General features: G+C 37.0%; 23 protein-coding genes across 23 annotated transcripts; 12 read left to right on the top strand and 11 right to left on the bottom strand.

Moving 5' to 3' along the window:
* Positions 1-7,847: 7,847 nt before the first annotated feature.
* Positions 7,848-8,567, top strand: DSM5745_04305 (uncharacterized protein; the record flags this gene model as incomplete). The annotated part of the gene is made up of 1 exon (XM_026746321.1): positions 7,848-8,567. One exon carries the CDS (start codon positions 7,848-7,850, stop codon positions 8,565-8,567), a length of 720 nt encoding a protein of 239 aa, XP_026605317.1.
* Positions 8,568-9,206: 639 nt separating this feature from the next.
* DSM5745_04304 (porphobilinogen synthase HEM2) lies at positions 9,207-10,385 on the top strand (the record flags this gene model as incomplete). The annotated part of the gene is made up of 2 exons (XM_026746320.1): positions 9,207-9,425; positions 9,483-10,385. 2 exons carry the CDS (start codon positions 9,207-9,209, stop codon positions 10,383-10,385), a joined length of 1,122 nt encoding a protein of 373 aa, XP_026605316.1.
* Positions 10,386-10,909: 524 nt separating this feature from the next.
* On the bottom strand, positions 10,910-13,066 carry DSM5745_04303 (putative Zn(II)2Cys6 transcription factor; the record flags this gene model as incomplete). Its single annotated transcript, XM_026746319.1, has 2 exons — positions 10,910-12,141; positions 12,193-13,066. The coding sequence occupies 2 exons, from the start codon at positions 13,064-13,066 to the stop codon at positions 10,910-10,912; spliced, it is 2,106 nt and encodes a 701-aa protein (XP_026605315.1).
* A 2,135-nt stretch (positions 13,067-15,201) lies between these two features.
* DSM5745_04302 (exportin CRM1) lies at positions 15,202-19,082 on the top strand (the record flags this gene model as incomplete). The annotated part of the gene is made up of 11 exons (XM_026746318.1): positions 15,202-15,267; positions 15,336-15,365; positions 15,425-15,497; positions 15,546-15,617; positions 15,676-16,388; positions 16,453-17,224; positions 17,275-17,745; positions 17,849-18,078; positions 18,161-18,539; positions 18,602-18,773; positions 18,842-19,082. 11 exons carry the CDS (start codon positions 15,202-15,204, stop codon positions 19,080-19,082), a joined length of 3,219 nt encoding a protein of 1,072 aa, XP_026605314.1.
* Positions 19,083-20,723: 1,641 nt separating this feature from the next.
* On the bottom strand, positions 20,724-22,878 carry DSM5745_04301 (shugoshin family protein; the record flags this gene model as incomplete). The annotated part of the gene is made up of 4 exons (XM_026746317.1): positions 20,724-21,634; positions 21,693-22,261; positions 22,319-22,763; positions 22,830-22,878. 4 exons carry the CDS (start codon positions 22,876-22,878, stop codon positions 20,724-20,726), a joined length of 1,974 nt encoding a protein of 657 aa, XP_026605313.1.
* Positions 22,879-23,311: 433 nt separating this feature from the next.
* On the top strand, positions 23,312-23,864 carry DSM5745_04300 (DASH complex subunit DAD2; the record flags this gene model as incomplete). Its single annotated transcript, XM_026746316.1, has 3 exons — positions 23,312-23,546; positions 23,607-23,666; positions 23,725-23,864. 3 exons carry the CDS (start codon positions 23,312-23,314, stop codon positions 23,862-23,864), a joined length of 435 nt encoding a protein of 144 aa, XP_026605312.1.
* An 8,878-nt stretch (positions 23,865-32,742) lies between these two features.
* Positions 32,743-33,955, bottom strand: tom40 (TOM complex pore protein TOM40; the record flags this gene model as incomplete). Its single annotated transcript, XM_026746315.1, has 3 exons — positions 32,743-32,850; positions 32,934-33,581; positions 33,644-33,955. The coding sequence occupies 3 exons, from the start codon at positions 33,953-33,955 to the stop codon at positions 32,743-32,745; spliced, it is 1,068 nt and encodes a 355-aa protein (XP_026605311.1).
* An 816-nt stretch (positions 33,956-34,771) lies between these two features.
* Positions 34,772-37,129, top strand: DSM5745_04298 (bifunctional fructose-2,6-bisphosphate 2-phosphatase/6-phosphofructo-2-kinase; the record flags this gene model as incomplete). Its single annotated transcript, XM_026746314.1, has 11 exons — positions 34,772-34,785; positions 34,892-35,080; positions 35,139-35,174; positions 35,231-35,328; positions 35,538-35,707; positions 35,758-35,838; positions 35,889-35,996; positions 36,049-36,168; positions 36,229-36,603; positions 36,658-36,834; positions 36,890-37,129. The coding sequence occupies 11 exons, from the start codon at positions 34,772-34,774 to the stop codon at positions 37,127-37,129; spliced, it is 1,608 nt and encodes a 535-aa protein (XP_026605310.1).
* An 811-nt stretch (positions 37,130-37,940) lies between these two features.
* Positions 37,941-40,456, top strand: DSM5745_04297 (Elongator subunit ELP2; the record flags this gene model as incomplete). The annotated part of the gene is made up of 2 exons (XM_026746313.1): positions 37,941-38,069; positions 38,138-40,456. The coding sequence occupies 2 exons, from the start codon at positions 37,941-37,943 to the stop codon at positions 40,454-40,456; spliced, it is 2,448 nt and encodes an 815-aa protein (XP_026605309.1).
* Positions 40,457-40,779: 323 nt separating this feature from the next.
* DSM5745_04296 (putative ABC transporter) lies at positions 40,780-41,660 on the bottom strand (the record flags this gene model as incomplete). The annotated part of the gene is made up of 2 exons (XM_026746312.1): positions 40,780-41,483; positions 41,540-41,660. 2 exons carry the CDS (start codon positions 41,658-41,660, stop codon positions 40,780-40,782), a joined length of 825 nt encoding a protein of 274 aa, XP_026605308.1.
* Positions 41,661-42,228: 568 nt separating this feature from the next.
* DSM5745_04295 (tRNA dimethylallyltransferase) lies at positions 42,229-43,548 on the top strand (the record flags this gene model as incomplete). The annotated part of the gene is made up of 1 exon (XM_026746311.1): positions 42,229-43,548. The coding sequence occupies one exon, from the start codon at positions 42,229-42,231 to the stop codon at positions 43,546-43,548; it is 1,320 nt and encodes a 439-aa protein (XP_026605307.1).
* Positions 43,549-44,078: 530 nt separating this feature from the next.
* Positions 44,079-45,494, bottom strand: DSM5745_04294 (DXO/RAI1 family decapping nuclease; the record flags this gene model as incomplete). The annotated part of the gene is made up of 7 exons (XM_026746310.1): positions 44,079-44,659; positions 44,719-44,822; positions 44,884-44,891; positions 44,944-44,971; positions 45,021-45,052; positions 45,113-45,355; positions 45,420-45,494. 7 exons carry the CDS (start codon positions 45,492-45,494, stop codon positions 44,079-44,081), a joined length of 1,071 nt encoding a protein of 356 aa, XP_026605306.1.
* A 335-nt stretch (positions 45,495-45,829) lies between these two features.
* On the top strand, positions 45,830-47,081 carry DSM5745_04293 (protein GET4; the record flags this gene model as incomplete). The annotated part of the gene is made up of 3 exons (XM_026746309.1): positions 45,830-45,873; positions 45,955-46,442; positions 46,498-47,081. 3 exons carry the CDS (start codon positions 45,830-45,832, stop codon positions 47,079-47,081), a joined length of 1,116 nt encoding a protein of 371 aa, XP_026605305.1.
* An 86-nt stretch (positions 47,082-47,167) lies between these two features.
* On the bottom strand, positions 47,168-47,809 carry DSM5745_04292 (uncharacterized protein; the record flags this gene model as incomplete). The annotated part of the gene is made up of 2 exons (XM_026746308.1): positions 47,168-47,394; positions 47,461-47,809. 2 exons carry the CDS (start codon positions 47,807-47,809, stop codon positions 47,168-47,170), a joined length of 576 nt encoding a protein of 191 aa, XP_026605304.1.
* A 457-nt stretch (positions 47,810-48,266) lies between these two features.
* On the top strand, positions 48,267-49,529 carry DSM5745_04291 (replication factor C subunit 4; the record flags this gene model as incomplete). Its single annotated transcript, XM_026746307.1, has 5 exons — positions 48,267-48,355; positions 48,408-48,628; positions 48,683-48,782; positions 48,831-49,253; positions 49,304-49,529. The coding sequence occupies 5 exons, from the start codon at positions 48,267-48,269 to the stop codon at positions 49,527-49,529; spliced, it is 1,059 nt and encodes a 352-aa protein (XP_026605303.1).
* A 258-nt stretch (positions 49,530-49,787) lies between these two features.
* On the bottom strand, positions 49,788-50,870 carry DSM5745_04290 (polysaccharide deacetylase family protein; the record flags this gene model as incomplete). Its single annotated transcript, XM_026746306.1, has 4 exons — positions 49,788-49,923; positions 49,978-50,081; positions 50,138-50,715; positions 50,765-50,870. The coding sequence occupies 4 exons, from the start codon at positions 50,868-50,870 to the stop codon at positions 49,788-49,790; spliced, it is 924 nt and encodes a 307-aa protein (XP_026605302.1).
* Positions 50,871-51,439: 569 nt separating this feature from the next.
* Positions 51,440-53,287, bottom strand: DSM5745_04289 (uncharacterized protein; the record flags this gene model as incomplete). Its single annotated transcript, XM_026746305.1, has 5 exons — positions 51,440-52,330; positions 52,382-52,576; positions 52,633-52,905; positions 52,959-52,980; positions 53,034-53,287. The coding sequence occupies 5 exons, from the start codon at positions 53,285-53,287 to the stop codon at positions 51,440-51,442; spliced, it is 1,635 nt and encodes a 544-aa protein (XP_026605301.1).
* Positions 53,288-54,071: 784 nt separating this feature from the next.
* DSM5745_04288 (putative amino acid transporter) lies at positions 54,072-55,951 on the bottom strand (the record flags this gene model as incomplete). The annotated part of the gene is made up of 2 exons (XM_026746304.1): positions 54,072-54,869; positions 54,920-55,951. 2 exons carry the CDS (start codon positions 55,949-55,951, stop codon positions 54,072-54,074), a joined length of 1,830 nt encoding a protein of 609 aa, XP_026605300.1.
* A 379-nt stretch (positions 55,952-56,330) lies between these two features.
* DSM5745_04287 (cytochrome b5 reductase family protein) lies at positions 56,331-57,485 on the top strand (the record flags this gene model as incomplete). Its single annotated transcript, XM_026746303.1, has 1 exon — positions 56,331-57,485. One exon carries the CDS (start codon positions 56,331-56,333, stop codon positions 57,483-57,485), a length of 1,155 nt encoding a protein of 384 aa, XP_026605299.1.
* A 69-nt stretch (positions 57,486-57,554) lies between these two features.
* Positions 57,555-60,275, top strand: lysF (homoaconitase LysF; the record flags this gene model as incomplete). The annotated part of the gene is made up of 3 exons (XM_026746302.1): positions 57,555-57,818; positions 57,887-58,175; positions 58,246-60,275. 3 exons carry the CDS (start codon positions 57,555-57,557, stop codon positions 60,273-60,275), a joined length of 2,583 nt encoding a protein of 860 aa, XP_026605298.1.
* Positions 60,276-60,837: 562 nt separating this feature from the next.
* On the top strand, positions 60,838-62,850 carry DSM5745_04285 (ankyrin repeat protein; the record flags this gene model as incomplete). Its single annotated transcript, XM_026746301.1, has 4 exons — positions 60,838-61,277; positions 61,341-62,061; positions 62,121-62,279; positions 62,326-62,850. The coding sequence occupies 4 exons, from the start codon at positions 60,838-60,840 to the stop codon at positions 62,848-62,850; spliced, it is 1,845 nt and encodes a 614-aa protein (XP_026605297.1).
* A 1,145-nt stretch (positions 62,851-63,995) lies between these two features.
* On the bottom strand, positions 63,996-64,898 carry DSM5745_04284 (uncharacterized protein; the record flags this gene model as incomplete). Its single annotated transcript, XM_026746300.1, has 1 exon — positions 63,996-64,898. One exon carries the CDS (start codon positions 64,896-64,898, stop codon positions 63,996-63,998), a length of 903 nt encoding a protein of 300 aa, XP_026605296.1.
* A 790-nt stretch (positions 64,899-65,688) lies between these two features.
* Positions 65,689-67,603, bottom strand: DSM5745_04283 (tRNA modification GTPase; the record flags this gene model as incomplete). Its single annotated transcript, XM_026746299.1, has 2 exons — positions 65,689-67,269; positions 67,343-67,603. 2 exons carry the CDS (start codon positions 67,601-67,603, stop codon positions 65,689-65,691), a joined length of 1,842 nt encoding a protein of 613 aa, XP_026605295.1.
* Positions 67,604-102,253: the final 34,650 nt, after the last annotated feature.

Raw genomic sequence — 102,253 nt, 5'->3', positions numbered from 1 at the left:
ATTATTTACCTTAATAATATTCTTATTTTTTTTAAAATAAAAAAGGAACATGTACACCATGTTTAAAAAGTTTTTAATTAATTAAAAAGGTATAATTTATATATAAAATTATTAAAATATAATTTTTATAAAAAAAAGGTAAAGTTTTTAGGCTTTATTATTAAATAAAAAAAATATTTATTAATCTAAACCATAGCTAAACTATTATTAATTAACTAAAATTAATATTATTTTATAAGTTATAGGTTTTTTTAGGCTTTATAAACTACTTTTAATATTTTATTTTTAATTATATTAAAGTAACATATTTAATAACCTAGCTTTTAATAAAAATAGTAAAAAAATATAAAAGTAAGTTTTTTTTATTTTTTTATTAATATAAAAAATATATTTAAAAAAATTAAGTTAAACTTTACTAGGCTGCTGGTACTATAATATTTTAATTTAAATTTTTTTTATTATTATTAATATATTAAGGTTTATTATTACTAAAATTATTATATAGCTAAAGTAAAAAAAATTACCTAGTAAAAAAAATTAGAACTAGTAGTATTTTATAGCCTTTTATTTTTATTAATTATATAAATTAAAGTTTTATTATAAGGTTTATAATTAAAAATTACTTATAATAATTAAATACTTTAAAAAATAGTATTATTACTTTAAGGGCTTTTTATATTTTATATATATATAATATAATTATAATAACCTATATTATTTTTTTATAATAAAAATTTTAAATTAAAGGTAGGTATAATAGGCAAACTTACTTATAGCTTATAACTTTAAAATTAAATATAAGTTAAATAAATATAATTTAGTAAATATATTATTATAGTAATTAAATTATATAATAAAAAATAAAAAGTATTAAGTTAAAATACTTTTTACTTTATAAAAAAAGTTAAGTTTATTTTTTTAATAAACTACTACTAAAATAATATTAAAAAACCTAGTTATTTTTTTACATGGTTAAGCTTATAAGTACCTAAAACTTTTAAGCCTTAAAATATTTATTATAAAAATAATAAATAAAAAAAAATTATTAAACTAGTTATAAATACCCTTTAATAATAATTAATTATAGCTTAATAAAAAAATACTTTTATTAGCTAATTATAATAATAACTTAAAGGTATAATTTTAGTTAATTTAAGGCAGGCCTTTTTTATTATTAAATAATATAAAAAAAAAACTTTTTTTTTATAAAAGTATTATTTATATATTTTTTATGCCCGTGTTATAACATAAAATTATAAAATAATATTATAATAATTTTTATATAGGCTACTTTAGTTATAAAAAAATTATTAAATTACTTACTTATAAGTTTTAATAAAAAAAGCTTAATTAAAATACGCGTGTGTATATTAAAAAATATTTTTTATATTAAAGGTTTAAGGTTCTAAAATAGTTATTTAAAAAGTTTAATATTTTTTAATATTAAATATATTATAAAAAATATTTTTATAAACTTTATTATTAACCTACCTTTATTAAAGTATAAAGGGCGTGTTTATAATATAATTTTAATAATTATAAATTAATTTAGTAAAAAAATAAAATATTTTTTTATTACTAATAAAATTACTATAAAAATATTAGCTAATTTATTTATTAAAAAAATTATATATAATACAGGGTTGCCCCGGAGCATAATAATAAATTAAGGTTTATTTTTTATTTTAAAGTATTAAATAGCCTTTTATTAAGCACTATGTATTAAGTAATAACTTAGTATAATATATTATTTTTAATTAAATAATTAAACTAAGTACTAAAACTAAACACTTAAAGTATATTTATATATATATTATAATTATTAATAAAGTAATTAAGTATTATACTTATTACTAGCATACTTTACTTATAATAACTTAAAAAATAACTTAACTAATTATACTTTATTTATAATAAGCTATAAATAGGAACTAGTAATTCCTAGGCTTAAAAATTTAAAAAAAATTAATATTTTATTTTTTTATTAAAAAGCGCTTATATTATTTAAAATAACTTTATAAAAATTTATAGGATTATATAAATAAAGTATAAAAAAAATAAGTATTTTACTATAATTAAAAATATTATTTAGCAAAATTTAAGGTTAAAAATAATATTTTAATATTTTTAAAAAATATTAAGTTAATATATTTAAGTAAAAAACTTAACCTAAAATATAATAAACCCTTTAAAATTAAATTTATTATTAAAAAGTAGGTATATTAGCTCCAGCTTACTAATATATATAATTAATTAAAAATTTATTTAGTATTTTATATCTTTTTTTAAAGCTATTTATATAATAAAATAAGCCTAAGGGGGGAAAAAAGTAATTACTAATTATAAAATTAGTTAATAAAAAAAAATAAAAAGTTAAGGCTATTCTTAAAAAATAATATATTTATAAATATAATAAATTTTTTATTAAGTAAAAGGGCTAGCCTAGCTATAAAAATTTATAAAAATTACTTTTTAATTTTAAGCATGTATAAAAAGCCTTAATAAATTATAAAAAACTAGCTATAATAATACTAGTTTACTACTAGTTTAAAAAAAAGGTAATAACTTTATTAAATTAAATACCTTTTTTTATTAGGTTTTAAGGTTTAATAAACCACTAATATTATTAAAAAATTATTAAATTATTACTTAATTATTACTAGTTACTTATGGCTTTAAAAAAAGGTGTAAATTTTTTTATTTTATAAGGTTTTAAAATTATACCTAAGGCCATAAGTAAAGTAATTATCTTTTTTATTTTTTTATAAAGTTTTAAAATTTAATAGATTATAGCTAAACCGCCGCCGGCTTGGTGTTAAAACTTATTTTAAATTATAATTTAAAATAAAAAACTATATTTATATTAAAGTTAAAGTATTAAAATTTTTTTTTTATTTTTTTTTTAAAAAAAAATAATAACTAGCTACGTGGTAAAGGCTATAATAAAAAATTATTATTTAATATTAAAAGTAAAAGCAGGGGCCTTTGCAGGTGTTTTTTTTTATACTTAGTATTTTTTTTTTAAAAAAAAGGTGTAATAGGCTTATTTTTTAAAAAAAAAATAATAAAAAACTAATAAGTATTCTAGCTATTATTAAAATAGGCCAGGGGCTATTTAAAAGTAAGTTAAAAGTTATATATGAGTTTTTAAATAACTAAAGCTAATATTTTTATGGCCTAAACCTTAATATTTTTTTATAAGCCTTAATTACTAGCTTAACTTAATATATAAATAATATATATAATATTTAAATTAGGCATAACATATATTACAGGCATAGTATAAAATACAGGGGTAATATAAAAGGCTAAAACTATTTATATTAGTACTTAGGCAGGGTTATTATAAAAAGCTAAGTAATTAACTATTTACTTTATATTATTAGGGGCTTTTTAAGTAATTAGCTTAGTATTTATAATATATATATAAGTTTCTTAATAATTATTTAGGTTATTTTATAAATAATATTAATTGGACATATATAATAATTAATTAAAATAATTATTAATAAAATGCTAACAAGGCGTTTAAAGGGTTTTTAAATAATTTTAGGGATTATTAAAATATTTAGGGCCTTAGTTACTAAAGTATAAATAATAATAATAATTATTATTATTATTATTATTATTATTATACTTTGCGGTTAAGTCTTGCTATAAGTACTTTTTTTTAGTAATTAAAAAAATTAGTTTAAAGTTATTATACCTAATATAGGTTTTTTTATATCCTGCCTAAGCTAGGGATCTAAGTAGCTTTAAATTATACTTATTTAATTAAACTTATTTATAATCTTTGCCGCTTTATAATATTTAATTATTTTTTAATATAAAATTATAAGGAATTACTAGCATGTATATTTTTATATTTATATTTTAAACCTTATAGTTTTAATAATATTATATAAAAATTTAGCTTAAATCTTAAAACTAGCTAGCTAAACCAGCCTTTTTTTTAATAATATTTTATAAAGTCCTTTTTTTAAGTTAAATAATTATAAAGTAAATTATTATAAGGCCGCACCCTGTAAATAAGCTATTAAGTTTAATTAAATTATTAATTTACCCTTATATATAACCACGTCACGCAGGCAGTTTATAAATATATAAATATTTTTATAATATATTAAGTATTTTTTTTACTTAACTATAATATTATTTTTTTAGGTTAGGCTAAAAATATTTAATTTTTTTTTATTTTTTAGGTACCTAAATAGGCTGCATTCTTGGCTTTTTTTTATTATTAAAAAATAAAAATAATAAAAGGCATACTAAATCCCTGCATAAAAATAAGAATTTTTTACTAGGCTGCTTATACTTATTATATAGGGATAATACTAGGTTATATATTTTATTATAAAATTAGATTTTGCAGGTTATAAAAAAATAGCATAATTAAATAGGTTTATATTAACTAAAAAAGCTGGCTATTTTAAATTAATAAAAAAAATAAGAATAAAATTAACTAAAAAACTATAAGTTATTACTAAGGCTTATAATAATTAAACCTAGCTTCTAGCTAGCTAATCCTATTATTTATTTTATATATTATATAATTTATATTATAAAAAGCTTAAAAAATATTATTTAAGTTAAAAGCTTAAGATTATTATGCTTATTATATACTCTGTATAGGTAAATATTATTTAGGTAAATTATATTATTTAAGTAAACTATATTATTTAAGTAAACCATAACTAGTAGCTTTAAATATTATATTTATATTATTATTATTAAATATATTACATGGTTTTTTTAATAAAAATAAGCTTTTAATAAATTTAGCTACTTAAATAGCTAGCAAGAATAAGCTTTTACTAGCTTAAAAGTTATTAAAAAAATATAAAAAAGTATTATTTTTACTATTACTATTATTAAATTTACTAAAATTAGCTATAAAACGCGGCTAACTTAAACTTTAAATAAGTTTAGTATAATTTTTTAATATAAAAAATAAATAATATTTTTTTTATAAAACATGTTATTCTTTACTTTTACCACGCATTTTTTTAACTAGCTTTATTATAAAAGGTTTAACTAGTAATATTTTATTACTAGGGGCTAGTATAATAAGTTATTTTTTAATTAATATAAAGCATGCATAAAAAATAAAATAAAAAATAAAAATAAAATAAAAGCAAGCTTTACTAAAAAAGTTTATAAGGGCTATATTATTTATTTTAATATTTATATTTTTTACCTTTTAATTAATATACTTTTTAAATTTAGTAATATTAAAAATGCCTACTAAGTATAAATTTTTTTTTATTATGTTATTAACTATACTCCTGCTAAAAAATTAATTAATTAAAAATTTAAGGTTTTTAAAAAATAAAGGGGTAAAAAAGCAAATAAAATATAAATAAATAAATTAATTATTAAACTTAATAATTAATTTATATACTACTAGCTTAAAATTACTAGGTAATAAATATTAAATTAATAACTTAACTTAGCTAAGCAAGGTTAAAGGCGTTTATTAAGGCTATTTAATATTTATATATAAAAAAAATACAAAGTTTAGGTTAATAAAGTAAGTAAAATATAAAGTAATAATAATTTAAAATAGTTTAGGTAATAAAATTAATAATTTATTAAAAAAAGTGCCTGGTATAAAGCTCCGGCTACTTTTAAATTTAATTATAAATTAAATAATATTACCACTCCCTGGTTAGAATTATAAAGTAAAAAAAAGTAAATTTAATAAGTAAAAAAAGATTTAGGGGGTAAAAGCAAGAAATATAAAATATTTAATAAAAATTAAAAGTAATATAGCTTTATATTTAATATAAATTATAAAATATTTAATAAGAATTATAGGATATTTAAAAGGTAAATATAAAAGTAAATAAAAATATAAAAAATTTAAAAAGTAATTATAAAAGGTCCTTAATAATTAAAAAATATATTTATTAAAGTTTTTAAATAACGCGTAATAATACTTTAAAAAAAGTTATTATTTAATTTAAAACATACTATTATTATAGCCGTGTATAGCATAATAAGTTAAAATATAGTTAATTACCTTATTTACGCTATTTCTAGCTAACTAAGAGTAGGCTTGGTGTAAGTGGTGGCTGGTGGCAGAATGTGTGTACCCGCGGAGCGGTTACACCATAGCAGTAATAACACATAGGGCATATAGTAGGCAAAAGTGGCAATAAGGCTGCTCCCCCCTTAAAATAACTTTAGTTATAATAAATTTTAAATTAATAAGTTATAATAATAATATAAAAAATAGGATAAAAAGTATATCTTACCATGTGCGTTAATTAAGCTAATAAACTAAATTATTTAAGTTAGGTTTTTTTATTTAACTATTTTTAATAGTAATAAAAGTTTTAAGTATAAATAAAAAATACTTTTTAGCCATTTAAGTTTAGGTTTTAAAAATTTTAACTAAAATATTTATAAATTACTTTTACTTACTTTTTTTAAAAAAAATCTAGTTTAGGATACTATTATTGAAAAAGTTTAAAAAATAATAAATAAAAGTAACTTTAATTATAAAATTAATAAGTTTTAAAATTTTTTATTAATAATAAAAAAATTTAACTAATAAAAATAAAGTATTTTAAACTTTTTTAAATAATATTAAAAAAGTTATTTAAAAATTAAAAAAAGGCTAGTTTTAAAGCTACCTTTATGAATTTTTAAGTTATATTTAAGCTATTTTTAATTAAAAAATAAATATAAATTTAAAATACTTTACACACGGGCCTATTTTTAGGATTTACTTTAATTTTATTTAATTAATAATTAAAACCTTATATAATAATAACCTATTTATAATAATATTTTAAATAAAAACCTTTTATTTATTAATAAAAGTAATAATATAAAGGTTTAAACTTACCTATATTTATACTTTTTTTAAAAAAAAGTTAATTTTATATATAAAGTTAAAATTATTACTTTACTAGCCATGCTTTACTTAATAATTTTACTATAGTATTAACCTAATCAAAAAGTAATGAGTTACATAATTTTATTCTTTTATTAGAAATTATTCCTTACTAAAAAATGTCTAAATTTCAACTTTCCGTAATTTACGTCAACTACTTTGTACATCCCTAATTATTACACACAAGTAAGACATAACAGAATAGTGACTTTACAACCTTGTTTTCCAAGGGACCCTGCTATAATTGATCTTGCAAACTCATATTAAGCCCTTTCCAGATAACATGCTTGAACAGTCACATTCTTCCAATGACATCTATATGAACTGCATGATTGTTGGTGACACAGTACAATGCAGCAGTGAATGTGAGGACCACCTTACAACTGCCACAATTCCCATTGCAGATATACTCTGTATACTCCCCAATGGCAACAATCAACAAATCTATACAATATTATTTATTCAACAAGAGGCAGGCCTCCCTAGAATACTGCCCAAAGTTGAAAGAGTGCATATCAGATCTGCACTACCGACAGCGTTGTCTGCTTATTTGCTCTTTGAAGCGCCAAGGCATCTTTGTTATCCAACTAAGTGTCATGTTATTATATCTACAGGCTCTGGAACAGGGACAGCCAAGGAACTGTTTGGTCTCCTCCGACAAACACTCTCGTGGATAGGCATTGATCAATACAATGTTCACGAGACTCAGTCACCTCAGACTATAACAGAGCTATGCCATTCGTTGTTCATCCCACAAGCCGAAGCGGGCGTCCCGCAATCCATTGTTCTTATATCAGGAGATGGCGGACTCTGCGATATAATTGACTCTTTTCATGGTACCCCGAAGCACATCCGTACCATGCCAAACATAGCCCTCTTCCCAGCAGGCACAGGGAATGCTATGGCAAGTTCCACTGGGTTGTTGGATCGACCAAAGAATGCCATCATGGCATTGCTGCAGGGAAACCCGTTCCCTCTCCCTGTTTTCGCAGCAACCTTCTCGCAAGGAGCACGCTATGCCCAAAGTGGACAGACTCAGTCTACCCCGGCCAACAACTCCTATGGTCTGAAGATATACGGTGGTGTTGTTGCAAGTTGGGGGATACATGCTGCGCTGGTTGCTGATAGCGACACAGCCGAATATCGCAAATTCGGTGCCGACAGATTCAAAATGGCTGCGCAGGAACTTCTTTTCCCATCGGACGGCAGCGAAGCTCACAAATACAACGGTACCCTGACTCTGGTGAGGTATGACGGCAAACACTGTATGGAACACGAGATTGTCATAGAACACGAAGAACATGTGTATGTGCTGGCAACATTGGTGTCGAACCTTGAGAAAGGTTTCAAGATCTCACCACTTTCTGTCCCCCTTGATGGCTCCTTCAGAATAGTCCGTTTCGGACCGATGCCATCTCAACAGGTAATGCAGCTGCTATCTGCCGCCTATCAAGATGGACGGCACGTTCAAGACGGCAATGTCATGTATTCCGAGATCCAAGGGTTCCGTCTCGACTTTCATGAGGTCAATGAAAAGTGGCGGCGCGTGTGCATCGACGGTCGGGTGGTCGTTGTCGAGGAAAATGGCTGGATGAATGTGCACAAAGAGAGGAGGTCCCTAGTGAACATCCTTTTGCCAAAACTCCTCCCCCATAATAAGGACTAGGCCTCGGTCTCAATCTATTTGGCATGACGGAGGCCTGATGCTAGCAAACCTAGAAAACCAGTCGTGTAATTATACCATTCAAATTTAGGACATGGAACATCCAACAGTGGTCAGCCTATAGGCCCTCAGCGCCTAGTCGAGTTTAGTATAAATATACTCATGGAATAGGATGACAGGAGGTACTAAGATACCCCATAACCGAAGGCGGGACTTCGAGAAGGTGAGGTTTGTTGGTGACTTGTTTTATTATCACTGCTAGCCAGATTCTAGCCAGATTTTTATATATAATATGTGACATGTTCAAAGTATTCTTGGTCTCCGCCGGGTTCCATTGTTTTTGTCTCCCACATGGTTTTTTATTTCATGCTAGTACGGAGTAACAAACTTGTGAGGACCAAACCAGCCATTGCGGATTCCTTGACTTTTCATACACCCAATCATAGTTCGCGAATTTCAAGTCGCCCGAGTACGGAGTAAGATTGCGGGTGTCAAATGACTTGACAACATCTTAATAAAATAATCCTAAGTGTCTACCTGACTCGATTGGTATTCCGTCACAACTGGGAAGGGCACAGGGTGTTTATCATCTCATTATTCTAGACTCTCACACCATCAAACTGCTCTGCGACCGCTGCCACCATGTCATTTTCAAATCTTGTGTCCGACCTTGCATTGAGGGACAACTATGAAGATCGCAGCTCCCAGATCTCGAACGCACGATCCCAGATCACTGCTCGATCATATACAAGTACAGCAGCTACAAGTGTTAGCATAGCCGGTGATATCTCGAGCCAGCTTCATTCCGGCTACAGCCACCCGCTCAGCAGGTCATGGCAAGCAGAGAGGCAATTGACAAAGGTCAGTAGCCTGCAACTTTATGAAGTCAAATAGCTACTTCTGACTCTTCGCCTTTAGGAAATGCTAATCTACCCACTTTTCATCACCGATAACCCAGATGAAGAAACACCGATCCCGTCACTCCCTAATCAGCACCGTCGGGGATTGAATCGATTGGTACCATTCTTGAGACCACTTGTTCAAAAGGGACTTAGGTCTGTCATTTTGTTCGGTGTTCCTTTGCATCCTTCTGCGAAAGATGCGTTGGGGACTTCCGCGGATGACCCGGCTGGTCCTGTTGTCCAAGCCATTCGCCTCCTCCGATCGCGCTTCCCTGAACTGTACATCGTGACTGACGTTTGCTTGTGTGAATACACATCCCATGGTCACTGTGGTATTCTGCGGGAAGATGGCACGCTCGACAATACGCAGTCTGTTGATCGAATCTCGGATGTTGCTTTGGCCTATGCTATCGCCGGTGCGCATTGTGTCGCCCCGTCCGACATGAATGATGGGAGAGTTCGTGCTATAAAGTTGAAACTGATCGAGGCCGGTCTTGCCCATCGTGTGCTGTTGATGTCTTACAGTGCAAAGTTCAGCGGCTGCCTCTACGGCCCGTTCCGTGATGCGGCTGGTTCATGCCCGTCATTTGGGGACCGCAGGTGCTATCAACTCCCCCCTGGCGGCCGTGGACTAGCCCGAAGGGCCATTCAAAGAGACATTGGCGAGGGCGCAGATATAATCATGGTAAAGCCGGCTAGCAGCTATCTTGATATCATCAGAGACGCGAGAGAGCTTGCGAAGGATATCCCAATCGCCGCTTACCAGGTTAGTGGCGAATATGCAATGATACATGCCGGAGCAAAGGCTGGGGTCTTTGACTTGAAGTCGATGGCCTTTGAAAGTACAGAAGGGATCTTACGCGCTGGTGCCGGAATCATCGTGAGCTATTTCGTACCTGAGTTTCTAGAGTGGCTTTAGTTCATACTTGTTGTTGCATAGACTCGATGTATTGTTTCGTTAGCTACGGTCACTGCCAGGTATGATCATACCCAGGGCTCCCTCTCATTATCAAATAATGGCGACAATGCCCCACACCTCTCCACCCCTTTTCAAGAGTCAACAACCCGCTTGAATCTCATACTGGTGTCTTTCCTTACAGGGTTCTTAATTACGGTTTCCGGCAGATACATCGAATAAATTGTAGTGACAAGTAACGGTGTCTAGCGCCATGACCATATACCGATATTCATTGGAGGAACAAGCACTAGAACTCGGCTCAAGGGATATGTAATCATAGAGATGCTTGATGAGGACGGCGCTGATTGAATCTGTTCCATTCAGGTACAAACCTCGATTACCTAGGTAGCAGAAAAGATATAAGCTTGGACTAGTGGTGTTACAAAGAACAGAAACGACAACCCCATTCAACGAGGAATATAAGAATAGGATATCCGAACCCAGAAGGCTCTGCCAAAAGGACTGCCACTGATAGTACTCAAGTGTCACATATAGCTTGGTTTCAGTCCCTGGAACCCATACGCGACAATGTCGGTTTTCACTACCTCACCGGGAGCGACATATGCTCCGCGCCGCAGACGGACACCAGGGTAGATAGTACAGCCGGCTCCGACATAACAGTCTTCTTCGATTGTGACGGGCCTGCCTTGGTATCGGCTTTGCGAGCCTTTTCTTTCCTGCATATTTGCGTGCGCCATCGACGTCAAAATGGTTACCCTGGGACCGATCCATGTGTGCGCCCCAATTGTGACAGAGCAGTCGTCAACAAAAAGACAGCTCTCAGATATCATGACGTCCTCGCCAATATGGACATTATAACCGTAATGGCACTGGAACGGCGCTTCTACCACAGCGCCCTGGGCAATAGACCCTGCGGGCCTCGGTGATGCAGTGCCCAGTGGTGAATTGATAGACGTCTGGGGGACCAGTATCTCCTTCAATAAACGGTTTTGCTCTTTGGTGCTAAGTCCCGAAACAGGGTTGCAGGCATTATTAAATCGCCAAAGAGCGGCTCTACATCGCTCTCTTTCTTCCACGAGGATGACATCGAAAGGCCTGTATAAATCACCACGTAACATCTTGTCCTTTTCTGTTTCTTCATTGGAAACAGCCCGACCAGATAACTGGTGCTCAATACTCAACGCCATGCGGGCTTGTGCCTGGGGTGTGCTGGTGTCAATACTACTGGTATGGGCTGGTCGCTGATCAATTCCACCTTGGAATAAAGGGACGTTTGGTTTCGTATGCCCACCGTGGGAAAGTTCCCTTATTGGTGGAACTAGTGGGTAATCACCTTTGGTATGTCCTTCACGAGACAATTCGTGGATTGATGGAACTTCCCGAAAGTCTGATTTCGGTAGAGAATCTGCGATGTAACTGGTGTGATTTGCGCCTGACCAGGTTCGCTTCGGCCAGGAGCCCCGACTGGACCCAACGCCCGTGGGACTGGTGTTAAACTGTGTCGTAGGACGGTTGTCATCGTCAACAACCATCGACCTCATTTTCCCTGCGTCAAGCGGTTCTCCCAGGCTTTTCTGGCGATCATGCTGATTGGAGTCGTGAATATAATGTCCACCGGTATCTGGGTAACCTTCCTTCGACTGCAGCGGAACCGGCGTTTTTGAGCTGGAAGGTTTCTGCCATGTGCTGCGAGATGAATATCCTTCGCAAATAAAACCACCTCTAAGGCAGTTGTTGCCTGCAATGGCAATCAGAACTGTGCGTATTACGCTATGAAATTGTCGATTACAGAGTTTGGAAAACTTACAAGCTGGATGTTGTTCATCACACTTTTTCTTCCGCCTCCGGCAAGTCATGCAACCAGTCTTCGTCCTATTGCTGAAAACGCGCTTCCTCTTGGGTGCGACTTGCACGGCGTTTTGCGACCGATCTTGAGGGAAAGAAGACGTTGGGGGTTGCTCACTGGGTATAGAGCCCTCGACGATTGGATGATTGACCCCATCCCAAGTCTTATGATGAACGGCATCAGGCCCCTGAGCCTCACGCTGCAGCGCCTCGGCCAATTGGGCATCTGACGCATCTATTTGCTGGACCCGCTGGGCTTGATTCAGGAGTTGTGCATCGTATTCATGCCAACTGGTGTTTGTCGACGATCTTCGAGTAATTTCACCCTCCTCTGGTCTGGCGTGTGTTTGGGGAGATGTGCGCTTCGAATCGGTATCGCTTTGAGAACTCATGATTCCATTTGTGGTACCTTCCCGTGGAGAATGTTCTGCGATGCCCTCCGCGGGATAAACTGGGCTTTTTGGGCCATGGTACGGCGTGCGAGATCCTTCTGGCTCGTCAGATTCCGACCTTCTTCTTTTGACCCGGTTGGATGAAATGAGAGAGCCATGGGGAGTTGATCGTTTTGACTGTGTTTCGTCTATGTCGTTACCGGTATTCCCATTCTCCTTCAAAGTATCTTCATGCCGGGCGGTCCGATCGTATGCGGGACGCGGCCAGGCTTCAGTAGGCTCTCGGTTCTCTCCACTTCTTGGACTGCCGTCCTCACCAGCAAGTCCCTCTGTGAGGGAATCCTTTCCATTCACTGCCGTGAACCGCGAGGGACTATGGTCTACCCTAGAATTCTTCTCGGACTCTTGATCATTCATCACTGGCACAGTGGCGATAGCGGTCATGGAGGTATGGAGGATGATTGCGACACTATACTTTAGGTGTTGGTGGCGGACAAGCCGCCAGAGACACGAACGTTAGCAATTAGCAAGTGCTAGAGGCTCCGTGTATGGTTCCGCAGCTTGCAACCCCCAGTATAAGTCGATTATTTAGACGGTGGGAGCACGAGCGATGGTGCAGACCAAGCTGGCTGTCACTATGTATATCGGTATAAGAATCGAGGAGTGATCGTGACAGCGACAGGACATAAGCTATGGGGCTATGAAACAAGATAGCTGATAGCCATCAGAAAATGTATTAAGATTGAAATACTGAATGCAGGTCTAACGAGAGGAATGCGAAGCGTATGCCGGGAAAACGATGCCCCAATGGATCGGTAGGGAAGGGAGTGGTTCGCCTAAGTAAGCTGTACAAAGTGTCTAGTGATGCGGCTTCTGGGGATAAAGGCTATGGTGGTCGTTGCTAATGCTGGCTGCGTAGAGGTTGAAACGAGGGTAAGCGTCCGGGATGGCGCGTCTCACTGGAGAAAGGTAGCACACGTACAAGGAAATCAAAGTCAGAGACAAAAGGTGGTAAAGGGGCTTGGGGAGGGGGGCAATAAAAGAAAGGTTGACCATAAGAGTGGAGGGAAGAAGGATAAGCGATAGCAGTAATTCAGCGAGTAACATGGCAGCTGGAGAAGAATTTAATTATAACCTTTGCCGCCTGCAGACGGCATTCAACCAGAGACTACTACCTAGGTACGGGCTAGACGCTTTGCAGAGCGATCCAATAGTGACCAGTAACTAACAGAACTTAGAAGGCTCCGTCCCAGTGTCGCGTAGTCTACCGTAAGGGACCTGGATCGAGGAGAAAAAGAAAAGCGAAGGAGAACAGAGACACGCTCGAGTTTAGACCAGGGTGCCGACGTCCGACGGACCAAGCAAGATGGAGAGATGCGGCAGCTGGCTGGTGAGAACTTGACTTGGCCTACTCCGTAGTTGGCGCGCGATCGCCCTGGCCGCGCAAAGCAGTGTGGTTGGCGAGTCGCCAGTGGCTTTATCACCTCTTTGAAGGAACACTTTCGATAGTCCGACCGACTTGGGATTGGACCATATCGCGCTCAGGCGACACACCACCTTGAAAGGGAGGGTCAAGATGTCCTTTTCCAGCGCCGTTGCCCGTGCTATCCGCCAGGGAAGCGCGGCACAGCGGTGGGACTGTCACCCTTTCCTTGCCAACTAATTCGCCATTATTGGCGCCAGCCAGTGGTTCCCATGCATCTTAGTCACAGCCCGGGCCAAAGGGAAACAGCGTCAATTATGCCAATCATATTCTAGATACCGCATGCTGTATAGAAGATCTTACGATAACTGCTAACAAATCAAGTGGCTACAAACATCTATGGTAGCATCTAGTCCTGTGTCTTGTACTTTTCGCAACGCAGATGTTTGACCTACAGTGACCTATGATGTAGCCCAACAACCAGTAGAGCTAGATCAACGGTTCGTGACAGAACACCCGCACTAGTCTATGGTGGTAGTGCCAGAGGCATGCGGCCACCATTCTGAGTAATGACTTTAATTTGCGCTGCATCCATATTTAGTGATCACTAGACTTTAGTGCAATAGTGATTTGTTTTCTCACTCCTCTTGTACCTTGAGTTTGCCAGAATGAAATAGTAAACCTTAATACTCCCAATGATTTAGTTAAGCGCGGCGCTGACTAATATTTTGATTATAGAGACAATACACCTCTCTCACCGCCAGAGGTCAAGTTCCCTCCGTATGTAACCAGCCCTTTTTTATGATTCTTTTTGGCAACGACCCGACGGTCTAGTTGTCCCCCCAAAGCTCAGACTCCCGACATAACCGACCCGCTTCATCCTTGGAACCGTGCTTCGACTTCAGAATTATCATACTTCTCTCAGGAGCCTCTCCGCTGCGCTTAGTGACCGCTGCTAGCAAACCCCTCCAAAGAAGCTTTTACCCCGCCAAACACTCCATCTTCTTGGTATCTCGTACTCCGTACAACGCATGCCTTGAACACGCCAAAGAAGAGCGACTTTGTTATCCCTATCGCGCCTTGCTGGAGACAACTTTCTCGTGGAGACGGTCGGGGTCGAAGTGAATCGCGCCGCTACCTGAGCTGCTACGACGGAATGTCTGTCTCTATACAGGAGCTGGACACAACCGTCCAGGCCTTCTATGAAGGCAAAGGCGACTTGGTAGGCTACTCCAAGGAACGATTGAGATGGATAATTCGGATTGCTGACCGAGTTCACACTCTTAAAAGCAAAAACAAGCCCAACAGACCTTGACAGAAGTAAGCTCTTGTTACAAACATGTGCACATGAACACGACTAACTTCCTTCAACCCATTAGTTCAAACAAAATCCGGATGCCTGGTTGATTGTCGGAAACATACTTCAGGAATCACAATACCCTCAGACTAAATGTGAGATTGTTCCCCCTTCTACTATGAACTGAGTGCTAATGGTTCTAGTCCTCGCCCTTCAAGTTCTTGACGATGTAATCATGACACGATGGAAGGTTTTACCAAGGGATCAGTGCCTGGGTAAGCCCACACGAATGCGAGCAATGTCGCTTGGCACGGTATAATCTGACCATTTTAGGAATTCGCAACTTTATCGTTAACTTTATCATCGAGAACTCCAAATCTGAGGAGAAGCTAAGAAGTGAACGGGCGTTCTTGAACAAGCTTAACTTGGTTCTCGTCTCCATACTGAAACAAGAATGGCCGCATAACTGGCCAACTTTTATCAACGAAATTGTCTCATCGTGCCACACAAGTCTTTCAATCTGTGAAAACAACATGGCAATCCTCCGACTACTGTCCGAAGAGGTGTTCGACTTCTCTCAAGATCAGATGACGTCGGTCAAAGCAAGGAACCTGAAGACGACCATGACACAGGAGTTCTCATCGATTTTCCAGCTATGCTCCGAGGTGCTTACTACCGCGAACCAGCCGAGCCTAGTCAAAGCCACATTAGAGACGCTCCTTCGTTTCTTGAACTGGATTCCGCTAGGGTATATCTTCGAGACCCCCGTTATAAATACCCTCTTAACGCGATTCCTGGATGTCCCCGAGTTTCGTAATGTGACCCTTAAATGTCTCACGGAGATTGGTGGCCTGCAAATCGGAAACCCGTACAACTATGACGAGAGGCTCATTCACATGTTCACGGAAACTTTGACTACAGTATCAAAAACTATTCCGTTGTCCATGGACTTGAAGAACACCTATGCCAAGAGTAACTCGAGAGATCAAGAGTTTGTGCTCAACCTGGCACTATTCCTGTGCAGCTTTTTCAGTGCACACCTCAACGTAAGTGCCTACCCATGAACAATACATCCAATACCCTTTCAGCACTGATGCCGATTCAAAACAGCTCGTTGAAAAGTTACCTAACCGGGATTATCTCACGCATGCCCATTTCTACCTGATTCGGATCAGCCAGATTGACGATAGGGAGGTGTTCAAGATCTGCTTGGAATATTGGACAAGATTAGTACAAGAGCTTTACGAAGAGATGCAGCAGCTTCCAATTACTGACATTAACCCCTTGGTGAGCATGGGAGTGAGTGGTCTGTCCAATGGGGGTGCTCCGCACCCGAATACCCTTGCCGGCTACCCCCTCCGCAAGCACAAATATGATGAGGTTCTGTCGAGCTTGCGCACCGTCATGATTGAAAAAATGGTGCGCCCAGAGGAGGTTCTGATCGTCGAAAACGAAGAGGGTGAAATTATCCGCGAATTCGTCAAGGAAAGCGACACAATCCAGCTATACAAAACGATCCGCGAGTGCCTGGTGTACCTCACACATCTGGATGTGATCGACACGGAGAACATCATGATCGAGAAGCTGGCAAAGCAGGTTGATGGTACCGAATGGTCCTGGGCGAACTGCAACACACTTTGCTGGGCAATTGGGTCAATATCTGGTGCTATGAATGAAGAGACAGAGAAACGTTTCCTCGTTACTGTCATCAAGGACCTCTTAGGCCTCACGGAAATGAAGAGAGGAAAAGACAACAAAGCTGTTGTTGCGAGTAACATCATGTATATCGTGGGACAGTACCCACGTTTCTTGAAGGCTCATTGGAAATTCCTGAAAACAGTTGTTAATAAGCTGTTTGAATTCATGCATGAGACGCACGAAGGTAAGCTGCCTAGTCATATCATAAAGCGGCTAGAGCTTACTTTATACAAGGTGTCCAGGACATGGCTTGTGACACGTTCATCAAGATCGCCAATAAGTGCAGGAGGCACTTTGTTGCGCTTCAGCCAGGAGAGAATGAAGCGTTCATTGAAGAAATTGTTCGCAATATGCGAAAAATCACCTGTGATCTTTCACCACAGCAGGTTCACACCTTTTACGAGGCTTGTGGCTACATGATATCGGCTCAGGGCCAAAAGGGTCTCCAGGACCGGCTGATCGAAAACTTAATGTCACTGCCCAACTCTGCCTGGGATGCCATCATCGCTCAAGCCAATCAGGACCCGTCTGTGCTACAGGATGGGGAGACGATCAAGATCGTTGGGAACATTATGAAGACCAACGTCGCAGCCTGCTCGTCAGTCGGTACATACTTCTACTCCCAGTTAGGCCGCATCTACCATGACATGTTAAACATGTTCCGGGCGTCCAGTCAATTGATCAACGATGCTGTTGCGCGCGATGGTAAGTTCTATCTTATATTTTTCTGCACCGTATATCCTCATGCGCTGCTTCCATGTTATCTGGCATGCGCCCTTCGCTCTTCAATAGTTAACAATCTCTTCAGGCGATATTGCGACCAAGACTCCTAAAGTCAGGGGGCTTCGAACAATCAAGCGGGAAATCTTAAAACTCATCGACACGTACGTACAAAAAGCAGACGACTTGGAGATGGTCAACGCGAATATGGTTCCGCCGCTTCTTGAGGCTGTTTTGGTAGATTACAATCGCAATGTACCCAATGCTCGCGAAGCTGAGGTCTTGAGCGTCATGACAACGGTTATTCAGAAGTTGCACGTATGCCACCCTATCTTCGCTCTGCCACTAGGCCTTTGTCGATTCCCTGGACATTACAAATGTATACTCACGAATGCTCTAGAACCTGATGGATGATAAGGTGCCACTCATCATGGAAAGTGTCTTCGAATGCACTCTGGAGATGATCAATAAGGACTTCCATGAGTTCCCCGACCACAGAATTCAATTTTTCAAGCTACTTCAAGCAATAAACCTTTATTGTTTCCCGGCTTTGCTGAAACTCGACGCAACGCAATTCAAATTCGTCATCGATTCTTGCATGTGGGCAAGTAAGCACGATAACCGAGAAGTTGAGAACACCGGTCTCACAATGTGCCTCGAACTCATGAATAACATGGCCGAAATTGATGTACAAACGTCAAACATCTTCTTCCGCCAATTCTATATCCCGATCTTGCAGGATGTATTTTTCGTTCTCACGGACAGCGATCACAAAGCAGGTATGTTCATTGCTGCTACCGCCATAAAAAGAAGACTTCCGACAATACTAACTCTACTAAAGGTTTCAAGTCTCAGGCTTCCTTGCTGTCGCGGATGTTTTATTTCATCGAAGCCGGCAAGATTCAAGATCCCATCTACTCTCCTGAACAAGCACCTATTGGCACTTCCAATAAAGACTTCCTTCAGAAATACGTCGCAGATCTTTTACAAGCTGCTTTCAAGAATCTGCAAGAGTAAGTCTCGGGTCTCTCTTAACCTAAAGGTTATCGGTCGTTTCTCAATGGTTCTAACTGCCCGCCAGAATCCAAATCAAACAATTCGTTGTTGGCTTGTTTACATACAACGATGACTTCAACAAGTTTAAGACCCACCTCCGTGATTTCCTAATCTCGTTGAAAGAGTTTGCAGGAGATAATGCTGAGCTCTATGCCGAGGAAAGGGAACAGGCTCTGAAAGATGCAAAGGCTGCTGAGCGTGATCGGGCAATGAGGGTAGGAGGGCTCCTGAAGCCGTCAGAAATGGACCATGATGACGAGCTATGACTCGACGAAGATCTTAAATCCGAGAGCGACTTGTTGCCCTCGAATGTGATGAGAGGCTCAGGAGGAAAATGCGAAGACTGGCTAGACGGGTGGTCCTTCTATGGACTGTAGGTATGAGAAGTTCACCTTCCTATTTTAGGATGTTTTTGGTTTGTCCGCCGCTACAACCCCGGTTCGCTGTTTCCTTCTGGAATCAGGGTCGTATGAACGGTTAGTATCTGATCTATCGTTGCGATCTTATTCTCGGACATATATGGCACATTGCTCTATAGTTTGTCTTGTTGCCACTTTCGTGAGCCACAACCCCCCTTCTTCGTCCGACGCTAGCCAATTGTATTCAATTTCGAATAGGCTACAAGATATGTAAACATTAAAGTGTGTAACACTACTTGAAGGAAGGGCTAATGATATAGGTAAACAGCGCTGCCAAGACAGCCTCGAACACGTGGGGCACTGGGGCCATCGTACGGAGTAAAAGATTACTAGAAGGCGTATCGCTCCGCCTAAAAACAGCCCCAGGGAAAATTATTCAGTACTGCGATTGCCATACATACTCTGTACCACCATAGTTATTTTCGCGCGCCTCGTCGGAGTCTTTTAACCTTCCCAAACGCAATGATGCCCCATAATCGCAATATCACCTCACAAAGTTCTGCGTCTAGCTCTCGCGTTTCCTCTGTCACTCGAGTGCAGGAGGATACGTTAGATGCCAGAGTCACTGGAACGCTGAGGCTACGAGCGGCAGACGACCCTTCAACCGGGCACGAAGAAACGCCGACGCGGCATATACAGTGGAGCGAGGATGTGGTAGACAACGAAGGAATGGGAAAGAAGAGCTCGAAAGGTACAAAATAACCCACTTGGTAACGCTGAGAGGGTTTCCGTTATAAGGGCAAATAGCTGACTGTTTGGTCTCGATTGCTCGTGCGCGCGCCATAGTTTGTTGCATATACCATAAGACGAGGCCCGTTGGTGAAAGCAGCTCGGAATCAGAATCCTCGGAGTCAGAGTCATCTGATTCGGATAGCGGCCTCGATACCGGGAACTCGAATGCCAGAAGAAGCTGCGGGCACTCCAACCACAATCAGGACGGCGCCCAGCAGTCATCAAGCAGAGGTCGGACTTCGGATAGCCATAATCATGGCAGCGTTAAAAGCCAACGGAGAAAGCCTAGTCCGAATGCATACGAAAAGATGCCGAGATATACTAAGAGTTGAAGCCGATGTCGTTTTTTAGACGTACGACCGAGATGGCTTGTCCGGCAAGAAATCGGTCAATCAATATCCCTAGCACTTATAGATGATAGCGTACTTATGTTGATTGGATGGTAGCTCCATATTCTGCAGCCATGACCATTGCCATGGAGAGTAAGAAACCGGGGCCTATTGGCTTGAAGCAAGATAGCCGCTCCAAAATTGATACAGTTGCCAAATCGAAACCATGCCGCTCTGGGCGCACTGCAACCGTATATTTACCTCTTGAACTTCGATTTAATGGTGATGTGGTTCACACTTGAAACTACAAGCCACAAACCATTTGATGTACTTCGTCAATATGATAATTTGCTGCAAAAAGCTGCCTGAATTAGTGAAACACTGGTCTTATTCAGACTGAACACATTGTGCTTTGAACACTTGGCTATTATAACATCATGCTTTTTCGCCTGGCAGCAACTCGCTGCCCCCTTGTCATTTGCATGGATCCAATTGCCTCCACGAACTCCTGGGAATCCCTGACGTGGAGCTCATCGGCTACAGGAACCTCATTCATCGAGCTACCTGCATAAGCTGCAACCAATTCGCTACATACGTTTTCCACACTCAGGGTACTCGGCATAATATTCGTTGGGGTGTCGTGTCCAGGAGCCTTGGGGTTCGAAGAATGCCGTCTGGACTTTCTGCCTGTAAGCACGACTGCCTGAGTTTCACTTGTTGGGATACCTGGTCCATTGGAAGAAGACGATTGGTCATGGCCGTGAGTAGTTTCCGGTCGATGTGGGTGCCCAGCAACGGCTTCGTTGCCGATCAGGTCGTGCTCCCAGTTTGCGGTACTTGAGTTTCGAGCCTGTTTGGTAGAGTTGTGCCTGTTCTTTCGATCTTGTGGCTCTGGGTCGAGATCTGGGTGTGAAGAAGATTTTCTTGATTTATCGCCACTTACGGCCGGGCCTAACTCGTTTGTCGATCGTCTCATCTTGTCTCTCAGGTTTGGTTCGGCATAACTGACCACCGCACCCCGTCGCCTCGACGGCCGGGAATTAGACATGTCTGTCGTTGCCGCGGTTTCGGAGTGCTCCGTAGCGTGAAGCGATGGAACTTCTGATTTTACCTTCACATCCTTCTCTTCTCTGTTACCACCTTTGACCTTAGCGTTGCCGATGATGGGGGAGGCCATGCTAAGATTCCCTGGTGTTGTGTTCTTGTTGCGATTCACATCAATTTTTCTCTGCTTGGGTAGAGACTTTTGATTCCTCTCCATTGGCCCCTGGTCGTTCTGACTATAAACCTTTGAGATAGTTGACGTCATAGGGGAATGTACGTTGACATTTGTACTCTCTGTTGTTGTTTGCTCAGTTAGCCATAGACGCGTGAAATGAAAGCCAGGAGTACATACTTGGTTCGAGGACTTTCCGCTTCGACTGTACTTGGCTTATGGTGTTATTGCTAGTTTGGACCTTCTTTCTGTTTGGGCAGTGGTCAGTTTGCGATGGCCTGGGTGACTGGACCTCATGACTGAGATCATCACTGTCAACGTCAACTAGAGCATGCTCGTGATGCGAAGACAGTCTCGGAGACAGGGCCGGACGGCTGAATTGAAAGCCGTCATCTTCAGCAGGGGCTGTTCTCAAAAGGCTCTCTTCGTCTTCGGCTGAGAATTTGCGTTTTCCTCCACATTTTCGCGTGAGTTTCGAGTTGAGCAGAGACGTGGATCTCGAATCAGCCTGGTCGTTATCGATTTCTGTCGTGCATATTTTCTTCTTCCTTCTGGTTTCAAGGTTGGGGGGCAGGGAATGCTCGTCTGTGTAGTCCACGATTGTGTTCGTGCTCATAAGCCCGGCGGCTGTGCCTATTGGCGCGTCGTCACACTCGGCAAACTTATCTGGGAACTCGGAAGGATCTTCTAAATCGCGAGAGATTGGGGTACCTGTGTCGCTACCGGGGAACTCTTGTAATTCTTGCGCACTATGATGCCTGTTGTTTAGCAATGCATTGGTTTTTACCTGAAGATCATGTACTCACCTTAGTGTATGCCTGGGATAGAATTTATCTTCTAGTATAACAGGCAGTCGCCCGTCCATGTCACAACCCAAATTGGGCTCAAGGCCCCCCTCGTTGACTTTTCCGGTAGAACCTATTTCCTTTGGTTGTCTCTCTCGAGCAGATTCGGCCCTTTCGCGAGTTGATCTAGAGTAATGACGTGGTAAGCTACCCAATTCGGTTATCAGGCTGCTCAATTCCACCAGCTTGCTGTCGAGCCTTGCTTTGACATCATAGACGCCGTCGTGGAGTGTTCGTGCAGCCTCATATCGCTCCAAGTCCTGCGTCAGGGTTATGATCTGCTCCCTAAGTGACACGTTTTCGGAAAGAAGATGAGAAACTTCAGACTCAAGGCTTCGAATCCGGAGCGACTGGATTGAATTTACTCGAGCAATCTCGCGATTTTGACGCACGAATCGTCTTTTTACTAAGCAGGAATTAGCTATCAATACGTCATCATCACCCTGGAGGCTTTTTGAGTGTTGGAACGAACAGATTTCAATTGGCTCAGACGAAGCGGTCGACTCATTCAGACGAGCCATATTCGTAGGAAAGGCAGTTGAAGAGGTGATACTCTTTCGCTTTGCCTAATCGCTTGTATCAGTTCTCGTGGGATTTCCTCTGTCTAAAGAAGAGGTTAGGGTGGCTAGTTCAGTCGGAATATTGATAAAGATGGCGAGTTTATTTGAAATATAAAAGAAATGCTGGATGGCCCTGAAGTCCGCGGTTGTTGATGGTTAGCCAAACTAGGATTAGCGCAAAGCCTTTTGTTTTGGAAAGTGCGGGCTGAGTTGGTGACTGCAGTCAGTTCTCTTGATCTTTTCAACGCTCCATCGTCAGAAGTACTCCGCTTTGATTTCTGTACGCAGTCATTGCTACTACTGGACTAGATATATTGTATCTACACATTTGCAGCTCTCTGCCTGAACGAGTCATCGTCCGCAGTCATTCCGCCTGATTTAGATTCATAGCGCGATGGCGTATGCGTCCCGCCCTACCTCCATGCTTCCTCCAGGATCATCGACTGCGAACCTTCGACAGACAAATAGCGCCTTAGCACAGCAACAGTCCTCCGCCTTGGCAGCTCGCGTTGCATTCAAGAAAGCTGAACTTGACAACCTGATTCAGCTGCGCGAAATGAGCCATGGCCTCGCAGGGCAGATGGAGGCTCTTCAAGCCAAGCTTGGAACGCTCAGAGACGGCACAGAAGGTGAACCAGTCTTACCTTGGCCTTCATGTGTGTTTACTTTACTGACTCGATCATGGTTAGCTGTAGCATGCGTACTTGCCAATTGGGATAATGTTTTACGGGCAATCACTATGGCGTCTAGTATGTTCCAGTCACTTTGTTGAACTAAGGCTATGCTTACTGACATTAATTGATTTAGCCAAGCTGACGACGCTGAACCAAGCGCCAGGTCAAGAACCGACCATTGACGAACAGGGTGAGGTGTCCACCGAGTTACCCTTGCCGGCGACACTGGTTCGGATACCTGCTAGTCAACATGACACACTAAGAAAACGCTGATTAGTACAATATTCCTTTTTCGCACCTGTTACAATGCTGTGCAGGTGAACACGGGTGACTACTTGCCGGCCAATGATACATTTTTCACCTGGGTGTTGATTAGCAAATCGTCAGGTTCATGGTTGACTACCCAGTCTCGCCCAACATTCAAGATGCCTTGTGTACACTATAACCTACGAGGGAATAGCTGACGCACGAAGCACTTATGCGGGTTAGGCCTTCAAACATCATGAATCCATGTCTATCAGGGGAAAATCCCACCGCGCCAACCGCACATAAAACGCGGCAGGCATGGAAAGTGGAAACAGCTCGAAGGCGGAAGTTGTTCCGCCGTGGGATACTTTGTCGAGATTGACAAGCTGACAGAACCTGACTATTTATTGTGAGGCGGCTCCGTGCGTCAGAGGAGTCGCGTACGTTCAGCAGACCATGCGCGGTGGTCCTCAGACTTGTTAAATCTCGAGACTAGGCCACAACATGTGTCCACATGAAAAGGCACAATCTCTGCCTTGTATATGAAAGATTCCCTCCAACTTAGTATTGTTCATTCTGCAAAGCTATGGTCATTAGCGTGGAAATCAAGACAATTGGGATTTACTATGTACAGCCCAGACGGTGTAGATAGATGTATTATGTAGTATATTTCCAATTCATTCAAAACTCCGCAAAAGCAGACTCGCATTACCTCCACGCTAAGCAGCTGAGCCCAACCTAATCAAGCGTCTAATCGACCTTCTTTCAGGAAAGGCAGGCCTGTTCTCCACGATTGTGCCTTGATGTCTAGCAATTGATGGCCAGAGTAGTCATCCCCTCGAACCTTGCAATATCAAAATGTACATGCACACTGCAAAGGAACTTTTAAGGATCACGATCTGGTGACGGGTCAGTAGCTCCCGCCGCTTATACAGTTAGTACCCTACCAGATCATTCTCTTGCTGGACCTGCTAGTTGGCCCATTATCTAGGCCACATGGCTGATCTGCATTTGGTCTTAGTTCTCACTTCTCAGAGCCTGTGAATAGTCGACAGTATAGGCATATTAATAGTATGCGCCGCGTTTGATTGATCTGGAATAGCGACTGCCAGTATGTAAAGTATAGAGTATGCCCGACCGCCACATGGGCATTACTCCTGCGCAGAGTACCTAGGTTATAGCTGCAATATTGTATTGGCTACATAGAGCGGCCGAAGCTTAGATTACGATGAATCTTGTCCTGGATCGGATTGAGTCTGCCCAAAAAAAAACTCGCGAGTTTATCCCAACCAGCTGTGCAAGCCGCTTATCTGCTTGCTTATTCGGCCCTCGCTCCCCTGCTATGTATGTACGGAATACTCCATACCTATGCAAAGCGCCTGAGCCACGAAACGATCCTCCAGCTTTCCCCACATTCCAACGTGGCCATGGCCATCATGCCATGAGCTCTCCCCAGCAGGATTCGGGAAAAAAAAAAAGACAGACACACTTCCTCTACCCCCTCCATCCATAGATAGAAAAGATAAGGGTCCAATTATTACTGCTCCTTACTGCTCCGAGTAATGCTGCATAGGATAATAAGATAGCCCCTGAACCTCTGATTCTTGGCCACGGTGACCGAAACAAGGGTATTTGCGCTGAAAGGTATTACTCCGTAGGTACAAAGAGTCAGAGACAGGCACCTGTTGCTCACCATGCAACACAATAGAAATAGTAATCACGGATTGAAGTGGCATCACTGCGGGACCCGGTTCTGCTCCGGGCACTGGGTCAGGCCGCCTAACGCGGTTTGGGTTAAGGGCCCTGCCGCCCGCTGAGCGCACATCACCCGTCGGCTATTCCCCACACTCCATGTTGAACTTGAACAGTTGAACAGTTGAACTTGGGTGGCGGATGGGGCGGCTTAAGGCGATAATAAAAGCTGGCCTTTTGTGCTGATAGCCCAACACACCTATTTGCAGAGGCCTGTGCGAGTCTGTGGCTGATAGGCTGGCCAGCGCTGCTCGTCGTCTGTACGTAGACAAGTACGGTACTCCGTCGGCCTGGTATGCCATTATCCCAGCAGCATTAGCCGTCTGGTCAGCATCAATTGCTCCCCCGGTAGAGTGCCAAGAGCACAGACGCAAGGCCAGGGAGCGCTCCGAACGGGAGGGTAGTGGCTAGAGAGGTGTCGGCAGTAGCTTTCTTCCTTTCCGGGAGGGAAACAAGCAGTTATAAGAAGTAGGAGCGGAGGGAAGAAAGAGAATAAAAAAAAGGGAAAAGAAGAGAGGTAACTAGTTCGAGGAACAGGTAGAGGAATTAAGTCACGACGAACCAGAGAGAGCAGGGGCAGATGCAAAGAAGGGTGGATTTACGGGTCAGGTATTATTAAAAAGAGAATGGGTCGGGGGAGGGATGAAGTGAGCAGGTGACGTTGATGGAGCGACGAAGCCCAAACACGCGAGGGCTGCAGGAACGCGGCAATAAAGCACCGGAGCAGAGGGAGCAGGATGAGAAGATGAAGAATAATAGGGAGTACAGAGTACTGCTATCCAAAGGCCTCTTTCTACACACACTCTGGCTCCCAGTAAGCTGGACAGGCGGGCAAAGAAATTTTGACTGGAAAAAGCAAGAATGCGCACACTCTAGAGAGGTCCCAAGAAAATCAAACTGGCAAAAGCAACGTGAATGTCCGAATATCTGGGAGACTTGAGATCGCGGAAGGGGGTCTAGCACGGAGCTGTGGCAGTGTGCGGACTGTGGAGAGGCAAAGGATGATGATGGCTGGGATTCCTGCTCGCAGCGTCCGGATTGAAGGATTTCTGTTTATGGCCGCCGGCATAAGGATAGCGAATTTTACACAGTAGCGTTGGTTCTTAAGATAATGAATAAGATGTCGCTAAGTGTAGCAGCTCATAGTTTAGTCGCCCGTCATTTGAGGAAGGAACATGACCTATACCTCCTACTTACTTGCTACTATATATCTTTCCAGTTTCAATATCTAGTAATAGTACTAGGTACAGTGCTGCTCTTGAGAGCTCCGTAGGAGCCTGCCCTCTTCTTGATCCATGATCATGGTAACTAGTCTGCTCCGTAGAGACACTGGTGATGCTCGCTGAGGTGGTTCCAGCTGGAAGTCAAAAAAGAGGGGTCGTGGTCTTAGTAATATTACCATACAGGTCACGAGCCCTGTGTATTTCTCCATATTTCGAAGCTGTGACATGGAGGTTATTTCATAATGTTCGGCTGCTGTTTTGGATCAGTTCTTTGAAGGGCAGCGTTTTCATGGACGCCTGATTAGGTCGAATATTAGGGGCAGAGATGTTGAGCTTTAATATTCGTTTCGAGTCGGCCATAGTCCGAACGAACGATGGCGGACAGCATAAGAGTATATCTTGTACTCCGTACGCCGTAGTGGCTTGTTGCGCGCGTTGATTGTTATGGATGAGCTTTTCCTGGTCCAAGCTCTCTCTCCTCATCTTTATAGCCGACGGTTGGCATCTCGCAGACCTTCTCAGCGATAAAACTCACTCAGGATTGGCCAAACTGGCGGGTAGTTCTGGGCATCTGCAGCTGCTCTATCAAATATCCGGAGCTCAAGCACAAATCCTCAATCACGTCCGAAACCTGGTATCTACACACGTATGTCCCAGCTCAGGCTCAAAGGCTCTTGGGATCATGCAGTGGTCATCTGGTCTTTTTTGTATGGGGCATTCTCCCACTGCAGGTGCAGCAATTGGTTACCCACATTGTGTCTTACGCCCAATCCCAGTGGCTCCACATCAGCCGCTCCCGTCATTGAGTGATCGACTCCTCTCGCTGCAGACGAGCTCCTGGCCCGGCCTGGGGCTTGACGATTCAACAACTCAACGACTTTGTTTCATGCATCATCTCGAGGTCCCGTCCAGACTCCAGACTCCAGAGATCACACCATAGGATCTGTGGATGCTCAAGTTGCGCAGCTTACAGCGTTCGTTTGGCCGGGCACCGGTAGGCCTCTTCTCCCGCGATAAACTATTATTTGTACCCATGGGTCGCGCAGCAGTTACCTTGCTTGAGTTGCTTTCGGCAAGGTAAGGGCAACTCTCCTCCATAGCGTCATACCTTCCGACCTTAACCTGAGTGCTCCAGTGACAGCAGGCGTGCCATGAGTTTGGGTGTCAAGTGACCATGCCCGCTTTTCACTACTTATACTAGTACTAGTACCTTATCTGATTGGCTAGATTGGTTTGCCCCCAGTACGGTAAAGCTGTAAAGCTCAGTACGCGGGACATTCAAGAATCGCCGCAGTACAAGCCAGAATCTAGGCTTCAACAGCCATGATAATCAGAAGGCAGCTGGCTAGGGCATAGCCCCTAATGTACGGAGCACTAGCCCCGGAAAAGGGAGCTTCATTTGAGCGTAAACAAGATACTGACTGCGGATAAAACGACAATAACTATTGGAAGCTCCGTCGGTGCCAGCAGTGATAGCTCGGCATAGTGGCGGTTAGTTTTGAACTAGCAGGGGTTACTCCATAGATAGTGGTCGGGTGCTCCGTGCTCAGCTGCAGCTCTGATCTAGTGTAGCTCCTCTAGTCAGTACTCAGTACTCCGTAAGGCCAGAGATATGACGAGCATCTCATGATGATCTCAGACCAAGCAGGTTCAAGTGGTCTGCCCGCCAGATGCCGGGAACTCAACAGCGCTGGGAACGGGTGGCGTTGGGTGGCCATTGCATGTCAGCCCTTATCCGCTGCTGAATCTTGTCTGGTTTCTGTTTCCGAGAGTAAAGAGTTCTAGTATCATCGAATTGCAGGTAATCCAAGTAGCACGATAGATGGCCATTGTCGTTCAAATGTACGCTTGCGCTGCTGTGCTCTCAACCTCAAACTGCCTGTCATAGTTAATCTCACATAGGGTAGTTACAGAGTATAAATCAGCAACTATAATCTGGTTGGGGCAGGGTTTCAACTTCCTGTTCAGCAGGCGTACCTGAACGGGTCAGGGACACATCACGATTGGCTCAGTCGAATAAGAAGCTATAAAACCCTGAGATATATCAGGAACCCAGGTGACTTCTCAGTGCTCACTGACTGTTGTTACGTACTGTAGGTAGGGGCAACTGACCGTGATCCATGTCAGGCTGGCAATAGATGATCTGCTGGAGCTGCTGGAGTTACTTACTAATTCAGGAACTATTACCGTAAAGCAAAGGCATGCGGAGGGTCAGATTCTGAGTAACTTAGGGCATCTTTGTCGGATACCTCTTCCTCTTCGCACCTAGAGCTTCCTCGTACATCGATCCAGGCCAGGTGTTCTTGGTGCATGCGGAGCTACCTTACGGTACTCCGTAGTACGCTTGGTCAACTCCATGCGGCTTCCCTTTGCCATGTCTGTCGATCAGATTCAGTCGTTTCCGCCTTGCGTCATACGCTTCTAGAACGAGGATTGTAGAAACGGCTCGTGTTTGAGATCCCAGCCTTGTCTCTCCGGCCGATCTTGGTCGAGTTCCCAAACTATTATTGGCGATTTGGCGATATAACCTTTCAGGAGCCCAGCCACAGCTCGTTTTTATGGATATTATTAGCGATGTTTTCGTATTGATTCTCTTGTCAAATTCGGCGAGAACCACGATCGCCAGCCGTGGCTCACTGTACTCACTGTACGCAGATTCGGCCGCTGGCCAGTCCAACAGACACTTGGGATTGTCCGGGTCTGGGCTCTGGAGCTGCCGATGATATCGTTGCAAAAGCTGGACAGAATGTGCAAAGTACAGTGAGGTGGAACATTTTTGGCACAGCGATTAATGCCTCAGCGGTGGCCTTCATCCCATCGGGGCCATGTAGCGCTGGATAATTCGACATGACTGGAATCAGCTGCATCCAAGCCTGCAATATTAAATATATAAAAACAGAGGCTTCATAACGCTAGACTGAGTCACACAGCGTCTTAGAGAGGTACCAGGTTTTGGGGACAGCAATGAAGTGCTAAAAATGGGTCTTAGATGAGAATTCTAGACTGGCGGTCGAATTGCTTGTCCAGTCGGAGTGTGTTTTCATTGACTTCGTACTTTTTGCCCAGGGGCAAGGCCTTTGGTCTTAACATATGGGCATGGCCGGTGATGCTGTGCCATTGCACATTAGCAATGTTCATTCCATCCGCGTGTACGGAGTACCGGCATGCATGTCCAGCTCATGCTGAGCCGAGTCACCCGAGTGCATTGTTTGTACTCCGGGTCGAGGAATCTACCTGCTCAATAACTCCGTAGCATATCTCGCTACAGGCTCGCTACTCCGTAAAATCCTGTGGATATTCATGCACAGTCCGAGTACGTGCCTTGATTTGACCTTTTGCAGATTGGGAGAAGGGAAGTATGGTGTCGAGGCCGTGACATATATTCCGGCATCTTTTTTTCCCGAACAGTTCGGCGAGTGCCGATATCAGGAACCATCTTGGTGTATTTCGCATCGTTTAAGAAGCCCGGAATCCTCGCTAACCGGCATCAAGAACCAACTACTACGGTGTGCCGGCACTCTGCACGATACGTCCCTGGACCAACCAAAGTATATTATTGCCTTGCAACCAATGACTATATCCCTCGGAGCGGTGCGCATTTGAAACAATCTAGAATACAACTGCGCGCAACAGACTGCTTATGAGCTGGAGTTGATGCATTATTCGGGTATATTCCTCGCTCTACTTCGGGACCATGTTCTCTGTCAAAAGTCATCCGATCAGTGATCGAACCTGGACTGTGGATCTGGAAAATCAGACAGGCTTTCTAATAACGATTGACAGGGATTAATCTGGCTCAACATGGCAACCCCTCGTCCCACATCTTTGTTTAAGCTTTAACCAGCGTGAGTATTGAAGGGTTTTTCTAAATGCTCAATACGCTCAAAACTACCATTTGGCAGACTTCAGGATATGTAATGCTAATGACCTATTACGCAGTAGTAATTGCTCCGCGTATGAAGGCAACTCTGACTGGATGGACGCTTGCAGACCACACGAGCGCAGGCAGTTTACAATGGGACCGTGGGTTCGGAAAGCACACGCTCAATCGAAACCCAACCGTCTGACTTGAGGCCGCAGACGGGTGGGCTGCGGTGCAGCATTAGCCTGAAACCACTGGCAAGCCCATTCATTTGCTCATCACCAGCCCTGTCCGACAACAGGGCTCTGACGAATGTGTGAGTGAGTGCAGGGCAATTGCCTTCCTTCCTAATCAGTACGCCATTTCAGCATTAAGGGTTACTCGAAATCATACCTCGCGAAGCAGTGCTACTTTGTATGATCGTCAAACACTCTTATCTGTTATCAATCGCCCTACTTATCATGTATAGGGCCTGCCGGGAGCCGTTGCCCTGTCCATGAAAAGCCGTCTCACGAGGCACAAGGATTCGAGGCATGCGCCACATCCGGTAACACGCCCATCACAGTGGCACTAGCACCCCTGGTGCTGGGATCGCAAGGGGAAGATTGGTGACACGCTGAGCGGTCAGTACCCGATCTCTGAGGCCCGTCTGCACTCTGCAGTCACAGATGTGTCCTGCCCTGCCGCCTGCTGCTGTCCATTTCTGGCATGTGCTAAACCGACTGAAGTCCAGCCAGTTTGATAACTGCAGAGTACTTTAGCCCTTGTATCAACTCAAGAGGCGGCGGGGGAGCTGACGCTTCTCTCATGCTAATAACACTACCATTCAACACAGAGCCCCTTCCATCCTTTTGCAACGACCCGCCGCATACTGACCACGTTATCGGCATATACAGCCCGCTGGGAGACCGTTTACCCTTAGGCCGTTGGAAACAAGCGAGGCTATGACGTCACATTTGAGCTCACAGCGAATAACGACAGAGGTCATACTCCATAGTCCTGGTCGACCATGGACGGATTCCATAATCCATAATATTCAGCCCAAGAATTGCCACCTGAAGAAGCATACTTGGTTATGGCCGGCGTGGTCCTATTGAATAGCGCCAAACAAGCATGACCTCACCCATTCTTTGGATGTGTCAAGACCACCCTTGCAAGTGTAAGCACATTGATTTATATCATTAAATCAATATCATATACTACCTGCCGCACCTGTTCCATACTTTGTGTATTTGATTAGCGATGCGGATAGTGGATTGGCCCAGGGTCTCATACCAAGAGTATTCTACACTATCTTGACATGAAACAGACTCTATTATTTGCTATTTGCCAATACCCGGCTTCGAGTAATCTGAAGTAACGGTTTTTGAGCAATGGGAGATATGGAAACCAATTTAACTATTGAATAATTACTGGCTGCTCATGAGAACGTAAAACTGGGTCTGTAGCCAAGTCCGGGTTTAGAAGTTCTAGAAGTACCTAGATATACGACAACCCATTGATGCGATCCGTGAGCGTCCGTCGAGTGAACAGCTTGAGTCAGACAAACCTCGACAACCTGATGTTCCTGGAAACTCTCCAAGTTTCATATATTGAACCGCCTTACTCCTGATAAATAACATGGTTTACATTGTCCATCTATGATGCGTAACTGACGAGAAAAGTTTCCTGCATGTGCTCCCATGCGTCACTGGCAAAATCCTCATTGACCAGCCAAGTGTCATCAAAAGGGATAGTAACAATATCATGAGAACGGGTCGCCGGTCATGGATGAAGCCATAAACAATAAAACAAAGACAAAACAATGAGAAGAGAAGAGGGATCTATACAAAATTGGTACCGTGGCGCCAAACGACTACCTTCGTTGACCAACAACCCGTTATTAAACTGGACAAACAGGGAATACACCATTTTCCAAAGATGCACATGGATGGAGGAATAGCTACTAAAACAAAGGGTGAAGAGGGAGGATAATTCACGGCGGACCAAAAGAGCTATTGCCCTTTTTACCTAGAAATCCAGGCGGACCTGATTGCTCCCGGTGAGATCGGTAAGATAGATATGTTGATTAGAACGGCGGGGTAACCATCGTCGAGGGGTCGGCCTTTTCTGTCTGCTCCATGACTTCCTCCCCGGCGATCTCAAGGGAGACAGCAAGCCCAACCTTGGCGGTTTGCTATAATCAACATTAATTAGCGACTGATCACGAAGTCATACCGAGGGCAAGTCTCGAGTAATAGATAAGAGTTTGCAACGTACCTTGGCCTGGTCTATTTCACCAGCAAATGTGAGAGCAATAGGCATAGCTATCCGCTTCTCGAGGAGACAGCTAACCTTACCAGCACTGTCGACCTGGGCGCGGAAGGTTGAGGCTCGGAAGTCGTACTTGGCACCGATGGCGGTTGTGCCATCCTTGCTGGGCCCGCCCATCATCATAGCCGCTGCGCTAGGGGCAAATTGGAGGTTCATGTCAACGCCAGCCTCAACACGTTCGGAGATCTTTTTCCAATAGGAGGCAGTGAAAACGCCCTGGGCCTGCAGCTGAGCACTCGCAATCCAGTCATCGCTCTTGTACCGGGCGGAGTAGGAAACAGCAGATTCTGGGCGAGTGTTCAAGCCCTGTCGTTGCCAGATGGCCTCAAATCCAAGAGCCAACTTGGGCGTCACGGACTGGAGGTAGCTTCCAACAAAGATACCGGTGAGACCGCCATCCAAGCACGAAGGGTTGAAAGCCTTGAGGGAGAATGAGAAGTCATCGCCAGTATAGTCATTGTCGAGTTGGATTAGACCTTGCTCCGCTCCGGGCATTATCTGAACGTTGGTCTTGGTGACCAGTTTCGGAGTCCACCGGTAGTTGTATAGGGCAGCGAGGCCACCGTCGCTTCCGAAGTTACCTTGCATGAAGACCTGTCCACATGATTCAGTTACTCAGGGTTCATTTGCAGCAGCTTGGAATTATTGTTGCTTACACTGGAGGTTCCGTACATCGCGGAGAATGCGTACGGAGCCATGTTTCCTGAGCCGCCCATGGAAAAGGCGTGCGACACGCGGAACAGGGGAGCCATGCTGAACATCTTCGTCAGGTCTGCACGGAGGCCAGAAAACATGAAGTTGAACAGCAAAACATCCTTCTGGACTTCACGACCAACATTTTCCACCGTCCCAGGGTTGGGCAGGCCAAGGGCTGCCCTGCGCTCGGAGAAAGAAGTATATGTATCCTGAAGTGCGGCGACGACGGAATTGTCCGTCAGGAAACTAGGGAGTGCTAGATGGTCGGCCATTGTAGCTGATAGAGGGTGAAGAGAGATGGTGGAATAGGGCCGAGCCAGAAAAGCTGGAGTTGGTTGTTCGGTGGTCGTTGAACGCGGCCGGTGTACACAGGAAATGAAAGGATTTCAAGATCAGCTCCGGAACCAAGCTTCAGATGTAGTGACTAGGCTGAAGAACTTCAAGTTACAAGGTGAGTCTTCGCCTACTGGTTTCGGAAAAGTGAGATGGCAAAGAAGAGACACCACAGCAGTAGGGTGTTTGCTTGTGATGTTGATGTCTCAAAGAAACACCTTTAGAATCGCAGTTTCAGCTTGAAAAAAAGTCACCTGGCACTGCTTGGGGTTGCGTCTCCGGTCCCTCTGCGCTGCCGCCGCCGCCTCGGATTCTCCGGAACGGGACTTTCTTTTTGGCCGAGATGATATAATGTGGTGGGATACCGACGACTGTACTCCATATCCAGCATGAATTTGTTTAATTTTGCCAGCCGTCTTGTCCCTGATGCTCGTTTTTGTTTAGATATTTCACTCGAGGGCCGTGGCTTACGGATTCGGTTCTATCACCGGACTGTCTCTCCTCGAGTCTTACATCGTTGCCGACTAAGCTGGACTACGGGACCTATACCTACAGCTACCGACGAGCTGGGCTAGAGTTGGTCATCCTGCTCTTTCTCTCCCCCCACACCCCGCTGGTTCGACTTAGCACCTTGTCACCATTCAGATTAGATTGCCCGATTGAATTATCTATACCGCGTTTTTTTGCAGACAGTTTTGTCATCACTCGATCTTTACTTTATTGTATAGCCCTGGTGTTGGGCATTCATTACCACCATGGATACCCTCTTGTAAGCTCTTATTCCAAGCGCGCCTAGCTACCTCGCAAGTCACATTGCCCCCTCAGCTTGCCTTCACGAATTAAGACTCACAGCTGCGCGAACTGACTCCGATTAGAACCGCGGACATTGTCGTCAACTCCCCACGGTTTCGACGAAAGTCGTCAACATTTGTCGATGCCATCCATGACTTACCGGAAAAGGCCGATCTTGCCCCGGCTCAGTTGTACAGCACTGAGTCTGGTAGGCTATTCCACTCGGGTCGAATTGTCATCATCACCGTAGGCCTCCCCGCGAGGGGCAAGACGTGCGTTGAATCACGTAATCTTAGCACGTTGAGTTTCCAGAAACTAATCGCTAGTTAGCCACATGTCTGTGGCAATGGCGCGTTACCTTCGATGGTAGGTGGGCTGTACCGCTTGTCAAGATTCGTCAGAGTCGCCTAATTGTGTTGTAGGCTAGGAGTCAAAACCAGGATCTTTCATCTGGGAGACTATCGACGAGCTACGATTCCTCACGGCCAAGACATACCGGATGATTACTTCTTTGTCAACGGTACGTGTCATTCAAGCAGAATCGTTGTGTAATGTGTGTGTTGGACATTTGAAGATGCCATCAAATATTATTCTGCCCCGTCGCACCCAACACATGCCAGTTGCCCAAGCTAGATAATGCCCGAGGGGCCTCCTAAATGCCAGCCACAGGGCGTTCGCCTCCCTTGCATGCCTCGTTGATTTCGTCTTCTCCAGCTGACCACGCAATAGCATCCGCATCTTCTGTTCTACTGAGACAAAAGATTGTGAAAAGATGCCGTGAGGACATCTACCAGTTTTTGAATGAGGAGAACGGCCAGATCGCGATTTACGACGCTGTGAATCCATCGGCCGCTGGGCGACGATCTTTAGCTAATGAATTTGCCAAACATGAAATCGAGGTTCGTCGAGCATCTCTGTTTTTAGATGTGATGTTGACCATGCTCGTTAGACGCTGTTCATCGAGTCATGGTGTGATGACTACCGCATCATTGAAGAGAATGTCCGCAGGGTCAAGATTTCGTCGCCGGATGTCAGTGTGCCCTCGATTCCTTTTGCTCGATTGGCACTGACTGTCATCAGTATGTGGGTTGGACATCCGAGGATGCCGTCAAGCATTATCTAGCTCGGATCTCTGCCCGAATCCCTCAGTTCCATACGATGGAAGAGAAGGATCTGAACTATATAAAGGTATCACATTGTGTTCATAAACCATTTACTAGCTTGCTAAACCTTGGCACAGATGATCAATGCGGGTGAAAGGTTGATTGTTAATAACAAAAGTTTTGGTTACCTGTCGAACCGGATCGTGTTCTATCTTCTCAATCTCCACATCAAGACTAGGCGCACCTACTTTGCTAGGGTAAGTGGCATATCCCAATTTATGTAACGGAATATTTTGCTCACTGTTTGAATTTGTCAGGCGGGGGTCTCAGTAGAACCGAACTCCTACAAGGCTGACGGGCCTCTTTCCGAACAAGGTCAGGACTATGCCAAAAAGATGACTGAAACCCTATTGAAGGACAGGGAGTTGGAAAAACAGGCGATAATCGAGGGAGGAGAGACTGATTACGAACTCAAGCCTTTGACGGTATGGACTTCTACGAGACGTCGGACAGTCGAGACAGCAAAATATCTGCATGAAACAGGGTACAAAGTCCGGCAGAGATCGCAACTCAGTCAGTTGAACCCTGGTGTCTGCGAACTCAAGTCCGAGAGAAGGATTCGGGAAGAATACCCTGAAGAGGTGGCCAAACATGAGCTCGACCCTTATCATCATAGATACCCCCGGGCCGAGGTGGGTTGGGTTGAGCTTCCTCTTTCCCTCCCGGCAGATGCTAACTGCATATAGTCCTACCACGATCTTGCTGTGCGACTTGAGCCTATCATCCTGGAACTGGAACGTGAACAGAACGATCTGCTAATCATCGCCCATGAAAGCGTGCTTAGAGTTTTATATGGTTACCTTATGGCGTGCAATGCTGCAGACATTCCGTTCTTGGAATTTCCGCGTGATGAAATAATAGAGGTAAGCCTGTGTCTATTGTGAGACTATGAGCTATTTTCGATTAATTGCTCTCTAGATAATCCCCGAGAGCTACCAGAATGAGGCGCGGAGGATTCAGATTCCTGACCTCCCGAAGGAGATCATTCCTGGCTCGCCCGAAGATATAAAGATTCCGGTACCTCCAAGCGGACTCAACACTCCGTCAGTGCAAGGGATAGGTTCTCCCAACGACGGCGTGGTGACGCCACAGGGTGGCATTCGAACTCCTCGCGAGCCTGAGCGGATTTCACAGCAGCACGTGGAGGATGTAGTCTAGACTCGGCCATGGATCTCCAGCATGCAGACGTTTGTCATAAATCAGAGCGATTGCGAGTGGTGGGCTAAATTATCCTCCATGTAGCGTAGACACAAATACTATATTATCCCCTTGCTGGATCTCATATTTCTCCTCCCCCTCTAGTTCCCAGTCGGCATCGTTGATAAGGACCAGGATTCCGGGTCGTCTGACGCGAAATTCAGTCATATTGTCCCTTTCTCTCCCCAGGTATACATACACGTTATCTTCAAGCACAAAAAGCTCTTTTCTCTGATCCTTCATCAGATTATCGATCAGGTACTGGAGCAGATATGATATATTCGGTCGAGTGCCGTCGCTTAATTGAGCCGGAAGTATCACCTTATGCTGCCGCTCATTGGCAAAGAGTATTTCTAAGCCGCCTCTGGGTATTAAATGTCAGAAAGCTTATACTCAACATAACCTTAGCGAAGGGAACATAGTACATACGTAAACTCGACAGTAAATGCTATAGTGTCATTCTGCGCCATTGCAAAAAGTGTATCGCTTCCTTGGAAGATGCAATTCAATACAGGGAAAAAAGACGAGGCAAAGATAAACAGATCTGGAGATGCCCACCGGTTCCTGCCCGAGGGGTAAATTATAAAAGCGGAGAGGCTGAGCGGAGGAGGGGCTCTTGGAGTCTTGATCTTGCTGGCTTGGCCTTTAGGTACCGTATCGATAAGCCACAAAAAAGTCGATTTGGACACCATCAGTACCTCATCGTCAGAAGCTCACTCATTGTCCTTCAGTAACGCCATTGGAATTCCCAGTCGAGCTCTCCACCTACCTCATGGTCTCATTCACATCAGAATACATCAGCGTTGGTGGAAATAGGCACCCTGCTGCCGCAGACTGGGATGTGCAGACCGGCATCCTCGCGTACGGTGCAGATAACAATGTAGCCTTGTGGGATCCTCTGGTTCGTGGCTTCAAAGTTCCTGACTCCAAAATCTAGCAAGTCTAATCCAAGTTTCCGTATGCATGCAGGAAGAATCTCACCGGGGAGTTTATTCGGTCCTTGTTAGTCATACCGACAAAGTCAACGTCGTCAGATTCTATACCTGTCCCACTACAGGAACGAAGCTCCTCTTAACTGGTTCTGTCGACTGCACCGTGGGATTATGGCGTACCGATACAATTGACCAAAGGAAATTCACCCATGCGCTTACCCTGACAGAGCATACCGGCTCCGTCAACGCGATAGGCACAGGTGCGGGGATTGATATCATCGCAACAGGAGGGGCGGATGGAACTGTCAAGATCTGGAGGATAGATGTCAAGGAATCTGTGAAAGGAGAGTTATTGGAGAGTCTATCCATGAAACCACGTTATTTCCCACTGGCGTTAGCACTGGCACCGCTTCCGACAGACACGGAAGATAGACCGGTTGCGTTGGCAGTCGCTGGAACCACCAATGCAGTGCAGATATACACTGCTGAAAACACACACGAATTACCACGCTTCAAAGTATCCGCTACACTTTCTGGCCACGAGGCGTGGGTGCGCTCCCTTTCGTTCACAGTGGACATGCAGAGCAAGACCGGGGATCTCTTGCTTGCTTCTGCCAGTCAGGACAAGTATGTTCGATTATGGCGCCTGAACCGTGGTGAGGCCGCAGCTTCTGGTTCTGTGGGGCCTGATGAAGACCCTGTTCTCGGTGGGCTCGAGCCAACATTGTCCAACAAAGCCCACCAATTTAAAGCAGCAGGATCCAAATACTCCATGACGTTTGAAGCTCTCTTGTTTGGCAACGAAGATTGGATTTACACCACCGCCTGGAACCCCAATCCAGAGCGCCAGCAACTTCTCACTGCTTCCGCAGACAATACTCTGACTATATGGGAACAGGACCCAATCTCCGGAGTATGGCTCTCCGCGGAACGAATGGGAGAGCTTAGTATCCAGAAAGGCTCTACCACAGCCACTGGTAGTACTGGCGGATTTTGGATTGGTCTTTGGTCGCCTGACGGTAGCCAAGTTGTTAGCCTTGGACGTACAGGCAGTTGGAGGACATGGAAGTATCAAGCCGAGTCTGATGACTGGGTCCAAACTCTGGGCATTACCGGACATGTGCGATCCGCTAACGGACTTCAATGGGAGTCTTCAGGTGGCTATCTTCTATCCACAAGCGCCGACCAAACAACTCGACTCCATGCGCAGTGGCTTTGTGATAGTCAAAGGTCATGGCACGAATTCTCGCGGCCGCAGATCCATGGCTATGACTTGAACTGCGTTGACACTTTGGGTCCGCAGCGTTTTGTGTCAGGTGCCGAAGAGAAGCTTTTACGAGTATTCAACGAACCTGCACCAATCGCCAGACTATTGGAAAATCTTTCCGGACTCTCACAGAATGCAGAGGGCGATCTTCCTGACACAGCGCAGATACCAGTTTTGGGATTGTCCAACCAAGCTCTTGGCGAAGCCCCTGTGGAAGCAGACACGGCCGAGGCCGAGAGCGCTGGACAAGCGCATGCTTATCAAGCAATATTGTCCAAGTCGACTCAACCTCCTCTTGAGGACCAATTGGCTCGTTATACTCTGTGGCCAGAACACGAAAAGCTCTATGGCCATGGGTACGAAATATCCGCCGTGGCTGTGAGCCATGACCGCGCACTTATTGCCACTGCATGCAAGGCCAGCTCGATAGACCATGCAGTGGTGCGTTTGTACGACACGTCCGATTGGCACGAAATTCGACCATCACTTGCAGCGCATACCTTGACTATCACCAGTCTCGCCTTCTCAGCCGATGACCAGTATCTCCTCAGTGTTGGACGGGATCGGCAGTGGGCAGTCTATCGTCGGAGTGAATCAAATACCTCAATGTTTGCGCTCATGACATCGAACCCCAAGGGCCACTCGCGCATGATTCTTGATGCTGACTGGGCTCCTGCCTCAGAGTCTCAGTCTCCTCTCTTTGCCACAGCTGGCCGAGATAGATCAATCAAGTTGTGGCAGCTATCCGGGGAGTCGATCGAGTGCAAGGCTATCATTCCAACAAGGAACTCAGTCACAGCCCTGTCCTTCCTACCGCGTATCTATGATGGTTTGCTCTACCTTGCAACAGGAGAGGATGATGGAAAGGTCTCCGTCCACCAGATCAAGGCAGACGGCGTCGAACCCAGCCCATTGGCTAGTCTCGATAGAGACCAATCACCGTCAAAGACAATCACAGAGCTATCATGGCGTCCTCTCACACAAATGGGTGAGGCAAGGGTTGATAGAATGACCTTCGAGCTTGCTGTGGCAAGCGAAGACACTTCAATACGCATATATAGCATATCTGACATGGTGTCGGATCCATGAATAATATCTAGATATAGGACTCATTGCATCATAACGAACATATGAACACAGCGAATCATTACATAACTCCTACCACAAAGATGTTGAATACCCCCGAGGAATCGAATTCTAGGAAACGAAGCCACGCCCATTCCCGACTCAAAAATGCTGAAACTCCTGTAAGGTTGAAGGACCCTTATATGTTGAAACCCCAAGCAAGTCTAAATGCTGATACTGTAAGCCCCATGGCATACGTCCTATGGTAGGAAGTCTTTGTTGAAAGACCGTGAAAATGCCATAAATCGAAAAGTTAGAGTACCAGGATAGGAGGGAAGAAGCCGAGACTAGGCCTTCTTCTCGTATCCATACCCCCCTATCCCCCCAGCCTCATAAGTTTTCCCCTGGTTGCCGCGCGTATTCCGCGGCCCTCTAGCGTGTAAGTCCTCTTTCAACCACTTGAGCACGATTTCGCCTAGCTGGCTATTCTCCGACGTCTCAGGCGCCTCCGCCTTGAATTTTTCAATCGCGCCCCACTGCCTCACAATTCCCAGATGCATGTGCACCAAATGCGTCGGCCAGTGCGCCAGATTGTCTAGAATATGGGTCGCATACACAATGGTGCACGGCCTCGTCTCCGTCTCCCTCTTCAAGAAAGAGAGGAAGTTGCTCCGCGACAACAAATCCAGATCGACGGTAATCTCATCGAGAAGAAGCACCTGCCATGGCCGGAGGAGGCCCATGGCTAGCTGAACGCGGCGTCGCTCTCCGTCAGAAACTGCATGCATGCGCCATCGTAGGTCGATGTCAAGAATCTCGACGAGCTCGTCACGGCGCTCGGGGTACGCATTGCCGCCAACGGACGCGAGGAGGGTGGGGACGTCAATGTCTGTTCGGACAATGCTGTTGAGCACCCATTCGACGCCGAGGTAGGTGACGCCCTCGAGGCCCTCTTTGAAGGGGTCTTTGCTGGAGATGGAGATTGTGTTGCTGGGGGCTAGCCGTTTCCCTGAGAGGAGACGCAAGAGCGTGGTTTTACCGGCTCCGTTGGCTGAATTGATGGTATCAGTTAACAAGATATGTATCCAAAGTGGTAGGATTGCGTACCTCCAATTAGTAAAGTCCGACTCCCTACTGGTAAATCTAGCGCGACTTCTGTTAAGCCGGAGGACCCATCCGGGAATTTGTAGGAGAGATTCTGTACGTGAATGTCGGGAGAGTCGGTCATGTTGGAAGTTGAAGAACGCTGAGTAAAGTAAGGTAAATGAATAAAGGACATTTACATGTATATAAGTAGAAAATGACTCACAATGATTTTATCTAAAAGCACGCGATGTAGTTATCTCCGTAACGATCAGCTTTCCAGAGTCCCAGACTAAGGTGACTCGATAAGGTGGGGTGATCCAAGGAGAGAAATTCAAGTACCTAATAATGGAAACACTTTTTTTCTCCAACAACATAATCTACTCTCCCTCCCCACATCTCTCGCACTTCATCCAGGATCCAGACACCCGGAACATGGATCTGTAGAGAATGCTCAGCATGATATATTTCTTCCCTTCGGATTTCCCATGCTCAGATACGTCTCTTCGCTTTCTCCGCCTAGACGCCCATCCGCGATGCGATCTCTTGTAGCAGTGGTGGGTGCTACGGGCACGGGGAAATCAAAGGTGACTTGACCCTTCAGCCGCCCTTTTTTTATCATTGGAAATGCGCGTAACAGCTCTGACAGACACAGATAGCTTGCAATTGATATCGCTTCTCGGTTCAATGGCGAAGTCATCAATGGCGACGCGATGCAGATGTACCGCGGCCTCCCCATCATCACCAATCAGATCCCCATCGAAGAACGCAACGGTATACCACACCATTTGATAAATTGCATAGATTTTGATGAGAACCCATGGCGGATATCGACGTTCCGAAAGGAGTGTTTACGACTGATTGACGATATCCATGCGCGGGGGAAGCTTCCGGTCCTGGTCGGCGGCACGCACTACTACACACATTCCGTGCTTTTCCAGGAACAACTGGTGTCAAAAGAGGTAGAACCATCAGATGAAGAGGCAAGTTCATTTCCAGTGAAGGATGTCGACTCAGCAGTCAAGTGGCCGATCCTCGATGCGGAGCCGGAGTTGGTATTTCAGAAGTTACGCGAGGTGGATCCCATAATGGCAGACCATTGGCATCCAAGGGACTCACGCAAGATCCGGCGCTCGTTAGAGATATACTTTCAGACGGGGAAACCCGCGTCGCAGGTGTACGCTGAGCAGCAACGATTGAAACGAGCCATCGCAGACAATGACGATGGTTTTGGTGGGGAACAACTGCGCTTTAACACGGCAATTTTTTGGGTACACTCGGAAAAGTCTACTCTGGAAGAGAGGCTGTTCAAGCGGGTGGATGTCATGGTTGACCAGGGATTATTGTCCGAAGCAAGCCGCATGTCGGACTTTCTCCAGGAGCAGGAGGCGCAGGGTGTGGCTGTCGATCAGACGCGGGGTGTATGGATTTCGATTGGCTTCAAGGAACTAGCGCCTTATTTCAACGCGCTGAGGGACGGTTCTAAGACTGAGAAGGAACTGGACGTCCTCAAGCAGTCATGTATCGGGGCGGTCAAAATTGCAACTCGTCAGTATGCCATGTCTCAGATTAGGTGGATTCGCAACAAGCTCTGGACTGGCCTTGCAGAAGCGGGTATGACCAATCGCTTGTTTCTCTTAGATAGCACAAACGTTGAAAACTGGGCGGATAACATCACAGGGCCATCTGAGCGCCTTGTGAAAGCTCTCGAAGAAGAAGGGCCTTTGCCGGACCCCAAGTCTCTCTCAGAGCTGGCTAAGGCTACTCTGGCAGCTCTTGAGCTCAAGGAGCAAACTATCGACCACAAATCGACGAAGTGTATTACCTGTGATATCTGCCGGAAGACAATGACAAACGAGGAGCAGTGGCAAAACCATATCTATGGAAGCGTGCATAAAAAGGTTTTGAAGAGTTTGGCGAAGAAGCGAGAGCGGGAGGCGTATTTACGGAAGCGGCAAGAGGGTTTAGAGAACTGTCAAGAAAATCTCCAGGATAGTGCCCAAGAGCTGGACTCGAGAGTAGCATCCAAATAGATCGTTTCAGTCCCAAATACAGAGATTTGTCAACGAGACATACTTTATAGACATCCCGAGTTGAGCTGCCGACACGTTGCTATTCAGCGGTAGAGGTAGCGGTAGGAACGTGTTGTCTCTGCCATCGCAAGCCGACAGCTGAGTGGTAGACAATATTGACAAAGTGACACATGGTCATTGAACCGAGTGAGGAGTATGGATCGATCGCACTTGCGTCAAGGGCTAGTTAGGTCATTTGCGACAGCCAACCAAATCTGCAAAACAGCCCCTGGTACACCATTTAACCCATTCGGTCTGAATTTCATGGCACACGATTACCGCGGACAGATGCCCGCGGTATTCAAAAAGGGGTATCAAGCTAGGTCATGGCGCCGAACGCCAGTTTAGGAAGGCCTGCGAAAGGATGTCACCACTGCCGCTCTCTTCAACACGGTATACCTCAATCACGGAAGATCTCTCTCCTTTCCTGAGCCTCCATATTCCTCCCTCCCGAATCGTTGACTTGAGCCCTGGAAGACAATTTTTTTTTTTCAGTGCGCGCTCAAAAGACAAATCATATGAAGGCGGTGCAACATACAGTCCAAAAACGTGGCGGCGAAGTTGATGCAAATGTTCCCATCCCAGGTCCCACGACCTGATTTCCTCACCATGCTCGGGATATTGGCTGTCTCGAACTCTTCCAAGCGCCGTACAATCCCGTCCTGGTCGCGGAATCCTACGACAATCCTGGGAACCCCAAGAAGAAAGGACTGCGCCCAGAACTTGAGGAGTTTCCGCTCGAATTTGAGCATGCCCTTGTCATTTCTGATCTCGGCAGAGGTTTTGAGCTCCACCCAATTGATGGGGTCTTCCTTGCGGTCTGGTTTACTGTCCCAAACTGCCAGTTTGCGGTTAGAGGCACACTTTCGAAGGTTCGGCAGTATTACGGGAGATAACGTACTGGCATCGACTTCGCCGCCGAGGATAAGTTTTGTATGACCGATTCCGGTGCGCGCAACTGAGCAGTATTGGGCGTTGTTGTTCACAACAAGGTCTTCGCGGCCCTCAATCTCTTCTCTGGTGGCTGCATCCCATGTTTTATCGAGGACGGATATGGTTTCAAACTTGTAGCCTATGAGCCACTATCAGATAAGAGCGGTATCATTATTGAGAGGTAGTATGCTAACGAACCCCAATACGCCATTAGATCCTGGGAAGGCATCCCTGGTGGCATTCTTTGCTGCTGTTGTTTCCGCTTCTGCTCGTTCTTGTAGGAATTGTTCTCTTCGATGAATCTGAGCGAGGAATACCAATCAGAATATGGCCCTGGCTCATAGATGACAAGAACATACGCACATAGTTCCCTAAGAGAATAATAAGACTTGAGCTAGATCTTAGACAGCGAGTCCAGCCTACCTGAAAGCATGTCGCGTTCATTTCGAATCTATATGCACATATCAGCGAGTAGCTAGTGCTCAGCGGTGCGTAAATACCCATTCATATCGTCAAATGGCGCTGTGAGGATCTATGTCATTGTATTAGTTTTATACTGCCACACAACTGAAAAGAGCCATAATTTACTGACCTTGGTCATCATCCCTCGCCAAGTGATAATATCAGCCTCACATTGCTTTCCAGTCTCCTTCTCCAAAGCAGCGATGGTTTCCAGCAAAGCATCTAGATGTTCATCTGCTGTATCTTCCAACTTCTGGAAAGTGTCAAATCCGCGGTTCAGATCCGCCGGCAGCTGCGGTGGGTAGTAGTACCGCAGGGATGAGTCTCCAAGATGAAAGATGTGTTGGTCATCGTAGGAGAAACATATGATTTCCTTTGCCGAAGTTGTTAGATATGTCCAGACAAGTGGGGAGGAAGCTGATGCTTATAGAACCCACCCTGGGCCGCCGAATTGCAGCACTAGATGCATAGAAGCGGCCGATGGGCTGGATGTCGAAAGCCTCTCGATTCATTATGGCCAGAATGATATGTTTTCTGGTAGGTCGGGTGAATAGAAGTGTGTCAACCCACGTATTGCTTTGTTACACATAAGTTCTTGTAATCGAACGGGAGTTGTCCAGTGTTTGTATTAATCTTAGCGGCCCTTCTGGAAGACCCGAGTCGATCGTCGGCATCCCCACCAAAAGCTGTCCAGCGCAACAACTCTTTTTCTTTTCTTTCTCAAGAACAATTTCTGCAGCTCTCCAAGTGAACCTTCCCAGTACAAAGTATACTCCCGGTCTACTGCCTATATTTCTTGCTTCTCTTTGCAAACGGACTGGTCGCCGGCTCGTGGTCGCCAGAGACAATGACCTCACGGATTGACAAGACCATTTCTCGACAGCGAGAAAAGTGAGTTCCGGTGTGCTCCATGGAGCTGTTCATGCCTCCAAAAAAGCCTCCGACTAATATTCACGCGTCTCTTTCTTCTAGGATCGCCTCCGGGGCATACTACGAGGCTCATCAGCAACTGCGAGTGATCGCCGCGCGGTACATCAAACAGAGCAACTATGACGCGGCAGCGGAGATTCTAGCTGGCGGCGCCACTGCCCTCCTCAGGGCTGGATTGCAGCAGGGAGCTTCGGCCAGCGGAGGAGATCTCGCTATCATGTTGGTGGCTGAGGTATATGTTAAGGCAGGCTGGGAAATTGCGGGGGGCGATGATGATGCGGAGGGACGTGCTCGTAAGAGTGAGTTCGAAACTGCTTACTTGACAAATCGGCCTTTATCATCTGAAATGTTTCCTGCTAACAAGGTGCCATCCGCAGAGCGTCTAATCGAACTTCTACGCGAATTCCCTTCGGAGGAGCCTACGCGAAAGAGGTTTATCCAAGAAGCAATCGGGTGGAGTGGACGGTTCGGGCCCGCCGAGCGGGGGGATCCTGAGTTACACCATGCAGTTGGATCTGTATACGCGGAAGGTAGGAAGACACCGCATCTGAACATGGGACATGGTATTTTCTAACATTGAACCAGACCAAGAGCCCTATGAAGCTGAAAAGCATCTTGTACTGGGTACGTCCGAGTCGGCCGAGACCCTGGCGAAACTTGAGTACGAGTGGTACACCAACGACGAGCCGCATACGGCAGGCATTTATGCAGCACGAGCCGTAATCCCTTTCCTTTTGATTGGCAACCTACGCAGTGCTAATAAGTCCTTCTTGATCTTCACCTCTCGCCTCAGCTCCGCCAATCCGACTCTCGGCGTGCAAGAGATCAGCAGCGCAACCTCTGACGTTCGAGTATACCCAGTCCTTCCCTTGGTAAACTTCCTCAATCTGTTGCTGCTGGCTATTCAGCGAGGATCAGCGGATCTGTTTAAGCAGTTGACTGCGCACTATGCTACGCAGATCAGAGAGGCAGGGATTCTTGACGATGCGCTCCCTCAGATTGGCGAGCAGTACTTCGCGATCAACATTCCTCGACAGGGGAACCCGCTGTTGGACATGATGGGCAGCATGTTGTTTGGAGGTGGTCAGGATAGCGGTAGGAGGCCGGCGCCAGGGAGAGCTCTGCCGAGAAAGGTCGAAGCCCCGCCGTCAAATATGGAACTTGACTAGATAGCGTCTGGCAGTATGAATGTAGGTAGGGCATGAGCCACCTCATTGTAGTCTCAATTGGTATGTGCAGATGACACATACTGTCACTATACCCGTGTATCGACTTCTGGCTCATACATCCAATTGTCTTCATCCAGAGCAGCGACTTTATTCCTGAGACTCTGATAAATAAGGTTTAGAATTTCTGCCAGCATCAGCCATCGACACGGGTCATCCGAAACGAAATAGTACAGGACAAGCTCACCATGTGGTTCACTACTCATTTGCCGGTTCCGGTTTCGGTACATGATCTCAACAAGCCCCGCTTCAAGTTCTATATTCCAAGCCAAGTTAGTACACTTTCCAACCCATCTTCACAGTATCAACGGCGTTGACCCACTCTCTTTTTCTCGCCCACTTATTTCAGACTGCCCGGTGGGATCAGCACCCGTAGCAGCCGTAGAGCTCCCACCAGCGCCTCCCTCAACGCCTTCCATCTCATCTTCGTCTTCCCCCTCGATAGGCGGCAGAACTGGTATATCCAGGGTAAAGCTACCGTTCTTGTCCTTCACCACAATCTCACCGTCGTCCATGGTCCCAGCAGAGATGGATGAATTGGACTCAGTCGCATTAGACTGCAGTACCTGGGAGGAAAGGACCGATGCCCCGTTATTCGGACCGGTAGTTGAGACAGGGTGTCTGCTGAGGTGGTTCTGGAAAAGGTTGCGGCGGACGGATGTTGTTCCCATTTCGGCAAACAATATGTTCGGGTTCAAAAAGGTTCATAAAAATTATAAACATTTATTGGTAAGGATAGGCGCAAGTTAGGAGGGGTGATACTGTTTCAATTGACCACAGATATCACTATGAAGTGGATGTCGTATGGTCCAATTTGCGCATAGACTGTGATTGAACGAATGGAGGGACTAAGCCTGTTTAAAGATGCCGTATAACACTGCTTTTATGATGTTGATGGTAGGTATGTAGACTCGTAGAGAGGATGGTCCAGGGAAGCTAGCAGTGCAAATAAAGCAAACATGACAACCTATACCTAGCCAAATGCGGTATTATAGCTACTACTGGGGCTCCGTAGGTACCCTTGGAATTTGAACGCGTCTGCGGGCCGCGTCTTGAACACCGAGCTTGACCCAACTTCAATTCCTACAAACACCAACGCCATTGGATTTGGACTAGCGGACTGCACTCATGGCTCAAGCTGAATCCTCCGCCAGTGCTGCTCGCAATGCCTTAAAGGCTAACACTGCCGGGGCGCCCCCGGATTATGAACTGCCCTGGTACGTTGCTTGATGAAAATACGAGAGCTTCGGGTCTGACATACTATTTTAGGGTCGAGAAGTACCGCCCAGTATTCCTTGACGATGTTGTCGGCAACACAGAAACCGTGGAACGGTTAAAGATTATCGCCAAAGATGGAAATATGCCTCATGTGATTATCTCGGGTATGCCTGGTATCGGAAAGACGACTTCGATTCTCTGCCTGGCGCGGCAGTTACTGGGGGATGCTTACAAGGAGGCTGTTCTGGAATTGAATGCCAGTGATGAGAGAGGTATAACCAGTCCCGACGTTAAGAATGTCAGCTCTAACTTGTCAACCTATTAAGGTATTGACGTGGTGCGGAATCGTATCAAAGGATTTGCCCAGAAGAAAGTCACATTACCTCCTGGCCGCCACAAGCTTGTTATACTTGATGAAGCCGACAGGTATGTTTATTCAGTATATGCTTGGGAAAGCCACTCATGACTTTCTAGTATGACATCCGGCGCTCAGCAGGCGTTGCGGCGAACGATGGAAATCTATTCCTCCACGACACGATTTGCCTTTGCGTGCAACCAGTCGAACAAAATTATCGAGCCTCTCCAGTCACGATGCGCTATTCTTCGGTACGCCCGATTAACCGACGCACAAATTGTGAAGCGATTGAAGCAGGTTTGCGACGCAGAGCAGGTAAAACACACCGAGGACGGACTAGCAGCGCTAGTATTCAGTGCCGAAGGAGATATGCGCCAGGCCCTCAACAACTTACAGAGTACCTGGTCCGGATTTGGGTTGGTCAGCGGGGATAACGTCTTCCGCGTGGTTGATAGCCCTCACCCAATCAAAGTCCAGGCGATGATCAAAGCCTGCTGGGAGGGAAAAGTGGACTCCGCTTTGGAGACACTGAACGAGCTATGGTATTGCCGTTTTTATAGTGATAGCTTTGGCTTAGCTAATTTGCAAACAGGGACTTGGGATACTCGGCCCATGACATTATCAGCACTATGTTCAAGGTGACCAAGACGATTCCTACTCTGTCCGAACATTCTAAACTGGAGTTCATTCGTGAAATCGGGTTTACACATATGAGGATTCTTGATGGCGTACAAAGTCTACTGCAGTTGAGTGGACTACTAGCGAAAATCAGCAAAGTGAATATGAAGCCACAGCTATTTGAACCTCCCAGGTCGTGAAGCAGCGATTATTTGGCAGGGTGTCGAAGGAAGGAGTCAAGGTTAACTAATGAAGCGAATATGTACCTAGAGAGCTGTCCCATGAACCACTATACACTTTCACGATACCCTCTGTGTACTACTAAAAATCACCTTGGAGGGAAAAGGACAAATCATTCTCCATAATCCCCCAAGCTGTCACCTCTACAGCGGGATATCCGGCTATGGCGAAAGTAGAATGCGAAGAAGGCCATCCTGTAACATGCTGCTGATTGCGGATTATTTAGGTACTGATGATGGGGAAGTAGGCATTCTAGAGCCAGCTGGAGGCTTGTTCTTGCTCTTAAAGTCATCGCACATCTGCTCCATTGTCACCCACTCTACGCCCTCATGCTTATTGATGTGTTCAATGATCCTAAAAGTGTCAGTGCCAGAACCGCTTATTCATCATGATCATATGAAGACCTACCTTTCATGCATAAGAAGAACATGCGGACGACCAGAAACATCTGGATGAATGGTCATGGGGAAGACAAACTCATCATACTCGCGGTAGAAGTAATCAAAATGGTCCTGAGAAGCAGAAGTCAGCACCAGGCCTCAACTCAGGGGCAAGGTTCCAAACCGACCTTCCAGATATCCTCAACATCCCTCGGATTCACCCACCCATGACTATTCGGCGCCTTCTTGATAAACATCATCGGCGGCAAGTCATCGAGGTACCAATTCCCGGGAATCTCGACCAGCCCAGTCTCTTTCCCCCTCTCCAGGGGCTTCATCCAAGTCTCCGGCTTCTGGCTATAATTGATCTTCGTCCAGCTATCGCCCGTCCGAAGCCAATACATCTGACAATCATGATGGAGCATTGAATGGTCGTACTCAATCCCATAGTCGAGCAGCAACTCCGTCATCTCCTGGGAAGTCTCCCACCACGGCGCAACCGTACCGCGCGGTGGCTTCCCGCAGAAGTCGGTAATCATGCGATAGGTCTTATCGAGAATAATCTTTTGCTGCTCGATTGTCATGTCTGTGGGATTTTCGTGGCTGTATCCGTGCAATCCGATCTCGTGTCCGGCGTCGCGGACCATGGCGCATTCTTCGGGGAAGGTTTCGAGCGAGTGGCCGGGAATGAACCAGGTGGCTTTGATGTTGTATTTCTTAAACAGTTTAAGGAGGCGCGGTGTGCCGACGTGGCCGGCGAAGAGACCTTTGGTAGTCAGAACATGATAATTCCATTGTGCCATATCCATTCATACCTCGACTGATATCACTGGCGCTGTCTTCGCCGCCATATGAACCCAGCCATCCCGAGACGGCGTCGATGTCGACACCGTACGATACGAGGACTCGCTTCTTCCCCATGTTGCTAGTCTTTGTTATGTAGGTAGCAATTGAGGTGGTAGGACTATTGTGTCTTGATGCAGAGTCCTCCTGAGCCTCTTATACTGACCAAGGGTGGGGTTATCTTTGGGGACCGATAAAGGTTGCTCACAGTGAGAATCAGTTACGCAATAATATTCCCGGACAACCTCGGAGTATGCTGAGATAGACCAGACTCGGTGCACATAACTCGGCGCATTTGCCGTGGAGCTGATTATCGGCGTATTGGGCCATTTGGGGTACTTGATAGACTGGGAGCTCTTGGTGGAGTGATCCCCGCTGATCTTATCAGGGCATGAGGGGTTGCTTTTCTTAGATATCGTTATCTGGCATTCAACTAAACTGAGGGCCCATTCCTGGTATGACTTTACGATAATGCTCATAAACACGAATTTCGCATTATATACTTCATAAATAAACAATCTATGTCAGGAGATGACCGGGATGTTTCTGTACGGATACCTCACGACCCTAACATCGAACCGGGGTCCAAAGAGGCCAGAAGTGGGGTACACGGACTCACAAATGGGGCAAGGGATTCGGGAACCAAGCTAATAACTACGCCAAATCTCCTCAATCACTGTGGCAGCCCCTAGTACACACTCCTCCTCCAGCCTCTTCCCGATAATTTGCAGGTTAACCGGGTGCCCGTCCATAGTACCCGGGTCGTAGAGGTTCCAATTCCACGCATCAAGCGCATTTCTCGGCCGGTAGTCCGGCGGCTGTACATCCTTGCCAGCCCTGACTTCATCCACGGGAAAAGTAATGGCAGGGTAGTCGAGAAGATTCCAGATCTTGGTATACCCAACCCAGCGCACGCTCCGGTGAGGCACCGCAACGTGTGGCATTGTCGGGCTAAGCAGGACATCAACAGGCCTTCCAGACGGTGAACGGGCTGCATTCCACTTGTCGAGATATTTCTTCTGCAGATTATTTCTCTCCGTGTTCATCTGCCAGTACTCGTAGACGGATATTGGTTTTCCCCGATTTACCAATGCTTCAACGTGAGGGATGAAGGGCTCTCCGGCGACAGCGACATCGCGACGGACATCCTCTCCTCCGTCAACAGTATAGTACCGGTCCATAAGGTTGATATAGCTCAGATGGTCTGAGGCGTCCCAGGTGATGAGCTCATGCCCATTCGCTTCGAGCTTGGCTGCAAGTTCCCCAATCGCACGTTCAATAGGAGGATGTACCTTAACCACACCATCGTCCAGGATTAGGCCTATTACCAATGGTCGCGACTGCATATCCCGGAAAACGCTTTCATTCCACGAGAGAGTTGCGCATCTCGGATCTAAATCCCACGGCCGAGCATTAGCTAGGAGCCGGCTGATATAGCATATAGAGTGGATATTCCGGGCCATTGGGCCAACAGATGAGGGAACGTGCTCCTGGCCCTCCGTGGAGACGGGGACGCCACAGTATGGCAACCTGCTGCTCTATTGCATTGTTAGCTGGAATTGTTATGCCTCAAATAGCGGTAACCGTACGCTTGGCTTGAACCCGTACGAGCCCATGATGCTTTGAGGGATCCGAACACTACCGCCAATATCTGTGCCAAACCCCAAAATAGACCCATGCAATGCGAGCAATACACCCTCGCCACCAGTAGAGCCGCCAGGTGTGAATGCAGGGTTTCGAGGATTGACAGTTAGACCCCAGAGAGGGTTCTCAGTCTCCGCCCACTGGTCGTCGCCGTCAGTATCGCACAAGAATGTCTGAGTAATTGAGGGAACCGAACCATGATGCTCTGCGGTAGGTTTGTCTTAGCCAAGATAATGGCCCCCATACTTTTCAGCACCTGAATCAAAACTGCATCTTCGGATGCAGGACAAAACGACCGGCCAACATAGCCGATGGTCGAGTCATAGCCTTTGACGTTGAACTGATCCTTGACTGTAACTGGCACGCCGTGAAGAGGCCCTTTGAGCTGGCCGGTCTCCTTATACAGCTGGTCAAGTTCTCGGGCTTGAATCAAGGCACCTTCGAATATGACTTCTGTAATGCAGTTCGTCTAAAGTGATTTGTCAGTAAGAACTGCAGGATTAGCTTAACCTCTTGACATACTAGTTGGTGAGCTACAGTAGCCCTAGCATCAATCAGTATGGGTAAGTTGAATAACGAGCAGCCGAGTATAACTACCTTCTGATGTACGCGGAAGTGACTTGCTCGGCAGAATAGCGGCCTTTCTGGAGTTGCTCGACCAGGATCGGAATGCTACTGATGTCTGTAATTTCCTGGACCAGTGGATCATCTTCTAGACAAGAGCAATCCTGAACAGAGCGAATCTGGGGTGACCGGCTGTCAATATCGGAGACGAGATACGGCTTGAGGGCCTGGTCACGCAAAGCGCGTTTCTTTGCGACTATCTCCTCCCACGGTTGAAGACTGCCCATTATCGTATCGAATGTTGGGCCGTAATCAAGGCAGTACGTCGAAAAAGAGTTGGAGGTGGGCACCTTAGCCTAGAAGCCTTCAGGCTCCCGCTCTTGTTCTTATGTGGCAGAGGTATTTATCCTAGTCTAGAGATAATGCATCGTGGGATTACAGCGCAATTTGGGGGTAAATATTGGAGTCATGACCTTCGGCCAACGTCGGGGTTCTGTTGTAGTGGAGTAGTTGGAGTAGAGGCCGTTTGCAGGCCTTTTTCACTGATAAGCAGTTGACTAGTTGACTAATGGCAGGCGCTACTCAAGTACCTCAACCCTAGTACGGTATGCTGCAAAAGTGGCGGCAGTGCCTGAGGGATTGTGCATGAAATTCTCTAAGATGTCAACGGAGTCCCCCTGTAAGTCATAATCACATACCTCTATTGTATGTTTATTGATTACAGGCGGTTGGACACCACCGCCGGCATATTCATAGAATCGTCCATACCATGCATCCACCGCTTTCCAAGTCCAGCCAACTCTATTATACAATGAAAGTGTATAAGTGCGAACTGAAAACGCAAACAAGAAACCTTGTCCCAGACCCAACACGCCATGAGTTCGTCAGTAGAATTATAAACTGGAGTAGGGCCTCAGTATCTCCCGCAAGCGAGTAGTTACCAATGCATGAGTGACTCTTTCACCAGAGAAGAATATGAAAACGTATAATTAGAACCAGTCGTAGGTAACGGTGTTGGACTTGACCCAAGTTTGTGGAAGCGAATAAATAAGTGCGAAATGTCGTTCATGGTCATCGTGACTCCCAGAATCTTAATGCCCGAAAGGCCTTTTGACCGTCCCGCTTGTAGATGCGGTACATAAAAACAGGGATGCCAGCCACGATGAACGCTACTACGATCAGCGTTTGCAGGGGCTCGGAGATCACGGCGCGGCTGAGTAGGAAAAGGCTGACACAGCAGAATATAATGGGTGTCGAAATCCAAGTCTTATAAGGCCGTTCTAAATGCGGCTCGCGAACGCGAAGCACGATGAGACCAAGTACGGTGAGAAAGTAGAATGTGTATCCTGCAACGCCGTAGAAGGTGACGAGAGTACTGAACTCGCCAACGATGATGAATAGCAGAGTGAGTATGCTATTCAACGCCATCGCATTTATGGGCGTGTAGCCGATCCATGTCCCATTGCCAAAGACACGAGATACGAGCTTGCTGGGCCAAGACCGACGCTGGAGCCGGTTCGAGCCATTGGTAGAGCCTTGAGTCCAGAGTTTGCCGAACAGTGAAGGAAGGTAGCCTTCCTTACCGGCTGCGTAGACTAGGCGTCCGCTGGTAAAGATAGTCGCATTGAGTGCGCCAAAGCAGCTTGCAGAGACAATCAGCGCAAAGATCAAGGCTCCGACAGCCCCAAAGACTTTGTCACCGAACTGAACGGCAATGGTGTTGGTAGCCTCAATGGTAGAATGAGGGAGGACGAAAAAGTAGGAGATGTTGGCCAGAAGATAAGAAACAATGACCAGAGGCATTGCTGTATGAATCACACGTGGAAGATCGCGATTAGGGTTTTTAAATTCACCCGTCACATAGTTTGTCTGCTATTTGTTAGTGGAACGACCTGGGACTTGGATTTGACACAACCTACGTTGTCCCAACCATCAAAGGCCCAAAGACCCGCATACAACGCCATAGCCCAGCCAGTTATATCCATGTTCGTACCCTCAAACCAGCTAGTTTTCCACTCATGGTTGGCCTCTCCCTTTGCCGAGAGGCCGGTGACAGCAACAATAACCCCAATAATGGCGACTCCAATCAACGCAACAAATTTGAAGAGCATGAAAAGGTCACCAATGCGGGCAGCAAGTCGAGTGGATAGACAGTTGAGACAAGTCACTACAAAAAGTCCACCGAAAGCGACTCCCTTGTTGATCCAAGGATTGATTTGTTCCACCTCAGCCCCTAGTATTGCTCGAACCACATACTCACCGAAAATAATCGAGATGATGGCTGCACTTCCAGGCTTAAGTACTAAGACAGCACACCACGTAAAGAGAAACCCCGCCAACTCCCCGAAGATCTTGGACAAATAAGCTTGTGCACCACCGTTCAAGGGAATAGCGCCTCCTAACTCGGCGTAACTTGCCGCGCCCGTCCAGGCCAGCAAGCCAGCAACGAGCCATGCAACCAGTGCACCACCAGGTGAGCCTGCATTGGCGTTCACTTGGCTGGGTGATGAGAAGATTCCCGACCCAATCACCAGCCCCACCACCAAGGACAATCCATTTATGTAGGTTAACGTCTTATTCCGTTCCAACGATCCATCGCTACCGCCGTTTTCTCCGTTGAATTGAGTCGGCGCCCCCAAGGGAGCGTAACCATCGGCAGTCTGCGACAGGGGAAATAGATTCCTCCCAAAATCGAAAGCGGAAGAGACAGAGTACGACCGCGCAGGTCGCGGTCGCGAGGATAGATTGTTTGTATGTAGACTCGAGCTCGAAAGGGGATCCTCGTCTTCTAGCGATAGCTTGCGCGAGGACGAAATGCCCGAGGGGGATGAGGAGCGGGAGAGTTCCAGGCCTGATTCAGGAGAAGAAGAGGCTAGAGAAGCAAGTTCTAGCGAGTCTCTAGCACCGTGGTCGAATCGCAATTCGGGAGCTGAGAAAGTTATTTGGGACATGGCGCCTTGAAGCTGGGTTTAATGTCGAACGGAGGACGGGCAGATGATCAGAGCAGCGGCCGTCAAGTGGGTGCCATGCCAGTCAGTAGAGAACAAACAAGCGTATCTCTACGGTCAGCCGAGGACAAAAAGCTGATCCCAGAAGCGTTGAAGCAACATAAGCGACAGGAGTTCAGAATTCAGGACAGAGAAGCTTGTCTTTTGACTGGCACTCGAACGGAGTACCCTAATAATAATAATAACAACGTCCTGGAGCTGGAGGATCGTCATTCGTGCCTGATTCGGACTAGCGCCTTAACCCTTGAAAAAGGGTAACAATGGCCACTGGGCGGAGTCCAAGAGCCCACGATAATTCCTAGCTTGCGCCTTCGACCAACCCATGAAGCCTAGAATTCGGTCACCGGGCTTCTTCCTTCAAGATGCACATTTCACGCGGTCGTTAGTTGGGCCACAGCGACAACATGCCACTAGTTGTCCCCCCTCGGCGCAATTATCCCCAGCATCTCCCGTTTCCCGCCAGTGGCTGCGGTTGACGTTGGTCACAATAACAGCTGCAGGAGTTGGCGGATACATCAAGTGGACGCAAGATGCGAAAGCGGGCTCGACAACTTTGAATCCTGTTCGGTTCACGTCATACGAGCTAGTATCTCGGGAACCCGTCTCAACCACCGGCAGCTTGTTTACGATCAAGCCTCCAAAGTCAGATGGAAGCAATCTCGCGATATATGAGGAGGCATGGAATACTGGAATATGGAGTGTCATGTTCAAGCAACCACAACTACAAATTGGCCGAGATTATACCCCGCTGCCGCCAACGTCAGACACTGAAGGGGACGTATGTCTGCGGTTCTTCATTCGCAAAGACCCCTTTGGCGAAGTTTCCAGGTACTTGCATAGCCTAAAGATAGGAGCACGCATTGAGGTGCGCGGGCCCCGGATTGAATGCGAGATTCCTTTGGAGACAGAAACAGTTATCTTCGTTGCCGGCGGAACTGGCATTGCCCCTGCTTTGCAAGCAGGACATACCCTTCTTCGACGTACAAACCAAGTCAATAAACCTAGGATACACATTCTGTGGGCAAATCGGCAGCGGCAGGATTGTGTGGGTGGGCGCAATGAGTCTACGGACGCAGCTGCTGAGGTGCGACCGTCATGGCTTTCCCGGATCTTCGGATCAAAACCAGACCGCAGTTATGCTCTTACGAAGGTAGGGGACACTGTGGAATCGTCCCTCATCGTTCGAGAAATCGAAACTCTTAAGGCGCAGTATCCCGAGCAGGTTACTGTACAGTATTTCGTCGACGAGGAAAGCAGTTTCATCGGGAAGAGGTCTATTTGGGACTGTACCAAATCTGCCGAGTCTTCATCCTCCGGGAAGGGCAACCGCAACTTGATCCTTGTTTCAGGACCAGAAGGCTTCATCGGCTATATGGCTGGGCCTAAGATCTGGGCGCAAGGCATGGAGCTACAGGGCCCGCTCCAAGGTATTATCAAGGAGCTTGATCTTCAGAACTGGGCTGTGTGGAAGCTTTGACAGCTCACTACTTTAGGCGAGCTTCCGCCTTCTCCGTGTAGCATAGCCATAATGCACTGTTAACCAACGATGACGAGGCAGCATATCACTCCTCTTGCAGTAGAACAAGCTCCGACAACGGAGACCTCGGGCGGTCTCGGCACGCTAACTGCTTTCCGCCGAGGCAACCCCGGACATTCAAGCTGGTTGACCAATGACAATACGCGCCACCTGATTCGCCAGGTACAAAACTTAGAGCGGACATCGCGCAAAATAGTTCGGAACAAACTTCACCAGCTCACCACCTTCTCCGCGTTCCGCAAGAGCAATAATGACGGTGAGTTACCTGCCAGTGTTCAACTAGAATAACTATCTTCACGCAGCATCTTGTCATGGTTGTCCGGTGTACTGACTTAATGCAGTCACGATTCGTGTCGCAAAGCGGCCGCCGCTGGGCGGTTCTGCGATGCGCCATGTCGAAGAACTATCAACGACGAACACTCACTTCCACCAGACGCAAATTCCAAGACGTCTTCCAGTCACAACTTGAAGATCCTTCCTCCGCCGCACTGTTCTCCACGCTGAACTCCTCAAAGGCCGTGCCCCAGACACTCACGGAGAAGATTGTACAGAAGTACTCAGTGGGATTGCCACAGGGAAAATCCGTCAAGGCCGGCGATTATGTCACTATCTCGCCCCATCGTTGCATGAGTATGTCTGGTTCCATGCAGTTGGCCCCAAATGACGATGAACATGACACAAGCTAATAGATAAACTCTAGCACATGATAACAGTTGGCCTTGCGCATTGAAGTTCATGTCCATTGGAGCTTCTCGCCTGCATAACCCAGATCAGATTGTGATGACCCTCGACCACGACGTGCAAAATAAGTCTGAAAAGAACCTCAAAAAATACCAACAAATCGAAGAATTCGCCACCAAGCATGGCGTGGAGTTCTACCCCGCTGGAAGAGGCATTGGTCACCAGATCATGATCGAGGAGGGGTTTGCTTGGCCCGGTACTCTTGCTGTTGCAAGCGACTCCCACAGCAACATGTACGGTGGTGTGGGATGTCTGGGTACTCCCATCGTGAGAACTGATGCGGCCAGTGTCTGGGCTACGGGTAAAACTTGGTGGCAGATTCCCCCAGTCGCGAAGGTGACTTTCAAGGGTGTACTACCTCCCGGTGTGACAGGTAAAGACGTTATTGTTGCCCTTTGTGGTCTCTTCAACAAGGACGACGTCTTAAACCATGCGATTGAATTCACCGGATCCGAGGAGACAATGCGAAGCCTTTCAGTGGATACTCGGTTAACCATTGCCAATATGACAACTGAATGGGGCGCGCTGTCTGGACTGTTCCCCATTGACAGTGTGCTGAAAGGATGGCTGAAAGGTAAGGCTACGACCGCAGCCATGGGGCTTGCGGACGGCCCGTTTAAGACCCGGGCCGCTGAGAGGTTCACACACCCACTCCTGGAGCAGTTGTTCGAAAACCCGATGACCGCTGACAAGGGCGCCAAATACGCCAAGGAGCTTTTCTTGGATCTTTCAACACTCTCTCCTTACGTCTCTGGGCCAAACTCTGTCAAAATTGCTACGCCTCTCAAGGAACTTGAGGCCCAGAACATTAAGGTGAACAAAGCTTACCTCGTCTCCTGCACAAACTCGCGAGCTTCCGACATTGCTGCCGCGGCCAAGGTTTTCAAGGACGCTGCTGAGAAAAATGGTGGCAAGATTCCTAAAATTGCTGATGGCGTCGACTTCTACATAGCGGCTGCTTCGATCCCGGAACAGATTGCAGCTGAGGGCAATGGAGACTGGCAGACGTTACTTGAAGCTGGAGCGACGCAGCTGCCGGCTGGGTGTGGACCTTGTATTGGTATGGGCCAGGGCTTGCTGGAGCCGGGAGAAGTCGGTATCAGTGCGTCCAACCGTAACTTCAAGGGTCGGATGGGTAGCACTGAGGCAAAAGCGTATTTGGGAAGCCCGGAGGTCGTCGCTGCTAGCGCGCTGAGCGGCAAGCTCAGCGGACCCGGCTGGTACCAGACACCCGAAGGTTGGACCGAGGTGATTCGAGGTGAAGGAGATGGCATCCGAGAGGAGGAACGCATGCTCACGAATGAAGAAGCTTTGGAGAAAATAATTGGTCAGTTAGATGATCTTGTGGCGGACGGTGAGAAGCGTTTTGCCCCAGAGACCCCGGCGGCTGAGGTATCCGAACAAGGCCTGACAGAGATCTACCCCGGATTTCCCGAACGTGTCTCTGGAGAACTCGTCTTCTGCGACGCCGATAATGTCAACACAGACGGAATTTACCCTGGAAAGTACACCTATCAGGATGACGTGCCTCCGGATACCATGGCCCGTGTCTGCATGGAAAACTACGATACAGAATTTTCGACCACCGCCAAAGAAGGAGATATTCTAGTCAGTGGCTTCAACTTCGGCTGCGGGAGTTCCCGCGAGCAAGCTGCGACTGCTATTCTGGCAAAGAAGATCCCCCTGGTTGTATCAGGCAGCTTCGGGAACATCTTCTCCCGCAACAGTATCAACAATGCTTTGATGGGGCTTGAAGTTCCACGACTGGTCGAGCGCCTTCGTGAGACGTTTGGATCGGGCGACAAGGTTCTTACTCGCCGCACTGGATGGACTCTGACCTGGGATGTGCGCAAGAGCCAAATCGAAGTCCAGGAAGGCGAGAATGGGCCTAGGTGGACGCACAAGGTTGGAGAATTACCTCCCAACGTCCAGGAGATTATTGCCAAGGGTGGTCTGGAAAAATGGGTCAAGAACGCCATTGGTGCATGAAGCCAGTGAGCCTTCTCCTTACTGAAATGGTATTTCTCTGTTCTATTATACCCAGCGTGTTCCTTTTGAGTGTTCAAAGGAATTCAACGGCATTGACATAACCAGGCGTTGAGTCATGCTGAAATGCATTCAGGCGCTCTTGTTTGGCATTGCTACTGTTTAATTTTCAAGCACTGTTGTTGGATATGATATGCATGTATATGTATACAAAATCAATCTGATTGATCAATTTAGACCATCTTTGTTGTTCCCATGACTGAGGGAACTTCTAGTCATGCCATAGTTGTTACTAACCCAAGTTGTTGACCAGGATGCTTGCCTGGGCTTCTCATGCAAGAGAGCGGGGGCAGTGCTCGCTTCCCCCCTCTCATTGCGTTTAGTCTCGAACGCTCCCTCCCGACATCTACTATGTCCTTTGCATTAATCGTGTCATTTGTGCTTATTGTCAACTAGATTCCATGTCTGAACCCTTATCACAGTTTTATAACTACCATTGCTCGGTGTGTGTGGCCTAACCACTAACTGGGAGAGGTCATGGTCCCTAGCAGCCGGTTGATACAGCATGGATCCTTTGTCTGCAGTAGGATTGATTTCAGGGTCCTTTCCGGTTGGACATGTCATTAGCGAAACGCTAGCGGGTCTAGCAAGTCTGCGCGAGAAATACCAACACGCCGACCTTACGATCGAGGCGCTCGAGAAAGAATTGGGAACGATCAAGGCTGCGATCACGCATTTGGAGGTCTGGACAAGAGCCAGACTACGCGAATCTCCAGCTGAATACAGAAGTACCCTGGAAGTTGCACTTGATGGCTGCCGCACGGTCATGGAAGCCCTATCGGACGAGGTTCTGGTTCTAACGCAGAGCGCATCGCCAAATGAGGCTGGAGTCGGCTTCCGCACCCGCATTAGGGTTCTCTGGAGAGAAGATGTCATGAGGGGACATCAGGAGAGGCTCCGTTCTCAGCTGATTGCCCTACAATTGCTGGTGCGAGCCTGTCAATGGTGAGTTGATTCAATTGTCGACTGCCCATCCAGCAAGTCCTGTGGCTGACTAGACATATTTAGCCAGTATTCTGCAGAGCAAGTGGAGCTTTTGCGTAAAGCAGAGAGCCGTCACATCATACGGAAGGTCGCAGATGACGCTGCCACGCTACGCTCCTCAACAAGGTGTGCTGGTTCTCGAGCCGATACCGCTTCCAGACTGAGCCAACACGAGTCCACGGCTGGCGATACGGTCTTTGAATTCGACAGAACCCTCGCTGCGACCTTGCTATATCAACGTGTACCGCAACTTTTGTACTCGAAACCAGAGACGAGGTCCGCCACGAGCAACGGCAACCACAGTCGAATGACCGATGAAGGCTATGGCAGAGCAGGTCTGACGGACGGCTCAATACACACCTGGCGTCGCCAGCATGACAGAGATATCAACACAAGCATTGACCTTACGTCTGCAGAAGGAGCCGGCAATCATCTCATTGTCAAGATCGCTCAGACGAGCTCTTGGACTGACATGGAAAAACTGATTGAACGCGGGTGTGACCTGGAGGCGAAACACCTACCGACCCGCCGAACCGCCCTTCATGTTGCGGCGCACTGTGGTAATGAGGCAGTTGTAGAAATTCTTATTCGCAAGAACCCACGCCTTGATGCGGTTGACAAGTCGGGGTCGACGGCCCTACACCTCGCAGCCTCGCGCGGCCACTGCCGGGTCCTCGAGTCACTGATACTTTCCGAGCTGATAGACATTGAAGCGCGGGACTCAAGGGGGCGCACTGCTCTCTTGGTTGCCGCGGAAAGGGGTGAAAAGAGGCTACACATATTTTGCTTCTCTCCAAGGCAAAGGTAAATGCACGAGCAGACACGCAGATGACTGCCCTTCCTATCGCAGCCAAGCAGGGCGACGATGCCATTGTCAAGCTGCTAGTCAATGCAGATGCTGATCTAGAAGCCAAAGATGGCACACTAATGACTGTATTGCATTACGCTTCTGAAAAAGACCACGTGGAGTTATGGAAATTCTTCTTGATAACAAGGCTGGCTTTGACAGAAGGACACCACTTATATGTGCTGCCGCTGTTGGTGGACTTTCAACAACCGCGTTGCTTCTAAAAAGAAAAGCCTCGAGTCGATGCGTCGACGATGTCGCATGACTGCTATGCATTGGGCTGCATATAATGGGCACACAGAAGTAATGGAGATCCTCAGCAGTCGGAAGAGTTCTTTGACTGCTCTGAACTTCGTGAAGCGAACCGCGCTCCACTTAGCCGCTATGAACGCTCAATTTGCCGTCGTAGAGCTTCTTCTCAGGAAACAGGTACCAGTGGAAACCAAATGCCAATCTGGATTGACGGCTCTGCACTACGCATGTCTCGCGAACAGTATCGAGATTTCAAGGTTGCTCCTTATGTCAGGCGCCGATGTTGAAGCACAGATGGACGACGGAATGCAAAGGCGTCCTGTGCATATCGCAACCAACCAAAACTCGATAGGACTCCTGAACCTGCTTTGTGACAAACGGGCTACTATCGAAGAATTCTCTAGGCTACAGAGCTCTTGGAGTTGCATGCTGTGATGGTCACGCTGCTGCAGTAATAAACCTTCTCGACCGCAACTCTCCCGTACAGCGTCCGTTTGACACTGGGAGTCGGGAAGATTCTCCTCTGTGTCTTGCTGCAATGGGTGGATATCTTCCAGTCGTAAAGCTCTTGCTAGCGCGGTGCTTCCGTGAAGAAACAGGACGAAGAAGACTGGTTTCCTTATCAGCATGCTGCGTATTATGGTCATCCACGCGTTCTTGAGGTCCTTCTGTCTCATACTCTAGCCAATCCAGCAAGCGAGGGTATGAGGCCAAACTTACTGTTCGAGGGTATTGGGTTTGCGCCGGCGGCCAATATCTCTGATGAACGCAAGATGCAGGTATTGAATATACTGCATCGAGCACAGCATCAACCAGAGTCATTTGTACAAAATACAACACTTCCAACGGCTTCTTCGTACATGCAAGAGGCACATAGGAGGAACTTTGGGCCGATGATGGTAAACACGGGTCCTACACCACCGCAGCAATATCTTCTTTCACCACAGTTCCAGAAACAGTGAACAAAGATGGACCTGCTCAAGAGCTCCCAGGAAACTTGGAACAAGGACTACCCTCCAGCCGTTCCCAAACACCAGAACAGATGCATCGGCCCCCGCTTAACGAGGAGCAAACATCTTTAGGTCCAGCGTCTGGAAGAGCCTTTGAGCGATACCTTAACTTTCATCCCGGACATGGTCGACCATTATCTCTGTCCTGGGCACCGCAGCAGCCGCCAGCTACCTCAAGAACTCCATTGAGCCATCCAACTGTCCGTGATCATTTTGTTCAACCTGACGGTCTCCTGTCCGGAAACGAAGGTTTCTTTAGAGAGAGGTCGCGACGATTTATCCAAACACTGGTGTCCATAGTTGAGGTAAGTATGATTCGTAATAAAGCCGGGTCTTCGTCAGGCTGGAGGGTCAAGGGATCGGAGTCCGGACCGTATACACCAACAAGGTTCGGCACTGGCATCCGACTCTGAGTCTATAGCTTCATTTTCTACTGCTTCTGAGGGCGTTGGATCTTTTCCGGGATTTGCCGAGCTTCCTGGCTAATCTCAAATGTCTGTTATATATGAATCATATTATCCCATATATCCCATCAAATATTGTGCTCCTCCAATGGGACTAATCCTACGATCAGCCTGTGTTTGAGCCCTTGTCTCTTGCACTCACAGCCCCTTCGTTACTTCTCCTGCTGAAGAACTGTGCAATTCGATCAAACCCTTCTGGCTCTTTAACCCAATGCCCATCATTCTCTGCACCAGTAAAGTCAAGCCACTCAACCGACAGGCCCATGGAACCCTCTAGGATGCTTCTTGCCAGCCTGCCCAGTTCCACCGGCACCCAAACATCATCAGTCCCATGCATCAAGAGCACCGGCGTTGAAAGAACAGTCGTATTAATCTCCTCTAACCTGGAATCACCAAAAAGCCGCCTAGAGAAGAACCCCAAGGCGGCCTTATCTTTACCTTGCTCATCTCCAACCTCTTCTCCTAAAGCCGCAACCCCCTCGGCGAAGGGTAACCACCCGCACATCCCCAGGAACCCACCCAGCCTCCCATCTAACGATGCATGAAGACTCAGCAGAGTCCACAACCCAGTCGCCATCCCCTGGCTCATCCCTCCTAGAAACACCTTCTCTTTCTGACCCTCCAAAACCCCAACCTCCCTCTCCACGAGTCCAACAATAAACTCAACTGACTCTCGTAGCCCTTCCATCTCCTCCTGCTCCTGATGCTTCGCCCCAGTGTCAGAGTTCAAACCATCAGTACCCCTGCCCGGCGGCCCCGCCCCAAACCAAGCACACATCTCCTCCTGAAACAAGCTGCTCCAGCGTACCCGAGACGTAGGAAGCACCCAGCGCCATGTTGGAAAGGCCGTAGGGAGATTGATGCCTTGCGAAGTGTGCGAGGTGAACAAGTCTTCTGCGAATTCGCGGCCGCAACTTCCGCGGCCATGCAGAAGGATTGCGGTGTGCGTGTGTGGGTGGTCAGGATGTGGAGGTATTATGTGGGGGATTGGAAATGGGGTGGTGGACATTTTAATCTTGTCGAGGCGAGTAGTATGGGGTCTTTAGTGATCGGTGATCTGAATATTCTGTCGGTGATAATGGTTTATTGAATGATGGAAGGGGAGATGTAGGAAGCAGGCGGCGCTAGGCCGTGGATGGCCGTCGAAGACACTCCGTGGAAGCCCTAACAGCCCATAGGATCATGATCTTACATAGATACCGATGCTGTGGAAAATCCTGCCCACTGTCAGCTGCTCGTGACAAATATGGTGCTGCCTATTTATGATAAAATCTGGAAGCATGGCGATGATCATAAATTGAGTGAGGACGCCTAAGTCCAGTGTCTGCTACTGCAATCTGCTTGGGGTAATGCCTGCTATCGACCAGAAATTTCAACTCCATTGTGATAAACTACTCTTTGGGACAGCCGCACGAGGAGGATAGTCGCCCTCCAAAACGCCTAGAGATCATGTTGTAGCCTTTGCGCCCATCGTCGTCCAACTGGGCCGCCTATGGCTATGCCTGCTTGCAGTGTAATGGCTGGCACCCGGCGACTTGAAGCGTCCTGGCATCAAGACAGCGGGTCCTTCACGAGGTGTACGTCACAGACCTGCGCCTACGGCTTTTGTCCTCGTCAGCCTCGCATTCGAGTTAGCTCATGACTGTGGTTATATGACCCTCTAAAGTTTTGCCGATAGCGCGTTCTGCCCATTGGGCGATGTCGCCAGAGACACGCAGCGCTCCGAGAGCGAGTGCGGCACGGCCAATGGGAATAGGACCTATAGGCTAGTATCTGCTCCCATGGGCAATCCGGTAACCCTACTTGCCGACACAGAACTTCTCAAAAACTACACCCAACACATCCTCAACATCGCCGCTTTCACCCTTGCCCGTGATCGAGGCGAGAGCATCAGCGGCATAACGCAGGTGCTCCGCAGCGACCACAATGTCCACGTCCAGCTCATCCGAGTTCGTCTCCAGAAATTTCAGAGAAGAACCAGCTGAAATTCCGTGAGACGTAGGCGTGGCTTGCGCCAGGAAATCATCCAGGCTTTGTAGACATACTTGCAGATTAGAGCTTTGGCGATGACTCACTCCCAGCGAGTCCTCCCAGTACGAACGATCGTACTGTCCGTTTGTATCGCCATCCACTCCGGCTGGAGTGGCCATTTCCTCGAATGTGGATATCAAGCCCTGTAGGAAGGTAGGCCAGGTGTTGGCCTCAGGTTGTACAGGTCCATTCGAGGATTCGAGGCATGAAATGCCAAAGAGGCGCTTGATTGGTACTTCAGGGAAAAGCTGGTTCACTTCCATGGCTAGCTCGGGCGGCACTTGAGCGGTCTCGTTAAGGCCCATCGGCGGCAGCCGGTCGCATTTATTGATGGCAACGATTATATGCTTGCCGGCACGCACACAATCGTTAGCTGCATCAACAACAACTGGCTCCACAGCAAGTCGATATGGCGCCCCTCTCTCAGATCCATCCTCTACCGAGATCACCACCACGACCACATCGGACTCTAAAGCCCGCGCGCGAGCCCGCCGGATACCCTCTTTTTCAACAGCACCAATTACCGGGGACACACTCCCAGACGAGGATCTACCAGGCTCCGACCGTATTCCAGCCATGTCACCCAGCCTGCAGTACCAACCGCCCAAGTCGATTCCAACATCCACGATATCCCGGGTAGTGCCTTCCTCCGTGCTGACAATAGCCGCCTCTCGACCAACAATCCGGTTTAAGAGCGAGCTCTTGCCCGCATTTGGCGCTCCGAGTAGGGCAACCTTGATCCCGCTACGCATAAGCTCCCCCTTTGACGCATTCTGAATGTGCAGTTCAATCTGCCGACTGAGAGCCCGCACCTGTGACGCCACAGACAGGATCAAGTCGTCAGAGGACTCGTCGAAATGTTGGTCCTCCGAGAAATCAATCAATGCCTCAAGCTCCCCGCGTGCGTAGAGTAATTGCTGACGCCATTGTTCGTATCTTTTCGACAACGCATCACTTGCGCCTCGGACAGCCAGGCGCCGCTGCTGTTCGGTATCTGCCGCTAGAGTATCGCCCAATGCCTCAATTTGCGGGAGGTCGAGTCTATCGTTCATAAAAGCTCGCCGAGTAAATTCTCCTGGCTCGGCGTATCGCAGCATATGTTCTCCGCCGCTAGTACTCGCGATGGCTTTTAGAACCGAGCGTACAATTGCCGGTCCACCGTGAAGGTGAAATTCCAGTACATCCTCGCCAGTGACAGTCTTAGGGCCCGGGAAGTATAGTACCAGCGCTCCGGCATCAAGGATACCTGCTTGGCTCAAAGGATCATCGGAGGCAGGATCGTAGAGGGTGCGCACGGCTGCGACACGGGGACGCGGAAGCGGACCTTTGGGGCATAGTGCTTGATAGACCTTGAGAGAGCAAGATAGCGATTGTTAGCCGCCACTTCTTTGGTGTTCGTGAGAGGGATGCAGTTCTGCCTACCGACACGCAGGCAGGCCCCGAAACTCGAACCACAGCAATCGCAGCCCGACCTGGAGCCGTAGAGAGCGCGTATATTGTGGAATCACCGTCGTGGAAGATTCGACTGCGCACTGATGCTGAGAAGCACCTAGGCTGCGGAGTTAAAGGTACAGAGGTATTCAAGGCATGGCGCAATGAATGCGCTCCACCCCAAGCCCGAATCAGTGGCGAGCGAACGGGACTAGCAACCCATCGCAAGTGCCGGAAAAGAGACGCCCGCATGCGCGGAGATGTGAAGGGTAGAAAGAGGTGTCAGATAAAGAAGTTAAATTATGAAAGGGAAGATTGAAATAAGTTGATCACAGTTTGTATGCCAAGTCAGAAGCAAATTCCACATCACGTGAATTACTACAGAGGACTAAATTAACACTCACGCAAAAACTCCACTTTTTATAAATATTATATATTACTTTACTTACTACTTTTTATTTACCCTTAAAAAAATTTTACCTTTAGTATAGCTAGGTTATTATATAATTTTTAAAGCCTTTATAATAGGTTAGCTATTTATTAATTTTAAATCTTATTAAAAAAATAAAGGTCTTTTTATAACTAGTTTTTATATTAATAATATTATTTTATATTTAAAATATAAGTATTATTTTAAAGTTAATAGCTATATAATCTAAATATACCTTTATAATTAAGGTATTAAATAAAATATTTTTAGGTAATAACTTAGCCTTTTATACTAAAATTAAAGTTTTAATATATTAGGTTAGCCTTAGTAAAGTTAATATTTTTAAGTTTTTATATTTTAAAGGGTTTAAAATTTAGGCTTATATATTAAAATATATTTATATAAAGCTTAAAATATTATATTAAACCTAAAATTTAATTTTATTATTACTGCTATGGTATTGCAACTGCGTAGTGTTATAATAACATAATTTAGCAACCTAAGGCCGCTAGATAGGGGAGCTTTAGTATTAAATTAGCCATGTGTTAAGGTAGTGGCTAGTTATATAATATATAAAATATTAAGTTTAACTTAAAATTTTTAATTAAAAATTAGGAATTAATTCTTATTATAAATATATAATATTTTTTTATTATAATAACTTATATTTTTTAAGCTTAGTGTAATATATAAATATAACTTATAATTTTAATTAGTTTTTTTTTAAAAAAAATCTTATTTTATATAATAATTAAATAATAAACTTAATTTTAAGGGCTAGTAAACAATATTTTAAAAAATAATTATAATTTTTAAATTAATAATTACCTAGCGTGCCTAAAATAATTTATAAACTTTTAATTAAAAAATATTAAAGGCATTTTTACTACTTAATTTTAAATTATATAAAAAATATTAAAATATAAAATACCTGCTTAGGGGCAAAAAAATAAAAAATAATAAAAAAATTACTAAAAAATTACAGGCGGTATTAAATATAATTTTAGTAAAAAAAATTGCAGGAATAAGAATATTATAAAAAAATATTAATAAATTTATGCCTAAATTACTGTTAACATCGGCCAGGCCACCAGCGGCATATACTGCTATTGGCCACTGCTATTAACCCCTTTTCTAAATCCAGAGCTTAGTTAGTTTTAGCTAATAATTAATTTATTATACTTTATTAAAATTATTATTTATAATAATAATAGTAGCATGTCCCAGGATATAACTAGTTAAGCAAACTTAATAATTTAATTAGGCATGTTAATTAAGGTTAGGCCAGCAAACGCTAACTAAGAAATTTTTAGTATTTAAAAAGCTTATAAATCTTTTTTTCTTGCTTTTTACTATTATCCCCTGTTTAATTTACTTTATTATTTACTTATTTATTTAGTTATTTTTTATCAAGCCAAACAACTAATTAAACTCCTAAACTTTAAAAAATTATTTATATTTAATAATTAGCTAACTGCCTGTCTTTTTTTTCTTGAAAATATTTTTTTAACTAGCTAATAAATTTAAAAAACTAGCTTTCTTGGTTTTTTTTATAGCTTTTTTCTTTAGTTCTTAACACCTTAATAAAAACTTATTTTCTTGGCCTTTTAATCAACAATCCTAAATAATATAAAGGGGGCTTAAACTAAATAAAATAATATTTTAATAATATTAACCTACTAATTAAAGGTTTTTTAGCAAGTTAAATAGTAATATACAAAAAAATTTAACTAGGAAACTATTTTTTTTATTAACTTTATAATACACCATACCACTATTTTATTTTTTACTTAGTATGCTTATTTTTTAACATAAAATATTAACTAGTTAATTTTTTACTAGGTTATAAAGAATCTTTTATCTTTTAAATAAAAAATAGGAAATATATAAATTAATAAATAAAGAGCTTGGAAAATTATGCATCCCATACTTATAAATTTATTTTTGCTAAAACTAAAGTAACCTTTAGGCTAAATATAGGCAAGCTTATTAACGCGTACTAATAATATTACTAGTCTGGAATTAACCTCTAGCCTAAAACTAACTAGGCAGGAGCAAGCCTTTATAAATAAGAATTATAACCTAATAGTTTTGCAAGTAATTAATATAATAATAATTAAAATTAAATAGCTAACTAACTCTAGTATTAGTAAATATTTTATATACTTAATTTTTTTTATTATAAATATTTCTTTGTTTTCCGGATTATTTATAGGCTTATGTACTTTTTAGCTTACTTAAGTTACTAGTATATTTATATTTTTTACTAAACTTACTAGGTAATAACTAAATACTTTGGTAGCTTATAAACTAGCAAGCTAATAAACTTAACTAATTACTAGTTATTATTTCTAGTGTTATTTAAAGCAGGCGGTAATAAAACTAATTATTAAGCCTAGGTGTTTTTTTATCTTACTAATTATAAAAAAAATAGTATAATTAATATAAATATTAATACTAATATTAGTCTACTAATTTATAATATAAACTCCCGCACGAACCTAAATTCTTAGTAGCCTTTTTAATAGCCTTCTTAATAATATTTTTAATAGCCTTTTTAATAGCCTTTTAATACCAGCCTATAATAGGTAAATTACTAACCTCTTCCAGGTCTCCAATAAAATAAAAATTTTAAATTAATAAAAATTAAATAATTACTTAAAGATTATTAACAACAGGCAAGCCACTTTTAAAGCCAGACTAAAAAAAAGACTTTAAAATTTTTTAAAAAGATAACTAAGTAATAAATAACTAAACTAACAGGACGCATAAATTAAAAAATATATATAAATAAAATCTTAAAAATACTTATAAAGTTCCTAGCCTGGTTTAATAGCTAAAACCCTATTTTAAAAGGCTAAAGGCTTATCCGCAAGCACCTTAAAAATAAAAACTAAAATTTAAACCCCTAAATTCTTTTTACTAAAATTAAAAAAATATAAAAAGGGGACGCGAATATAAAAAAGGTAAAAATAAATTTATTTTACTAGCTAATAAACTAAAACTAGTTTCTTATAAAAAAAAGCCTTAGCTAGCTAAAGCTGTGCTAGAAAAATATTATTAAAAAATAAAAAATATTAACTACTTTTAGCCTAATAAAGTTAATAATAAAAATTTATTAATAAAAAAGCACGGGTTAAAAACTTTTTATAAAAATATATATACCTTTATAAACTATATTCTTAACATGGTAATTCTTAAAAAAAAAGTAGTTATTAAAGTTAATATTAATAGTCATTTTTTTTTGTGTTACTTTAAAATAATATACTATTAAGTTATCCCGTGCGGACAAGCAAAAGTTATAAAAAAAATTTTAAAGTAGGAATGGGTTACTAAGTTTATTAAATATTTTAAGCTTTAATTAGTTAAGGTAATAACTTATTTTTTAAAAAAAAATAAGCTATAATTTTATAAATATTTAAGCTAGGAAACCCCCTTGCTTTTTTACCTAAAAGTTTTTAAAAAATATAAAATTAGTAAATATTAGTAATATTTTTAACTAACTAACTTGGGCTTAAAGTAAATTAAATAGTATATTATATCAAAAAATTAATAAACTAATGCGCCGCATAATAATAATAAATTTTTTAAATATTTTTAACTTTAAATTTAATATTTAAAAAAATATTATTAAATTGCAAGATAGTAAGTAAAAAAATAAATTAAAATTTTTTAAAAAAACCCTATTATAATTCTTATTAAACTAACTAGTGTTTTTAAAAATAAATAGGTGCGCCTTGACCGCGTATTTAAGCATATTAAGTATAACTAAACTATGTTTAACTACTTTAACTACTTTAACCACTATTTTTACTATTATAAATAATACCTTAACTGCTAGTTTACTAGCAAAAATTATAAAATCTACCATCTATTTTTAATTAAGCTACCCAGGGATTTAAAAAAAATAAGTATCCTATAAATAATAATAAAAATAATAAAAATAATAAAATTAAAAATTAAAAAAACTTTAATAATTAGTATTAATAATATAGGCCTGGTAAATAGCCTTAAAACTAGTATAAGACCTTTTTAACTTAGTTTACTCTTATTTCTTAATTATAATTATAAGTATATTATATTAATTTAAATACTAGCACCTTTTATACCTAGGTTACCATGCTGGTAACTTTATTATTTACTTATTATAGTAACCTAATAGCTACACTTTTCCTATTAAGTGCTTACTTTAAAAAACTAACCAAGACTTTATTAATAGCTTACTTTAAAAAGCTATTTAAAAATTAATACCTAAAGGGATATACTAAAATTAAAAACTTAAAAAACTTAAACTTTTTAAATAATAATAAAAACTAAGTTATACTAGCTAGTACTATAATAGTTATATGTTATAAGTATAATAAAAATTTTAACTTTAGGAATACTTTATTTACCTATTTTAATATATATAAAAAATAAAATTATTTAGCTACTTTACTAGTAAATACTAAAGTTTTACTTATTATAAAATTAAAAATATTAGTTAAGCCTAATACATATAATTATTTATATTAATTATAATAATATTTAATAGTCTTGTTAAGCATTAGCTTAAAAATAAAAATAAATAAGGTTTACTTAAATATTAAATATACTAAAACCTTAATTAGTCACTAAATTATATAAAATTTAGGCCTATTTTTAAAACTAGTAAAGTATATATTAGTATTAGGCATTAATTTATTATATTAAGTTAATAAGGTTATATTTTTTTAATACCTACTTACTAAGCTAAGTTAATAGCTAGTTAATACTTAGTAAAATTTTAATAACTACCTATATTATTAAAAACTTATTAACTAAGTTACTTATAGGTAATAACACGCTAGGTTTAAAGGGTTTTAAAATTAATTTTTAAACTTTAAAAAAATAAGTTTATGCCTGTTAAAACCTTAAGTTTCCCTTTTAAATTTAATTAAAGCTTAATAAAGTTTATTTAGTATTAATATACTTTGCTAGTTAGGTAATACTATAACCCTATTATAAAGGTTAGTATAAGGTCCTTGGCCTTAGGGATTGCGAATAGTGTGATAGGGTGTAATATACCTAAGAAAAAGGTTTATAAATAGTAATTTTTAAAAAAAAATAAAAATATTAAAATTAATATTAAGATTTAAATCTCTAGCCTTGCAAAGGCTAGATATTTTTAATATATATTAAGTTAGTACTTAAAGGCTAACTTAGCCTATTTATAAGCAAAGCTATCCGTGGATATTTTTAAGTCTTATAAAAGGGCTATATATAGTATAATAGGCCTTATAACTACCCCTTTTTTTATAGCCTTAGTCCCTTAAGGCCTTGTAAATAAATTAATATATATAATTTATAAAATATTTTTAAAAAACCCCTGCTAGTATTTTAAAAACCTTTATAAAAAAAATTTTACTATATATAATAAAAAAAGGTATATTTTACCTATATTTTTTTACATAGCTAACTTTACTAGTATTTTTTTTAAATATATTAGGTCTTATTCCGCGAAGCCTTTTTTTAATAATATTAAAATTTTATATAAAATATAAGCATGCTTATAGGTATTATTAATTTTTTATAGGTATATTTATTTAAAGTTTATAGCTATTTTAATAGCCTAGGCCTATATAAAAATACTAGCTATATTTTATTTTTTTAACTAAATTTTATTTTATTTATTTCCCTGTAATTTTTATAAAAAAAGTTAATATTTATAGTGTTTTTATTTTCTTGCGGGTTATAGTTACCTTTAATATTTATAAAATATTATTATTCCACGCTTTTTTTAAGTAGGCTTAATACTAAAGCTTTTATTTAATTTCTTTTTTTTATAACTTTTTTTATAAATAAGCTATTTACTTTTTATAAGTATACCCTTTTATTAGCCCTTTTTATTTTTTTTATTATGCGGATATATCTTGCAAGCCTTTTTTTTACTAACTTATTAATTAAAATAGCTTGCAAGATCTTCTAGTATCTTAAGTAATAAAATACTTACTTATATATTTTAAATTTTTTACCTTTACTTACTTCTTGCTAGGTATTTTATATATCTTGCATATTTTTTTATACTAGTATTTACTTATTTAACTATTATACCTTATAAAAAAGTCTTGCAAACTTTTAAGCTTTAAATTCTTATAATAATAAAGTCTTGCCTTTGCCTTTTTATAAATTCTTATTTTTACTTACTTATAAGCTCTTGCTTTTACTTACTTACAAGCCCTTAACTACCTATTTATAAGCTTTTAACTTTACTTTTAAGCTCTTAACTTTACCTTACAAGATTTTAACTTTATTTTTATAAATTTTATTTTGCAAGTATAGCTAACTTGCGTATAATTAATTAAAAATAAATTTTTTTTTACTTTTATAAATAATATTTTATAAAATAGTTTTTATTTTTATTTTTAGCCTAGTTAATATCCTACCTTTTACTACTAGTAAAGGCCTTAATATTTAATTTAGTCTTAGCTAATATAAGTAAGTTTTACTTAACACCTGGCTATTTTTTTTATTAATTTTTTTTTATATAATATATATTTGCAGAGTTAACATGTAGCTTACCAGGGTTATTATATTATTATAATATTTAATAAGTATTTTTATTTTTTTACTTATAAGTTTTTTACTTACTAGTATATATAAAGTTTTTTTTACTTTTTACCCACGCATATTTTTATTTATAAAATCCTTATTTATAAAATTACTACTAACTTATTTATAATTACTAGGTATCTTTTTTATTATCATGCCCTGCCCTACTAGGGGGCCACTTACTAAAATAATATAAAATACCTTATTTTTAAATAAAATAAGTATTATAAATTAGGCGTAAGCCTAGTTTATAATACTTCCTGGGAATATAATAATTAATTTAAAAAAATTTTTTATAATTACTAGCCTATTAATCTTACTAAAATTACTATTTTATAATAATACTAAGCTATTATTTAACTATAAATTATATTAAATTTTCGCGCTAATATAAAAATATGTATATTAATATAGCTTTACTAGTATAGCCTAGATTTTTACACGCGTATAAACTTATAAGGCTATTTTTATAATATATATTAAGTAAAGACCTTCGCGAGGCTATAAGTATATAAAATATATTAATATTTTTTTAAAAAATTATTTAATTATCCCGCTTTTATAAAATATATTTTTAGGGGTATTAGCTAAAAATATAATAATTATTTATATTACTTATGTTTTTACTCCCTTGCATAGGACCTAAACTAGTATTAAATAATTATTAACTTAAAAATTATAAATAATTACTTAGTATTACCTTTAAAGCTTTTTATACTTATAAAATATTAGTTCTTATTCCTGTGCATAAAAAGGCACACATATTTAATTAATAATTTATAAAAAATATTAGTAATTATAAAAGGGGGTTAGTAATCTTGGTTAATTTATAGGTAGTAATATTATTAATTATTAGTTAGTTTTTTTTAGGCCTGTAAAAGTTATTTTTTATTTTTTTTTATTTTTAAAAACTAGGTTTTATTTTTTTTACTATATATTTTTTATATATTTATAAGTGCCTTAGCCCGCGGACTAGTTTTTTTATTACCTTATTATACTTTAATTATTTTATATAAAATTACTTAGGGTTTTTTATCCCTGGCCTTAATATTACCTTTATATAATACTTAGCCTAATTTTTATTTATAAATCTTACTTTATATTAATTATAAGTATTTATTTTTTTATTTTTTTACATTTGCAAAGCATAAATATATAAAAAATATTATATATATAAAGACCTAATAGTAAAGCCATATAATAAGTATTTTACCTTATTTACTTAATTACCTTATATAAACTAGCTTATAGCTGGTCTAGCTTTTAGTTTAATTTTATTTATAACTAGTTAATATTACTAACCTAAATATAGTTACCCTTTATAAAGGTTTTTTTTACCTTTTTTTATTAAAGTATTTTGCCTGCGTTACTTAAGTATTTTTAATACTTTTTTATATAGTATTTTAAATTTTTTATAAATACTTTATTTAATTTAATACCTTATAAAATACCTTATTTCTTAGTTTTAAGTTAAGTACTATAATTCTAGGGTTTATTTTATATATTATATAAAATAATATATTATAAATAAATACCTATTATAAATTATTATAGGTAAACTTTATAAAAGGTAAATAATTAACCTAATTATCTTATAAAAAGTTAATATATTCTTGTAAAAACTACTTTAAAATATTATTTAAGTATTTTATTTAATTATTTATTTATAGGTAGTATATAGTACTTATTAAGTATTTAATTAAAATATTATATATAAAGTTTAACTAAAACTTCTTTATAAACACGCTTCTATAATTTATTATAATATTTATAGGTACTTTATATAAGTAAAATACCTTATAAATTATTAGGTAAGCTAGCTTATAACCCTTAATTAACTTTTTAGTTAAAATAAAGTAAGTTATTTTATTTATTTTATTTATAATTACTAACATGGTATTATATGCCTCCCGCGAGCTATTTAAGTTTTTAGTTTTAATACTTATAAGTAAGTTTATAATAAAGTTTATATTAATTTATTTTTAAGGCTTTATAAGTATTAGTAAAGGCTAAAGTAAGCCTTGTTACTTGCTATATAATACCCGCCATTTTTAATAAATTTTACATGCCTTATAATATTTTTTTTATAAAATCCTATATTTTTAACTAAAAAAACCTTTATTAAATTAATTTTAATATTTTTTTATAAAGTACCCTATAAACGGGTTATTATATAGCTTTACTAAAATTTTTATTTATAACTAGTAATAATTAGGGATATATAATCACAAGAAATTATATAAAAGGCTATTATTTATATATTATTACCTTTATGGCTGTAAAGTACTTTTTTATGTATTAAGATTTTTTAGCTTAAATTTATACTTGTAAATAATATTTATAACCTTTTTTATAAAAAAGTCTTATTTTAAAAATACTAGTAGGCTTTTTATAATTTACTGCAAGGGATTTATATAAAATAAACCTTTTTTTTATAAAGCCTTTTTATCTTTTTATAAGGCACCTTTATTTTAAATAAAGTATTATAATTTATAACCTTAATAGCTGCTAGCCATGCGTGGCTTAACTATTTATTACTTACTTTAACCTAGTAACTTTTTTTTATCCCTTTATTTTTAATAGTAGTAATAATAAATTTTTTACTTATAGTTTTAGGTAATAAATTCTTAACTTTATTATTATTACTTAGGTTTTTTATATAACATGCACTTTAATATTTTTAATACTTATAAATTTATTATTATAAGCACCTTACGCGTTTATAATACTTAATTATTAAAATAGCTTTTTTTTACTTGCTTTGCATAACCTTTTTAATTTTTTTTTATATTAATTATTTTATATATAATTAATTTTTTATAAGGGCCTATTTACAGGGTTTAACTTACTTATTTAATAAGTAATTTAAAACTAAAACCTAGCTAAAAACTAGGCTTAATAAATTTATATTTATAAAAGTATTTTAATAAGTAACTAAAATATTACTAGCGCCTTATAATTTATAATTACCTTAACCTTTTATAATATACTTTAAAAATAATGCCTTTATTTATAAAAAAAATTTATAATAGCCAGGAGCTTTTACTTACTAGTGGTATAATTTTATTTTATTAAGGTAAGCTTTTATAAAAAAAAAAGCTATAAGCTTTTATATTTTTTTAAAATATAACTAGGTTAATATATTATAAAAACTATTTTTAAAGGTATTTATTTTTACCCGTGTGGCTAACTTTTTTATAAAATAATTTAAATATATTATTTTTTTAAATTTTTTTTTTTAAAAAGTTTACCATGTTACAAGCTTTTAATATTATAATTAATATTTTATTTTTAGCTATCCTCGCGGGACTATTTTTTAGTTTTTWAAAAAAATTTATAAAAATTATTATTACTGCTGTGTAGGCATTAATAAACCTATAATATTAATTAATAAAGCTTAAAAACATAAAAATATTATATATTATTTTTAATATTAGCCACTCCTAAATTATAGCCACACATAATTTCTTTATTTTAACTTTATTAGGTGTAATAATATACCCTAAAAAGTTAATTTTTTATATTATAAATATATACTTGCTTTACTTATAGTACAAGCCTGCCTTATAAAGCTTTTTTAATACTTTATAAATATATTTTTTATAACTTTTTATATCCTATAAAAATATAATAATATTATTAATATATACTATAACTATAATATTTAATAAATTATAAAATGCTTAATTTATAAAGCCCTGGAACGATCGCGGGCGCATTAATAAGTTTAAATAGTATTATTAAATACTTAAATAGCCTGTACTTTATATAAAATATTATTTTTTATTTATTCCTAGCTATAATATAAATATAATTATATATATTATAAAAATTTAACTATATATAAATCTTAATACTACTTAACCTTGTAATTATCTTATTAATTAAAAATAAAAAATATTAATTTTTTATAAATATAGTATTTAGCCCGCGGAAGTCCATGCATATATAAACTTTATTATTTTTTTTAGGTATATATAATAAAGGCGCCCCTATAAAAAATTCTAATAATTAAATTTAGCCCTTTATAAATATTACTTATATATACTTATAAATTACTACTATTTCCTACGGGGAGTAGTAATATAAAGGCCTAAATAATAGTTTTTTATTATTTTTAACCTTAATTTTTAAGTTAACCCCTTCACGGTAAGGTAGGAGTTATTATAACTTTTTTTTTAAAAATACCCTTATAAAATCCCAGCACTAGTTAGGTAATTTCTTGCCTAATATAATTTATTTAACTTTTATTATACTAATTTAAAAAGTTTTAACTTATTTTTTATATATATTCTTAGTAAATTCCTTCACGAAGACCCCCTTTATATAATAATTTTATTTTATAAAAATTAATTTTTTTATAGCCTAGACTATTTATAGATTATAAATCTCTAGCCATGGCATGCTTAATATTATTTATTTTATATTTAGTAATACTACCACAAGCACCTAAAACTTTTTTAAGTTTTATATAAATTTTAAAAATATATATTTACTTTTATAACATTTTTATTTTATATATGCTTATTATTAATAATTTATATAAAAATCTAGCATGACAAAATTTTTTATCTTGCTTATTTTATAAAAAGTAAAAAAATTATATTTATAGTATTTTTATAATTTATAAGGGCCTTATAATTTATAGCTACTTTACTAAATAATATAATTTTTATAAATAAAAATAATAATTTTATAATAACTTAATTTATATTTAGCTAAAATTATTCACTAGTAATAACTACTATTACCGCAAGGTTCTTATATTATTTTTTATTTTTTACTTTTTTTACCTTTTTATAAGCTTTAGGTATTTTAGCTTAATATACCTAATTTTTTATAATAATAATATTAAGGCTTTTATTTTTATTTTTATTTTTTTATAAAGGCAGGCTTTTTTACCTTATAATTATTTATTTTTTATAAAAACCCCTTATACTTATTTTATAAAAAATTAGTTTTTATAAACTTTAAATTAGTACTTGGTGCACCTTATAAAAGGGAAAGGTTTAATTAAAGTTTAATAATTAAAAAAACTAGTTTCGCGAGCGTTTTTAAAAAATATAATTATTTATAAACCTTTTACTTTATTATAAATAAGTAAGATTTAAAAAATATCCATAAAAAAATTATATTTATTTTATTTTTTTAATTACCTAGTTTTAATTATTACTTTTTTTATTATTATAGGTATATATAGTTTAACTTGCCCTTATTAAAAGTTATATATAATACTTTACTTTATGCTATATATAGTTAGTCCGCAGGGTTTTTTAGTTATTTAAAAAAATTATAAAGGGTATTTTAGGTTAAATATTTTAAAATTTTTACTTTTATAGCCTATTATTCCTATAAAACTAAGTTTAAATAAAATATTATAAACTTTAATACCTTTTCTTACAAGAAGCTATTTGCTTTTTTAAATATATTTACCTTTTTTATAAAAGCGTAGTAATTATTATAAATAATAATTTTATATTACTTTTTCTTGCTAGGCAGCCATAAAATAAGTAATTCTTTTATAAAAAAAATAAAATTACTTATAAAACCTATTAATAAATTACTTTTTTAAAAGCTTTTTATAAATTTTATAAATAAGCTATTTTACTTTTTTAGCTTTTTTAATCCGCGTGGCTTATAGGCATAGTTTATTTAAGCTAAGTTTTTTAAATAAATAAGTATTTTCCTAGTTACCCGCGGATAGTTTTAGCTATTATTTTTTTTATAAAAATATATTAAAATTTAAATTATTATTTTTTAAATTTTTTTTTATAATTATAAATAGGTTTGCTTATAAGGGGTAAATAAGTTTTTTTTTAAATAATTTTATAAAAGGTTGCTTTTAATTACCGCAAGAATGCTTAAGTAACTTATAGTATAAATATAGGTTACCCTTAATAAACTAAATATATTAATAAGTATTAAAATTATAAGGTTCTTGGCCTTAGGGATTATAAATAATATAATAAAATATAATATACTTAAAAAAAGGTTTATAAATAGTAATTTTTAAAAAAAATAAAAATATTAAAATTAATACTAAGATTTAAATTTTTAGCCTTGTAAATACTAGATATCCTTAGTATATATTAAGTTAGTATCTAAAGGCTAACTTAGCCTATCCACAAGCAAAGCTATCCGCGGATATCTCTAAGTCTTGTAAAAGGGCTATATACAGTACAATAGGCCTTACAGTTAGCTATTAATAATAATAAAAAAGCCGCTTTTTATTAATAATTTTTTTTTAAATTAAGTAACTAACTAGGCTACACCTTATTTACTTAGCTAACTAACTTTTTTTTATAAGTTAAAATTAAGAACCGCTTGTCCTAACCTATTATTATTAATTATTAAATTAGGCTTAAATACCTTTTTAACACGGACTTTTTAATAATAGCTTAAATTAATAATAATAATACCTACCTAGTAAAATTTAACCTAGCTACCTGTTTTTTTATAGCAAGGTTTATTAATTTTTATAAATAAACTTAGTGCTAATATAACTCCTTGCCCTTAAAAAATTATTTACTAAGTAAATTATTATTTTTTAAACCACCTTTATATTTATCTTTTTTAAAGGTATTTAAAAGATTTTAAACTACTATTTTATTAAATAGTATCTTTATTTATAAAAAACAAAAAATTATAAAAAAAATCTCCCGCCTTATAAAAAATTATTATATTTAATTTTTTTTTTAAATAATAATATGGCTTTAATCCCGGAGAACTAGTGAATAAGCATTTTATTAATTAAAGGGTAAAAGTTATAAATACTAAAACCTAAGGTTTATTACTTAGGGTAAAAAAATAAAAACCTAGTAAATAAAATATTTAATAAACTTTATATAAATAGCAAGATAAAAATGTGAAAACCTTGAGTAGGCTAACCAGGTATAAAACGAAGTACTAAGAGGGCTATTTAATAGGGGATTAATATTAAATTTTAAGGCCTAGAATATATAAAAACTAACTTTTAGCTAATTATTTTTTGCTAGGGCGTTAGCCTTAAATATATTATTAAAATAATAATAATATTACTACTATATGGCGGGTTAATATTATTATAACTTTTATTTTATTAATTTTTTTATGTTATTATAGCTTAATATTTATGGTTATAATAACTTAACCCTGTTTTAATTAAAATTAACCTAATTTTTAAATAGCTTTAATTTTTATAATAAGCATATTTTACTATTATTTTAAGTTAGTTCCATGTTTAATTATTTAGTTTTTTTATTTAAAGTAGTTTATTATTAAATGCGGGGTTGTTTTAAGGCTTAAAATAATATTTTTTTATTAATATTTTACTTTTAAATAGCTTTGCTTTTAGTGGCTAAAATAGCTATTTTAATAAATAATAAAAATTTTAAGTTATTCCTTATTAATTTAAGTATTAATAAATTATAAATAAGTAGTATTTTATAAATAATAAAAAGGTTAATATAGTTATTATAGTGCTGTGTTATTAGTGTTATATAAATAGCTAAATATAAAAAAATAAATTTTTATTTACTTTTTAATTTTTTTAATTTTTTTTAACTTTTTTAATTTTCTTATTTTATTTCTTATAGTTTAATATCTTGTTTTTTTATTATTTTATTAACTATTTAATATTATGGCTTTAATAATAAGATTTAAAATTTATTCTTTTTTTTATATTAAAGACCACCAATAGCGCCACCAAGAATAAAAAAAATAGTAAAGGTTTTTCTAGTAACCTAAAGGGTAAAAAAAAGGCTAGCGGCTTTAATAGTAAAAAAAAATAAAAAAAAAAAGGCTAGTAAAATATATAAAATCCTGTTACATGTGCTTATTTATTTATTTATATTATAATATTTAATATATTTTTAGTTTATATTAAAGGCCAGTAATTTAAATAATAGTAATATTTTATTTTAATTTAATTATAAGTTTAATACTATTATATTAATTTTATATAAAACTTACTTTTACTATAATAAAGTTTACAAGCTAGTAAGTTTTTAATATTTTTTTATATTTTATAGCTAATTTATTATATTTTTTAGGTTAAGGTAATAATAATTAATGTTGGAGCGGAGGACTGGCAGGCCGGAGAAGCCGCTAGAAGCCTCTAGCCTAAATCAGCTTTATTTCCCGCGCTTATTTTAAAGAGGCTAGCGTTATTATATATTACTTTTTTTATTAAAAATTTTATATATAAATTATTTCTTATTTAAATTCACTTATTATTTTATAATATTATTATGTATCTTATAATATTTTTATTTTATTTTTATAAATAACTTTTTTAGCCTTTTTAATAGGTTATAAGCCCCTAATTCTTTTAAAATTTTATTTATAAATATACTTATTATTATTTATTTTATAACTAAAAATTTACACATAATTAATTAAGACAGCAGCGCCGGAAGCTGCGGAATTTAATTAATTAATTTTAATTAATATTTATAAATACCTTTACTTTTAATATATTAAAAGGCTTTATAACGCCTGATATAACTTCCACACCTATTATAAAAATAATATTTACTTTTATTATTATAATAAATTAAGTAATAAATCTACCGAAGAAAGCCTTTATACTTAATATAATAAATAAAAAATTAAAAGGTAAAAAAAACTATAATATATAAACCTAGTTAATAAGCCTAAAACTAGACTTATATAATTTTAAGGCATTTATTAAAAAAAATATACCTTGCTTAATATTAATATTAATATTATATTAAAAATAAGTAATTATATTAAAAAAAGTTTAAATATAGCTCGCGAAAAGTTTAATAAATAATATTATATAAATAATATATATAGATTTAAAAAAGGCGCTATACGCAAATAAGTTTTATACTAAAATTAACTAGGTTTTTAATAGGAATAAATATATAATAGCTTATATAATTTAAAAAAGGCTATTATTATTAACCGGGCTAGCTATAATATAGTTTAGGAGTTTATTAAAGCACTTTATAAAAAGTATAAATTTAGTAATAAATTTAATATAATTATTACTTTATACTAGTAGTTTTTTTTTACTTTTAAAAAAATTATAGGCGGAAATATTTTTATATTATAAAGTAAAGTATATTTTAACACCCGCGAGCGCTGTTAAAAAAATAACTATAATATAATTTTAAAAGGTTTATTATAAAGTTTTAAATAAAGTAAAGGTTAAGACCTTTATTTAAGCGGTAGTGCCAAAAAATAATAATAATAATAGTAATAAAAATAAAAGTAAGGACAAGAATAATAGTTTTAAATTTAAAAATAGTAAATAAAACACACCTTGTTAAGGCGCTTTAAAAAAAGGGGTGTTTAATAAGTAATAAATAAAAAAAGATTAGCTTTAAAAAAATTAACAAAAAATATATATAATTATTATAGTAAAAAACCTTATAATCCTCCGGAATGTTATTATTTAATATTAAAAAAATAATTATTAAGCTAGTAATTATTAAGCAAAATCTAGTGCTATAAGTTTATTAGGCTAATAAATTTAAATAATACTAATAATAATAATAATAGTAAGCCTAGCGCCGCCGTAGTTCCTTAATAAACTTAAAATAAATATAGTATAAACTTTAGTATATATAGCGCTATACTTTTTATTATATTAATAGTATTAAAGTTTTATAATTAATAGCTTGTGGATACTGGCTCCAGAATTCCTGTATATAATAATAAAAACCTTATAAAAAATCTTTATATTATTTAACTCCCGTAGCACGCATTTACTATATTAAATAATAAAAAAGTAATTCCTAAAGGGAGAGGTAAAGTTAATTTACATGTTTAGTTAAATAACAGCAAAATATTAATACTATAATTTAATTACCTGTGGTTTTTAAAATTACCATGTAATATTTTACTAGTAAAAAAATTAAAATAAACCTAGGCCTTTAGTATAATAATAAATTATTAAAAATTTAATAAATAAAAAATAATAAAATTATTTTAAAAATTTATATTAATAAAGACGTGCCTTGGCTAAGCAAACTAAATATTAATAAAAAAACAAGCTTTAATATGGCTTTAGTTTTAATAAAAGTTTAGTATAGGTAATTAAGCCATGTGTTAATATTATAACTTAATAAAAATTATATATAGTTAAATAATAATAGTAAAGAAAATAAATATTAAAATAATAAGATAATTATAAATTATAAAATCTACAAGCTAGCAAAGTTAAAAAAAGGTTTTTAAAACTTTTTAATAGCAAGCTATAAAGCCTTTATAAATAATACATGTTAATATTTAAATAGTAAAGCCTTAGGGTATACAGGGATATAACTATGCTTTATTAATATTTAATAATAATTTTAAAAATTATTTTTACTAGTTCTTATACCAAAAAATAAGGTATCAAACATGTTTATTTATATATATTTATAATAACTTAATATAAGCAAAGTATATATTACAAGGATAAAAAGTAATAATACCAGAAATTTTAATAATTATAAGGCCTGGTGCTACTAAAATTAAACTAGTATTAAATTTAAAAAAACTCTAAGCTATACGCCTGAGGAAAACAGTAAAATTAAGTATTTTAATAAATATATTATATAAATTACTTGCAGCATAATAATAAATATATTATATAAATTACTTGCAGCATAATAATAAATATAAAGCAATTAAAAAAGTTATGGCCGCTAGCAGTTAAATTTATATTATATATTTAAAATTAACTTATTTAAAAAAATAAAATAAAACTACTAGTAAAAAAATTTATAAAAGGCCTGGAAATACTAGTGCTAAATAAGACTTTACTAAAGTATTTATAAATTTTTAAATATAATACCTACGTCCATATCCCTGCGAAAATAAGAACAAGAGCTTTAAAAATAATACCTAAAATAAAAAAAGGAAAACTTATAAAATATAAGGGATTTTATATTTATAAAATATACTTCCCAAAGTTTAAAAAGATTATTAAATTAAAAAATATTATATTTAAAAAAAAATAATAAAGTGTTTTTGCTTACTCCGCTATATTTACTAACTAATTTTAATAATAAAGGCCCTGGTGGTTTAGTTAGTTTTAATAAGTAATTTAAAATATAAAATTTTAATAATAATAATTTACAAGTAGCTAATTAAAGTAAAAAAATTATTATAACTAGGAGGGTTTAAACCTTATCCCTAAATTTAGCGCTTTTTGCCCTAGAATCTATAAAATCTACATTAATAAAAAAAGGAAAATTACCAAGCTATAAGGCTTAGCTAATATACTAGTTAAGGCCACGTGCTTAAGTGTTTATTTAATAAATATTAAAAAAAAGTATTTTTAATAACTAAGTTAGTATTAACTATAGCCACACGAGAGGAAGTTGGACAAGTATTAAAAAAAAATATTTTTAGTATAAATCCTATATAACTATTTAAAAAATTAATAGTTAAAAAGATAGTTAAAAAAATTAAAAAGGTAAAAAAAAATATTAAAAAAAAATAAAGAGGATGCAAGCAAGTAAATTACTAAGTTTATTTATTTTTAATAATATGCTAGTATTCTTGCCGCGTAAAAAATAGGAAATATAGGTATAAAAAGTATTATAATTAATTAAAAAAAATAAAGCAGTACTAAAACAAGAAGTTTTAAAAAACTTACCACCTTTAAAAATTAATAAAAAAACATATATAGCCATGGCTTAACACTTTAAGGCTAAAATATAGCGTTATAAAAGTAAAAAAAAAACACTTTTAATTTATAATAAAAAAATTTAAGGCTAATTTTGCCTAGCAAAAGGGCTAATAAAAAATAATTTAAATTAATATGCTATGTAAATAAGCAAGCAAAGTAATTAAAGCAAAAATAAAAACACTAGAATACTAAAAAAAAGTTAAAATTACCTAATTTATTAGCCTTACCTATACTGCTAATTCTGGATAATGTTTATCCTTTTAAAACCTATAAAATATTAATTTTAAATAACTATAAAAAGGTAATAAGATCTTCCTAAAAGAAGTACTAGATTAAAATAATAAATAAGCAAAATATTAAGCTAAAAAACATTCCTGCATAAAAATTAGTTCCCTAATTTTTAACTATTTAAAAAAAAATTATACCAGGAAAATAGGTTTTTAATACTAAAAAGAATAAAAAAATAATATTAAAAAGTTTCGTGCCCGCTAGGTTGTATATAATAACTTTTAGGTTAAAAATAATAGCTTAAAAATATATATTTTAATTATTATTAACATGCTAGTAAAAATATACCTTATAGCTGTTTATAAAAGGGGTTATTACTATATTTAATTTAATATAATAACTACCTATCTTAACTTTATAATAAAGTAAGAAGAGGTTCTTATAAAGTAACCTATAGGTTTAAAAAAAAAGGATTTTATTTGCCTACTTCTCCGCGCCTTGTATAAATTAAAAAAAGTAGTATACCTTTAAAATAAAATATTTATAAATATATTAAAAAGTATGGGTTTTTAAAGTATTAAAAAAATTTATATTTTTTTTATTACGCCTACAAGGGTAGTATTATAATTATTTATATAAATAATACCTTAGTGGCAGCGCCTATAAAAAAATTTGTAAAAAGTTTTTAAAAAAGTTAGCTAAATACTTTAAACTTAAAATTCTTAAAAAATTAAAGCAGTTCCTAGGATATAATATTAATTTTATAAAAAAAAATACTTATTTCTTAAAAGACCTATATCTAAAAAATCCTAAATTAATTAAATTTTAACAAATTAAACAGGCAGAGAATTCTAATAAATTTAGGATAAAAACACTTAATAAAAGCGGCTATTACTATATTTAAACTACCATAAAAAATATCCTAAAGTATTAACGCTTAATAAGCAAGTTAAACTAAATATTTAAAAAAATAAGGCTAAATATTAAGTGCGCTATTATAAAATTACTAAAATATATTTTAAATTTTTAAAATACTAATTTTACCACGGTTAAGCATATATTTTAATATTTTAAAAAGCATTAGGATTTTAGTATTTTCTTGGGTATAAATAATAAAATACTAGTTAAATATATAAATAGTTTTTATGCTAATTATAAAAAAAATTAATAAAGGTATATATATTTTATTTTTATAGCGCGCCTATTTCTTAAAAATTTATAAAATAATTAATTATGGCTAAAAGTTTAACTTTAGCAAAATTTATTATGTTTAATATAGCAGTAAAAAAGGTTATTTAACTTAAAAAGTTATATATAGCTTTAAGGTTTAATATTAAAAAACCTATAATAATTTATATAAATTTAATAAATATAATTATTAAGTTAGGGAAACCAGGGTATACTCCAGGAACTAAATAAATAAATATTTATTATTTTTTAGTAAAAAATCTTATTACTAAAGACCTTATAAAGTTTAAAAAAATTAATAAAATTAAAAACCTAGTAAATGGCCTAATAAAGACACTGGATAAAGTAAAGTTTTAAAGTTTTATTAAAATATTAAAATTAGTAGTAATAGATTTAGTATAAAAAATTAAAATTTTAGCTACCTAATTACCATGTTTTTGTAATTTTTATATTTTTACAAGTTTTATATAGCTTTAGCATGTTAATACTAGGGGGCCGTGTTAAAGCAAAAAACTAGCAGGCTAAAAAAGCTACTAAAAGCCTTTAGCTTAAATTAGCTTTATTTCCTGCGCTTATTTTAAAAAGGCTAGCGTTATTATATATTACTTTTTTTATTAAAAATTTTATATATAAATTATTTTTTAGCTAGATCCACTTATTATTTTATAATATTATTATTTATCTTGCAATATTTTTATTTCATCTCCATGAGTAGCTCCTCTGGCCTCTCCAACAATTAATAATATATATAACTTATAGCTTTTAATTAGCTATTACTACTTTTTTTACCTGTAAATTAATAATAAGAGGGTTAAGCTACCCTTAAAAAATAGCAAGTTTTAATAAGGCTAAAAGTTTATATTTTAAATTTATTCCGCGATAATTTAGTTACTAAAGGCTTTTAAAAATATAAAAAAAGCCTATTGAAATTTTCTTCTTTTAGCAAGGCTAAAAAAAATTAATAAAAAGCTAACCTTTATTACTATACTAAAGTAATATTATATTATATCTTGCTTCTTGCTATTTAACTAATAATTTTTTTTATTATTAATATAAAAAATAATACTAAAATTTTTTAATTTTATTTCTGCCTTTCCGCGGGAGATACAGGCCATATTTAATAGTTAATTACTAAGTTTTATTTTTAAAAAAAAGTTAAGCTTGCCTACCGCGCCTATTTTATTAATATTATAAATTTTAATACCCACATAGCTTATGTTAAAATAAAGTTTTTTATAGTAATTAAGGGTGTTTAAATAAATTAATTATATATTTAATTTTAATAATAATGCCTTATAGTCTTTTTACTTTTTTAAAGCTAGTATTTAGTTTTATTTTTAATACCTTTTTAGCGCCTTAGTTATTTATTTTTATTATTTTTTAGTTTTATTTTGCTAGGTAATAGCTTGGTGGTGTTAAGGGCTTATTTTTATAATAATATTTTATTTTTTTTATTACTTTAGCGTTTATTACTTCCTAAGTTTATAGTATTTATAGTTGCTTATAGTTTAAGGCTAAGATAGTAATTTTTAAGTAGTATTTTATTAGGGTCTTTTTTATTTAGGTATATTAAGTATTTTTTAGCTTGTAATTAGGTCCTGTTTTTACTTTTAATTAAATAATAAGTAACTATCTTGTTGCGCTTGCCTTTTTTTATACTTTTAAATAAAATTTAATATATTTATATTTTTAATAAAAACCTATTAATTATATTCTAAAGGCTATTTTTTCTATTTTACTAGGTATAAGTCTTTATTTTTAATAAAATTATAGCTAATAATATTATTAATCTCTTATTTTTTATTTTTTTTTTAAATTAGGCATAGCTTTTATATTAATTTCTCCATGCCAAGGCTTAAGTAATAAAATATAAAAAATATTATATATTTAATAATACCTTTTAGAAAGTAGGAGTTAATATATTATAAAACTAATAGGTTATTTTAGCTTAAACTTTATATCTTTCCGGCCTTTATTATAATAAGTTTAATAGTGTTTTATATTTTTTTTAGTTTTTTTTTATATTTAGCTTAAATTTTTTTAAGTTTTTTAATCCTGGCTAATATAGCTAGTACCTTTATTTATTTAAAATTAACCTTAAATTATATTATAATTTCCGGGTCTTAAATATATATAACTTAAAAGGGTAATATTTTAATAATAGCATTTTTAGCATTATTACAAGTAAATTATATTATTTTAAATAATATAAGCTAAGTATAGTAATTTTTTATAATAAAATAGTATAAATACTATTTTAAAACCTAGTTAATTTACTTAGTCTATTTATTAGTTTAAAAATAAAAAGTAGTTAATAAATATAACTTAGTTTTATAATAAAATTATAGCTTTTCCTAATATTTACTTATAAAAAAAGTTTTAGTTAAATATAATACCTTTAGGCTAGCTATAATTTAAAATTTAATTTTAATAAAAAAACTTTAGCTAGCTTATGGGCTTAAATTAATATTAAAATAAAAATAAATTAATATTACTTTATATAATAGTTTATTATTATAAAAATAGCATTAACATGTTATTTTTAATATATAATAAGTAGTAGGCTAATAATAAAATTTATATTAATTTTAAAAAAGGGTAATTTAGTTTTAGTAAGGTAAATAATTTTTTATAAGGTTAGTATTAAGGTGCTATAATATATTAGTATATAAGGTATAAATAAGTAAAAGCTTTTATTATAGCTTTTATTTTTAGCTAAAAAAATCTTTATTTTATTAAAAATTTAGTTTTTTATAAACTAAAATATTTTATTAAAAAATTATTATAATATACTTAAATAATTATAGTTCTAAGCCTTTAATTTAATAAAATATAAATTTAATTTTAAAAAGCTAGTAATATACTTTTTATAATTAACTAGTTTTTAAAACTTAATTTCTTAGCTTTTTTAACTTAATTTTTTACTTTTAAGGCTTTAATTTGCTCCTAAGTTTAATTATTTATAAATTATAATATTAAAAATAACTTTATTAAATAATTTAATATATAATTAAAATAAATATTTTTAATTAATATAATATTTTAAACTTAATACTAGGCTAAAACCTAATTTTTTTAAGGTTAAATTATATACCTGTAGTACCATAATCTTTAAAATTAAAATTTAATTTTATTTTATTTTAAAAATAAAAAAATTTCTTAAAAATATTAAAGCACTTATTACACCTAATACTTTAAACTTAAATATTTTATTTTTTATTTAAATTAGGCTTTTTTTATAAAAACTTTATATTAAGTTTAAGTAAGTAATTATTTACATTTTAATACCTTGCATTATTTTTTTTAATAAATATTAAAAAAAATTTTAAAACTAATTTAGTCTTGCTTTTATACCTTTTAAATAGGGTATTTATAAGGTTATGCTTACCTAAATAATATAAAGTTTTAAAATTATATATTATTAAATTTATACACTATTTTACTTACTTTTTACTATACTTCCGCTATTATATAAAAAAGCAAAGATTTATATAATTTAATTATATTATTATTATATAAAAAAAACGTTTAAGGTATTACCTTTAATAATAAAATAACTAAATAATAGTAAATAGTTTCTTATCCAGGATTAACTAATTAATTTTTATTTTAATAAATTTATAAAATTAAAATATAACTAGGTAATATTTCCCTATATTATTTAATTAAAAATAAATTTTAGCTATCCCTATATTACTAGTATTTACTTTTAATTATTTTTTTATATAAAATTAAAATAACATAACAAAGGGGCTTTTATAAAGGTATTAAAAAAAATTAAAATACTAGCTTTTTATACTTTTAAAGATATAAAAACTTAATTTTCTTTTTATATTATATTTTTTTTATTAAACTAGTTAATAATAAGGTAATTTATATAAAATTATAAATAAAATAATAATAAAAATTAATAAAACCTAAAAAAAAATTACAGGGCTTTATAAAAATAAGTTTTTTTTATAAGGTTATAATAGTTACTTATTTTAGGTTTATTTTAATACTATTTTAATTAATTATAAAACCTAGAAATTTTACCTCTTTTTTAAAAAAGGTATATTTTTTTAAATTAGTAAATAATTTAGCTTTATATAAATATTTAAAAACTTATTTAATATACTTAACATGTTGCTTAAAATTAATAAAAAAAATAGAAATATTATTAAAATAAATAATATAAATTTGGTCCAAAATATTATAAATTATAAAATAAATATAACTTTAAAAAATAGCAGGAGTATTAGTTAAACTAAAAGGTATAATAATATACTTATAATAATTATAATAATATTAAAAAGCTATTTTTTACTAGTCTTTTTTATAAACCTAAATATAATAATAAGCATTTTTTAAATTAACTTTAATATAACAGGTTATTCTTAAGATTTAGTTAAAAATATTTAAAATAAAAAATAAAGAGTATTAATTTTTAACTATTATTTTATTTAACCCTTAATAATTAATATATAATTACAAGTCTTTATTTTTTTAGGTATAAAAAAAATAGGTGCTCCAGCAGGACTTTTAAAAAGTTTAATATAATTATATTAAATATTTTTATTAATATACTAGCATAACATAACTAATTTAATAAAAATAAATAAATAAATTAGCTTATAAAAAATAACTAGCTATTTATTATTATAATACCATGCGTAGGTATTAACTTTAAAAATATTATTTTTATATTATATAAAAAAATATATCTTAAAATATATTAAGTTTAAATAATAAATTATTTATTTAATTTAACTTACTACTATTATAAACTTTTTTAAGTAAAAAAATAATAATAAATATATAAGCTTAATTTTTATAAGCCTTTATAAGTTTATATTATTTAAAAATTTAGTATTTTACTACTTTATTACTAAACTATTATTAATTTACTATTATATAAATATATATAGCTTAAATAATTATAATAAAAAAATAATTAAGTATTTAACTTTAGTTTATTTAATTTTTACATAAGGCTGTTTAAATATTTTTATAATACCCTTAAAATTAGTAACTTTAATARGTACTTTTTATACTTTTTTTAAATTATCTTGCTAACTATTATATTTTTTTAAAATAAAATAAAAAAGTTTTACTTAATTTAAATAAGCATGCTTAATAAATTTTATACTTATTATATTTACCTTTACTTTAATATTTAAGTTTACTTTAATTTTAATTTTATTTTATAAAGCTTTTATTATTATTTTTATTTAAAAATACTTACTTATTTTTATTTTTTAAATATTAAGCTAGGGTATAAAACTTTATTTTAACTTTTTTTTATTTTTTTTATATATTTTACTTTTATTTTAATTTATATACTTGCCTTCTTGCTAATTATTTTACTTTTTTTTATAATTTTTTTTATTTTAAGGGTTCTTAACTACTACCTTATAAACTTTTATAGTTTAATTAGGATTTACTAATTAAAAATTAAGGTTTTATAATAATTTTATATAATTAGGTATAATATAACCAGGTTTTTTATACTTAAAATATATTATAAAAGTTAATTTTAATTAATTTTAATTAAGTACTATTTTAATATAGCTTTAAAATTTTTTTATTATATTAAAAGTTTATTTTATAGGTATTTTATTATAACTTTCTTTAAAAGTTTATCTTATAAAATAAGTTTTTTTTTAGGTTTTTTTACCACGAGTAAATCCGCGTTAATTTTTTTTAAATTAATAGTATTTTTTTAATTTAGTAAGTTTTAATTACTTATTATAATATAAGGTAATACAAGGTTATAAATATAATATATAAAAATAATATTATAAAGCAAGTTAAATTAAATATTTTTTAATATTTAAAAGTTTTGCATTATTAAGATTATAAATTTTATTTTAAAATAAAGGTAAAAGCTTGCTAAAATAATATTAAATTTATATTTTTTTATTATTTTTTAAAAAATACTTTTTTAAAATAGCTAAATAATTAGCAAAATTTTTAAAATTTTAGTTTTTTTTAATAGGCTAACTTTAGTTTAACTATAGTATTTAGTAAACTAGTTATTAAACTTTTTAAAATTATAGCAGTTTATTTTTTAAAGTATTTTTAAAAAAATTTAATATTTTTTATTTATACCCTTTAATTTATTAGCATGTTAAATTTAATTACTTTTATATATTAATTTTATTATAATTAAAGCTCGTAAAATTTACTATTAATTTAATTTATATTTTTTAAGTGCTTTTTTAAAGTTTAATTTTAAAATATTAAGCTAGTTAAAATATTACTATAAGCTAAAATTAAAATTATACTTAAATATATTTTTATTTTTAATTTTACTATAATTTTCTAGTAAATTATTCTAGTATTAAAATTATTTTAAAAATATATTATATTTAATTAATTAATTTTTTAAATACTTAATATATTTTTTTATATTTTATAATTATTAGGTTACTAGTATTTCGCGAGTGTTTTAATAATTTTAATAATAAAAAATTATTAAGTATTAAAGGGTTTTTTTAGGACTATTAAAATAGTTTTATTTAAAAATAAAATATAAGTATACTAGCAGTATAATATATATTTTATAAATGGTTAATAAGTAAAAAAGTTAAAATTATAAAAACCTTAAGTAAGCTAACTAGGTATAAAATAAAGTATTAAAAAAGCTATTTAATAAAAAATTAATATTAAATTTTAAGGCCTAAAATATATAAAAACTAACTTTTAGCTAACTATTTTTTACTAGGGTGTTAGCCTTAAATATATTATTAAAATAATAGTAATATTACTACTATATAGCGGGTTAATATTACCATAATTGTTAGGGCCGGAGCCAAGGGCTCCGGACTGCCACCGGGCGCGGCCTGAAGAGTCAGGTGTCGAGCGCTGGCAAGGTTGGCGGGGCAACTAGTCAGGTGACCAGAGGAAAGTGGATACATCCATGGAATCGGGATGGCTAGGCCTAAGCCTAGCCATGTTGGCCTTTTGGCTACCGTCACACCTCCATTTCCCGATTAGGAAGGTGCAAATTCCGCCTTAACAATAATTTTTATTTTATTAGTTCCCTTATCTTATCGTGGCTTAGCATCCGTGGTTGTAACAAAATAAGTAAAAGGGCATACTTTAAGCGCCTACCCTATTTTTTATTATTTAAAAAAATATAATAAAAAACAGCAAGATATCTATAAAAATTATATTATAATAAATATTAAGTACCTAAATACTATTTTTAAACCTAATTTATATTTAGTCCTAGAATAAACCAAGATCTTAAATATGCTTAAAGGTAAATATTTTATTTTAATTATTAACATAAAGGCATGTTTTTACTAATAGCTAGTACGCCTAAATTACTATTATTAACTAGTAGTCATAAGTTACTAAGGTTAAGAATATTTTAATATTATTATTATAGGGTATATAAATTTAATTACTTTTATTTAATAGTAAATAAATCTCTTGCTAGCTAAATTTAAAAACTTTTACTAATATTATATAAATAATATTATTATTATATTAAAAATATTTAATAAGCACCTAACATATTTACACTAGGTATTTTAATAATTATAAGATTTAAACCTTAGCCTAAATTTAAAAAAAAGTTTTTTTTACTTATTTAAGTATTTAAATACTTGGGTAGCATGTAAACGCTCTAGGACTTATAATAAATAAAAAAAAGATTATAATTATTTAATATCTTTATTTTTTTAGTACACTTTACTAGCTAAAAACTTATCTTAGTATAACTAGGTACCTATACTATTATATTTTTAATATACCTTTATAATCACGCCTTTGCAGGAGCATAAAATATAACTTTTAAAAAAAAATTTATAAAATTTTTTTAAAAATAATAAATAATTAAAACCTTGGTCTCCAACCCTACATTTTTAAAAATTAAAGCCTACTAAAAACTTTAGGCTAAATTTACTTATCTTAAATTTCTTACATATTATAATCCCTTTAAATAACTTTATATTAATTTCAATGCCGTAGCAGACAAATATAAGGCAATAATATATTATATTAAAAACTTTTTTAAATATATAAACCCCTTTAAGCCCCTACCTAAATTAATTATTAAGCTAGTTTTATTTTTTAGTAGGGGTTTAATATTAGCGGAATATAATTTGTGGCAGCTGATAGGAGTGTTATGTGTATCTAAAGAGTCTTGGATTTCACTAAGTCCTGTAAAGCAGGTAAAGTAGTTATAAAGGTAATAATGCATGGTAAAACCCCGTGTGTTAAAATATGGCTCCAAACATTATTATATATTTCCCCTTTAAAAAAAGCTTAGATATAATATAGAGCTAAGCTTAATAAATAAGATAATTAAATTAAAAATTAAAAATTAATTATATAATAAGAAAAATACTACAAAGCAGCTATATATTAAAGCGGAGCTTAATAAATTATAAAAAAAAAGAGATAAAGTAAAAAAGCGTGAAAAGCATAAAAAAAGAGCGCAATATAGCTACGTGGTGCGTAGTATAGTAATAGCTATTAATATTTTTATATTACTTAATAAACTAAAAAAAAAGAAAACCCGGGAAATAAAGCGCGTGAAAAGAATTGGATTGTAATACTATTATAATAATTATAGTATAGTAAAACAGGAGCAAAGAATAAAAGAGCTAATTAAAATATATTATTAAATACTAAATTATTATTTTTTATATAGCCTAGCTAGTTTATAAAGATTTTAAAGGTGTTTTATATATTAATATTACATAACTTTAAATTAAAGTTATAACCATGTATTTTATTAGGCTTTATATTATAAAAGTATTTAAAAGCCTTTAATAGCTTAGCGGCATTGCTTGTAAATATTACCTTAAAATTATATAATAATAAATATTAAACCTTTTTAATTACTACCTTAAATAGCCAGCCCTAATAATATCCACTTTTAATATTTATTTTTATAAAGGTAAAATAATATTAATAATATAAATATTATAAAGCTATATTTTTTTAATTTAATAATAAAGCTTTAGGCTTAGTTAGCTCACGCGGAAATAGTAATTTAATTATATTATAAATATTTTTTATTTATAATAATTTAAGTGTTTTAAATTCCGCCGGCACACTAAAACTTTAATATTTAGCTAAAATAAAAAAAACTAAATAAGTATTATAAATTATAATTTAGTTCCCTAAGTACTACTAGCTAGCACTACCCCTAAATTAATTAAAATATATATTTAAAGGTAAAGTAATATTTAAAATTTTAGGGCGGGTTAGGCCTAAACCTAAAAAACTAGGCTATTATATAGCCTATACTTATTATAATACTTGTATAATATATAAAAAATTTTTAATTATATTTAATAGCGTAACTTAATTATAATATTTTTTAACCTTTTGCCTAATTTACTTATTTAATTTTTAAATTATAGACTTTAGCTTTATTATAATTTTTTAATAATTTAAGATCTTACTTTTAATATTATCTCTTGCCTAACCTAACCTGCACTTTAGGGTATTATACTTATATATTATTTATTTATTTTTAAAGTATAGGATACTAGTAAACTATTTATTAAATATTAAATAGCTAGTTAGTTTTATTATTATTATATACTTATTTTAATTATTATTTAGCTTAATTATATAAATTATATTTATATAAGACTTAGTAAAAATATAAAAAAAAATATATGCTAATACTAGGTTTTTTACCACTGCTTTTTAAAAAGTAATTATAAAGTATATTTTTTTTATATAACGTACCTTGCGCCAGCGCGTAATTTTTTTAATTATTTTTTTTTAATTAGCTTTATAGCTTTAAAATTTGCCTTTATTAATTATAATATAATCTTTTTTATTTTTTTTTAGGTATTTAAAATAGCAGTCCTTTTTTATAATCCTAAGTCTAAACTTATTAAATAGCTAAAAATTTTTATTTCCTTAGGACTTAGGCACTATTATTATTATAGTAAAAGTATTTATAATATAGTTTATTATTTATTTATTTTTATTTTTTTTAAAAAATGTTATTATTTTTTAAAATCCTAGTAAATATCCTATTTTTTATATAATTAAGGATCGCGGGGCATACTAAGGTAATAATATTAGGTTTTATTTTATAAAGTTAAGTTATATTATGTTTATTTTTTTAAGTATTATATAAAATACTATAGGTAATATAATAATAAGTAAAAATTTTACTATTTTACTATATTTTATAACCCTAGGCTTGTTTTATTTAAGGTGCTTTATATAAGGTTTTTTTAGCTTATTATATTTTTACGCTTAAAATCTATCTTACTTGTGTATAAATATTTAATAAATAATAAAAAATTATGCTGTTTATATACTAGCAAAGCTTAATTACTAATTTTACTTAAGTTTTAAATTATAAAAAAGATATAATAATAAATAAAAATAGGTAAGGTAATTAAGCAACACACTCTAAAAGTAAGGTAAAAATAAAAAATAATAAGCTAAGAATAAGAAATATATTTTAAATTATTAAAGGCGTTTTTTATATGTAAAATAACTTTATATATTAAATAATAGTATAGCTAATCGTGGGGAAAGTAATAAAATATAGGTGTTAAGAATAATAAAGGTAGTAAGGTAAAAAAGTTAAAAATAAAAAAATAAAAATATAAAAATATAGTAACATATTAAGGCCGCCAAGATATAGTAAGGTAAGAATATAAAAAAAATAAAAAATAAAAATAAAAAATAAGCTAATACATGTAAGTAAATATTATACTTTTTGAAGCTTTACCTTTTCGTAATATTCTCTGCATATTAATTTTTAAACTTTTTTACTAACTTTTTTATATTTTTTAACTAGGACTTGTAATACCACTAGTTATATTAATTTAATTATTTTAAGTACTTTACTAAATATTTTATACTACCGCGCTTTACTTTTTTTTTATAATAATTATTTTTAATTTATACTTATATTACTTATTATTATTATGTAATTTACAGGGTTAGCCGCGCTATTTTTTACCTATATTTTTAGTTTAATTTTTAATAAACTATGTTTTACTATCTGTTAGTTTATTTAATACCTTTTTATATTAAAATAGGTTGTTACTAATAGGGGCTTTTTTTAAGTATATAATAAAAATAATAGGGTATATTTACTATTTAGGTAGGAAGTTTAGTTAGTAAGCTAGTAGTTTAATTTACTTTATAACCTTAAAAGGGCTATTATATTAATTTAATATTTTTTTACTTAAAGTATTCTTAACTAAATACCCCTTATAAAGCCTAAGGTATATAAAATTACTAATTATAAAAAATATAAAAATGTAATATTTATTATATTATGCTTTTATTAATATTTATATTAACTTAATTATATTTACTGCTATTTTACAAGTAGTAAATAACTACTTAACTTTTTTTAATTATAAATTAATATTTATTAAAAGGCGCAGGTTTATTTTATATATAAAATACTAAAAAGTTTTATTAATGGTTATATGCCTAGTGCTATTATAAATAACTTAAAAATAAAATAATATATTTAGTTATTTTAGGCTAGATTACAGGGCTATAATTATATAATATAAATAAGCTTTAATTATTTAATTATTAATTTTTGCCGTGTTATTACCTTATAAATATTAAGCTATTATAAACAAGCCTTTTACCCTAAGATTTATAAATATTTTTAGCTATACTTTTAAAAAAAACTTAGTATTTTAATTTAAAATAATTTATAATAGTAGGCCCTAATTACCAAGCTATAGGTATTTTAATAATATATTAGCTTATTACTTTATAAACTAGTTATTATAACCCGGGATTATAGTTATCCAGCGCGAAAAATAATTTATTATAAATATAATAGTATTATACCGCCTGTTATTTAATAAAGCAAGAATTAAATTAATAAAAATTATATTAAATAAACAAGGTATTAATATAATTAATTATAAAGTGTTATATAGCTTATACCTCCTAGTTTTTTTTTAATAAGTAATCTAGGCAATACTTTATATATAATTTAACCTAATATTTTATTTAGCTTATTATAATGCCTTTTAATAACTTTAGTATTTTATTTACACTAGGATGGCCATTTATATTATATATAACCTATAAAACTTTTTTATATAGGTAATTTAAAATTACTAGCTTTTTTTAGCCTAGTATAAAAAATGCTATTTATTAGCTTAAATAAAAGTATTATAAAATATTTTAAGTTTTAATTCGCGTGCAGGATTTTTATAACTTTTAATTATTAAAGGTTTGCTGTGTAGCCTTTCCTGGCATGTTTTTTAAAATTATTAAATAATTTAACCTATATAACATGCCAAGCAAAAATCTCTTTTAGTAAATTTTTTACTTTATTTTTTATATATAATAGCAAATATAATAATATATTAGGAATAACATGTAACTTACTAGGCTTATAATAAATTTTAAGGCTAGTAATTTACCTGTAGTATTAAAATATCTTTATTAGTTTTAAATTTAATTAATTATTACTTATAATACTTAGCAACGTGCTATATAATATATTTATAGCTAAAAAATAATTTATATAAATTACACCCTTTTAGCTAAATTTTATAATATAATATACCTTATATAGCACCTAAATCACGCCTATAACCTTAAGCTTTATAAGATAGTATTACTTTTTAGCCTTTAATAATAATTTACTAAAAAAAGTATTAGCTATATTATTTTTAAAAATAGTAATTAAGTAGTATTTTAAGGTGCTAAATAATTTTTTTTTATAATAATTAGGTTATTATACATGGTATAAAATAGCATGGCACTAAAACCCCTTTACTTAAATATATTTATATTAAAAAATATAATATAGTCTTGGTTATAGTAAGCAAGTGTAATATAATTTTTAAAGTAAGATTAAATAGTTTTAAACGCCTTAAGTTTATAGGTATTTAGCTTTTTAATTATTATTTAATATATAAAGTTTAATTTAGTAACTCCTTGCTATAGTTTTTTTTTAACTAAAAGTATTTTTTAATTTTATAATAGTTATACTTTTACCGCATAGTTTAAAATATACTAAAAAAATTAATTAATAAGCTTAATATATATATTAAGGTCCGCTAATATTTTAGGGAACTTTAACTTTAATATAACTTTTAACTTATTTTTTTATTATAGTTAGGCTAAGTAATAAAACTTTTTAATCTAGTAGCTATATAATTAGGAGTTTTAAAAATATTTTTTTAGGTTTAGTATAATATATAACTCCGTGTAATATATAAAAAACTTATATAAATATATAAGGTGTAGCCTAAGGGTTTTTAAAAATATTATAAAGTTATTTATATATACTTTTAAAAAAGCGTGTAAAATATAAAATAAATTATTAATATTTTATTATACATGTGTTATTAAGTTTAAAAATTTTATTATATATACCTTAAATATTTTCTAACCCCGGTGGCTTACTATACTAGTATACTAGTAGTTATTTAGGTAAATAAGCCACTAATAAAATATGCTTTTTTTATTAGTTATATTAATAAATTTATAGCCTGCTATAGTAGTAATAATATTAGCCTATATTAAAATTAAATAAATATTTAAAATTACTTTTTTATTTATTTTTTTAAAATTAATTATAATTTATTATTTAATATTATTTTTTAAAAGTGTATGTAAACCTAGTATATTTATAGTTAATTTTACTTTTTAATTTTAGTTTAAGTCTATTTTATTAACTATCTTCTTGGCTATAAAAACTAAATAATTAAATAAAGTATACATATTAGCCTAGGCAAGACAGCCCTGCGTATAAAGTTTATTAAATACTTTATTTACTTTTTTCTTATTTAGTTTAAATAATAGGTACTTTTTAAAAAAATACTTTATGTTCTTGTGCCATCCTGGCTTTATATAAATTTTTATTTAGTATTTTTTAAAAATATTTATTATTTTAATATTTATTTATACTTCCGGGAAATGCATTACCACTTTTTTTTAAAAAATATGTTACTTTTTTATTATTATAAATAGTAATATTATTTTGTAGCATGGTAGTGTTTTTTTTAGCTTAAATTTTAAAGGCTCCTGGTTTAAGGGGCGCACCATGGTAAGATTAGTTATTTTTATTTATTTTTTTATATTTTTAATATTAGTATTTACTATATAAGCGTAATATACCTCCAGATTTTTAATTTTATAAAAGTTACCTAAATAAGTATATTAAAATATTATTACTAGCCACGTGTTTTAATTCACGGCCTAAACTATCAGGGCCAACGTTTTTCTGTTTGACATCACCAGAGCCAATCCACCATTGGTCTAGAGTTAGTACCTTAGGTAACCTAAGCTTTGGCCTTAGGCCACCAAGGCTTAGCATACCTTACTATTATATTAGGCTATATAACTTAACTAGGTTATTAATATTTAGGGTCTTGGCTACTAGTTAGGTAAGGCTAGGATAAACTTTAAGTATAAGTTAAAGTAAAAACCCGTGTGTAAAGTATTTAAACTTATATTTATTTTTTAATTAAAAATAGCTTAAGTATAGCTTAAAGGTTTATAAAAATAGCCTTAAGGCCAGCCTTTATTAAAATTTTTAAGTAACTTTTTTAATATTATTTAACGGGGTTTAAAATACTTTATTTTTATTAATTAAATTTTTTTATTAATATTTTTATTATTAGTAAAAATTTTTAAAACTTATTAGTCTTATAGTTAAAGTTACTTTTACCTACTACTTTTTAAACTTTTTTAATAATAATATTTTAAATTAAATTTTTAAAGGGTAAGCAAAGGTAGTCCGCAGGTGTTTTAGTTAAGATTTTTAAAACTTAAATTTAAATAGCTAAAAAAGTGTCCCTTTTTTTATTTATATTTAAGAATTTTATTACTATTAAAAATAGTTAAAAAAAAACCTAACTTAAATAATTTAATTTACCAGCTTAGTAAAGCATAA

Source organism: Aspergillus mulundensis, assembly GCF_003369625.1.
Source record: "Aspergillus mulundensis strain DSM 5745 chromosome Unknown scaffold_3, whole genome shotgun sequence".
Taxonomy (NCBI): Eukaryota; Fungi; Ascomycota; class Eurotiomycetes; order Eurotiales; family Aspergillaceae; genus Aspergillus; species Aspergillus mulundensis.
This window is presented reverse-complemented; position numbering and strand designations above follow the sequence as displayed.